The 144179-nt window shown below is 36.1% G+C and overlaps 1 protein-coding gene and 1 non-coding gene across 6 annotated transcripts; both read left to right on the top strand.

Annotated features, from left to right (window-relative positions):
- Nucleotides 1-6724: 6724 nt before the first annotated feature.
- Nucleotides 6725-117181, top strand: GABRA2 (gamma-aminobutyric acid type A receptor subunit alpha2). Of its 5 annotated transcripts, none has more exons than XM_031687571.2 (10): nt 6725-6934; nt 7914-7991; nt 10609-10724; nt 52564-52631; nt 72237-72457; nt 74354-74436; nt 79482-79625; nt 80700-80852; nt 103390-103592; nt 114939-115300. In XM_031687571.2, the coding sequence occupies exons 2-10, from the start codon at nt 7921-7923 to the stop codon at nt 115233-115235; spliced, it is 1356 nt and encodes a 451-aa protein (XP_031543431.2). In that variant the 5' UTR covers nt 6725-6934; nt 7914-7920; the 3' UTR covers nt 115236-115300. The 5 variants fall into 5 exon arrangements, with proteins under 5 accessions (XP_031543431.2, XP_031543437.2, XP_072829810.1 ...); XM_031687577.2 differs by lacking the exon at nt 6725-6934 and adding an exon at nt 109326-109505 and having other exon boundaries at nt 7906-7991; XM_072973709.1 differs by lacking the exons at nt 6725-6934; nt 7914-7991; nt 10609-10724 and adding exons at nt 36683-36915; nt 85570-85656; nt 117029-117181 and having other exon boundaries at nt 114939-115118.
- On the top strand, nt 28590-28693 carry LOC116276839 (U6 spliceosomal RNA). Its single transcript, XR_004186323.1, has one exon. It is a non-coding gene; the product is annotated as a U6 spliceosomal RNA (small nuclear RNA).
- Nucleotides 117182-144179: the final 26998 nt, after the last annotated feature.

Here is a 144179-nt window from a genome sequence, read left to right on the forward strand (position 1 = left end):
GAAATGGACCAATCAGGAGTGAGGGAAATGAACCAATCAGGAGTGAGGGAAATGGACCAATCAGGAGTGAGCACCATGCAAATGAAGCACTACAAATAGACCAATCAGGAGTTAGCTCAGGGAACCAATAGACTCTTAGGGGTAAGTTCCTAGAAGTAAGCTGTTTCAGAGTTTAAAAAGCAAGATAACGTCACTGGGCCCGGGAACTGGATGGTGCCAGCAGAAGAGTAGTGGCCCTGCCTAGGGATCCTGCTGATCTTTTTCATGGGGCTCCCCACCTCAATAGGGCTGAAGTTTAAAGCACTCACCAGGTAGACGATGTGAAAATGGCATTCCAGTTGAAGGGGGCAATGGAAAGCAAAAGCATAGAGACAATGAAGCTATTGGCCATTGAGAGAAACAAACATTTTCATTTATAGGGAGCATAGAAAACAGGATGATGTTGAGAAATGAATGGTGATTATGGTGATTGATGTGTATGTGTGAGTGTGCACGTGTGTGTGTGTGAGACAACGTGTTTGTGGAAAGATCATAGTTGAGGCTAGAGATATAAATGGGTCAGATACGATGTGCAAAAGAGTTTACACCTTATATATTTATCAACAAAGAATTTTAAATGATTGAGAGACTCTATCAAATTGGTTTTGGACAATTCTTCGCTGGACCTGTAGGTAATAAACTGAAGAAAACTGAGATTGGAGGTAGAGGAACCAGTTAGTAAGCAATTGCTTATTGGTACTGCAGTGGACCAAACGAGGGCAGGGCCAAGACAATGGAATTGGTAAGGGGCAGAATGGATCAGAATAATGGATAGATAGGAGGTATTTTATCAGCAACAGTAAGAGAGAGTGTGTGTGTGTGTGTGTGTGTGTGTGTGTGTGTGTAAGAGGGTGTTGAGGAAATACAGTTGAGAATGACTCTCAGTTTGGGGGATTTTGGTGGGAGGATGGTGGTACGATACAATACAGAACATCAGAGGAGATGCCTTTCGAGGAAAGATGTTGTCTACCAGTGATGTACAGTGAGTTGTGAGAGGTGGAGAAAGCTTTGAGAGTTACCAGTATATTATAGCTGTGATTGTCCAAGGTCATGGCATTTTAAACACTGGCACTAAGGCTCCCAATTTGTATTCCAAAGTGCTTAACTCTACAAAGAAATCAGCAATTATTTATCGGGCATCTATGAGCAAGATACTCTGGCAAATACAAAGAGTTCCCTAGAAAGGGAAATAGTCTACATATCATTATTTAAAATAATTTGATATCCATAATGAATTTGCCATGGTATTTTTCACTTTTTCTTAGAAATAATTGGTTTCTATTTTCTCTTTCATGTCTCTCTGACTGACCATGAAATACTCATGGCCTGATTACGTTTTCACTTATTTCTACACACTAAGTATATCCTCTCTTCCTCTCATGATGAAAGAGTTTTGGATGCTAAAAAAAAATGATATGGGAATAATCCTTCAGGTGAGACAAATCTTCTCCCACCTGAGATGTATACAAATAGGCCCAAACTAGGTCTTGGACGTCCTCCCTCCTCTGATTTTGTTGTTATTATTACTGGCTTCCTCTGCAACATTTTGCTTGATGAGTTGTTATTATTCAGAAAATATGCATATAAAATAGATCTTTTTTCTCACTACGGATGTGATCATTTCCTGGTCCTAGGGGCTTCTTCTTAAGTGGTTTTTTGCATCATGGAAAGTACTTAATAGTCTTCTTAATAATAAGAATCAACTTAGTAATTGTTACATGGTAACAACTAGATTTGTGAATTATTCAAAGAAACACGCCCTGTGTTGCATTCTTTTTCTCAAACTGCACGTTATTACTTAGTAAAGGTAGTATTGATTTAGAAACATACAGTTTTTAGAGAACATGTATAGGCCTTGGTCGTTAATTTGTTTGCAATTAACAACATATATTATTTCATGCCTTTTCAATTTGATATAATCTCCCATGAGAGTAGGGACCATGCCTTATTATCATTGCATCCAGAGTGGTGTCTTGTACATAACGGACACTCAATTAGACTCGTTAAATGAATATATGGCTGTCACTAACAGACTTACACTACTCAGATAACACCAACATGTCATCAGTTAAACATTTCGTCCAAAGTTTAAAGGGTGAGACTACACATGTGAAGCTGAATTTAGGCTGTTAAGGAACAAGAGACAATGCAGTATAGTCATTAAGCATGGACCCAAACTGCTTGGGCTCTACACCTGGCTCCTTCACTGGAAGGTCATAAGTTAATTTGAACTTTTTGTGCCTTAAGTTTTGTATCAGTGAAATGGGAGTAACAGTAATGTAACTTTTGCTTTGAAGAGTAATTAAATAAATAAATCTGAAGTACTTAGAATGGGATCCAAGTTTTTATACTAATGAAGATATTATACGTTTATGTTTCTTATTTTCATTACAATTATTATTATTTAGGGAACATGCCTCATAGGCAAAAGCTGTCCATCATGTAGTAGCTTATTCTTCAATGAAATGAATGGTGTATTTTCCAATAAGGGAGCTTTTGGTCTGTATTACTGGAATGTTCTCTTTGTTTTAGAAAGCAGCTGAAGAACCTGGAAACAAATTCTATCTGTAATTTCACAAAAGGAAAGCAAAAGGATTTCCTCACAAATTACTCTGTATATGTATTTGATGTAAGTAGTTGGTTTTTTTAAATCTTAGAAACCACTAGGGTATCCTGAATGCATGATATATTTGATTTGCAAGTTGGGTAAGGTTTGTAAAATTATTTTATGAACAGAGAGTTAATCTGTTTTAAGAAGGTAATGTGCATAGTTTATCCAAGCTAGTATATGTGATATATTTAGCTCTAATGAAATGTGCCCTAGATACATTTATTTAGCGGAGGAATTTTGGAATTATTTGTTTATAAGGCTAGTTCCTCCCACTTTCCAGCTGTTACTTCTTGCAAAATCTTAGAGCCTAGTGGACATATTAGAACCATTGATCTAAATGCAACTTACAGGAAAAAATGGAGCTTGATGGTCATAGTTTTGACTTGAGAATTACCAAATGGGTATTTGCCCCAGTTTTTTTTTTTTTCTCAATTACAATGTGGTGAATATGTGAGAACAGACTTGCACTCCAAACCTGCTGAAATTAATAAAGCATCCTGGGGAAGAGTACCGACTAGTATTTAATTCTGTGAAAACAGGATAATCTCTGCTTTAGTTCCTATTTTTGCACAAATATATATTCTCATTTGAATGAATGACTCACGTAGGAAAGTCTGTAAAGTGTATATATATTTATTATATGAAATACATGCTGGTATTTTAAAATTTGTAAATATGGTGAGATGCTATTCTTGTTGAACCAATTCTGGTACTTCTCTTCAAAGTATGTAAAAATCTCTAAGCCCAAATTACGTGGCAGTCAGGCTAAAAGCATTTCGTAGAAATGTGTTATATAAATGCTAGTCTCATTAAATCCTTCTGCCTATCTGTATTAGTCCAGACACCTTTCTACCGAGAACTATCTGTACATCTGTGTGCACGTATGTATATATAATATATACATACATATATTCTATATCCTTATATAGACATATTATCTTATAAAAACCTAAAGATTCGTGAGGTTCCCTATATATAGATTACAGAGTAGTAGTTCCCTGGAGCAGTAGTGCCAAGTCTTTATATAGCTGAGCCCTAAAAATGGAAGCTCTACAAAATAGCTGCTAAAAAACATGAACAGTTTTGTGAATTTTAAATTTTAAATGAATTTTAAAATGGTACAATATTGTGAGCTATCAGGAAACAAAATCAGACAAAACCACGATCCCTAAATTCTTCATCTTCTTTTATTTTTGGTCCTCATGTGGAAATCTCCTTAGGGACTTGGGTGTCAGGGATGGGGATATGTAAGAAGTGACCCCCGCCCCCGTCCCATCCAAATCACGGGAAGGTAACTGAAACATGGTCAAGCAGAAGGTTTTGCGCTGCCTGAGCTGGGGTGGGAATGGGTTTACTGGCCACCAATTAGTTGTCAGATCTTCTATGGCATTGGCTGCCTTAGGACCTGCTCTAAAAGGAGTGGGTAGGAAGAGCTTAGTCATGACCTACACAGGCCAGCTCTCAAATCACAGGCAGTTCAATGCACTCCATTACAGAGAGGAAAGAAGGAAATCAGACTGGATTTATCAGGTATTTATGGGAGCTGGGCAATCCTAGAAAAAATTTGGCTGGATTAGTAACACAGTGAAATATCAGTATAGATATTTCTATAAAGGTAGAGGTCCACTGCTTGCAATCAGTTTTCTGATTTCCATTTCCTTTAATGTGTGCTTTGAAGTTTAAATCACAGCTATCCAGCTTCAATAACATTGTAAACATTTTGTGGGGAAGAACTAAAAATCACAGTTTTTGTAGTGAATTTTTTGAATCTAGCTTTTACTGAGTCTCTCTCAAGTAAGTGCACATCCAAATCCACAGACTGTTCTAACATACAGCTTTTTAAAAAGTAAGTGGTGAAATCATCAAAAATAGTTTGAACTTTGTGAAGTTCCATACAAATGGGTCATATAGCAACGAGATTAGAAATTTATTAAGGATGCTAGTGGGAAAAGCTAATTTTTTAGAACAAATTTCAATAAATACAAATTTTGAGATAAAGCAATTAAAACTAAATTCCATCATTCATCATTAGAAACCAAGGGACTATAGTGATAAGTATGAAAATAATCTACGAAGATTTTTAGAAAAAATGTGTTACATTCATGAAAGGGAGATTTTGTAGCATAGCAATTAAGGTTGGAAAGAAACCATGAGCTGTTCGACCACCATTATAATAATATAAACAATTTAATAATAATATAAATGGTGAAGCGATAGAGAGCTAAATGAAGACTGAGTCATGGAAATGGAAAATAGGAAAATACAGTAGGAAGTGAAGTGTTCCCACCAAGTAGATGTTTAGATTCCCTAGTTGCAAGGTTTTAAATGGCATGCTTTTTATCTTCGTGAATTTCAATTAGACTCTGCAGTGGGCAAGTCAGGAAGAGAATATTAATGATGGAGGAGAAGGCTGGTTGGTGTTCTTCACAGAGGCAGCTAAATAGAGCAAATGTTTGTTTAGGTTGTAGCTTATTAAATGCTCATTCAGAAAGTGGTGATTAATAGGTTAAAAAGAACAGCTTGAAATATTTACAATGTAAAGGTTTTACTCTCCTCACATAATCTTCAAAGCAAAGCTAAAATTTACTGTAGATTAGCAGTGCCTGTTATGAAAACTGCACCATCCAGGAAAAACATCTGAATTTGGGGTTCATAACTTAGGAAACTGAAGTATTTGGCATATATTGACTGAATGTTAAACAACGGAAATATATCAGCAGACCTTTCTCTTTTTTTCTTTTAAAATGTCTCACATTTATAACAACTTCTTGATGAGAAACACCCACTCTGCTTTGTCTTAGTAGGGTGTACATAGCATTCTGTCTTATGTGCAGTACAAAAAAGGAAAATGTTCTTTTTGTTGTTGCTCAAGTTGCACGTTTGGATTTTATCATCTCAGATAAAGAGAAATGACACAGATCAAACACGGTGCTGCAAGTGTACGGCTGGGGCTGAAATTACAACAGGTCTCCAAGCCAGCTAAAAAAAGCCCTGAAAAGAGAAGACCTCAACACCTACCACATTGTCCTCTGTGGGGAAAGAACTTGTGGAGGTAATAGAAAAAGCAGGTCCCCTCCTGCTGGGGGTGGGGGGGGGGGGTGGGGGTGAGGGTGGGGGTGGAGGGGTTGGGGGAGGATGTAAACTTTTTTAGAGCGGTCGACTGAGTTTGATGACCAGCTCGGGAGGTTGCCTGTGAAAAGAGATTGAGGGGAAGAACTGCTGAGAGGGAGCGGGTTTCCCAAGGTGTATAATGGACTTTACTGACCGGCTCCCGGGAAGTCTCCAGCCCACAGAGCTTTGAGGGAAAATTGGTGCTGATTGCAGGAGTGTGAAGGAATGAGTGTGGTACACCAAGAGGGCTCAGAAAAATCGAAGAAACTTCCTGCTGTTTGATTCCACGCAACATGCCTGGAATTGGCGCTCCGTGGATGCGCCGATGACCAAGTACAGGCGTGATTAGTCCCCTGGCGCTCCAGCGGGAGCGGTACCTCTTCACCTCTTCTCGGCAGCCACGTCGCTCCAGAGCTAGGGCATGTTAGGGGGCAGGCGGCAGGGCGACGCCCCGGAGATCTAGGGCTGCACAGACACACTGCATTCCCGACTCCACACCAGCACCCACCCGCAGCCCCCCAGGAACCTCGGGGCCTCCGGGGAGCCCCGGCGGGCGGCGGCGGGGAGCAGTCCCAGGCGGCGCGTGGGCTCCGCTCCTCCGGCGCGGCGTGGGCGCGGGGAGCGGTGCTCCGGGCGCACCCGGGCGCTCGCCGCCGCCCGGGGCTGTGCCGCTGCAGGTGCACGGCGGGCGGCGGGCGGTTACGCGGGATCCGGGCGGGGGTACGGGGTCCCTGCGTTCGGGGGAACCTCGTTAGCCCTCCTCCCAGGCCTGGCTCCTCCTACTCCAGGCGTGGGGCTCGTGCCCGCTGCTGCCTGCGCGCACCGCGCCGCTGCTCGCATCCCCCCCACCCCGCCCGCTCCTGCCAACGCTTTCCCCTCCTCCTCTTCCTCCTCCTCCGCCCATCACCGCCACTACGGACGCCTTCGCCTCCTTCTACTCCTCGCGCCGCCGCTGCCACCGCTCCTCGCGCTCTCCTTCGGCTTCCATCAGCTCATCGCTCCCCGCTCGCCCGGCTGCTGCAGTCAATCTCTCTCTCTCTCCCTCTCTCCCTCTCTCCCTCTCTCTCCCTGTCTCTCTCTCTCTCTCCCTCTTTTTCTCTCTCTCTCAAGTTTCCTATCTCTTCGAGATCAGGGCAAAGGGAGGAAAACACCCAGTTCTGCTTGCTGTTTCTGGTAAGGTCGCACGCGTTGGTCCCAGCTGGGACCATGACTTCCCCATTTACCTTTGCCTCCCGTGCATGCCTCATCTCCCCCCGCCCGACTCTCAGATGCTCGCTGGCAACCGAGGAGGCTCGGGTCGCCCCCTCCTCCCCAGAACATTTAAAAAACAATTTCGATACTCTTCACCAGAAGCGTATTTGCAACTACAATAAAACCCGAGACGCCCGCCCGGCCGGGCAGCACGTTAGCCTGGCTTTTTTATAGTCTCCAACTTTGCACTCGGTGATCGCCGCTGCCTGCCTGCCTCTCCTGGATCCCGGAGCCTCACGCTCCTGCTCGGATTGTGATCCTCGGCTCCGGAACAGCTGTCAAACGCGTCGTTTCGCAGCAGTTAATCCGAACCCGTCTGCCTCCAAGACGTGGTCTTGGGCAACTGTGGATGGGCAGTGAGGGAGGTTATTTTATTTATTTTATTTTAATTTATTTTAAAGAGAGTGAAGTAGTGAAGACGTGAGGACTGCAGTTCATTGTAATGAAAGAATAATAATCGAAAAAAGTGGGCTGGCTTCCCTTTGCTTTTCTCGCTGTGGATGCGGGGGTGGTCTTGGTGGAGGGGACTGTGGCACGAAGTACCCATCTCTCCTCCCCTTTTTCGGTCTCCCCTCCAAACCATTCTATTCTCTAGCTCAGGGTCCCGTGTGTTATTATTACGTGTGTGTGCACAAAACAGTGTTTGCTTACGATGGGGCTGGGGGAAGTTCCTGGCAGAACAAAGTCTGATTATTTGGTCGTCTTTCTTCCCAGAGAAGAAAAGAAAGAAAAGAAAAAAAAAATCCTTGGGTCATCACAGCCTACACTCACTCCGCTGGAATAATCTCCATATGCTTTAACTCCAATTCCCAGTGGAAATGTTATTCTTTGGGGCCATTTGGTTGGTGAGACTGAATGTAATTTTAAGTCTGTTTTGTTTTTCTTCCAAGACTTTACAAAGAGTGGCGATGAAGACGAAACTGAACGTCCACAGCATGCAGTTGCTGCTTCTTGTTTTCTTGGTGTGGGACCCAGCCAGGTGAGACATTATTTACTGTTTTTGACATTTTAAATTCAGGGTAAAGGTGTATTTCTCGAATGCCATCAAAACAGAGGTGGCTTTTTGCGAATCTGAAGTATTCTGAAGGATCATTTCTCTTGAAAAAAGGTTGTGCCAGAAAACTGAACTATAAAGTGCAGACAAGTAAAAGTTCACTGCTTCTTGTTTTTAGTTATAAAAGACAAAAATGAATAGAAACATTTAAGAAAGAGAGAAAAGAAAAAAGAAAGAAAGAAAGAAAGAAAGAAAGAAAGAAAGAAAGAAAGAAAGAAAGAAAGACCACCAAAGAAAAGAATATCCTTTGAATGACATATTCTTGCAAGGAACTGAAGTGGTTAAGTTATGAGCCACTGTACTAACATTAAAATTCAGTAAAGAAGCCAACTGTTTTCCTTTCAGCCAAAGAGAAAAGCACAAACTAAAATGATTTGAGTGTTAACTTCTTTTCTTTTTTCTTTCTTTTTGGTTTTCTTGCTTCCTTCCTTTTTTTGCTTAAGTGGTCTTGGCTCTTTCAGTCAATATAGAAAAACCAAATGATGTGTGAGTCTCAAACCTCTAGGTGGAGGTAGTATACAACTTCACAATCACAAACAATAAAACAAAAGCTTGATTTATTAATCAACTTTTCATATTATTGATTTAGAGATTTTTTTATTCCTAAAATTGTCCTGTCATAAAAAGTACTTATTTTGCAAATGTAACCAATTTTATTTTGCTTATATTCTACAAACATGAAATTGAAGTTCTATTGCTTTCAATAACTTCATCTTAATTGTAGTCTTTTCTGATTTTTATCATCAGATAATAAAAGTCAGAAAAGTGGCCATCTTTTATTTACTGCCTAAATGTAGGCTATGGTTTTCAAAATACCAGAAGACTTAAAATGTAAAATTCTTAAGAATGTCCATGTAACCATTCCTTTAAAAAAAAGAACAGTTAGTCTCTATGATTTTGTAATGCCTTTATTTCCATTTGAAATTTTTATTTTCCTGTCTGAGTAATTGTCAAAGTATGAAAATACTTTCTAGAATTGAGGGATCTGTTTATAAAGCCTTGTTTTTAATTGGAAAGTATCTCTTCATTTAAAATCTTAGTATTGACTTTAGAAAGCAAATGTGGTATGTGATTAAAAAACACTTTCCCATGAAAAATCCCTAAGTGGAAGTTTATGACTATCTTAGGGACTGTTTTTAAAATTAGCTTAAGGCAATATAAAAACTTTTGAGGCTTGAAGGTATGAAATAATTTGCTTACATAATTTAAAAATGTTTATATCAGTATTTTAATATTTTCTTTTCTATCAAGAGAGTATTTGAAGTTGGTTACCAATTTTTTTATGTATTACTGCTATTTTTAACTACTAGCTGTGTAATCATTTAAATGCAAATGAATTCTGTCACTGATATTTCACACAATACACCTTGATCAGAATGCAATTACATGTAATCTTTGATTTTAAAGGAGTAAGTAAACTGTGGCTAGTTAATAATCACTGGAAGTCCTCAGTCCTTATCCATATTTCCGTCTACTAGTTTTCTGTTCTATATTTGACCTGTAATGTTCATGCCAGTATTTTATTCTATTATATAAACGATTCTTTTTTGGGGCCAGTAATTTAAATCTCTGAATCATTCTGGGTATGAAAAAAAAAAAAGGCAGTGAAAAGGGACATTCTGTTTTATACATCCAGTTGCTTCTGCACCAAATGTCACAAAATCAGGTCTCTGGCTTTCTGATGGAGAAATAATGGAGAAAATCACTGTTGCTAACCCTTTTCCGGTGATATTTTAAGACCATTTATTCTTTCCGCAAATTTATCTCACGTGCACACACACACACATGCACATACAAAGTAGCTAAGCATTTTAATCTTTGGATGACCTCTGTCACTTTCCTCAGAGACCAGTCAGGAGGGGTCCTCCTCCAAGGCTCTCTGGAGCTGTGTGTGTGCTGCTGATCCTCCCAGAGCCCACCTCCACCTCCTGGCTACATTGGAGCCTGGCACACAGCCAGCGGAGTTTCCCTGATGTCTATATTGCACTTGGCCATTGGGTGGAGGTATACCCAAAGTAAGGAAATCATCTTGCTTTAAAAGAGAAAAAGACATAAAAAGAAAAGACATTTATGAGGAAGGAAGAGAAATTTTGTGCCTCCAAGGAGGCAGTTCATTTTCCAATTAATATTCAAATCACTGAAGAATTATGTCAGGGGTCCCTTTGGTTTTTGTACCTTTCTAAATGCAGAGTAACATCACTAATACTGTCTGCATGTGATACTCTACAATCATAATATATTCTAGGGAGTGGATTTTAGAAAAAATGACTAGTTCACACAGAATGCTATGTGTTAGAAATCTGAAATAATTTTGACATCAAACTTTCTGATAATCTAGTATTTACTATCCATTTCCAACAGCATGTTTACCTTTCCCACAAGCAGACTGGTATTTATAGAAGTGGAAAAAAAAAAAAAGGAGGAAAACGGATGGCACTGATAGCTTAGGGAGCCTTAAAATTCAAATCAAGGAAGAAGAGCATGTTAGCGCTTGCAAAACACACATATGTATATATATCAGCTTGTAAAATTATCTGTTTAGGTTGGTGCTGGCTAACATCCAAGAAGATGAGGCTAAAAATAACATTACCATCTTTACAAGAATTCTAGACAGACTTCTGGATGGTTACGATAATCGGCTTAGACCAGGACTGGGAGGTAAAAATAGTTTTCTTTTTTTTGAACTCTGACAAAATAATGCCTTTAAAAGTTAAGGGTAATATTTATATTTTAATAGGTTTTTAATATATGAATGTATTGCCCCATACTAAACAAACATAGATAATAAAAAATAAGGTATATGAAATAAACATTATTTCTGATTTCTTTTATACATACACAATGTATTTAACATATGTTTTATAGAAGTCATATAGAGCCCAGACTTTGTGCATGAAGAGTTTTTAAATTAGTTTTATTCATAATGGCTAAGTTTTTCAAACTTAGAGTATGTGAAAGTGTAATGTTATTGGGCAGATGCGTTTGTGCAGTATCTCCAGTTTCCCTCACTGAATTTTACAGATGCCTACTTTCATATTGGTACAGATATGGAGATATGAAGAACATAAAAAAATGATGAAAGACTATCTGGGTTGTATTTCAGGAAATACACTTATTATTCTGTGATGATATTTCTTGACGCATGCATGTGACGTTTCTAAAATACAGCACAGGTCTGACATTCTTGAAACTTCCAAAGGCGTTTTAGATATCCTTTAGCTGTAGGCCTAACTTTGTTGGGCTGTGGCACAGTTTGATTTCGAACTTAAACATCTATTTTCAGCTCAGAGAAACAAATCTGTTTTTATCCATAGAGGTGAAAGAAATTAAGCTTGGCTAACATGTTAAATTTTAATTGTCCTTCAGCATAGTTGGCTGATGCTAAGGGAATTAGGTAAAAGTAGGGTAGGTGTGTAATTCCTAAAATGATTCTAGTCAAATTATTGTTATTCAACAATTCTGACATGTGTATATGCAGACATATATATATTATCATTTATATAACATTTTTCATATATATTATATTTATTAGGATGTTCAGATTAATTAATAATTCAAAATTAAGACAAATTATTTGAACACTTGATACTGATAAAAGATTTGTATAATTATTCTGATTATCACCAGGTTGGCAACTTTGCAATATTAAGTTGCTTGAAAAGATGTGTATTGACTAAATGCCTGGATGTTTATGTAAATACTGTCTTTGAAAAATATAGGTTGTTGTTAATTCTATACATATATTTGGCAGTTGTGTGGTTTGCATTGCTCAGGAGCTGGAAAAGGTCAGGAAAGACCCAACTTGTTTTTAAATAATATGCCATTTAATTGCTGTTAGTTTTTGTCTTGAATCCTGAGTGGTACGTCGTATTGGAAAAGAGAAGTGCTAGGGAGGAATGATGTTCAGCAATATGACACATGGTATCTCTCAGGGAGAGCTCAGTTGTTTCACGTACAGTTAGTTTAGTAAAAGGAAAAGAAAAGAATGTTTCCTTAGTCATGGAAACATGTTGAATGACCATGAATATAAGGAATTACTGTCCACGTCAGCCTGTACAGCAAGGAGCTCATGTCAAACTCATGCAGTAGACAAATGCCCAGCATAAGGCTGTTATAGTTCATGATGGTGGTTTGAGAGGTAGACTGCACTAAAGCAGATTTTTTCCCAAGGCATAGATTTTATCACTTTTAAATAAATCATATGCTGTCAAAACCTTAAAATATTTGAGCTAGGTCTTGGATTTTTGTCTCTGAGTTTCCAGGAGCAATATTTACACCATGGGCGTCTAGTCGGGAAGTAAAAACTACTTGTTGCAGGTCATGGGTATCACCATTTACTGCTTCATATTTCTTTTGTAAAATCTCTTCTATTCTCTTCACCTCCCTTGTCGGCATTCGCATATAGATTCTTGTCACTGTGTTATTTAGGTTAATGCATTTGACTCAGTGGCTTTTCTTGCTTGGTGTGTTCCTTCCTCAATCCTTCCCTGACATTGGACATATGCTAGTATCTCACAGTCAGATTAGCCTTCTTTTGGTTGATGCTTTTCATGTGTCATTCTCTTCTCTTGATCAAATACCCTCAGAGGTTCCCCACTGCTGTTGGTAGACAGCAATGAGGGGGCAGTGGAAAGAATATAGGCCTTGCGTGCAGATAGATCTAGATGAGAAATTCTGCTCCATCTACATACCCAAAATTGTGCCTTGGCCAGGGGATCTGTTTACTTTCATTTAAAATGGCCATGATGTATTTAACGTCCTACCTTACAGGGTTGTTGAAAGGATCATAGAAACAAAAGTGTACACAAAGCAGGTCCCACATACTGTCAGTTAAACAAAATCAATTCCTTTCCTCCTCCTGTAAATTCCTAATTTGACAATCAAAAGTTTTTACAGTTTACTTCTCTGCTTCATTTTCCCTTTGCCATCCGTCCATCCTGCACTTCAAAGTCATCTCTTCATTTTCTCATGAGAATCCATCTGCTCCATTGGCCTTTGATCATGTTATCCACACTCACTAGAATTATTTTTCCTTATCCTCTCTGCTGATCTAAACCCCAGTTTTCCTGTGAAGACCACCTCAGCATGGGTCCTTTTAGTAACAATCTTTCTTAACTGAATTGAAACGCCCAGATTCAATTTTCTCTCTGTTGAATTTCTTTAGCGGTTGTTGGCTCTGGATTGCATGTGGTACTTATTATTTGCTACCTTGGATTATTTATTACCTTTTTATGTGTCTCTTGTTACCTGAACAAGATTGTGAGCTTATTGAGGCAAGATATTGTATCATGAATCTTCTGCGCTCTCAGTAACTAAATATTGATTTGCATATGGCGGCCATAAAATAAAGGTTGATTGCTTGATTAACTTTTCTACGACCAGTTAATCATCTGGAAAATGGGGCTACTCAGATCTGGCTGATCTTTTAGATGGGAATGTTGAGGTGATATGTTGAGCATCGTGCAGCAGAAAGACACCGTGGCTTAGTGGAGAGAACCTAACTTTAGACTGCAGAGATTTAGCTTAAATCCCAGCTTTAGTCCTGTGACCTTAACAATACTTAGCCTCTCTGGGGCCACATTTGTCATCTATAAAGTGGGATTACTATTAGTATTCTTAGGGTTTTTGATGAGTATTAAAAACTGATATATGCAAAGGATTTAGCAAAGTGACATATAGTAGAGAATTAATATAGAACAATAACTAGAAGCCCTTGAAAATTTTCATAAATATACTCTGGTACATTTCTGTAATTATTATGATTATTTCCATGTCCAAAATTCTTAGCCTGGATGTTCATATGTCATTTCAAATAGAAAGTTCAAGGAAATTATTTGTATCATTATGTCCCAGAAATTAATAATAAGGGAAAAATTGAGTTTGATTCAATTTTAATATATCAAACTGAACATCTCTATTGATGGGTAATCTGGATAATTAATCTCAATTATTACTTTTTTCCTTTGTAACTTTAATATAAATGAGTGTATAAGGAAGAGCAATCAGTTTTAGATTGAGTGAGAAAAATTGTTCTTTTCACCTAGCTCTACAACTTACTAGATCTCATCCTAGACAAACTACTTAGACATGCTGAGCCTTGGAGTTTTCTTGGGGAAAATAGGCTCGCTAGTATTTTATTCTGAGAGGAGGAGGGAAAATTGGGATTCATATACACAGCAAAGATTATACACTACATTGAGTGATAGGATTTAGGTGTTTAATGATTGTGGGTTCTCTTTTTTTCTTCCAGTTTTATTGAGATATAATTGACATTTAGCAGTCTATATATTTGTGGTATACAGAACAATGGGTCCTCTTTTAACTATGGGTCTGATCACATCACTCAACAGAGCAAAATCCTGCGATGGTTTCTACTTCAATCAAAAGACAAAATAGATTTCTTTCTGTGGCTTCCAAGGGCCTGCATGATCTATCTTCCTGTCCTTTCTTTGGCTTCACATCATACAACTCTCCTTGCTAAGCCTGCTGCGGTCACGCCGACTTCCTTCCTAACACACCAGGATATTCCTTGGAGCTTTTTCCCTGACTGTTCCCCCTTCCCTGGATATTCGTTGATTGCACCTTCTCAGTGAGGCCTACCCTGACCAGTCAAATAAACACTGCAGGTGTCTGCTCGTTAGCAAGTCTCATCGCTCCCTCACCCCCACTTCTGATTCTTCCCTTACACCCATGACCAGTTTTTCTTCTGTTTCTTAGCACTCAATATTTTAGTATACAAGATAATAGTGTTTTATTATCAGTACGTCAGTTGCTTATTTTTGTCTCTTTGGTAGAACATAGGCTCACTGAGGTTAGGGATTTTTGCCTGTTTTGTTGTTTGATTCCCAAGCATCTAGAACTGTGCCTGGCACATAGTAAGCATGCAATTAAATGTTTGTTGAATGAATTTTAATTTTATTCATTTATTTCATTTTTTTTGCAAAATAAAATATATTTTATTTTTGGAAACAAATATGTGTTTGTCTCAGTAAGAAAGCACAACTGTGTGAACATCCCCTAACCATGTCTGCCATCTAGCTCCTGTTTTCCTTTCTCGAAGCATATTCTGCTTATGTGTTCTGGGTTTTTATTTTATGTTTAATTTTTTTTAAATATTGCTTTTTATTTTTTTGTTTCTTAATTTTTTTGTGTATATATTTTTATTGAAATATAGTCAGTTTACAATGCTGTGCCATTCTGGTGTACAGCATAATGCTTCAGTAATACATGAACGTACAGATATTCATTTTCATATTCTTTTTCATTATAAGTTACTACAAGATATTGAATATAGTTCCCTGTGCTATACAACACATATAAAAGATTATACATCATTTTTTTTTCTTAATATGCTACCATGATGAAAAGACTCAACTAGAGAACTTACCTTATCCTTAAAATCATCGAAGCAATTATCATTTAATTATCATACTGGCCTTTCACTCTTAGCATCAGAATATTTTAAGCTGACTTTTCACTGAATGGAAAACAACTATTACACCAGTTATTCAAACTCTTGACTTACGTCAGCTGTGATTCTGCCCTGAACTAACTGTGATTTTGGGTGATTCATTAGTCCTGTCTGCGACTTAATTTACTCATCTGTGAAATCGGAGGAGAGATTCTACTTACTCTGTTTATCTCTCAAGGATATCGTGTGGCTCAAGTAAATTAAAATTTTTAAGAAAGCATAACGTGACATACAATGGATAGATGTTAGTATTGTTAGAAACAGCAGAGGAGAGTTGTTTAAGGAGAACATCCTCTTAGAAGGTAGTATCCTTGAAAACATGCCAAGAAAACATTGGTAGGTCTTGTGCATTTGGTTGGTTTATTTCTTTGTAAGTCTGGAAACCTGAGATGAATTTACTTTGATATCTTATCTACCAAGACCATACATACAGATTAGTTAGAACTAATAACTGAATCAGTTTTTCCCTTTTGTTTTCATTTTAGTCATTGGAGCTAATAGCTTGGGTCCCACCTATGGATTTTCACATTCCATAAGAGGCTTTTAAATTGTTAACTGAATAAAAGAAGCAACCTTTGTTTTTTGGACCAGTTTTATGGGGTCATTGAAAAAAATGAGTGTGAAGACAGGCCTCATATATTTATGACAGCTAACATCCACGATGCTCAACAGTGACAACTATTAGAAATGACAAGGCTTGGTATCTAAATTATAGATTCAGTCTGGAAAATCTAGATTGAGTACCATGCTTAACTGCATTTTGAAAAGCTGTTTCAAGGAGCTTGTCTAGATAGAATTTTCCCCCCAGTGCTCTTGTTTTGTACTCTGAAAACTCGAAGAAGCTTTCTTCTTAAAGCCCATGAAAAACATGATGTCAGATTATAGACTTAGGGTCTGAGGGTCAGTTTCCAAATTCACTCTTGGATATTTCCCCTCAGGCTATAGAGAGATAGATGATAACATGCTTGTATGAGTTTTCCTAGTCTCAAATTTATAAACACAAATATAGGCTATTCAGTGGTTAAAATCAATACAAAAAAATCTGACCTCTCCCAGAACCTGAGTACATCTGACCTCAGGATAGCATTGCATTATTTTAGAAAGTAATGAATGGTTAAGATCAGTGCCTTGGAACACCAGCATCTTTGGATTTGAATTCTGTTGCCACAATACATTGACTCCAAAACTTTTAGCATGTTACTCAACCTCTTCTTGCTTTGGTTTCTTAATTTGTAAAATGAGGGAAGTAAAAGTGTGTGACCTATTGATTTGTTAAGGATTTAATTTAATTTATTTTTTTTTAGCATCTAAATCCTTTGGAGTGACTGGCAGACAGAGTAGGAACGCAATACTTGTAGATATTATCCTACTATGAAAGCAATAGAGGCCATCTCTGTGTTTCCCTTCATTTATAAAAGCTGTGACTTCTAAAAAAAGGATAAATTGTGGCACAAATCATCTATTTTTAAAGAAAGGGTATATTTGTGTGTTTCTTATGCTATTGATTTTATTTTGTAACACACCTTTGTGTATGTGCTGAATGTGTGAAAACAAAGCCAATCACAAAAGAAATATGTTGTATTTATTGTTCTTTATAATTATCATTGAGACATATAACAATTTGGCATCATCAATTCATGATCATGAATTTGCCTATAAGAGCAAAGTTATATTTACAGAATGAAAACCTCACCATATGGTGTAGAGTATGATTTCAGGGACATAAAACTGAACGTTTGTCCACTGTCCTAACCTGGGATGTGCCAGGAACTTGAAAGGCAAAAGCTATGGGTCTTGTAGTTACAGAGTGCACGCCTGGTGCTCGACTGCTTCCTATGAGGTGAGGGGGCGGCAGAGGCATCAGCAAGGAGCTCACACTGAGAGGGATCTGAAATCTCTATACAGAACTGAAGGGTGGGGAAAGGACAGGTGATTTGCAAGCTGAGCAGAGAGGAAGCGACTGAGCCCTTAAGAAGTTCTAGTCTCAGATGCAGGCAGGGTAAACTTCAGGCATGTTGAGCCTCCGCTTAAACATGGTGATGTTCAGCCTTCTCCTTGTTCAGCAGCTGTGACTGGGGCTGCTGCTCCTGGAAGAGGCATGAGCCGCAGACAATGCAGTCTCCATTCCCTTGTGACTCAGCCTTCTGAGGTCCCCTCAAGTGCCTTCAGTTATCCCTAACCTTCAGGATAAACTTTAGGCATGAGAAGATTTCAGAGCCTTTTTCACTCTGCACCACATCTTCTCCACCCACTTGAGTTTGCCAAAAGGTCACAGGAAACACCGTGTTTGATTCTTTCATGAGTGAGAAAATGAAGATAAGCTGGGGTGATCTCACATGAGTGTGTAAATAGCTTTTGGTAAAGGTGTAAATGATCAATATCAAGTTATTTTTCATTTCCTCTTTATTTAAAATGATTTTGTGAGAGGCACAGAACAGAGAAAGCAGAAAGGTACTAGGTGCCTGAAGCAGAATGCTCTTTGGGAGGCTGGGAACTCTGGGCATGACTTTCAAAATCAGTTCCTTCAAAAGTGTCAGGGGCCTGACGTGGTATCCTCCCCGTGACATGGAACTAGTTTGCACTTTCACGGTGCATTCTGGCTTAAACTAGAAACGGGCTAATGTTAGGTGCAGACTTTTGGATTCTTTTTGATATTTTGAAGCAGATGAAGAAACACTTTCTGTACATCCTCACTACAGATCTGTGTTGCTTGCATCCTCGTTGTCAGGGAATGTGCTAAGATGGGCTTCTTCAGAAATGGTTAGAGTGAAGTTTTGTAGAATTCTTTCTCAGTATGTTGTTTTAATTATACATGTATATATATATATATACATACACACACACATATATATCTTGTGGTAATTTTATAGGAAATACAGACTCAATGCGTACATGGCAGTAATGGTATACACTAGATTGGGTGGTGGCGCTTTCTTCCCAAACAGCATCTCCCTCAGAATTCACGGGGGCATCACCAAAGTGCGTGATCCAGAGAATACTACCCACGTTTTAATCAACTGACGCTAAGGCTTTGTTTTCACCTTAAAACATTTTGGGTTAATAGCTGCTTCTTCTCTCAACCATTGCTGCTAGAAAGGCATTGTTCACAGTCCTAATTTTGAGGAATTATTATTTTTGCTCTTTTAAGCACAAGCATTCCTCACTCACCATGTTGTTTCCTCTCTAGCTTTTAAGCTCAGGTGCAAGCAAGGGTTTTTCGTTTTCTCTTTCTCTTTCTCTTTCTCTTTTTCTTTTTCTTTCTTTCATCCCTTAATAAGCAGTGGATAAATGGGACCATAGGCATCCATTTGTGTTAGTATTATTTTTTTGATTGCTGCAGCCCAGTCATATTGCAGAAATCTATACTGGTAGTGGCCATGGCCCCTCATTGCCTCTGCAAGTCATTACTTTTCAATATGTTAACATGAAAAGAGTCAAATGAAATTATTCTAGTATCTGTTCCCTAACACACATATGTTGAAGGCTTATGATGTGCCAGACACTTTGCAGGATATAAAGATGTACACGGGGTAGTGTTGGTCTCCAGGGGCTGAAGTTCCTTGGAAGGCAGATAAGAGAGGTACAGTGTGATTCTCACAATAACTTGAAACAGCACAACGCATGTTCCATTCCAAGAACATGCTATTGAAGTTTAGAGGAATAAGAAACCAACTTTACTTGTACCATACAACTGAAGCTAGCCAAGTTCCGTGTCTATAAGCGTAGCTCATTCATTCAGGTGTTTCTTACCAAGGGCCAAGGATTTGCTGGGTCCTGGAAATGCTGGAATAATGAACAGGACCAGGTCTTTAGAAATTCATATTGCACCATATTTTGGCTCTTTCTGCTTTTTGAGTATCCTAACATCGGTTTCTTTACTCTTTCCTTAATTACAAATATTGTGTAATTACACTGTGCTTTTCTTTTTTGAACTGTGAGTCTTTTCCCATAAGGAGAAGGGTTGGTTCTGATATATTTACTGTCAGGCTGAGAGTTGTAATACCTACAGAAGAGTGTAGCATCCAGCAAGCATGCCACTCTGTGTCTGTCGCAGGATTGTGAGGGGGTTTATGGTAAGGGTGGAAGTCCTAGAGGTAGTAGGGTATGTATTAATTCTAGTGGAAACTTCTGGATGCTCCTCAGTTCTCTTTCTAAGGAAGACTTATTTTCTGCCTTATCTTAATTTGTTTTGAGCTACAGATGAGTTAAAAAGTAACTAGACAGGCCCTGTGAAATTAAAAAAAAAAAGACATATGAGTTGTACTATTATGAGTATTTAGTTTATTTCTTGTGAATTTTGGATGTTCCTGACCCAACACAGAATTCTGAAAACTTGTTTTTCTCTTGAAATACCATCATTCCTCAAGGTACAGATCTTGTCACTTATGAGTGAGGTATCATAACAATGAAATTAATGTTGAAATTTAAAGAGCTTTTATATAGTAGTTTACCAAATTAGGGATATCAACTTGTAAGATGCATAGAGATCCCTTCAAAGTCTCCATGGGTTTTTGCATTTTAAGTAACTTACATTAGGTGGTAGTTTTGATACCTTTATACATCAAATTACAAGCTGAAAAACTAGCATGTAGGGAAGTATGATTCCATCTCCATCTTAATTTAATATGAATTAAGTACTACCAATTTTTGTTTAATCTTCTTACATTTCTTGTTTATTTAAATATTTAAAATACGCATGATTAGAAACAGAAATAGTTTCACGTAAAGTTCAAAAACATAGTACTCTGTTATAAGAACATTCCTTTTATGAATATCTTTGTTGACATTCAGGTTGTTAGTTCCTTATTAGGGGATTAAATGCAAAACGTAGCACAAAGATTGTTCCAGTAGCATGTGTGGCATTATTCTTTCTGTATAAAAGTATTTCAGTATTCTTAGAGGGTAGGTTCGGTTAGGATATTACTAAGTTGACTTAAAATGTAATAAAAGGAAAAGGAAGATTTCCCTTCTTCTTGAATAGTATCCACAGAAAATGTGTGTCCAGAAGCAGATACTGCCATTTTCAACTATTTTGCAGAGATGGTCAGTAAAGTCTAATAAATTTTATGACTATTTTAGGCATGTGATATTGTAAGTGGTACAATTGGATTTTTGTCTCTTGAGTAGAGGAGTAGAGTTAGGTCACAAAGTGAAGGAAGGTTGAAGAAAGGATAAAAAATTATTAATGCCTCCCAAGAGCATTCCCAAAACTATTGTCTAGATTATGTTTTGTAGTGATACCTAAGTGTCTTAGTAAGTATTGGAAAGGCATTTGACTTCCATTAAGAATGTAAAAGTATTGGGTGCTTTTAGAATGGTGTGTGTGTGTGTGTGTGTGTGTGAGAAAAATTTTTCAGGACAGAAGAGAGCTCCAGACTTAAGTCAGAGGGGTAGTTTGGAGGAGGAAGACAAACATCATGGGATGTTTTAGAAAGAAATGAGAGGCTTCCAGTTTACTCCTGAGATGATGTTAGATTTTGAAGCAAAAATACTGAGTTCCTGCTCAGATATTTGGGTTGGAGGGTCCACATTTTTTCCATTATATGAAGTTTTTAGAAGCCTTTACCAGAGAATTAAGCAAATCAACCATAGTCAGAGAATTAGGGTAAATGGAACAAATTCATTTTTGTTATCATGATTACATAGAGAAACTCTCCAATTCTCAAGAAAAGAAATAGTGGGCTAAAATGCCAGCCAGGTTTACAAGAAGGATTAGAATTTTGAATACCAAGAGAGGAAGTCTTAATTAAAAGAAAATGGGATTCCAAGGCTGGTGTTCAGGTCTAGTAGAGGCGACTGGGGGTGGGGGTAGATTTAATCAGTTATTTAGGGCATGTGAAAGGATAATCGTTGAAGCAAAAAATGTGAAGCTGATGACTGTGCTTTGAAGAATAGCAGAGGACTCATCCAACAGCTACTAGAGGAAGAGAAACTCTAGAATCTTAAGAGTAAATGGAGTGGGTTTAGGTGGTGAAAATGTTATAATGGAACGGGGGTAAATGTAGAGCTATTTTAATGGAAGCTGTCAATAGAGCATTAGTAAGAGAGCAAAGTCCCTTTAGTCCCTCCAAACTAAAACTGAGAGCATCCTTTTATCATTTTGAGTAGCTTTTGCCTTAGTAATGATCACAGAATTATAGGATCAATGAAGACTGTCAAGAACTATGGTTACCAGAGGGGAATGAGGGGAGGAAGGATAAGATTAGGAGTTTGGGATTAACAGATACACACTACTATATATAAAATAGATAAACAACAAGACCTATTGTACAGCACAAGGAACTATATCAATTTCTTGTAATGAGCCATAAAGGAAAAGAAACTAAAAAAAATATATGTATATATGTGTATGCATAACTGAATTGCTCTGCTGTACACCTGAAACTAACATTGTAAATCAACTACACTTCAATAAAAATAGGAATATTAGAAAAGAAAAACATTAAACAATAAAGCACTTTTCTCTTTAAAAAGAAAAAAAACTACACGTAGAGAAACATGATCAGTGGTGCTTATATTATAGTATGTTGGCATTTAAAGTAGGTTAAATATCAAAAATCGATTTGCTATTCTTAAAACATATAAATCAGAATCATAGGTCCTGAATTCTTACAGGAGAACACCAGATGGATGAAGCAGTGAGGAGAATATTGCTGTAGCGGAAGAATTCCTTTCAACTTTCATTCTTTCAAGCTTCCCAGATAATCTGCACACTCCTGGGGGTGTTTCTGGCTGCCACCAAACTGATGGTCTGACTCATAGTATTAGCTCAGGGAGGGTAACTGAGGGTTTACATTATCATCTGTGAAGTTCGGGGCTGATGAGAAGTCCCATGGGGCCGAGCTGCTGACTCAGGATGGAGATGTTTAGGTTGAGACGCAGTTCTACTTGTTACACTGATGTCGCCTGCCTTTGTCAGCCAATTTAGTCTTTGTCATTTTTGGTGACGGATTCTCATACAGGCATGCCACCCTCACACAGCGGACTGCTGCCAGTTGTGGGCGCAGCTGCAGTTTCTGCTGCCATTGCTGCTGCTTTGGACCAGCCGAGAGGTTAAGCAAAACCTCTCACAGATACGGCAAGTGTTCAGGAGCATGTTGAAGTGAGTGGATGTGAAAGTTAGTGGGAAGTGACTCTTCATCAGATCCTTTCTCTTTGGGGAAGTTTTGTGGCCTGTCATTGCTCTAATTTTCCCCCACCCACTCAGAGAGGGTGGTGTGACACTTCACATACTTCTTTCTGAAGACATTAGCAGAAGATATAATACCCCAAGGGGCTTTTTATAGTGTAAATTTAATGCCACTCGGAACAAAGGAAACCTAGCTCTATAATGTTGGAATAAAAGAATAAGACATAAGTGAAAGAAGAATAGCATGGGAGCCTTTATCAGTTAAGGATGTGTTTGAAAGTAACTGAAATGTCTATCGGCAGTGGCTCCAATGGATATCAGTTTTTCTCACAAACTAGAAGTCTAAAGGGAGGTGGCTCCTAGTACTGACTAAAGTATTAAATGATGACATCAAGAACATCATCAAGAACCCAGACTCTGTTTTATTCTTCTACTTCTTCCTAAACGTTGACTTCAGTCCTTACGCTGTTAGCTTGTGATCCCAAGATGGCTGCTGCAGCTCCAGCTATCATATCCATCGTTAAGGCTGGACTAAATTGGCAGGGACTGTGCCAGCTCCCGTAGTTCCCTTCATCAGAAAATTAAACCTTCCCACCACTTGCAGCCAGTGTCCATATTTATATCATAGCTATTTCAAGCCAGGATAGCATCTGGAAAAATGAGTACTCTACCTGGGGGTGGGCACAATTCCGCTCTGAATAAAATTGGAGATTTATTACAGAGAAGGAAGATGTATTGGATATTCAGTAAGCCACTGGCAATGCCTATCACATTTACTAATGCTAATAAAAGTTGCTTAATCATTGAGGGATAGGGTATAGCTTAAGTGGTAGAGCTCATGCTTAGCATACACAAGGCCCTGTGTTCAATCCCCAGTACCTCCTCTAAAAATAAATAAGTAAACCTAGCTACCTCTCCCCCTAAAAGTTAAATAAATAAAATTAAAAATTAAAAAAATATTTTTAAAAAGTTGCTTAATCATTTTGTGCCTCAATTTCCTACTCTGTAAAATGGAAAATATTAATTCCAATAATGAGTTGATATAGTTAAGGCACTTAAAACTTTAATTTGTATATGAATAACCTGGATGGTGATTGTCAAAATGTAGATTTTAATTCAGTGTATCTCCATGAAGCTCAAGATGCTGAATTTCTAATAGGACCTGGGTGATGCCAATGCTGCTGGTCCTTGGGCCTCAGTCTGAGTAGCAAGGAAGTTCTCAGCTAAGACTGCCGCATTGTACAACCTCAGGGGGCATTCATGAAGCATACAGTGCAATGAAGAGAAGAGGCCCTTTAAGTACTCATTATTATTATTACTATTACTATTATTACTGTCATGTTTTACTCTGACAATTAGGAATTCATAATTTATGTTTCTAAAGGTTGCAGTGATAAACCTTACATTTTTCAGAGTACAATCACAGATAAAGTCATTCCTTATGATAATGCTTTTATAAAATTGCAAGTAAATATTAGGTTGACCATTAAAGTCTGTGGATATGATTTGTAATGTTAAATTCAATTTCTCTACTCAGTTATCAGTACACTCTAATTCTGTCACATTCTATATAAATAAGGTCATATCCCTATCTATAGCTATAGTTAACAAATTAAAACTAATTTGTGGTAAATGCATGGTGGCATTTGAACTCTGCTTCAAAAAATGCATTGGACATTGCAGTTAGCTAGTCTTGGGGAAAATACTGACATGAAGCTTGTATCTATGGCCATACTACCCTGAACACTCCCGATCTTGTCTGATCTCAGAAGCTAAGCAGGGTCGGGCCTGGTTAGTACTTGGGTGGGTGACGTCAAGCTTGTGAACTAATAATAATTCATTATAAAAAACTAATTTAATTCTGAGTATATTACTGTGGTAAATAAAATTTTACCAAATGTGTAATCTTGAAGGTAAAAAAATAATAGAGCTCTCTCTTTAAATTATTTTATATTCTGTTTAAGTTGCTCCAAAATTTTATTTTTGGACAGATGAAACGTGTGATTTCCTTTAAAAAATATTATACGTGGTTTGTATTAGAATGCTAGATAGAGACCAGATTATAAACCCGGAGGATCCAAGTTCTTAAAGAATTGACTGTGTTTTAATTTTAAACACACTAGGAGACAAAAGGGACTTTGCTTCGATCAAAAGAGGCTGTTTTGGCAAAGCAGTGTACAAGGGCGTAAATACACTAGTTTCTATATGAAAATCCCCTTTCTTTCTATAAAAGGCCAATGATTATCTTCATGCCTCAGTTTCCAAAACATGAAGTTGAGGCAACTGTAGCTAATGATCTGCAATACCTCTTCCATCTAAAATTTCTGCCATCTTTTTGTGTCTTGTTTCAAGGCAAATAGAGTAGAAAACAAGTTTCTTGGAACAGAAATCTAAAACCAATTTTTCCTTCGTTGTAGAGAAACAGATGAGTATGGGCTGAATACAAGTTAGCAGAATAAGGCTGCTCACCCTCCGAAGTGTGGCCATCTGAGAAGGGTACAAAGGCTGTTTGGTCTTCCAACTCCGAGCAGTTAGGAATTTGTACAAAACTAGGTACTTCTATTGCATGAAAATGCCAGTAAAGAACTTCTCTTAAAGCTGAGCATGGTTCATTAGGAAGTCATAGGTACAAGTGAGGTAGCGATAAATGTGCCAAGTTATATTTGCCAGCATTCTACACATCGCTGGACATTGTCTCTCTCTATAGGATGTAGTTGGCCACATCTCTTCAGAGCTCTCCCTGTTTGACTTCTCTGCTCTTTCTGATATTGTAGATCTACCTCCTTTTGAAACTCACTCCTCTTTCCTGATCCTTGGTCTCTCCACTCTCCATCTTCATTCTTTGGTTTTTTCTTTATTTTCTCCCTCCCCGAATGTGGGCGCTCTCCAAGATTCCGTCCTTTGAACTCTTATTGCTTTTCACTTTCATGATTTTCCCAGAAGAATTTCATTCAGTTCCATAGCCTCAAATAGTAACCTATCTGTAGATTGTCTCTCCTCCTGCTGCTGTTTTCTGGTGTAAATTTGCTTGCTACTGCCCGGACGAACTCTTTTTATGACCACACACTACTTCCAGGATCAAGCCCAGAGCACTTAAGGTGGTAGTTTCTACAGCCCCTGGCCTCTGTTCACTCTTCCGGCCTCATCTCTGACAATTTATCACTATCTTGCATGAAGTGGTGTAGATTACCTGACCTTGTTTCAGTTTTTATTCTTTAATGCATTTGACTTTCTCTAGCCTGTGCGCCTTTTTACGAGCTGTTGAGTCTACTGGGAACACATTTTCCTTTCTTCAGGTTCCGGCTTGAAAATCATACTTTCTAGTAATCTTACATGACTATCATCCCTGCACACACACACATCTCTGTTGAAAAAATTACCCATTACTGTATTTGCCATAATATTAACATGCTCTTTTGGTAACTCTATCTTTCACCTAGTGGAATCTAAGAGCTTTAAAGTCAAAGATTTATGCCTCCTTGTCTGTTGTTCTAGCCCCAAGTGTATGTGTACTGCTTCTAGAAGGTAGATAATCATAATATTTGTTGAATAAGTGAATAGACTCCTGATGAGCCGTGTCCTTTCATGCACGCATTTCTCAAACTTCTAGAAACTAAATTCATGAATTTGCCACCTGAAATTGCTTTTCTTCCTGTGGTTCTCTTTGTAGTGGTTAATGGTATCCACATTTGTCAAACTACAAGAGCTAAAAATCCATCTGAGAATGGTTTTTCAAGTTTTCTTTACTCGTTCCTAGTCTCCTGACTTTAATTCTGTATCCTCAATACACAGATATCAACATGATTGGTGTGTTTCTGTTTTTAAATAAATACTCAGCCTAAAGCATTTAGAAATCAGGACCCTTGCAATAAAATTGTGGATTTCTGTCTCCTCTTTTAAAAATGGCAGATTTGGTCATCCTAGGCTGAAATTCCTGATGACAGAAATTGAAATTGAAATTGAACTGATGACAGCAATTGAAACTAAGTAACAGCTTTCCCTACTAGAGAAGGTAGATCTTCCACATTTAATAAGCGTTCTCATTCAGTTCATGCCCCTCAGTCATGCTGCCTGCCTGGCCAGTAAATAGTGTCCCAAAACACCTGAGTGTATAAACCCAGCCCTACCCTACTTTCTACATTGCCAGGTTATTTTTAAATTAGATTTAATTATGTAATTCTTTTGCCCAACACTCTTCAGTGGCTTTCTTTTTTCCCACTTTCCATAATATCCAGTCCATATAACAAAACACTCAGAAAAAAGAATATGGGGACCCAAACTAGCGCTTCTCTTGGGCAGGTCAAGTAGAAGAATGAGTTGACATCATGAAGACTGAAGAACTGGAGCACATATATTTCTTGTTTAAAGAGAGTTCCACTTCTTCTGATTCTTGCCATATGTGTCTGAGATCAGAGTTGCTAGATACTCCAATTATTTTTTGAAAGTTGTTGGAAATATCAGTTTTTATGGAAAGTTTTTTTTTTAATTTAAATGCCAATCACTTCTAATTCTAATCAAAACAAAATCTTGTGCAACTCAAACAAAACATAACAAAGAACTATTAGTTTGCAGCCCCCGGCCCTAAACCAAGATTTCTCATGAAGGGTATGAAGGAATCAGTTGGAGAATTTGTCAAATGCACATTTAACAAATATTCAGTAATTCACAAATTATGCCCAAAAATCTGCATTTCATCAAATGGTCTTCATTCTGATACAGGTGGCCCAAACACTGGACTGAATCATCCTAAGTTTCTGGTTAAAAACAATGGTATCTTCCTTTATTCTCCAATAGTACTTTATTAGTGATCTTTTAGTTAAAAATGAAAAAAAAATGTGTATAGAAAGATCACTCTGTCACCAGGTGAGTCTGGCTAGGATTTTCCTCAATATCTTTGAAGAGGGACTTTTGTGCACCACTGTTCTAAGCTGGCTCTCAATTTTATAGGGTCAGAGACTTACCTTTGTTTACTAAGTGTATTAGTCTGAATTAACTGAATTATGCTGCAGTAACAAGTCTCAGCTTAAAACATGTTTTATTCTCTCTTATTGCTTATGACCCGACACTGTTCACTGAGGTTGGATGGGTGTGCAGGGTTTGGGCTCTCTGACACATCATCCTCCCTGAGGGTCTCAAGGTGATGGACTTTCGCCATCTAAAATATTGCTGGTCACGGTGTCAGGGAAAAGACATGGGATCAGGAACATACTGTCGCTTAGAGCTTCTGCCAAGACAATGTCACTTCTCAGATTCTTCGCTCAAAGGCAGGCACATCGACATGTTTAACTTCCAGGGGGCAGAGCAGTACGACTCTACAATGTACTCAGAAGTAGAACTGAAGACATTTGGCAGCTTTAAGATTACCATTCATAGCAAGAAGTACCCATTTCTCAGGGTGTAACTCATCTTCGATAGTGACAGATAATGGGCACTGCTTGATGATACAAGTCATATCTTGTTTCAAGATATGATTCAGAAACTATGTTTTGTGGCCAACACGCTTAGTGTGTTTATGATTTGATTATTATGCTTTTTTGACAACTTGATTTGCTATGCCTTCAAAGCCTTCTTCCCCGACTCCTAAGCATAAAGAGCTTTGCTGTTTGGGCTGTGAAACCAGAGCCTGAATTTCAGGTATTTAAGAGGAGATGGTCTTTGAAATGTTAGCCTGAAATCTCAAACCTCCATGACAATAATTGCCAGGGAAAGTGGAATTAAATGGATGAGGAGCAGAGGCCACATCTTTCTAGTTTGCTACTATGTCCTCAGTGCCTGGAAGAATACCTAGAATTCACTATTTGTCAGTTGACTCTGTACGTGAATCCAATGCTCCAACATAAAAATACACAGACGCATTTATACTTTGGATAGCTCCTTATTTGGGGTTCTCATATACAGTTTAGGCATTTAACAATAAGTTTTAGTGCTCACTACAGCACATATACTAAAATTTGAATGATACAGAGAAGATTAGCATGGCCCTTGTGCAAGGATGACACGTGAATTCATGAAGTGTTCTATATTTTTTAAAATAGCTAAACAGCAAGGTCTTACTGTATAGCACAGGGAACTATATTCAATATCTTGTAATAGCCTGTAATGAAAAAGAATATGAAAAGGAATATATATGTATGTATAACTGAATCACTATGCTGTACACCAGAAATGAACACAACATTGTAAACCAACTATACTTCAATACAAAAAAAAGTTAAAAATCTATTACTTTAAAAACTCTTTCATGATTTTTAAGATGACTTTTCTCCGATGTACATTTTTCACATATATTGTTTATATTTTCTTCTAGGCATTATAAAGTTCAATTTGTACATATAACCTTGTTATCCATCTGAAATTTATTAATGAGATACAGATATAAATTTATCACAGAATTGTTTATTGTGTATTATTTCTTTTCTGCAGTGATTAGTGATCTTATTATATATTAAACATCTTTAATAAGCCCTGTTTAAAAAAAAAGTGAATTTTATCTTTAAATGCTGGTGATTTGGACCTCCAGCATTTCTTACAGTGAGGCACTCTTCTCAGAAACAATGTTGATTGATAAGTGGATTCAGTTGCTGTGCTGAACCTTAAATTCAACAGCACATATTATTAGAACCATTAGGATGAGCTTGGATTTACTATAGTGAAATGGACTCATTCAGCGGCCTTTGCTGTTGCTGAATTGGGATGAACACATGAGTGACACTTGTGAACCAGAGGCCCCATGGGTCCTGTTGTCTGTAGGGCATTCGGGACTGCATTCTAACACCGAAATGAAAGCACTGTAAGAGCCACTAGTTGCACGTGATAGAAACAAAAACAAGACGACAAAAATGTATTTCAAAAGCCCGAGAAGCATTAAGTCTAAATGTTTTTCTATGTTGAGATTATGCAAAACCATTATTAGTTTCATACAGACTATTGGAATTTTTTAGTTGTCTTGCAGAGGTTATCTAATAACATTATAAAATGATGTGAGTCATAATAAATCCGTAATAATAGTACCTGCCATGTTTTGAGTGCCAGGTAATATGCTAAGCACTTCACCTAGGATTTAATATTCACTATTAGTCCCACAAGGGAGACAGGTAGTTTGATGAGCCCCACTTTTTCTTCTCATTAAGAAAATGAGAGCTGGAGACCAAGTATTTTCCCTTTGTCACATAATTATTTTGTGATAGAATGAGCATTCCAACCCATGCATGTTTCTTTAGAGCCTTTATCTGATAAATCAGGAATTAAGAACCCCCAAATCCAACAGGGGTGGTCAATAGCAATGAGAAAACCTCTGCTCTGGGAGCCTCTGGATAAGTCCCTCTGAAAAATGAAGACTGGTTTGCAATCCCACTTATTTATTTGTTTGGGGGGGGTCTCTTTATCACATTTCTTGGTCAGCCTTGACTTGGACATATGTCCTGGATTTGGATCTGGGTTCAGATATGAAGCAACAGAAAGGACATTGATTAGTAGAAAATCTGTTAGGGCATTGGTGAAGTAAGGCCAGAATCTTTGACTGTCATTCTGCTGATTTTACCCCTTACTTGATCTGAATCAAAGCTTTTGCTGTTATTATGTCTAAGAATAGCTAATAAGGACACAAGAAGATCATGTGTTTTATGTAAATAATTCCAACATTGCTTGATATGCAATCAATGAGTACTTAGATTATTTGCAGAATTAATAATGCAGTGATGCGATTAGTCATACACATTTCAGCCCTGACTGACTTGTTGTGAGTCGCATTTAAAGAACATGGTGCATGAAAGAGGGATATGTCTATGAAAACCAAAGAAATGAAGGAATATTAAATGCAAACATTCTTTCTCCTAGATGCATTTCCTTTGTCCCCATGTGACCCATGCTAACCTTACGAGGTAGTATGGTATACCCAGGAACCATATCAGGTTTGGAGCCTGATAAACCTAGGTTTGCATTCTGGTGTTCGCACATTCTAATTGTATGTTTGTTTTTTTTTTACACATTAGTTATCTTCTTTGAGCCTCAGTTTTTTATAGGTAAAATAGATATAAAACAATGAAAATTCCTTAGAATGTTAAAAAAGATTACATGAAATGTTGTGTGTAATAGTCCCATAAAAGTACCTGGCATGTGGTAGGTGTTTGGTAGTCAACTTCCCAATGGCCCTTTGATTCTTGCTAATATGTCATAACATGGAAATTTGTTCACAGTTTAAGAAACAATGAGTTCAAATGAGAGGTTCTTTAAAAACAGCAGATGGGTGGTTGTTTTTGTAAGGGAATTGATAAAATCGGATGATTTTTAACTCCTTACCCTGGGGCTAGCATGATTCAACTCCTTTTGGGGCTGCCTTTCCAGTGGAAGCTTGTAGCAGAATCAAACTTTTAGTTTGTCAGAATCTGTGAACTGCATGATTTTTCTTATCACCATTAGAATTAAATGAAAGGAAATTCCTGGCTTTCAAGATTATGTCTCTGGAAGTGTACAGAACGAAACAGGGGAATAAGGTGCTTCTGAGAAAGGATGAGTAGGCAAGTAAACGGTAGTCTATTTTCTTTTGGCTTTTCTTTAGAAATTCAAATTCCCATAAATATGTTGTATCTCCTGTGTATAAATATAATTAAACATTAATGATATAACAACTTAAGGGATTTTATTAGGCTTCTGATCATAATTACTTATGATTTCTTCAAACCTTAAAAAAGATAAATTGGGAGTTTGAGATGTGCAAATACTAACTACTATATATAAAATAGATAAAAAACAAATTTATTCTGTATAGCACAGGGAACTATATTCAATATCTTGTAGTAACCTATGATGAAAAAGAATGTGAAAACAATTATATTTATATTTAACAATTATATGTATGTTTAATAATAATGAAACATTATGCTGTACACCAGAAGTTGACTCATGGTAACTGACTGTACTTCAGTTTAAAAAAAAAAAAGTAAAAAAAAAAGATAAATGTTTTAAATGATTGAAAGTGTTAGGCAGTAGACAATTATTAGGGCTGTTACTGTGGCAGGTAGAATTCTAAGATATCCCTCAAGATTCCTGCTGTGTGTTTTTTTAAGTCCTGTCTAATCCCTGGGACTGCGAATGCATCAGTCCCGCGATTAGGTTTTGCTTTGCGGCACTCTGCCTTTAAGAAAGGGAGGTTACTCAGGAGGGCCTGACATAATCAGATGGACCCTTTAAATCTGGTTCTAAGGATCTGAGATGGAGTAGTCAGCGAGATTTGAAACATGAAAGGCACTTGACGTGAAGGAGATTCTCCGTTGCTGGAGAGGACCATGTAGCCGGGAGTGTTGACAGCCTCTAGGAGATGAGCCGTGGCAGCCAGCAAGGAAATTGGGACCTTATACAGTGTTATATTATACAGTGTGAGGAGCTGAATTTGGTCAACGATTTGAATGAGCTTGGAAGCTCAGCCTTCCCCAGCGTCTCCAGAAGGGAACCCAGCCCAGTAGACACCTTGATTTCAGCCTCATACCCTGAGCAGAGGACCCAGTTGTGCCAAGCTCTGCTTCCTAAAGGGATGTTGTTTCAAGTGCTTAAGTTTGTAATAATTTGTTGCACATTATAAAACTAATACAACTGCTGCTACTAACTAAACACATATCTTTTTTTTAGTGTTTTGTCTATGCCAAGCACAGTGTACCCTACAGACATCATTTCATTTAATCCTTTTTTTTTTTTTTTACTTTTTTATATAGTCTGTTTACAATGTTCTGTGAGGTTCTGGTATGTAGCATAAAGTTTCAGTCACACATATACATATATATATTCATTTTCATATTCTTTTCCATTGTAGGTTACTACAAGATATTGAATATAGTTCCCTGTGGTATACAGTATAAATTTGCTGTTTATCTATTTTATATATAGCAGTTAGTATCTGGAAATCTCGAACTCCCCATTTCGCCCTTCCCACCCCTTTCCCCACTGGTAACCATAAGTTTGTTTTCTATGGCTGTCAGTCTGTTTCAGTTTTGTAAATAAGTTCATTTATGTCTTTGTTTAGATTAACATATAAGTGATAGCATATGGTATTTTTCTTTCTCTTTCTGGCTTACTTCACTTAGAATGGCGATCTCCAGTTCCATCCAGGTTGCAGCAAATAGCGTTATTTAATTTTTTCTTATGGCTGAGTAGTATTCCATTATTTCTTTTTCCAGTCATCTGTTGATGGACATTTTCATTGTTTCCATGTTTTGGCTATTGTAAATAGTGCTGCTGTGAACATTGGGGTGCATGTATCCTTTTGAATTAAAGTTCCCTCCAGATATATGCCCAGGGGTGGGATCGCTGGATCACATGGCAAGTCTATTTTTAATTTTTAATGAATCTCCATGCTGTTTTCCACAGTGGTGGCACCAAACTTCATTCCCACCAACAGTGTAGGAGGGCTCCCTCTTCTCCACACCCTCTCCAGCATTTATCGTTTGTGGACTTTTTGATGGTAGCCATTCTCTCTGGTGTCATTTAATTCTTACAAGCACACTGTCAGATTGGCATTATGAGCCCCATCTGTGAGAATATTGCAGCACATACAATTTAAGTGATGTGCACAGGATCACAAAATTATTACTGTGCAACTCAGATTTGAACTTAGATTTCTCTGATTCCAAGTTTTGGTATCTAACTTGCTCCTTAATTGTGTAGCAATAAACATTTTATAGAGGTGATAACAGGCCATCTACAGGAAGAGATATAACATGAATGTGACACTTGGTCAAAAAAATGTCTTATTTATGAACCTTTAGCAAGAGGTAAAGAAATTTGGTTTCAGTTTTTATGTGACATGATTACCAGCTGTGGGTGTTATACTTTTAAACCATTATATGAGAATGTACTTTCCCCTTAAAATTGTTACGAAAAAGTTGAATTATATCCAACAATGCACTTTAGATGTCAGTTATGGCTCAAAGTTGCCATTAATATAAATAAAATTATATATTCTAAAATGACCTACTTTTAAAGTGCATTATTGATACATTCATAACATTTTATTTTTTTTATCACCCTTGCCTATATTGAATAAATGTCTTTAAAAGCCATTTTCAGCGTTGTTAATGTTCTTGCATCTTTATTAAATGTCTTATGAAATTGTCTCAGAATATTAACTTTATTGCTGAAAGTCTTGACTATTACACATTAGACTAAATTCTGTAAAATAAAGTTAATTTTTTTCTTTAAGCCTTCCTTTGCTAAATTGTTCCTTAAATTAGTTATAAGTCCTTATATAGTCTCAAATAGCCATTATCTTGTCATATTTCTTAGTTGGTATTAGTGTTTTTGCCTGTTTTCTCTCTGATGACCTCTCTCTCCTTTAATGCATGGAGGTATTTTTTGCCTCCGTTTTCATTCTTGACGGTGTTCTCATTTGTCCTCAGGGATTCAGCTGCCATTGTGTGTGTGTGTATTTCGAAAGTCTTCTGAGCTTGGAGACCTCATACCAACTCTGCCTCCGCAGGTGGAAACGTCTTTTAGCTCTGTCCATTAATGCTTCCTGGTTAGCCGTCACCACTAATGTTTAGAACTCCCCCTTCACTTCCTCCTCTGTCTTGTTGAAATACTTTATTCTTTCACTCCCTGCATTCATTATCCATCCCCTTTCATCTGTCTTACCTATTGCAGCTTTACTCATTTTTCAAAAACATCTGTTTTTGGTATGTCTTTCAAGTAGTGGAAAAATAGCATGTTAGACAGGTGAGAGAAGAAGTAAGATCAAAGCTGTCTCAAAGGTTTTTGACTTAGGCAGATGGGCACAAACTGCTCAGTTTTACTTCCATAGGGAAGATCTGAATTATTGTTACTTTTGTACATGCCTCTTCCTGAGGAGATTATGAATTTCTTGAATATAGGAACTAAATCATTTTGATTGCTTAATCCACACAGCACTTAGCACAACATCTTGCATAGATTATCACTCAATAAATGTTTAATAGTTTGAAAAAATCAGTTTAACTTTATCATCTGTTGTCCTTTTGCAAAGCACTGCTTTACTGCCTGTAAGTCTACTAAGACTTGAATTTCTCTTGGCTTAAAAATGACCAGCAACCACGTGGCAGATGCTTACAATCAATCATTAAAAGTTTAGAGACCATCCTGAATCTTTTACTTAGTAGCTTTTAGTGGTTTTGTTATAATGATTTCATCTACATATTTTTGAATCCAGTTCTGTTTCCAAATAGTGCTTTTCTCGTTGGGTAGAGTATAAGTTTACCTGTATCATGCAGAGCAGTTTTTTTTTTTTTAATTAAGTTACTTGAAGCTTGAAAGCTTTAAGGAATGTTGTCTTTATCATTTTCGGATTTCCTGAACAAATCAGATTCCCAAGGAACCTGAAGGCATTTTATCCAGTTTCGTTGCTCCCAGAACCAGCAGGGTGGGGGAGGGGAATCTTCTAGTCACCTGTCAATTTTCTTCTTTCTGCCCCTCCCTTTCAGGGATGTGAGTGGAGCTCCCATTGCTCCCCAAGATCTTTCATGCTGTCATTTATCATTGTATTGTAAACAAAAATAAAAATCACTGAGGAGTCTGTCCATGTTGAAAGCAATTATTTTTGGAAAAAAAAAGTTCTGAACAATTAGAGCTCACCAAAAGTTTTTAAAATATTTCCTGATGTGTTTATATATGTACACCTCAATAAAAATAATTTAAAAAGTATATTAAAAACACAACATCTGCATGAATAAAAGTTTTAAGAAATTATATATATATTAGAAACAGGCAATTATAGATGTGTTGTTTCAGTAACGCATTACTGTGTAAAGAAAGCTATGACACTTGTTAATCATCTGATCTTCAATTGGGCTGCCAGGGCCTTTTCTAAGGTCCCACAGAGTGAATGTCATGGATATCATGATACCACAGTTGAAGATGGGCCCTAAATTGTCAGAGAATGTTAAGGCCCAGAAAGATTTAGTTGAACAATATCTCCTTAAATTTGGAGTGAGTGATTTGCATTCAATTTTACAATGTAAGTGGAAAGAATGTGTTGGAGAATGTCAGGTCCCATAAGGATTTGTTGCAGAATATCTCTTTAAATTTGCAGTGAGTGACTTTTGGTGGACTTTACAACACAAATAGATCATTTTTGGTAAATTTCTCCAGACCAGTGTCTGTAGATTGGCAGACTTTGGGTCAGGAGGAAAGTATTTTAGTTCATGTTTCTACTGCATGTTAGCTTTATGACCCCATGTACACTATAATATTTAAGTTCTCCAGGTTTTCATTTCATTTCAAAATGAAGATGCTATTGCAGATGATAACATTTGTAAATAACAGACATGTGTTTTGATAGTTGAATGAATGGATGAAAAGGAGGAATGGGAGGAATGGAAGAAAAGGAGGTGTGTTGACAGTTACCCATTAGCTGTGAAAACAATTCATCAGTCCTTACTTGGAGAACATTAATGTGGCTGAGATGAATGGACCTGTTACTGATGGATAGATAGGGATTCAGGAGGACAAAGTCTAACAAGTAACCAAGCTAGTACATAAGGTCCTCATAACTGGTGTGACATGGAGATTAAAGGATTCTGTGAGAAGTGTGCGAGGGGAGTTCTATCTGAGAATGGATCTGTATCAGTTGCCCTGGAGACAGTGGCTGTGCGTGGACCTGAGGGCAGGAGGGTGCTGTGGGAACCATTGCTATATTAGAAATAACCCAGCAAACATGTGAGCTTGGAACCCCTAACTAGCCAATGTGTGTAGCTGAAAAATGATTAGCATATTCTTAAAGAAATGCCAATTCTGTTTTCTCAATATCCTCATTAACGTCTTAGATGTATTTGTTTAGCAGTGTCCTACTGCCACAAAGAAGACCATGAGAAAATAATTTTTTTTAGTATTGCCTACCACAATCCCGTTAAAGCATGACATGCCAGGCACATTTTGCTTGAATGCTGCAAAACCCAACGCACGCAGAAAATGAAAGCCCTGTACGTTCAATGTCAGAAAAAGATCCCTCCTGACACAGCACAGCATATTAATTAGCAGTATCCTGTAAGGAGCTGAGTGTAGAGATTGAGGGCGGAGCTTAGCAATCAGAATTTATGAAATCTTTTCATGTAAGAATCATCATTGCATCCATGGCACATCTTGAATGAAGCTCAGCAACAATCACAGAGAAGGAAGAACTGCATCAATAGCACGATTTACTCAGAGATGGCATTGTTTCCCTAAATGACGCAAAGAGCATCATCGTCATCATCATCATCATCCCGTACTGAGTGCTTACTCTGCTCCAGGTACCACTGTCAGTGCATCTTATATATTAACCCATATAACCCTTATACTGACCTTATGTTGTAGAACTCTTTCAGTTTTACAGAATAAAAGCTCCATACATGTAGACATTTTATGCTGTTTGTGTGTGAGCACACTGCGTGTCCTCAGATCCTAGATTGGAACCTGGCACAGAGTATGTGCTCATTAAATATTAGTTGAATGCATAGTTGAGGAAACCTAGGCACTGAGAGATTAAATAACTTGCCCAATATTTACAAATAGGAAATTACAGTATTCAGATTCAAACTGAGGTCTTTAAACTTCACACAGACTTAATCAACTGAAACTCAACATTTTGGGTGACAAGCATGTGCAATTGCTTTTCTTTAGTCATTGAGGGTCTATGAGGCCAGTCATAAGACTTCTTTATTCCTCTCCTAAAATCCCAACTCAAATAAAATCTAGACCTGGGAAGCAGACATATGGACGTCAGAATATCAGTTTTATTTCTGACCAGACTAGTATTGGGGACTGTGGTCATGGCCAGGCATTCTAATATTTCACCCCGGGGAGTATTTGGGCTGGCAGATAGACATCCGTGTTCCTGGTCACTGTTTCATGTGTATGGGACCCCAACAGACACTTTAGCTCTGTCTCTAGATGACAAGCTTATGCCGGACGCTGTGTGCTCATCACAGGAAACAAGAACACAGGACACAGACCTCCTGGGGCAGGTGGGTCTTAAACCAAAGAGTGTAGCAGAGCTGAACAAATTCAGTTCCTTCTCTCAACCTCAGTTGTCACAAAAGTTATTTCTCGTTTGAGGGGGCAGTGGTGCATGAGCAGCAAATGGGGATGGAAGTGTTATTTCAATATTGTTCCCTCAGGAAAGAGAAAGGGCTGTGAAAATGTGAGGGTTGGGAAATAGGGGTTCCCCTAAACACTAGATCAAACCACCACGGGGTCACAGCTCCTTTTGCCTCCCTAGGAAAAAGGAACGTACTTGTTCTGAAACTGTTAAATTTGTTCCTGATTGTCCTGTGACAATTTCTGCAGACCCAGGGCTTATGTGAGTCTCAGAAGTGATTTTGGTATGCAGACTCAAGATTTCTCAAAGGCACACTTACTCAGATAGAACGCTGTGATTGCTTGAGAAGCACCAAGGAGAAAAGCTTTTAGATACCCTGCATCTGGGAAGCTGAAAAGCAGTGGCCACTTCCTGCTCAGCAACTTTGTCTTACCCGCCCAGATAATTGCCAGGCTGTTTCATGCCCGGGCAAGGGTGTGGGGAGGCAGAGGCAGGCAGGTTATTTATTGAAAGGGAGATTTCAAGAAAATCTGAAAACTGACAAGTAGATTGACTTTAGCAAATCCACAGACAGGAACTGAATGGGAGGATACAATTAGAAGTCTTAGGAGATGAGATTCCAAGTAGAGCCAAAGAAGGCTGATTTTGATGGTCAGAGAACTCCAGAATTATTAAGGTTTCCTAAAGAGCACAGCAGAGCACTGGTTGAAGAAATCAGTTTTAGGAGTTGAAAGGATAAACAGCTAAAGAAGTGGTGTTCTTTTCTGAGGAGTGATGTGGGCGGGTACACGGTGCCTGTGATTCAACTAACAATTAACAAGGATGTGACCTTGGCACCTGATGTGAAGCAAGAGATGTCACATTTCAGCAGGTTCAATGAAGATGGAGATGAACGCTCTTGACTCTTGGAATAGGTAACACATACATCGCCCTTATGAGAACAATGGATGAGGAATGTAAATAGAAATGTTGTAACCACAGTTAATTTCAGTGACCTAATGAGCTGATGAAATGTGTCTTTAGAAAGAGCCTAAAGGTGTCTTAGATCTGAAGTGCCATTCTCACTGACCCAGTCATTTTAAAGGAATGCAGAAAAAATATAAATAATTAAAAAACAAGGCAGGAAAACATACAGCATATTAGATCATACTGTATTTTCTTCCAGTGATGCTCTGGGAGTGCAGTGCCTAGTGTAGTCTTGATTATTTGAAAGCTCTTGTGCCCAGGAGGCATCTTTGGCAATGGGGGTGTCAGGAATCCTACATATTTAAATGAGCTATCCTGCAGGAAATGCTAAAGTGAATGCTTTGTACCTGTAAACATTCTTCTCTTGTTTTAATTTAATAATAACTCTGATTTAAAAAAGAAATTTGAGAATCCATTTAAGAAGTTATTTGCAGTTAAAAGATCTACTGGGGGGAAAAACGGAGCATAGCCTGACCCCAAAGGATATATTATCTCTTCACTGAGCTTGCAAAGGGAGGGACCACCACTGTTTAAGGGCCCATTTAGGAAGACAGTCTGGTGGTGTATTTTTAAAGCATGATGGATGTTTAGGTCTAAAAAAATACTGTTTAGCGCACTGAAATGCCAGAACTCTGTTGACGGCTGTACGTTCCTCCATGTTTATACCGTGAGAAGTGAGCAGTTGCAGTTAGAAGGACTATTCAGGTTAAGAGAATACTGGCAAAAAAGAAAGCAAGACACTGAGATTGAAGCCTTTAATATAAATTGCCAGCACTGATATGACTCACCAGGCAAATGAGAAAGAAAGCGAAGGGTTGGTGTGGGCGGAGGGTGCCTGGGAAGGGAGTAGCCTAGGATATTTTTATCAGAATGTGCATATTGAGAGTCTGCTCAGTTCATGGCTGCCTGTAAGGTGTGTATAACATGAATTTGGTGTATCATTATAACCAGGCTTCCCCCCAAGGAATTTTGGAAACTAAGATACAAGTGGCCGCAGGTCTGACATAGATGGGGCCAGACCAGATGACAGATCAAATTCGAAACAAGATAGTGTTTCAAAAAGGACCCACTAGATGGGACCTGGCATTGTCCTTCTTGAGACCACATGGAGCTGAGTTCGAGAGGAAGCACTGAGACCCACCGAGGAGCAGCCGATTGTTTGCTTTGCATTATTCCAAACAAGCAGTTTGAATGATTTTTAAAAAGTCACCTACTTTATTTTAAAATGCTGAATTTACCATATGGTTTGGGTATTGTACTAACTGAAGGTCAAGTGTTAAAAAAAATTTAGGAGTAATTCTCAGGGAAGAATTGAGAATGAGGATATGACGAAATAACGTGAAAGGAAAAAAAATTAAAATTCACACGTTTCCTCTGTTTTCCTTGCCTTTTTCTAGAGAAATTATGAGCCAGTATCTTATTTTGAAAAGAAGATCCCATTGGTCCCATCTTGAAGAAGCACCAGGACCTTTTCACGTCCCTCACTCTTGGTGCCAGTGGGTGCTCTTTGGCAGGTTATCTCAGATTTGATCTGTCATCTGGTCTGGCCCCATCTATGTCAGACCTGGGACCACTTGTACCTTAGATTCCAAACTTCCTTGTAGGGAGGCCTGGGTATAATTATCTTTCTAAATTAGGGTTAAACTCTGAAATAGCATAGCTCTTGACAATTACTTTCTGCTCCCCAGTCCTAAATCCTTTCCTACATAATAGAACTTATGATTTTGCAGAACCTTGCCATGAAACAATAGTCTACTTTCAACATGTCACAGTGGTCAGCATACCACGTTTTAGAGTTGGAAATGAGCTTCAGTTCTGACTCTGCCACTTATGATTGTGTAACCTTGGACAAGTAATAACATTTTCTAAATGTCAGCTTCTGCATTTGGAGTAATACCTAGCTCAGAGTTTTATGAGAGGAGATAAGATAATATATGCAAAGTACTTAGCAAAGCACTGGCATGTGGTACATGCTACATAAAAGTTATTTTTATTCATTCTTTCATGAATGTGTTCATTTATTTTACAGGTGTCTGTTGAGTGTCAAGTATGTGTGAGCAATTGTTCTAATTCATTGGATTATATGAGTGAATGAAACAGATTCCTCCCCCTAAGTTTACATCTTTGTGAATGGAGTAGAAATAAATACACACAGTAAAATCCATTATGTAGTATGAGTGATGAATGCTGTGGAGAAAATAAAAATAAATATAAATAAAGCAGGGAGATGAGTAGCAGGAAAACTGAAGGCAAGATGAGCATTTCCAATTATATAAGGTTGTCAATATTGGCTTCATTGAGATGTTGACATTTCCATGCAGATTTAAAAAAAGGTTGAAGCTGTCACCTAAATGGATGGCTGGGAAAAGAGTATTCTAGCATGTGGAGGGCTGCAGTCAATTCCAAGGCTAAGGTAGGAGTCTGCCTACGGCAAAGAGGCCAAACTGATGGAGGGAGATAAAGCTAGGTATGTAATGGAGAGGTTGGCTTACATCACTTAGAGCTTTGTTGGCCGTTATATGAGCTTTGGCTTTTACTCTGTGTGAGAGGGGGAGTTCAGTTTGAGTTCCAAGAGGAGGCATGGCATCATTCCATTTTCTCATGTTTTATAAGACCCCCACTGTGTGATGTAATGAAAGTAGACTGTCTGAGGGCAGAGATGGAAGCTGGGAGACCAGTTAACGAGGGCATTGTGGTTATCCAGAGGAAAGATGGGGGCAGCCGGGACCAAGGTGGTAGCAGTAGCAATCTTGACAGGTGGCTGGATTTTGGATAGAACCAACAGGTTTCCTGAGTGATTGGATATGGGTGTGAGAAAGAAAAGTCAAAGATAATTACAAGGTTTGGGCTTAAGCATCAGCAAGAAATGCAGTAAATGTAACCATTATTGTTATTTTACAATTTGCAGTTTCTTGTTTTACACAGTTAAAAAAGAACAATGAACTCGTTTGTGCTTCTGTATATCCTCTACGGCACTGTGAAAACAATACGTACCCAGTTGATGCTGAATGAGTGATTGTTGAACCTTTGAGGGGTATGGGGACAGCTCTGCTGGCCAGGGAAGACAGTAAAGCATGAAAAGATAATATGACCTTTCAGAGAAAAACTCTTTTCACTTTACAGCTTGATCTAGGTCTGGCCCTGCCCATTCATCCCCCATTAAATGTCTAATCCAGGCACTTTTCCCTCGGCCATTCTCTAAAATCAATATGGAGGCCCACAGCCTTCTTGATTGCAGAAAGTGGTCTCCCTTGTTATGAGTCTTAATAGTGATCTGGCTTCATTGTCCTCTGGCCACATAGAGACAAGTACTGTGCAGTCAGTGGAAAGGGACAATGGATGAAATTACAGGACTCAATAAGTCTTAAGAAGTCTGTTTAATTTTTTTCCCATGGGCTAAAGGGGATCCCAGTTATCCTCTTTACGTTTATGTGGTGATAAGATTCTTAGGAACTAAAAGAACTGCCACAGTTCTTTCTGGAAATGATGTATTTCATTTCTGCATTAGGTTTACATTCTTGTGAACATTTACAGATGGGATTCATAAAAACTTCACACTGAGAAAAGAAGCAAACATTATTTCTGGGAGGACTAATGGAAAAATAAATTATATAGCTTACTTACTATTTCTGTTTTACCATCATAATCGGTGAGTCACAATATAAACAAAATACCGAGACCCAACAGTTGGAATTATATTTCAGAAATGTGGAGTCAGTTCCTTTCAAACAGGAGAGCTGTGGGTGAGGAGGATCAGGGCACAAATGGGATACCATGATTTAGCTCTAACTGTCCCTGTGACTATAAACTGGATATGTTTTTCTTGCATGAGGTATAAAGGCTCATTTGTCAATGATTCTCTGCCCTTAGAGCAAGAGGCTTAGAGTCCCATATTCTGAGCTCAGTGATGGCAAACATGGTGTGAATCTCTTTGATCTGTTAGCTAGAGTTGTACCACAGCTGCCTTTTAAAACTGCCTGCGAGCTGAAACAGCAGTTTAACAGCCTCCCAGGAACGGCAGGAACAAGTAAGGATGGACAAAGTGGGAATCATTTTCTGGTAAAACCCCAAACGTATCGACAGACAAGTTGATATAACAAATACCTTTATAGGAAGTGGTGCTAGAAACTGAATTTAGGACAGGGGAAAGATCAACTGTTTATAACAGTGTATTAGAGCCTAGAAGGAAAAAGGATAAAATTTAAATGCAAATCATAAAATGAATAAAGCAACATGAATATTTACATGGAAATATATAAGACATATGATCAGAGCTGAGAAATTAAAGGTATGCTACAGACTAGTAAAGAGTAAATTTAACTTTTTACTTCAAATATGGTCTGTAATCACTCTCCTTGAAAGGTCAGTTTTTCATGCATAAGTCTTGTGTTATTACCCATATATATATCTTTTCAAATATTCTGACTCTAAAAATTGTGTTTGTAAAAAACATTTCTCATATTTCTATTTTTCCTTTAGTAGCAAATGTCTAAAATAAAATATTTTATTATTTTGAAAAATATATAGGCATATTTAGGGTTTAGGGATACATCTAGAACAAAGTAAAATAATGTAATGAATCATAAAGAATGCTGAGTTTGGGAACTTGAATTAAGTTAAAATGAATATTCTTCTGACCAGACTGAGCTGTAGCATCCCAAACTATTTTGAAAGGCCGCCAGCAAATTCTATCATCCCTTTAGTTTCATAGTTGTCTTTGTTTTTCTCCAACCTTTCATTTGTCTCTTGTGTCTAGTGACTTTTTCTGTTAAGTTCTTCTGTTACGTTTCTGCAGTCACTTTGAGGTCCAAACCCTATGTTGTAATCTACTTTCTTGAGGTTTTCCTCCCTAATTAAAAGTCTAGGTCTCCTAAAATTGCATCAAAAGGGCCTATCATAAGAATTCATATTCATTACAGTTAATAGCTCTCTTTTTTTTTTTTAGCTCTCACCTATGGGACCATGTAATAAAATTGTTGCTGGTGATTAAGTTCTTGTCTCATCACAGAAAGAATTCAGAGATGAGACATGGAGGTTAAGAAAGTAAAGTGAAGATTTATTAAGGGATGGATAGTACACTCTCAAGGGGAGAGCGGGCAGGCTCAGGGGAGCGGCAGCAAGTTGGCAAGTTGATTACATAGGGTGTAAAAATGAATGGGCGGAATATTCATTGGGGAGGGAGGGGTTTGAGGTCATATTCCCTGATTTTCATCCCAGCTCCACCTTCCCGAAGGGAGGAAAGATTTTTGTCCTTATTTAGTCTTATTGGAAGTGTCATGGCATCAATGCATGATGGGTATTTCTAATCTGCAAGGCTAATTTTATTGAAATGAGGACATAATGAGCAAAAGGTTGCATTTGGACAGTGGAAGTTCCTGCCCTTTCCCACATTTCTTTGTCAGCTTCCAGGCCACTTGTCACACCAAAATGTGTGATTGCTTATCAATCCAGAGGTTCCTGCTTTGTCTGCCCAAGGACCCCTGTTGTTTACATGATGTACGGTTTCCTGCATTTGGCCCCATGCCCCCGCTTTTTGCCCAGTTCCTGCCATTTGGCCTGTGTCCCCTTTCTCTGTTCATATCTAGCTATCTGCCTGCTCTCACAAAATGAGTTGAAATGGTAGAAGGGAAAGGTTCTGAGAGCAAAAGGAAACAATTTTAAAAAGAAGCCCATTTTATAAATAAAAGGATGGCTTGAGAAGCCTTCTCTTACTCCTCGGTTTTGAGTTCAGGGTCACCTCTCTTCTGACCATCAGCCACCTCCTAGCTCCTCACACCACAACTTAGCATGTTTGATTATTTTTATCATTTACACATGCTTCATGGACAACAATTACTTGTTTCTCTTTCCTCAAAGACCATGATGGCTACATACTATGCTCTCTTTTTACCTGAGTGTATTACATAGTGTAACAGTCAGTCACTCAATTATGTTTTTTTTGAAGGAAGAAAAACAGGAAGAAAAAAGAAGGAAAGGAAGAAAATTTATTTATCCATTTTGCAGTATCTTTTTTAATGTAGCCTTCTTGAGAAGTTCCATATTTAAGACAGAGTGATACAGGCTTTTGACTTACATATGGGGCAGTACAACACCAAAATTTATTTATTGGTATGTGTATACACACACAAATATATACATATATATATCTCATATTATAATATAGACACATCAGTATATAACACATATACACACACATACCATGTATATATATGTAGATGTGTATACATATTAATATGTATCATATACATAATACATCATATATATGATATAATGGAAAGTTTATATGTATATGTATGATATGTATGTGTGTCACATACATGTGCATATAAACTTTTCATCTTAAAATTTAAATAACATGTTTTGCAAAACTAGCACTAATATTTAAATGCACTGTCATTTTCTTTATCATTATTTCTATATTATTATATCTCAAATATATAACTTGAGATTGGTTAAGTTATTAAATGACAAGTGTGTAATAAATAAATATATATATGTGTATGTATATGTGTATATATATCTCTACATCTGGTTTGATTGTACTGGCACTACTCAAGATACCAAACAGTCTTAAACTAAGTGAAAAATCCATTTCATTGGTTGTTTTTGAATGACATTTTATTATTGGGATAGTAATAAGCATGGGATTTTTACATCACAAAAATGTTTCAGTACAGCTCTCTTATTAGTAACTGCTGAATTTGGATGAGATAAAATGAATATAATCATGCACAGTTCACAGGGTCATCTTGAAAATATATAGAAAGTTAACCTAGTCCATGCAAGTAGTAAATGCTTAGTAGGGGATAAGTTTCTTTTATTATCACACAATGGGAATTCAACAGCTAGGACACGCATTTAAGGGTTGATGCATACGTTTCTAAAAGTCCCTAATTACATGTTAGGTGTAGAGTAATCATAACATTCTCCAATGCACAGACTGTCGGGAAACAGCAACCAGTGATGGGTGATAAAGTTAATTACTTTAAGTGATTTCTTTTTTCCTTTTATAATACTTTAGGCCAAATTTATTTTTAAGAAGAAATGGATACTGTCATCAAATTAGAATATCAATAAGCTCCATTTTATAAGTACAGAGTTTCTTTTTGAAGCTGATCCAGGAGATTCAGGGAAAGATAGCAAGGGTTTGTACTGGTGCCAACAAGGCTCTTCACACATTTAACTTCAGAATGTTGTAGACAAGAAATGTTGAATTGTTGAATGGGAGAACAGAACTCTGTTTGAAACAAAAGGGAAATGATCTTAGGCTTTTAGCATCTAAATCTAAAACTTTACCTTAAAATGTTTTCCATATGTGATGAATGTCATTCGGCAGTTTGCTGTCATAATACTTTTCCTACATGTAATTTATTTCAGATTATCTATAGGTATAAAGATAATAGTTTATTTTGTATTTATCTTTGATCATCATCCACTATGATTATCATTCTGTGGTAAACTGTGATTCTCCGTTACTCCTGTAGGAAAACGTGCTGGGGGGCTGTTGAGTGGTGAGGAGAGTGAGGCAACACACAGCCATTTAACAACTCCTCATGCATTAGAAGTTACAGCATAATTTATTTCATTTGGAGAAGTAAAAACTTCTGGAACCAGCAGGAAGTCTAATCAAACACCCCAGGTGGCAAGGACAACTTCAAAGAGGAATTGTCATCCGAGCTTATTTTTTTGAGAACAAGGATTACAGGAGAGGACATTTTATATGGAGTATGTTATGGCTATAACAGTGTCGAACAGCATTGGATCGGGACGGAAACGAGACAAAGATCATGAAGGGTCTGATGTGCCATGCTGTGATCTTCGAACTCGATCTTTAGGCAAAGGATAGTCATTGAAGAAAAAAAAATGATCAGAGAAAAGACATAACCTGATTTACAGTTAGCAGTGTCATAGAGGGTATCACATGAGTTGGGAGACTAGAGGCAGGAAAACTAAAAGAGGCCACTTCAGGGGGCATTACCAGTGAGGATGGAGAAGAAAGGAAAAGTTGAGAAATGAAGGAAATACAATCAACAGAACCCCCTGATCAATTAAAATGCAGGGTATGAGTAAGACGTTCAGACTGAGACTATTAAAAGCTTGACAACTGACAAAATGATGGTGTCTTTTACTAAGACTAGAAATAGAGGAGGCAGAATTTTGAATGTTTGAAGCCATGGCCTATACAAGCTTTTGAAATTATATTTTTTACAATTTGAAATTGAAATTTTTACAATTAAAAATTGTATTTTTAAAGTCTTTACTTCTCTTACATTTAAATGCTTTCCTTCTATAAAATAGTAAAGAAAGAATTGAAAACTTACTTTGCAAATTAAACAGAAATATCACTGTTGACAGCAGTGTTCTGTGGGGATGGCAAAAAGGTCATAAAAGAAAAGTTAATTAGCATACTTTTTAACTTATGCACTTTTTCTTATGATTAAATGAACATAGTGGGATTTTTTCAATCCCTCAGTATTAGTGATACATATGAATTGTATTTCTCAGTGTTCTAAAATCCTCAAATTATGTTGATTTATAGAATAATTCGTTATCTTAAAAAGGGAAAAGCTTGTCCTTATTATATATTGAACATGAGAATCCTTTTTTAAATTAACATATATTTGGGGAGCAAAATGTAAATTTTTATCAGCAGCATAGATTTAGTTTTAAATTCTCATAACTTAGTTGTTAGGCTGGTTACTAACAGAACTCAGAGAACAACATAGGATTTCAGGCTGGTGATGTAATAAGTTCCAAGTTTTTAAGGGACCCAGGAATACTAAATTTGTAATAGCCTGTGCCCAGACTGAACTTTGAACTCTCAGTGTTCTAGCTTGTCCCATGTGCTCTGGGTGCTATCTTTAACAACTTGAAACAGGATGGGGTCACTGGAATCTCCTCACAAGAGAATCTTACTTGTAGTAGTAGAAGTGAGATCTTTGAGAACATCTTCACTCCTTCCCTTGCCAGAGTCCTAAACTGAGCATGGCGCAGTCGCTTGATGAAACATTACCTTGAGGAACATGAATCACTCCTGGTACCACACACAGCTTCCCTTTGGAAACATTCTCTCCCTTGTCTGTCAGGCAGGGGGTGTCTCTGGACTGTACTTAGTAAACCCTTAGTAGCTATTTGTTAATTGAACCAAATGATTTCACTAAATCCAGGGGAATCAATGTGCATTCAGTCTCCTCTTCTTTTTCCTATTTGATTGCCTTTACCAGTGCTTTGGGGAGAGAGGTGTGTCTTCAGCTTCCTCACCAGAGAAGGCTGATCATTAGATATTTAAGAAAGACATTTCAAAGAGAGAGAAGGCATGACAAATCTTCTACCTGATGATGGTTCTAAGGCCAGAACAATCTGAAACCCTTTTGGGAACAGACTCTGCAGTGATGTCAAAGTCCGATTCATTTGTAGCCCATAATCAGTGACTGACATGATGAGATATGTTTAGTTTATCCTTTGAGGACTTTGTATCTTATCCATAAAAGTACAAGTTTTCATGACCCTTGTTTGGGATTCCCAAAATGGGCTATACTTTTTAAGTCAATGCATTTTAATTAGCAGGAAAAATCAAAGTAAATAAATACAACTACAAGAACAAACAATATATAAAGGTTCAAAATAAAAAAAAATACATCAAGGAATCTTACCTTGAGAGGAAATTTCATATATTCAGTATATGTTTCATGTCATCAAAGACCAAAAAATTAGAACTATAATGAAAAATGATGGTAGGAAAACACAGTTCACACTGGTTTTATTATTTTTCTTAATTCTTCCTGATTTTTGGGGAACTATATTTATCAAACATGTGTTTGAGTGTCTAGTGGGTGAAAGATACAGACTGAGGAGCAGCAACTTCTTTGTGGTAGAATGGTGACAAATTATCAAATTCAAAATTTTCAACTCTTAGTAGGAAACACTGTCATATCCACACAAGTCACTTAAGTATTTGTTGACTTTAATGAAACTTGACTGATGACAAATGGTACATGTAGGTTTTATGGGAATCATCCCAGGAAACAAAATGTCTTTGTTATTGCTGAGAGAGTAAAGCAAAACACAGCAATGACTAACTTGTTTTAAAATATGTGCATGACACTCTATTTATGATACACGGTGAGCAAAATTATTAGCATCCTTATCTTCTTGCAGGGATATCATCGACGGTTTGATTTTACTCTCCGTATTGCGAGTTCATGCTCTTATTAGTATTACTACTAATGTGCAAATTACAGGGGTGAAGACAGTCTAGCTTCTTGCTTGGATGGTTAGCTCCAATTAATTTAATATCTTTGAATACAATTGATATCTTTCCTGAGCCCTCATTTATTATCATTTCCTTTTCTTAGGGTAAGTAAGGATGTTTGTAGTTGATTTGCTTTCTCTCAGAAGCAGATTCTAAGATATGCAGTCACTTGGGATGTGATATCAGGAGGCCCTGGCGGAGGTGAGGGGCAAAGTGATACAGGGAGGGGAGGACAGCCAAAGCATGGTACTACAATGAGCAGTGTACTGCTGAGGACAGCTGGGGTTCAGTCCCACTGAAGTCATCTGGGAAAGGGTGTAGAACATGCCTTAGAGTTGTCTCCAGTGAGAGGGAGAGAAAGCTGAGTTATATTTTCCCCAACTCCCGTAGTCTGTGCACAGGCTTCTCTGCACTTCAGGTCTTGCCTGCACAGCCAGGAAAAGCCCCCGTGCAGAGAATCATAGGTGCATGCCGCAGAATGCCACAATGTGTAGAGGAATTATGATTGCCCAGGGAATACGGACAGAGAACTAGCAGCAGATGCCACGGTGGCCTATGGATATGCACTATTTTATATGTCATTGATATAATGATTTAAACGATCAAAGTTTCCATTTGGAATCGTCATCGATTATAATAAGAAAGATGCATAGATAATTCTACACGTAACTCAGCATTTCTCTCCTCTCTGAGAACCTTCTTAACTTTCTTGCCAATAAACCTAAACACCTCCTTCCATTGTTTCAACACTCTGTCTTGTCACCCTGACGTATTTAAAGCTATCCCCTCCTTCTGCTCTCCTCCGTGTAAGTATCTTCAGTCTCCTTTACTGACTGCACTACCTGCTGACTCAGGAATATTCCTCTGTCATCGATCTCCTCTCACCTGAATATTCAGCTTCTGCCTCTCTCCCTTCACCCCTCCCATTGGCGTTGCCAGATCCTTAACTATCTTCCCCCTTAAACAAGCAACCAAAAAATTGTCTCTTTTTCCCTACCTTCCCCTGTGGCTGGAGCCCTCTTCCCCTTTTGAATTAAACTCCTCAAGTCTTATTTAAAATCACTTTGGCCTTTTCCTCTTTTCTCCTTCTCTTCCTCCACGCTGGCTTCTGAACACATTTTTTGTTTCACTGATGGCTCCCAGATCTCTGAATTCAGTAACTATTCCAGACCTCTCAGATGACTCGCTCTCTCAGCCTCAGTGACAGTCCGTGACTCACTTCTTCAGAGGGATGTAAACTGCCTTTGTAACACTCAGATGTCTAGTTCTGGGGACACTCCATTTTCCTCTCTAGTTTTGGGGATACTCCATTTTCCTCTCTAGTTTTGGGGACACTCCATTTTCCTCTCTGGATTCTCCTTCCTGCCAAATTTCCTAATTTCCTTTTTATGAGTTCGTTCAGTGTTGAGGCTGGGGTCATTTTTCCTTTTCCTGAATATGCACAGCAGGAGAATATCCCTCTCAATGCATACATTCTTCAAGTATGTTTATGCAGCCAATAAACCATGAAACCAGTTCTTTAATTGTGCATGTCTGTGTTCTGCATCTTCAGGTGTTGCTCTTACCACTTAGAGCTTCTAGGGTAATCTTATTTTTCTCTCTTTAGATTCTTCCTTGGCACGTCCCTGCAACCACTAGGTAATGATGATATTCCCCATTGCTCTTTGCTTGCCATTTGGCGTGTAAGAGGATAGTCTTCAGATCCTTACCAGGAATATGTTCACGTGTTTTCATCATCTCTCTTCTCTGATGTTATAACTCCCAGACTAAGGAGAATAATTTCATTTGCCTCCCTTTGGGTGAAGACTACTTTACCATTTTAATTTCTCTTCTCTGGAAAATTTTAAATCCATATCTATCATGACTAAGTTTTATCCAGGTGTTAACTGAATTAATGTGGTAGCATGATTAATTTGGTGTGAGAGAAAAACACAGGTAATTCCAATCCAGGACCAGCTACATAATTTGTGAGGTCCAGCCCAAGATGAAGATGCAGTATCCTTTATTCAAACACAATTAATAATTTTGAGAAGTAAAAACAGAGCAGTAGACCAGGCACGGGGTTTTTCTGAGCACAGGGACCTATGTGATGGGACCAGTTGTACAGCCATCAAGCAGACCTGGTGCAGGTGTTCAAGGGCAGGTGGCAGCTGAGAATTAACTTTATAAATGAGTTTCAAATAAGTTTTTTAACTAAATTTCATGAATACCAATTTTGGAATAAAATAGTGTATAAAATAATAAAGTTGAGTGAGTATATTTATTTAGGACACTGTAACTATGCTTTTGACACAGAGTATTGTGGTGAATAGAAATATGTAGTTAATAAGAAAACACTTTCATTTCACATTTATTCTGGACTGAGATATAATGCTTTGTTTATCCTGAGGGCTCCGGAGTCAGGTTGCTTGGGTCCTAAAACCTGGCTCTATCTACTCTGTAGAGTGTGGGTCACGAAGCACATTTTTTCACCTTTCCCTATATCAGTGCACACAGGTATGGTGATGATGACAGAGAGCCTATCTCATAGGTTTGTGACACAGATTATTATATTTCAAGTCCTTTGAAGAGTAAGCTCTGTGACTCTGTTATTTCAAACAAGTCTACTCTGTTATTTCAAAATTCTGTTACTTTTTATTTTTGCCTTAGTGGATACGATGTCCCAGGTTTAGTTTATGTTCTCTTTCATGGTTGCAAATTCATGTCCAGCATAATATTAAAAATAGTTCATGATGTTGTTTGTGTAGAATTACACATTTGACACTTAGTCGTTGAAGCATTCAGTTAGTTCATGATGATAGAAATTAATACTGTATTTTTTTCCTTGTAAGAGTATGGAAAGGGCTGTATTTAAATTTTTTTTTCTTTGAACTTTTCTCCTATTGCCATTTGGCTTATTGAAAATCAAAGATCTAAATCACCTCGTTAATAGAGCAATCCAGTTAATTGTGTTACAGTTTATAAATTACATAACTTTCTAGTCTAATTCAGTTTAATCTCAGCATTTCGAGCTTTCTTGATTACATTTAAAGGCAAGCTTGTATGGAAATAATCCTTGTGATTATTGAATGCTACTTGCTTTTATTTTCATGTCACTGAATGATAAAGCTTTTTATATTTAATGTGAATTATGTTTATTTATGATAATTAATAATGTTTTGGGCTTTATTGAGACCATACACTTATTTACAATCTACAAACTAAATCCCTACCATTATGAAATACCATCTGAAATATTTGGTTTAAAAGTCAAATTTAGGACTGTGTCAAACAGTAATCATACTAATCATACTTTATGTTATGTACCGATGGCCAATTTATTGTAATCCAGCTCACTTAAGATAGCTTCTGGGGAACTATTTCTCCTGAGCAGTGTGTGCAAAACAAAATGCTCTGGTCAGGTGTAGTTTCCAAATAAGAATGTCATAATCCTTCTAGGCATTTAACATTTAGGATTGTGAGAACCTAGGAAGTAATTAAGCAATAAAGCTATTTTTGTTGATTGTGAACATTGAAAAGACAGTGAAAGCAATATTTCCAAATATCACAGAACTTCCCAAACATGCCATGTACTTGACCCCTTCTCCCCCCTGTGGTTCTCACTATATAATATCTATGTTCAATCTCTCTTTCTCACATCAGACAGTATTACTGAAGTCTTCACTAACATCTACGTGACCAGTTTTGGCCCTGTCTCAGATACAGATATGGTGAGTTTTTCATTAATATAATGGGAAGTGTGTGTGGGCGGGGGGGGGGAGCTAATTTAGAATAAACAAGTATTTTTAGTGTTATAGATTATGTGTCTGTCTCCTGCCTGTTTAGTCTACCCCCATACATGGAGATGTAAGGATCTTAATCTGCTTATATCTGTGGTGCGCCATTCCAACCTGAGTGTTCAGATTAACCTTTTATATTTTATATTATTTTCAAAACATTCTATCACAGTGTGATAAACAATTGTTTAAGTAAAAATAATGATATTGTTGAGAGCCGTTTTCAAAGATTAAGGCACCTTCTTGACTTCCATATGTCTGTACAGTTTTATAGATAACTGCTTTCTACAGATTGTGGTCACGGTCAGTGTTACAAATGGAAACCTTCTATTGGCACTGAGTAAGGTGTTTTTTTGTTCATACTAGGTACATAAATACAGTAGATACAATCCTTACACATAGTAGGGATGTATAAATGAATCTAAAGAAAACTAGAATCTTAATGTTCTTGAATTCTATGGAACTGGTCTTTATTTTTCTTTAAAATGAGATCAGTGGAAGAGGGAAATTGGTCTGTTGGGTTCGAAATTGGTGGACTAGATACAACATAGATAAATTCTTGATTAAGCATAAGAATTGCAATAATCAGTCTTCTACTTCTCCTGTTCCTATAGTGATCTGTTAGACACTTTTTTGTAGAAATTATTTTTCATCCACCTTCCTTATGGTCAGGGAGTGAGAATTAGAGGAGATGCCCTGTCCCTTTCTTGCCTGGTTGTCCTCCATCTGTGTCATCTCTCTCCAGTGTCTTCCCTTTCTCTGATACCTCAAGGGAAAGGGTGACAGGTGTGGAGGTTTTCCACCTGGAGAAACACACAAAAACTAAAGGTTTTCCTTTTTTTCGGATGCTCATAAACAACGTTAGCCTATTTCTTTTTTTTTTTTTTACTGAAGTATAGTTGATTTACAATATTGTGTTTGTTTCAAGTGTACAGCATAGTGATTCGGTTATTTTGTCTTCAGATTATTTTCCATTATAGGTTATTAAAATATATTGAATACAGTTCTCTGTGCTATATCGTAAATCCTTGTTGTTTATCAATTTTATGTATAGTAGTCTGTATCTATTAATCCCATACTCCTAATTTATCCTTCCATCCCCCTGCTTCCCCCTGGTAACCAAAAGTTTGTTTTCTATGTCTGTGAGCCTGTTTTTATTTTGTATATTTCCATTATTTCTTAAATTCCACATATAAGTGATATCATATGGTATTTGCCTTTCTATGTCTGACTTCGCTAAGTATAAAATTCTTCAGGTTCATCTATGTTGATGCAAATGGCATTATTTCATTCTTTTTATGGCTAAGTACTATTCCATTGTGTGTGTGTGTGTGTGTGTGTGTGTGTACACCTCACATCTTCTTAAACCAATTTTCTATTTATGGGCACTTGTATCCTTTCCACGTCTTGGCTATTTTAAATAGTGCTGCTATGAACACTGAGGTGCGTGTATCTTTTCAAACTAAGGTTTTCACTTTTTTCCACATATATACCCAAGAGTGGGATTGTTGGATCATATGGTAGTTCTATTTTTAATTTTTAAAGGAATCTCTATACTATTTTCCATAGTGGCTGCACCAATTTACTTTCCCATAATTATCCAATTTATTAGGCATTCTTTACATTGGAGAAGATATGCTGGTTTTATCATTAAAAAAGTCTGTTTTTCTTCCACCAGAGCCACTTCTCTGACCTCACAGTTCTTTTGTATATTAACTTGGATGGTTGAAGATGTAAAGTGGAAGAGAGGTGATGACCCTCAACTTTAGGGAAGTGGTTGATATCAAAGTCTACAGGTCTTTAAAGTTCTTTCTAATTAGAATGTGAAAACTTAAGTGCCTTTTTTCCCACTCAACGTCAGGCCTTAGTCACAATTCTGCAATGACAAGAAAATCCCACTTTTCAACATAACCCCCCCTTGCATTATGTTACATTGTGGCCTGAAATATTAATCATCCTCTTTCCAGAGGTTAATTGCAGTGTATAGGAACTTGAAAATATGACAGAGACATATTTGTAGTGTGTGTACCCCAAACATTATTGGTTGATGGTAAAGGTAATATTTCTGTGCAGCTTGTCTTAGTAAATGCTCCATATATTGGAGAGACACAGTGAGACACCTCACCTCTATGTGGAATCAAGTGTAGAGAGTCAGAATTTTGTCCAGCACTACATTTAAAGATTAGCAGAATATCACACAAAATTTGGTTCTTATATGGTTAACTTTGGTGTTTTATTACCAGCCAAAACATAAAAGTAAATGATATAGGACCTCAAATTATCAAAGTTTGCAATGTTGTAGATTTTACGTTGTAACTATTAGTGTTAACAGGTACTATGTTAAACTTTGTTTTGCAAAGTGAATTATTTTACCTCAAAATGTCAAAAGTAAACACATATACATAGATGATTTTTCTAGACATACAAATATTTGATATTTAGGGGGTTCTAGACAGTCATATATTTTTGGTAAAATGTTTGAAGTGACTTTTTTTTCCAGTGGTGATGACGGATTGAACTAATCCTCCACCTCTTTGTTCTGACCGTACTTTGGGATTACTGACACATTTAGAAAGCTGGTAGCTTCAACTCAAAATGGATTAAAGACTTGAGTGTAACACCTAAAACCATAAAACTCATAGATGAAAACATAGTGGATAAACTCTTTGACATTGGTCTTGGTGATGATTTTTTAAAATTTGACACCAAAAGCAAAAATAAATAAGTAGGACTGACTATATCAAACTGAAAACTTCAGCACAGCAGAAGAAGCTATCAACAAAATGAAAAAGCAAACTACAGAATGAGAGAAAATATTTGCAAATTATATATCTGATAAAGAGGTAATATCCAATATATATAAAGAACTGGCATAATGCAAAAGTAAAAAACAGAACAAAACTAAACCAAAAGCCACAATCCAATTTCAAAAAGGAAGAAAAACTAAATAGACATTTCTTCAGAGAAATCATACAAATGGCCAACAGGTACATGAAAATGTACTCGGCATCAATAATCATCAAGGAAATGGAAATGAAAACCATAATGAGATATCACCTCCCACCTGCTGGAATAGCCACCATCAGAAAGATGAGATACACTGTTTGATATCACTTATCCACTAATATGTGAAATCCAAAAAAAAAAACCAAATTAGTGAATATAACAAAAAAGAAGCAAACTCACAGATATAGAGAACAAATTCGTGATTACCAATGGGGAGAGGGAAAGGGGGGGACAATATAGGGGTACAGGATTAAGAAATACCAACTACTATGTGTAAAATAAGTAAGCTATAAGAATATATTGTACAACACATCACAGGGACTATAAACAACATTTTGTAATAACTATGAAATGGTGACTAACTATGTTGTACAACTGAAACTTATATAATATTGTACATCAACTCTACTTCAATAAAATAATTTTTAAAAGATTAGAGATAAATGTTGTCAATGATGTGGAGAAAAGGAGACCTTTGTGCACTGTTAGTGGGCATGTAAATTGGTATAATCACTACCAAGAACAGTATGGAAGTTTCTCAAAAAATGAAAAATTAAAAAAAATGAAAAACTACCATATTATTCAATAATCCACTTCTGTAATGAAAAGAAGATCTCCAAGAGATATCTGCACTCATACGTTTATTGCATTATTTACAATAGCCAAGGTATGGAAATATGGTGTGATATATATATATCACATGAGAAAGAGCAAAATCCTGGCAATTTTTGACAACATGGATGGACCTTGAGGTCATTATGTTAAGCGACTAAACCGGACAGAGAAAGACAACTATTGCATTGTATCATTTACATATGGAAGGAAAAAAAGTGAAGCTCACATAAACAGAGAGTAGCTAAATGGTTGCCAGCGGCTGGAGGGTGGGAAAATCAGGGAGAAGTTGGTGAAAGGGTCTAAACTCTCAGCTACAAGAAGAATGAAGTCTGAGGATCTAATGTCAAGCATGGTGACTGTAGCTGGCAGCACTACTGTAGAACTGAAACTCACTAAGCAAGTAGAACTGAAATGTTCTTGCCAAAAACAAACAAAATAAATATATAAATATGAGGAGATGGATATGTTAATTAACTAGACAGGGGAATCCCAAGTGTGATCATTTAGTTAGTATTTCCATGTAGGAAGTTTTTTCCAGGCATTTATTGGGTTTATATATTTTAAAAAACCCTAAATTCTGGGAGAAATCAAGTAAGGAAAAAACGGGGAAAAGCATTATAATTCTCCTGCAAGAATTAAAGCTTAGTAGTCAATATAAAGAATCCACTGATGTCAAGAAGAAACTCAGAGCAGGGGATGCTGACGGGTGAAGTTGAACACTCAAGGTTAAGGACAATGTGTTCCAGAACTGGGGCAGTACCATGTCTGAGTGAAGTCACAATTAGCCATTTAGGCGCCTAGCAGTTGTGTGCTTGTGTCCTGTCTGCTGCTGTCATTCTTAAAAATAAACTGAATATTTATAAGATATGTGCAAAAATACATAAATAAAAATAAAAAGCTGGTAGCTGATGTTAGGTGTGCAGTCATTAGCAACAGAATGAATTTAAATTCTCTTGTCTCTGAATTAAATTCAGATCTTTGGTCTCTTTAGTGAATTTAGCCCAACTACTTAAAATTTTTAACAGGCTCAAGATAGGCTTTCTTATTTTAGGGGACACTACCACACATTATAGTAAACCTTAAAATGCACTTACATTCAAAACTATATAGGTTGAATTGAATTGAATGAGATTGAATTTGGTAATGTTTAAATTTTTAAAAATCAATTATTTTGAATTTTTAGCTTTCTTTATGTATTTTGGATTATGTGTATGTATGTGTGTGGGCACATGCATTTGCATATTGAGATAGTCCCTAAAATGAAATGTACATTTAATATCTCCATGGGCTCTTGAAATGTTTGAAGGTCCTAGATATTTCTCCTAATACACATTTTCCTTGAATCACCCAATGCAACACAGTCTTATAGAGTTCTCTTTGGTCATGTCATGTCAGATTTGCTACTTTATTTCCATCTTTATGCACCTTATTTACCCAGTCTTACCAATACTTGGTTTGGGAGAGTCTAGTTAATTGCAATACCACCAATCAGACACATACTTACTTTGTCATCAAAGTCTGGTCAGAGGAAAGGATCCGTAACAGTTAAGTAAAAGAGGGAAAATCTAATATGAATTATTAGCTGGTACAAGATGGTTAAATAAAAAAGTAAAAGAAAACTCTAAGCAGTATAGATTTAGTAAATGCGAAAGGCAGCATCTCCTTCTGGGGTGAAGCATCATGAACAAGGAAGGAACTTAGAACTTGGAAGGAAGTCCTTCCCCTCAAGACCGCGACTTAGAGCTCACTAGAGTGGATGCTGTTGCTATAGGAACATGCTGCTGTGAGGGTATGTGCTAAAACTGGTCCAGAGGCATATCCTTCCTGGTGGCTGAAAACTCACAGCACAGCAGTCCTTGAAGCTGCGCTGAAGAATGACAGTGCACCGGACGTGGCAGTGAACCAGAGAAAAGCCCCCTTTGCTGGCTGTGACATGAGAGTATACCTCCAGCACCCTCTAAAGACAAACCCTAACCTTGTGTGAGCTGGTGAAGGAGCCATGTTTACAGAGCCCTTCTCCTGTATCACAAAGAAGGGGAAAGGGGATGGACTCGGAGCTGAAAGTCAATGCACTAGAAATAGGTATACATAATAATGTGTGATGTGGGGACGATTCTGAGGGAGAGTCAAGAGACAGTTTGATCACTCAACAGGTAGTGTTTGATATTTGTCCGAATCTAGAGAAAAAGTGTAAGCTGACTAACCTAAATACACTGTAACACAGACACACACACTTTCTCATTGTAAATCTATTAGGGGAGACGGAACTCAATTTCAAAACGAGTACATTTTGTGAAGAGAAATGAGTTGGTCTTCACGATGCTCAGATGGAGTGATTTTCAACCTTGATATTACTTTTATTGTAAAGCAAGAAAAATAATGAGGAAAGTTTGAATGATGTTAGTATCAATGGCCAGGTCAAGAAATGAAACTTACATGTGTTACTTTAAAGAGAAAGAAATTTATTATGATGCAAAGGGAAAATATACCCATATTATTTCTACCTGTACATAAAGTGGATGTGAAGATATCTGATTCATGTCTTACGGAAGTTATTTGTTAATGGGAAAACAGTAAACAATACATTTAATTTTACTGTTGGTAGCTTAGCTGATACAGTCCTTTTTCTATGCAATGTGCATACTCAGTAGCAAGATCTAAACTCCGAAGCCCTCCTGTTCGGGTCAGTGATGTAGATTTGTTGTGACATTAGCCTGAGAGGAAAAAGCAGCATAGCAAAAAGAATTAAGAACCAAAAGAGCAAACACACAAACACACACACAAACTACTGTATCAGAATCATTAACCAGTGTAATTGTCCAAAGAAAGTTGCAGATCTAAATTATAGAGATTCTAATTACAGTGTTTGCAATTAAGTTGTATTTTTTTATTTCAACTTTGAAAAAGTTCGTAAGTAAGAAGGTAAATTTGGAAATGTACTGGTAGCAGAAAATTGACAAGGCTGGTAGTAGCATTTAAGCAATTTCTAACTCTTCTGTAATTTTTTCCTCTTCTCTTTGGTTTATAGAGGGTCTTTTCTAATAGTAGTAAATATTTTCACTGTGTGTGCATATTCTTCAGGCATACGTGGTATAGCCACCAATTATTGCACTGAAACCTAGACTACGAACCTCAGCCCAAATGGTTATCTCTTGCACTGCTAAGTATTAGGGTTAGAACTTGAACAATGGAAATGTTGAAGTCATCTCAAGATTTGTGACCTAGAGTTTACAGTTAAGCTATTAAAAAGCAGTCAGTCAGGAAAGTGGTGACCTTGGTTTATTGTTCGTACCAATCTCCTTGGTTAATACTTGTCTATCTTATGAAAGCAGAGTACATTATCTCTTAGACACCCCAGAAGCTATTGGGACATTATGTAGTTCAATAGTGAACATCATAGGGAAGTTCAGAAAATTATTAGATCTTGATATTTGGTTGAAAATTGACACTATGTTTAAGTTGTTTACCTTTATCACAAGTTGCCATTTGTAAATAGTCATACAAACATGGCGAATACTGTATATCAAAGGTAGAGTGATAATGTTTCCTCACTTCAAGGCCAGAATGCAGAAGCTGATTACTGGAAGGTTATTGATATTTTGGAAGGATAGGAACTAGGCTTAGAGAACATTCAGCCAATATTTTTCAGCACCCTCCTAGAGTTTTTAAAAATGTTCCTCAAAATGAGATTCACAGACACTTGTGTTGGAATCAGTATTGAGTATTTATTTAAAAAGTTATTTCCTAGGTTTCTTCTAAGATCTGTGGAATCCTAATTGCTAGTTGAGGGGTGTGACAGTCTGTCTTTTAACTAATTAAAGCATTTGACTTTTTCTGAGGCAGCCAAAAGCCATCATGTGATTGGTGGGGGCTTAGGGAAATATAAAAGATATGTGAAGAGTCAGATTTTCTGCAATCCAATCATTTGCATTAGAGACTGAGGGAAGGAAAAGCTGGTTTGAAAGCTGTTGTATGCCAGACAAGAAATGATGGCCAGGGTAATGGGACTGAAGTTGGAAAGAACTGAAAAGATTTAAAAGATCTCTATACGGTGGAATTGACAAGATGTGGTGATCTGTTGGCGGAAGGGGCTGAAAGAGAAGTATAGGATGAATGCTTGGGGGCATTGGGTGGATGGTGGTGCTAGTCACTGGGATTTGGAACACAGAAAGAAAAGTTTTGTTTGCTTTTGATTTGGTGTCTAGGGGATGAGAATTCATGCTTTGGATGTATTGAGCTGGGGGCTTTGAGAGAGATTTAGTTGGAGATGCGAGGTATCTGGCATAGATCTGGAGCTCAAGAGAAGGGCTTAGAGAGCATCCTTTGGTAGCTGAAACCATGGGCGTACATGAATTCGTTCAAGGGAGGAAACTAAAGTGAAATGGTACTTATGCTTTTCTAGAAACTCTAGAATAGAAGAAGATGAAAAAAAGATTGCAGAGGAGACTGAGAAGGAGCAACCATGGGTGTCTGTCAAAATGAAGGGGCATTCCCTTCCCCGAACCACACTGTGCTTTGATACTTAACAACAAACGTCAGAGACCACTGCCTTTCTTTCCTTATCAGATGCAGTGACGTCCAACAGTCAGGTATCTGTATCAGTAATGGCCCTCTGTCCAGGTAGGATTCTGTATACTGAAGGAGTATGGTTCATTTGGTAATGGGATGAACCCATAGGTTTTGCTCACAGTAAAACCTCACTTAGGGGGTTGGGTAATCATTCCAGAAGAGTGCAGGTAAGTGTAGTTTGACCAGTTTGACTCCATCTCTTACCTTTATGCAGGAGCGAGGGTTGTAGGAACTAAGGTACATCCACATAGCTCACTTGGCTGCCTCGGGAGAGAAGCATTCCTTACCATTCCTCCATTCTTTTGTATAAACTAAATAACAAACCACCATGCTGAACATGAAGTGATTTTTAAAATAAAAAATTGCAGAAGTTGCATGTTCTTTCCCTAGGTTACAAGGGTGAGACATGTCTTCTTGGGAGAATGACACAGAACTTGTGTGCCTTGATGAGGAATAATAGACACTGTCCACTGGTGTTACTCCCACACATGCTCCAGGAGATACCATTACATGTGGGTTATTGTCAGACACAGAAGCTCTCAGGTCCCATGATGAGCATTTTCCCAAGATTAACAACACCAGGAGAATGTGGTTTTCATGCCAATGCAGGAGAGCATTACAAAAGTAGGGAGAGAACAATAGCGTCATATACTGTGGTAAAGCCAAGAAAAGAATTTGAATGTGTCATTAGATTAAGAACAAGGAGATATTTGTTGATTGTGGTAAAAGCAACCAGATTGCAGTGGGCTGAGGCATGTGGGAGGTGAGGAAATGGAGAAAGGGTGGAGGCAACCTGTTTAGGCAGCGGGGTTGTGGAGTGGAGACACGACAGAGGGCAGTAGCTATAGGCATCATAGCTATCAGAGAGGCTTTTATTTTTAAAGGTTGCATTGAACATCTCACTGTTCTCCGAACATGCCATTATCTTTTACAAGTCTCTGGCCTTGCAAATGCTTTTCCCTGTTCTTGTTATGTTTCCTTCCTACTTTGCCAACTGGAGATCTTTCATTTATTCAAAGCCAAACTCAAATTTCATCTCCCCTGATGTTTTTCTTGGCTGCTCCAAGTAGAGTCAGTGTTCCTTGTTCCCGTGCCCCACCACATGGCGTTCACACGTTTCTATGACTTTGCGCACTAGGGAAATCTTCACGTCTTTCTTCTTTACTGCAGTCTGAGCTACTAGGAGGCATGAGTCGTGTTTGTTCTTTTTCCACAAGATTTGCTAAGTGCATACTCTGTATCTGTCACAGTGTCAGGAGCCAAAATACTTAAGTATAACCAGGGCTGCTTGCGTGGTGCTCACAGTGTAATGGGGGACAGCTAAGGGAAGAAAGCATCCATTTTAAAACAGTGTGATCACGTTTTTATTGAAGTATTTATGGATTAATATGGTAGCGGGGGGATGTGGGTAGAATGTATCTATCTGAGAAGGTTTCTAGGAAAAGAAGATGGTGGAGGAGGACAAACAAGGATTGGCCAGCGACGTAACGGAAAGAGTAAAACACTAAGAGTAAGGGGGTGGGGAGTGGGAAGAGATAGACTGGGATTTCAAAATTGTAGAATAGATAAACAAGATTATACTGTATAGCACAGGGAAATATATACAAGATCTTATGGTAGCTCACAGAGAAAGGAAGGTGACAATGAACATATATATATGTTCATGTATAATTGAAAAATTGTGCTCTACATTGGAATTTGACACAACATTGTAAAATGATTATAAATCAATAAAAAAATGTTAAAAAAAACCCAAAGAGCACAAACTGAAAGAATTTGTTGAATTTAGAAAAAATGTAAAAGTTCAACATGACTGGAGCCTAGAATACTTTTAGATACTGGGGGGGAGAAGAGGCTAGAGAAAACTTAGAACCAGATCATGAAAGCCTTATAGCCAACTGCCCAACAGCGCCATGAAAGCATCCCTAGTGAAACTCAAAACGTGGTCGATCTCGGTTGTCACAGATCATAGTGTAGAAAACCACTTTTTTTTGGTATGTATCTATATATTTTAAAACATAACTATTATAGGCCAGAAAAGCCTACTGTGATTAGTTTAATGTAGTTATACAGAAGCACACACACAAATGTACGCCCTCCACACTTGGGAATTTAAGGATTAGGGTATTGCACGCAGGGGACTGACATAAGGTATCTGAGAGCTTTTCTACCACCTGCCTCTGCTGGTGCCTTTTGCCTCATGTACCATTTGAGCTGTTATTGTCCAGAACCTTTGCCACTACATTTAACTTCCAGTGACTCCTCACACTCACTTATTCATGGACTAATTATTGTTTATTTCCTATGTTCCAGCCAGTTAGATACTGGTGATGCATTGAGGAAGGAGGTCGTTGTCCCTGTTCTCAATGTGGAATAAGAGTTGGCCAAATGCAGGGAAGTGAGACTGCAGCAGAGATCAATGAGTTGGGCTAGTAAGACGGAGCGTGACACAGCAGAAGCCCCACAGTATCGGTATTGCTGTAGACAGAGTATACGAAGAATTGCTGAACTTGAGACTAGAGAGGTAAGGGAGGGAGAGGTCACTGCAGGGCTTTGGAGGCTGTGAGAAAGCATCTGAACTTCATCCCAAGGGCTTTAGAAATTCAACTGATCAAACTCATTCTTTGGATCTTCTATCCCCATATCCTGACGATATCTGGGGTGCATCTTCTGGCTTTCTGTTCAATTTTAAATATCCAAGAACCCAGTCCAGTGCAATTTAAACATCAATCTCTTATGCCATTTAGATCTTCTGTCCTCTTCTCAGCTATGGTCACAGGTAAGGGGTGCACAGTGGGTGATGGGCAGTGATCTACTCTTCCTCTTTTCTCTCTGGGTCTTCTGGAGTAGAGACAAGGGAAGGGGAGATTAGGAAAGGGGGGGATATATTCTTACTTAGTTTTATCTGTTAGTGGTTCTCCCTGCACAGTCAATGACATTTGTATGGCTGGGGGATAAACACAGGACCAGTCATGGGCACTCTTGTGATTTCTTCTCAATGACCTCCTTATTGTCTGAAACACCAACAGCACAGGTGGCGTACTCTTTCATGGACCTCTTGCGGCATCCTACTAACCCCTGTCCCTGGCACTTGGTGAATTTTTGCTGCTGGGTGTCACTGCTTTGCCAGGCCACCCTTTTCCTGAGTATAGGGAATGGGCGAGAAGGATAGTTGGAAGATGATTTATACAGGCCGTCTTCTTTGATGTTCAAACTGTTTCTAAGAACTTGACAAGTGTTATCCCTTCTGCTTCATTCTTTTAAGAAATAAGTTGTATTATTATCACCATTTTACAGATAAGTCAACTGAAATAAAGAGAGACTAAAGACCTGTTCAAGTACCCCGGTCTACCTAACTTGAAAGCTCATGCTCTTAACATCTGTTTCATATTACTCACCTTACTAATATTGTTGTTATCCTTCAGTCTTGTTGTTGAGTCTGTTTAAATGTGGAAAGAAGACTTGAACAGAGATTCCAAAACTCCAGTCTCAGCCTGCGACTAAATTCTCCCTGTGACTTTCCATAATATATGACTAGTACCTATTTTTAATCTATAAAAGAAGGAAATTTCACTCTGATGTCCTGCCTCCAAGAATTGTTTTTATGTATGGTACAATGAAAAGAACATGGTGTTAGGAAGCATAAGGTTACAGTTCACATTTTGGCTTTCTCTCTCTTTTTTTAAGTGAATATGGCTTTTAAAGTATTCACCTGTGAAATGGGAATACTTCTGCATATTTAATAAGGTTATTATGCATTTCAAGTAGTAAGTTATATCAAAGTGAATTGCGATTAACATATAACTATTAATCATTTTGGTACTTTGATTAGATATATTTTAATAATCTACTGTTAGAATCTGAATCTTTAGTAACAGTTTTTAATTTCTTTTTAAACTTGTTAGGAATCTAGCTCCAAAGAGAAAGCCCAGACATCTTGCCTGCACAATGGTCTGAACATGCAGTAGCCATGGTGTTCTGCAGTCTGTGTGAGCTTCTTTGCATAATGAAGTTTTATGATCTGTACAAATTGGGTTTATTGACACTGCCGATCTGTTCTTAAGTGTCTCACTTTTTTGCAATTTTTGCAATGCTAATACTGGGCTAAATTCATGGTTACACCCCTTTGAAAACCAACTGAAGGTATTGGAGCTTAACCAGTCTTATATAGTCTAAGGGTGTTATTTCTTTCATTGCTATACACCTGCTTCATAAACCACATTTTTCTTCATTATAGAAGAAGCACACTGATTGGAACTTACTCAGAGGAGACTAGCCTTTAATAGTAAAAGGGTATAATGAAATAAATTTTGGTACTTTAAAATATACCCAGTAAATCAACTCAAATGAGGAGTCACTTCAAGAGCAGTCCTGCAGTTTGGTTATGTTTTAGTGAGCAGATAGAATTCTTCAGAAATTGGCTACAAGCATTGACTTATAATTAATGTAGCCAGGCACTAAAAAATATGCTGCCTTCACTAAGTTACTGTGTCCTTGAAAGTATGTTTTACTATAAACGGGGCAATAGAGAACGACTTCCTTCTTCACAATACATTTTTTGGACATAGTACTCAGTAGTAAAGACACTGGGCTGGGAACTGCATCCTTGTCTGGGTTCTGCCCCTCACAAGCTTGGAAACTGGGCAGTCACTAAAATTATTTATAATCCCATCTACAAAAAGGAGAAGTTAGATCAAATTTCCTGTAAATAACTTTTTAACCTTGAAGTTTCTGGATTCTTCAACTCTTGGGTCACCCAGCATCCTCAGGTGTCCCGTACACAGGCCTGAGGACATAGCTATGTGCTGGTATGTCCTTATGAATTTTTTTGTTTCTTTCTAAATTTGCTCTTTAGTTGTGTGTCCTCTGAGCAATTTTGTAGTTGATGTTGGTATCATTTATTTCTTCTAAAACCTCAGTTAATGGGTCTAAATCTTGTTTGTGTGAAGATGTTGCATTGTTCTGTGCTTCTCTGGCAAGTTTCTTGCAACACGCAAATCAAGTGATTACTATATCAGTATATACTCACGTCAAACTTGAGGTTTAAGAAACCTTTCAAGGATATTTTTTTTCAAAGACTGAGAATGTGCATTATATATGCATTTAAAGGAATCAAATGCAAATAATCTATTTGGAAATTCTATTGTAACTTAGTGGATATACAATAAATATTTGATTGAAATGTCTCCTTTTCCTCTGTTTTAATCTCAAAAGCAAAACCACAAAACTTGTGAATTAACTAAATTAACTGTATTTATTTATGTATTTCTATGTCTATATCTACATGCTTTTGTACTAATATACTGAAGGATTCTAGGAGAAGCACAAAAGCAGAAATCTGAATAAGTTAAAAAACATTATTTTCAGGTGTAATTTTTACATCATTAATAAAATAGATTTATTTTTTACTCCCACTTAAGATTTCTATTCATGAGATTATTTTAGCAATTAATATGTTTAAATGCACTTTATTATTTTTAAATATCTTTCTTAAATACTTTATAATATAGCAATCAACAGTCTGACTCTAAATTCATATTATTCTAACACTTGTCTTAATGACTGCTATAGATGTAAAAGACATGTAAGTTCAAATTTGAGAAGTGCATCATTGGCTATGAGTTATTGAACCATTATGCCAATTTTTAAAAAAGCCCATCCACCAATTTTAGATGTTCGCCTTTATGTTCTGGATGTTTGGTTGTTAAAACAACTTACTTTTTGCAATGTCCTTATGCCATCAATAGCCAGTATTTAAGGTTAAGCTCACCATGAAATGCAGTGGGTGTAAACCCAAATTTTAATATCCTTATTGAAAATTATGAATTTGCTTTTGTACATTTAATTTTAGAGTTAAGTTCGTCATTCTTTATGTGGGCTAATGAAGAACTCATATGAGGCATAGAAGTGACATCCTCTTTTCTTATTGTTCACTTGCGTTTGTGGAATTATTGATGGTTTCTTCAATCCATGGTGTTATTTAGCAACAATTTTTAAGTCAGTTGTCTATTTTCACTTGAGTTAGTTTAATCAAAACTAGATATTATGACTTAAAAAGTCACCTGAGTACAAATCGCAGTGTGCTGCAAGCGCGTGAGCTCAGTGTCCCTTGACTGTCTCTGGGTGGCTTCTTCTCTTCCCATAGGACACAGTGAGAGTGCCATATATACATACAGCAGTCCATGTGTTATTTACTCAGAAAGCCTCATTTACTTCTTATATTTAGATAATAATTTTATATAAAATAGATTCTAGTATCTTGTTCCTACATCCAAATGGATGTACGTATTTCACTTTGTAAGTCACTGCTCTAAGCTGAGTATCCTGCTTCTGTGCACAAGCTCTCATTTAATTTAGGTACAATACAGTTGATTACACCTTGATATCAGACCCATATCACTTTCACTGGAGTCACATGATGAAGAGAAGTTTCAGATGTTCTCAAACTCTTTGTTCATTCACAAGAATCTTTTTTTCCTCTCACAGAGGGCTAGTATGGTAAGCTGCAATGATGGCACCCAATCTTCACCCCTTTCTATATCCACATCTTCTTTTCTCACTTAACTTTGTAATGCCCTCCCACTGAAAGTGAGGTGACCTACAGTAGTATTTGTCACTCAACTCAACGGTGTGACTTGCTTTGGCCAATGGGATGTTAACAGACATTACACAAGCAATGACTTAAATGGCTTGTGCATTAGGGCTTGTTATTGTGTATACTTCTGCCAGCATGAGAAAGATAAGCCCATGGTAGACCAGTGGTTCCTGGAGTAGGAGGCTTAGAGACACTTGGAACAGAGCTGAGTTGCCCCAGTGGCCCGTACACTATATTAGCCCAGATTAGCTAATGGCCAGCTAACCCACAGATACAAAAGCAAGAACAGCTGAGATCAACTGAGCCCAGGTGAGATCAGCTCATCTCCAGTCTCATGAGCTAATAATAAATGTCTGCTATTTTAAGCTAATGCATTTTAGGTGATTTTTTTTTACATGGCAATAGCTAAATGATATAAGCTAGTATCTAGATTTTACTGGTTTAACTCTGATTTCCCTTTAAGACACTTACAAATTTAGGAGTGGGAAAGAGCACTTTATTTTCCTTCTATTTGCATACTCTGTGTACTCCTCAACCCATCGCATTTTGGCTTCCTTTCTACTAAGCTTTCAAGATCTTTCAGTGCTATTTGACACTGTTAATCTCTATATGCTTCTCATTTTTCTTTTCTCTTAGTTTGATATTTTTCTCTGCCTCTACTCATTGTGTGTGTGTGTGTGTGTGTGTGTGTGTGCTCTTTTATGATTCTTATTCCTTAATTTTCTAGAGTTATTTTCTTATTCATTTTACTCAGTTAATTATGAAACATCTATACAAGTTATCCTGCTAGCCTCATCCTTTTAATTATCACTGCTAAAAACACTATAACCTGGGACATGTCCAGTATATTTGTAATCACATTAAATGTACATGGACTGAATTACCTTCCCATTAAAATAAGGAAATGATTAAATTCAACAAAAAATTTTCTTAAGATATTTTCAATAAATTGGAAATTATTAGCATCTTCAGAGCACAGTCTCTTATTACAAATGGAGTAAAATTAAACACCAATGATGAAAATATAAATTAAAGAAACCAATGTATTTGGAAAATAAAAACAATGTCTCCTACATAAAGAAAAAGAAAAGTCATAGTAGAAAGTATGAAACATCTTCAAGTGAACAATAATAAAAACACTATTAATTATAATTATTATATAACTGTAGAAATCATGGCTTTGGAATTGATGCAGGTGTAGACAATAGAAAAGAGACCTCAGAAACAGATCTATGCTGATATGGACACTAAATACATGAGAGAAATGTCATTGCTGAACTGTGGGGAAAGATGGACCAGTCAATAAATGGTACCAGAAAGTTGTTTTTCCATTTGAAAAAAAATGGTTCAATTGATCTGTATTTCATATGATACACAATAATTCCAGGACCTAAATGTTAAAAGCAGAACTTTGACATCTTTAAAAGAAACATAGAGGGATATATTTATGATATTTTGTATACCTTTGTGCTATTTATTATAACTCTTTTTGAGTTCTGTATTTTCTAAACTATTCATAAATAGAAAATATAAAAAATTTCTATAACTCAATAAGAAAAAGACAATCTAAAAGGAAATTGAGCAAATCACATGAATAGACAATCCATACAAGAGAAAACTAGAGTATTTAATAAACCAACATATGAAAATATGTTAAATTTCACTGGTTTAATAGAAAAATCCAAGTGGCAGCACTATAAACCATTTCAAACCAATCACAATGGCTAAAATGAAACAGTCTGTCTACACCAAGTTGTAGAGAAAGAGAAAGTTCATACTCTACTAGTGGGGATATAAATGTGCACACCTCTTAGGATTTCAATTTGACAGTATCTCCTTATTCACTGTAATGTACACTCCTCTTACAATTTCAGTTTGGCAATATGTTGTTATTGATTGCACATATAATAAATTTTAGTAACCCCACTTGTCAGTACTCTGAAGCAGTGGTGGGTATACCACGATCCATGGGCCAAATCCTGTTGGCTGCTTTTTCTTGTAAACAAAGATTTATTGGAATATAACCACTCTGACTCATTTAAATGATGCCTGTGGGGGCTTTCACACTACAACAGCAGAGCTGAGTAGTTGTGATACCGACCACATGGCCCTCAAAGTCTAAAACACTAAGTGGCCCCTGATGGAAAATGTTTGCCGACCTCTGGTCTAGGGTAACTCTCATACTTTTGTCCTAAAAGCACTGTGTAATAGTGTTCATAGCAGTATTGCTAGCAATAGTGACAAGGAAAAAAAATATTTAAAAGCATGGAAAAAGGAGGCATACTGTAAAATATTCTTAGGAGGTAATGCTAGGTATCAATGAAAATGAAGCAAAGGACTAGATGTATTGCTATGAATAAATCTCAACAACGTAACTGAAAAAAGTGGTTTCAGAAAAGTATACACAGTATGACCTCATTTATATAAATGTTAAAAATGTGACACAGAAGACATATATTTATATAGTAAATATGTAAGCCTATCTGTGGGAATGAGAAATACTGAATTCAAGATGGCTGTTTCCTCACAGAGCAGGAGAATGTGCTTGAGGAGGGACACACAGGAGAGCAAACGCGTGAATTATGTTTATGCTTCTTGTTGGTGATGGCTACCATGTATCTGCAGCGTTCTTTTTACTCTCTTACGTGTCTGAAGACAGAAATAAGACAATGCACAAATGAAAGCCATGGTGCCTTTTCTGAAGACCTGTTGGCTAGTTGGGAGGCAGAAGAAGAAAAGTGTAATTTAAGCATATGACTTTGTAGTAATGAAAAGCTTTACGAGTAACAAAGATACACAGACAGCTGACTGCATATCTCCCAACTGTTGAGGGGACCGGAAGCATGCTTATCAGTAAAGTTCTTGACTCAGGCAGGTGGGAACTTGCTTTATTTGAGGAATGGAACGGATGGGGACTGTTTAAATTGTTCAGAGCGTAACATGAATGTACCTGGTTGCAGGGATGGGGGGAAAGGCACAGGTTGCCTTGGATAGGTTGGCCAAGCCCTCTCTAGGGACATTGTGGATGCTTAAAAACAGTGTTCCTGAAAACACTTTTTAAAAAGAGCTCACCTAAAACTTACGGTTTATAAACGTTGAGTATCTCCTACATGGTGGGTGTGTAGGAAATGCTTGTTAGAGCAATAGCTTCGGAAACAGATAAAAGATCCCATAATTTTGCAGAAATGAAAAAATAGAATTTGAAGTTCTATAAAAAGTTGTAAAATGTATTTAGTTTGCCTGGACAGGTAAATGTCCTATGTGTTCACATCAGACCTGGATTTGGGGGAACCACCGGTTGGAAAGAAACACTAGCATACAAATTTATCAAGATAGCAAACATGCATCTCTTAATCTAGTTTTTTAAAAAATTGAGTTGCATTTATATAGAATTAAACTTAAAAAATGACTAAACCACAGAGAATGAGAGTGGGTTAGATTATGAAATTTTCTCCTGCTATTCACTTCCTGACTTAAGCCATCACCTGTGACTGATGCTTATTGTCGTCATCCATTCAATTTTTGAGGGATTACTGGGATCCATTTACTTGAGTAAGGTTTGTACACGTGACCTGATATTTTCATAAGTACGTGGGCTTTATAATGTCCTTTTATACACACACAATTTTAGTTGAGTGAAATTGTCAATTGCTGAGGTGTTTATTTTCAAACGTAATGACTGGGACTTTGTGCTCAAAGGACAGTTTCTGAATTTTCAATCTCAGGTGTGTCACTGATTTTAGTTATTTATCATGGAAGTGTTTGCACACACATACATTGACCAAAAATTCAACATTCAGTAGGCTGTCAGTATTCATCAAAATTGTGAATCATGTATCTCATCTAAAACGTATACATTCTCTTATCTTAAGACAGAGGGGGAAAAAAAAAGAGAGGAAGGGGGATGAGTAAGAGAGGATGAGAAAGAGAGATTGATGAAACTAACTTCAAGTATTGGAGGCTAATAATAGGGAAATTGATCACTAGCTGGTCTATATGACTATTTAAAAGTGCCCTTAACCTGAGAGAGTTTATTTGCAAAATACTCATATTTTAAGTATTCTAATACCTTGTCAAACTATTTTATTACAGCACATTTTATAAAAAAGCTTTATTGAAATTATCATTCCCTAATACATACTTTTTAACAATATGATACCTCACCATTGTTTTCAGATTTAAAAAGAAATAAGATATTTTATAGCTTCTTTGGCAACGGATGATGACTCATGTAGATCTGATAGTGTGTTTAATTAATAGTTGTTGTTGGTGAGAATCAGGTTCCTTGCTTATTCTTTCTTGAGATGAATGCCTTAGGACAATCCACCCAGACACTGCCCAAGCATGCCCCCTCTCCAAGTAGTTCTAAACTATAGGATCTATAGGATGCAGCCGTCTGTAAAGCACTTTGACTAAGACCTTATGCCACTGAATGAGTCCAGATTAAGTAACTTTATTATTTTCTTTTCATATTAATATGTGACTAATTCTATAAGTACGTATGCTTTACCCCATTGTAAGTGGCAATGTTTATTTGTAAGATGAAGGAATAATCTTTCAAAATTCACTCATCTTGAAATGGCTTTCTCAAACTATTTATATTAAATATTTTAAACTATTTTAAACTACTTACATTATAATTGAAAATTATATTACAATTTTAAACTATATTATACTATTTAAATTATAATTTTAAACTATATCATAATTTTAAGCATTTATTATTTTCAAAAGAATTCTATTTTATATTTCAGGAATATACAATAGATGTTTTCTTTCGACAAAAATGGAAAGATGAACGGTTAAAATTTAAAGGTCCTATGAACATCCTTCGACTTAACAATTTAATGGCCAGCAAAATCTGGACTCCAGATACCTTCTTCCACAATGGGAAAAAATCGGTAGCTCATAATATGACAATGCCAAATAAGCTTCTTCGAATCCAGGATGATGGGACTCTGCTGTACACAATGAGGTATGTTTTTAGGTTTGATATGTTAAATACTGAGGAATCTATGTTGTAACCAACCAGCCCTCCTGCTTGTCAACATTTTCATAACGAATTATTGAGGTACATATAGTATGCTTTGTACATGCTTGTGTATCAAAAAAATAAAAATAGAAAATAGTACTTATGAGGAGTTTGAGTCTCATCTTAGTGTGTTAAAACCTAAAAATTGCCTTAACTATTAAGAATTGATTTTTTTGGCAATTTACTTTTCATACTACATTTTAATTAAGTATAATTTTAATATGACAAAATTTTCTTTATACCAGTATATAACTTTATTTTTAATATCTCATCAAATATTCCACCACATTTAATAACTTTAAGCAAGTTTTACTTAATTTAATATTTTGATCGGCCTTATAAAGTCACTCTAGAGGAAAAAAAACTTGTGAAATGCAGGGATGTAGTTTTTGTTTAATATTGGTTGCAAGTAAATTGGTACCATAAGCATATGTATTAGATTGAACCATATGAAATTGCCATTTTGTAAGTCAAAAAGTGCCGTGTAACATCAAGTTCATATGATTCAACCCTAAAACACTCATCCAAAGAAATACACAGTTGCTGACTCTAACAGCTAGTCCATTTTAACTTTTCTCATGAATTAATCTTTTAAAATAAATTACTTATAGTATGTTACAAAGAAAACAATCACAAATCTAATAAAATAATATATAATCTAAAATGTAAGTGTTTGATAAAGGCTCTAAAGCATAGGTAACGTTTGTCAGCATTATACGTAGACAGATTTGTATTCCAGGCATTTAATGTGTTATTATTTCATATGAAATATTAAATTGTGGGTTCCAGCTATGAAAGTTATTTAAGAAGGGGTAATAATATAGTCCTGATCTTTAAAGAAAACAGTCTTGAAGACTCATTGCTAAGTGACCATTGCCCAAAATGGGAGTGTTAGCTATTCTTTCTGCCTCACTCTCTCTGAATATTGCAATCCAGATGCAGCACCCTCATTAACTTTACATGTTGATCATTCCTGTGGATTGACAATGATTGGAAATTTGGGGTTGAAACAAAATGTAGGCTGAGAACACACAGAGTTTGGAAAAATATTGCATTGGATTCTTCTTAAAATACTCTCTTAGAAGTACATAAGCTATAATTAAATGGTTTGTCACATTTGTTTTCCTCACCATAAAAGATTCTTCTGTAAATTCAACTTAATACCTACTTTATCTACGTTACCTCTGTGTAAAAATGGAATAATTAATAACTTTATAAAAAATTTGCTATGGTTACTCTTAATATTCATAACTTGTGTCTATAATTTGACCGATAGTCTAGTCTCAACAAGATATTTATAGGAGATAAATTTATACACATATCTATGTCTGCATTTATATTTATATATATGTATCTCTATACAGTATATGATACTCATTCAAAATTTATGTATTTTTGAAGGGGCCTCCTCTGAGCCAGTATTGAATTCTTGTATCAGTTTTGCTATATGGTTGTTGATGGGATGTTGGGGGGAAATAAAATTCTTTTTATGATGTAGATTGTTTTCATTGAGATTTCTATCAAATGTTAATATTGAAGTTAATAGGAAAATAACCTTCAAAAGCACGTATATAACTTCTTGACTAACCACAGAGTACAAAATGCTTAAGTATATTTTTAAACAAGCATTGTTACTTGAGCTCAGATTTTGTAGATGCTAATGCCTCCCGAAGGATCACCTAAATGTGAAAGAACAAAAGCATATTTAAATGTGAATTAGCCTAATATGATGCTATAATGAAGGTCCTATCTCATCATTAATTCTGTTGACAACAATAAGGAGTGATTTATCTTGACTTGCCAATTTCCCTAAACAAAGAGTGGAATTTTGACTTCTAGGCTTACGGTTCAAGCTGAATGCCCAATGCACTTGGAGGATTTTCCAATGGATGCTCACTCATGTCCTCTGAAATTTGGCAGCTGTAAGTATGGGGATGAAGGTACATGTTTTGGGTCAATAAAATCAGGGCTAGTCAGCAGCACTACTCAATTATATAGTTTCTTCTCATATGATGGGATGCTTAATACTTGTCCAATAAGATGCAGAAATAAAAGAAATACTGTTCATAGCCCTGTTGTACTCTCAAATACCATTATATTTTAATTATTGTTTTTAGTTACTGATAATAAAGAACAACCTGTTTTTATACATGTGAAAAGTAGACTGGGAGCTCCTTGAAGGTCAGGACTATGTCATTTACCTTTTTTCTTTTCAAGTACTAGCACATTAAAAATGCAAAATAAATAAATTTTTTTCCAACTAAGAATGAAATGTAGGGGGTGGGGAGGGATCAATTAGGAGTTTGGGATTAGCAGATACAAACAACTATAAATAAAATAGATAAACAACAAGGACCTACTGTATAGCACAGGGAACTATATTCAATACCTTATAATGGCCTATAGTGAAAGAGAATATGAAAAGGAATATATTATATATATTTATAAATGAATCACTATGCTGTACACTGGAAATTAACACATTATAAATCGATTATCCTTCAATAAAAAATCTAAAAAAATTAAGCATGGTGAGAAATATGCAAAGAATAATTATTTGATGTGCTGGAGGTATTGGCTAACACTATGGTCGTAATCATTTTGCAATATATGAGTGCATCAAATCCACACATGGTACACCTTAAACTTACACAATGTTATATGTCAATTATATCTTAATAAAGCTAGATTTAAAAAGAACGATTGAAGAGCCTATGGACAGCTATCAAACTAAATTAGACTATCTCTGCCGCTGCTCATCTGAAATAAAATCTGTTTTAAACAAGCAAACAAAAGAAGAATGAAATGTAAAGGATAGATTCCATTGTTTACTAAAGTAGCGATCATCCTGTTGCAAATGCCAGGCACAGAAACTGGGTCTCTGTTTTCTTTCTACTTTCTAACTAAATGGAAGGAATTTTTTTTCTAAAATAAATTTGAAGGAGATGACGTAGGTGGATTGCTACACCTGGGCACTTTCTGTGTACAATAAAGTATTTCAGAAAAAGCTCTGTGCATTTGGCAACCTCTGTAGGTCACTGAGGTTGGACCTTATATGTCAAGCAGAAGCATTCGCTCTCCCACAATAATTGAGAAGAGGGAAGGTCAAAGCATCTCCCTAGGCCCACATGGCATTCAGGGCAGGTTCAGGATAAATTCACAGGCACAGCTAAGCAGCCTCTCTCTTTTGTGAGGGTGTCCAATAGCCTGACATTTCAGAAACCCAGCTCTTTTTAGCACCCCTATCTTTGTCCATTCTGGGCAGCTTTTCACTTTTCATTCTCTTGAATAGAAATGCAGTTCTCTCACCTGATTAAAAATATGTATAACTGGATGTGTGCCTTCTGCATCATGTGAAAGAAGAGGGAGGAATGATGGCTAATTTGAATGCAGAGCCTTCTATTTATTTTGATGACCATAGTTTTGTGGAATGAGAAGTTCAGTCTTGTTTGTTCTGTTCATTCTTACAAAAGGTATCAGCTCTCAGTTTTCTTTGAGACTCTTCCCTTTGTTTAACTACAAAGCCGTCTTTTATTGTCATGGAAACTATCACTTCAATACTGACATTTCTTCGAAAATTATTTAAGATAGTCAATCATGTTATAAAAAGTAAACATGAGGCTGGAAAAACTCCAGCAGATGCAGCAGAGAAAAAACTCATTTGCATTGCATAAATGGTATTAAATAGGAAACTGAAAAGCCTTGGTAACAAAGGAAGGACTTATTCAAGATGCAGTAATGGTCTAAGAAGGAAAGGCATTTTTCGGTGCACAAGTTAGCGCCATTAAGAAACCAGATATAAACGATGTGATGTCTCAATTCTAAATATGAAATAAATACACCTAAAATATTTAAATACAATTTAAAATCCCTTACTAAAGTGCCTCTTCAGAGCAGTGTAATATTGTACCTCTGAAAATACTGTCTTCTGTATCTAGAAGTGATACAGGCAACAAAGTTTCTTAGCCATTTTTTGTTGAAGTAATTGGTTTTATTTAGTTTTCTCCATGTTTACTTTCTGACACATTGGGTAAATCATTTGTTTATGCTTTTATTTTTCCTTGCCAATAATAGGTACTTGATATATAAATGTTGAAAGTATAGACAAGAAGCCAACCCAAAACTTTAAATGTTGGCCAAACAAATTTTGGCAAAAGCAGCCGTGACTTTTTCTTCTAGTCATTTATTCCTCTCTTGCTCAAAAAACTCCCTTGTCTCCCCACAAATAATGGGATTTCTGGAACATTATCATTTTTCTCAAATAAAAAAAGCATCTTTTCTACTAATTTACAAGTTTGAATTCAGTTTTGTATTGCTTTATTCCTGTTGCCTCATATCTTTATATAATTCTTCACTGTTTAATTTGATTTTAAACTTCCTGAATGGAAATCTAAAAGTATTCTGGGCATTATCCCAAAAGAAATTGTAAATTTTCTTTTTGGATAAAAATTAATAATTAAAAATGATTTGGGGATTTTTTTTTGGTTATCAAATATGAAGAAACAATATGCATTTGTTTAATGCAGATTAGGACTCAAAATGGGTTATTTGGCAAAATTAAATTATTTAATGAAAATCTAATATAGATGTGGAATTTATAATGAAATTAATTTTTCTCCCCTTTTATTCTTTACTGAAAACATTGCAGTGGTCTCCTAATTTATATATGTGTTGATGGACCAGGAAGTGCCTTTGATCTGCATTGTATAACTTTCTACTATCTCTTCTCTCATCAGACTCCAAATCTAAAAAAAAATTCCTGTCCAGCAAATGAAATAATTGCTTTTTTATGAAAAACATGGGAAGGAGCAATTACTTTCTTTAACATATTCTTGGGGTCCTATCCTAGTTTCCATCCTCCATAGCAGTACATGGCAGAATTAAAATATATTAAAATGTAAGTTTATTGATTTAGCAAGAGTGATCTAAGAAAGTTTTCTTTGTGACCGGCATTGTGCCGGGTGTGAAAAGTATCGACATGAGTCCCTGCCCATCAATCTCTTACGAGTTTCTTAAAAAAGACACCACATTTGTAGAGTGTCATTTTCCCTTTTTAGGTTTAAAGGTAAACATCAAAATTCAAAAGTGGAATCATTATGTTTACTTTAAACAAAACCTAATAATTTATTAGGATTTATCACTTATTACTGACTATCATGGGGCCTTCTGATACAAAGTGGTGCATGTGACGTCTTTGTGATGTATTCAATTCTGTGTCATTTGAAATTTTACTGAAGAGAAGGCCATGATACGTACTTATGGAGAAAACAAGTCACTTGATGATCTGCAAATGGATTGCTTGTCATACACATGACTAATGTTATTTATTCACAACAGCAGAACCATCAGCGGTTAACTCATTTAAATTAATTCATAAAAACTTAGACCTTAGGGCAACTGGAATTCATTCATATGCAAGTTATATGAATATATCTACTATTAAAATATATAATATATACACATATTCATACATATAATGACATACGTACATATATATGTATCTAGCATCCTATTTCAAAAATTATTTCATGTAATACAGTTTACTTGTGGATGTAGGTGAATACATGTATTTCACTGATATTAACATCTAGTAGTGATATCCAGAAAACCAGGCAACATTGTAGTATGCCATTAAAAGACCACACAGTGAATAAGACACAAGCACATAGAAGTTCACTTTATTGTTATTAATGCTTAAGTGCAAATAGATTTGTGATCACAGACTTTGGATAAAGGAAAGTACCAGAACCATCCTAGAACAATCATATTAATCTAGAAAATTTACAGAAAGCAGGTGAATGAGCTTCCCAACATCCTATAGAGCAAGAGGTAGAGATATTGCCAGAGACAGCTGGTTCTTTCTTTCCCTCAATTGAAAATGTGGCTGTGATGCTGAGTTTTGCTCCAGGACCAGGAATAACTAGTATTTCTAAGCATTCCCATGAGCAAAAGTGCACAGAAAGTCTTCAAAATGTCATTAGCATAGCAGCAATTGTCTGTTTATTCAACTGTGGAGAGACTCTGCCTGTGTGGAGAGGTCAGCTGTTCCCCCTCAGGACACACAGGCGCAAGGGAAATGCCAGGGCCAGAGAAGTGCTGAGACGGACATGCTGCCCGCTCTCCAGCTCCAGAGTCATCTCGATGCTGCTAAGTTCTGCATCCTTGGCCAAATAAATCAGAACGTTATACCTGTTCTGTACGTGTTTCGTCTCCTCCTGCCAATCCATAGCTTAATTAGGGTGCTATGAAAGTATAGTCCAGTGAGATCTGTGTGCATTAATTAATTTTAGAATGAACAGGTTTTAAAAAGTGTTTATGGAACTATAGCATTCTCAGTTATTTTACAGATTCTGCAAAATTAGTTTTCATTCTTCTAATGAAATGCATTGTGTCACGACAGCTAAGTCATTTAATTCTTAACTGGGTGAAGGTGTTGAAGAGAAATCTACAAAATTAACTACAGAAATAATAAATACAATATAGGCCATTATTATTTTCCCACGTAGACAAAAGTTACTTTTATGTCCAGAGAGTAGTGACATTTTGGATTATGACTGTTATTTCCAGCAATTGCTGTTCTAAATGAAATAGCTAAATGGGCTTTGGGCGTTCACAACCTGTATATTACAATGCCTTCGTCTACTACTTTGGCACCATGCATCCCAGGACCCAGTGATTTTTGCGGACTCCAAAGAGAAATTCATTCTTCATCTCTCAGGATTGCAATGAAAATACTCTTATGGTTATGATTGTCTCTCTTGGTCTGTTTCACAGCCTTCATACTGAAGTTGTAAATTTCAAAGACACTTTTTTACCTCCCAAAATATGATCTGTAAATACCAATTTTTTACAGTAAACAGTAATTCTATGAAATACAGTCCTATGAAAACATCTTTGATGTTTTATATTATTGGTGATTCTTATTAAAATTACTGTAATAGTTTTTTTCCCCCCTCATTTCCTACAGATGCATATACAACCTCAGAGGTCACTTATATTTGGACATACAATGCATCTGATTCAGTACAAGTTGCTCCTGATGGCTCCAGGTTAAATCAATATGATCTGCTGGGCCAATCAATTGGGAAGGAGACAATTAAATCTAGTACAGGTAAGTAAAATGAGTCTAAAGAAAAGCTAGTTCCTAAGAATATTAAATGGGTTAAAGTCATTGGAAGTGTGTCAGTTAGCTTAAAACCTTTTCCTCTTGATGTCTAAGAGCTAGCAGTACAGATTGTGCTTGGGAACTTTTTACAAATTCAGAATCTCAGGCCGACCCCTTACTAAGTCAAGATCTGCATTTTAACAAGATTTCAAGGAGATTCCAAGGTGTGCATTCAAGTTTCAAAAAACACCGGTCTAAAGTATGCAACCAACTCAAAAAAATGTGTGTTTCCAGAGAAGCCAATTTTACTTTGAAACAGTGTTGCAATTTCCCTCACCTTCTAATTCTTTCTCCCCTATTTTGGATAAGTCACGACTATTCAACTCTTAATTTATGGATAATTACTCCTGGCCTGTTTGGGAAAGCTAGTCCTTTCCCATGGGCACACTCATGTAAGGAGAAGCAGCCATATGAATGAACTAATGACCTCACATCTGCCAGATGTAAACCCAGAGAGCAGAAAGGAAAGTAGCTAGGAGGCTCAGATAGAACTGACTGCAGTGAATTAGAACAGACATACAGCACTGAGACGTTCAGAATTGGTGACAGGATCAAAAGTGTAAAATCTCGGCCAGAAGATCAGTCTTGGAGATGTGGGCAGAAATCAGCACTTTAAAGTGTGGGAGAGGAGTGGACTGAAAACAATCAAAATCGAGGCTTGAGGTTGGTACCAGAAGGTCTGAGGGACCCGAGCAAGTAAAATAATCTACCATCAGAGAGCAGAGAGCATTCATGAATCCTCTACGCCCTTGGCCAGTAAGCATGACCTAGAGAGAAAAACGAATGCCATACTGTGCACACACACAGTTCAAGCTTCTTGGTCATATTAAATTTTTCTTTTAAATATTCTTGCTACACTAAGGGGGGCATTTAAATGTTATATACTTTCCGTGTCACATATAGGATAAACTCTTTCCTTTTTAAAATCAGGGACTGTTCTTTGTCTAATCCCTTCCACTTCCAAAACGTTCCAACTATTGACTGCTGCAGTTTCCTAAGCTTCTTAAATTTTTCTTCTAGGTGAATATACTGTAATGACAGCTCATTTCCACTTGAAAAGAAAAATTGGGTATTTTGTGATTCAGACATATCTGCCTTGCATCATGACTGTCATTCTCTCCCAAGTGTCATTCTGGCTTAACAGAGAATCTGTGCCTGCAAGAACTGTGTTTGGTGAGTGAGTAACTACGCCCTTTGCTGTACAGGACGTTTTGTTTCATTGCGCACTTTCAAACGCGTTATCTTTCTTGATCCTCACCCCAGTAGTTTGTGGTGTGTGGGGCCGGGAGTATTGGGTTCACCTTGTAGGTGAGGAAACTGAGGCTCAGGGAGGTAAAATACAGAGTCAGTGTCACACTCTGAATAAGGGATAAAAACAATACTTAGATACTCTGAAATGCATTGTCTTCTTTCTGTTAAATCATTTTGCTTGCCAATATTTGTTTCCATGTTAGTGAAAGAAGAATATTTTTAGTATTCTCATATTTTTTTTACTGTAGAGTATAATAGTACCACATTTCTAGCCTTTCTATGTTTTTTATTTTATTTTTTGTTTGGTTTTTAGATGAACAAAGATCTTAGTACTTTAAGTTAAAGAAAGAAAGAGAGGAAGGGAAAGAGAGATAAAAAGAGACTCCTCATTTGCTAACAGTAGTGTGTTTAATAACAAAGTTAATTTTCTTGATTTAGACCATGCAGGGAAATTTGGTTACTGCTTTTTGGATAATGAACTAGGCTGAGCACATTTTTGACAAAGTAGATTACCTTCATGTATTTCATCCACTCATTGATTTAGGAAAGTTTTATTGAAAATCTACTCTGTTGGTTACTATATCAGGCCCTAAATCTGCAAAAACATATAAAATATAGTTCCTGCATTCAACTAGCTCTGTATGGTGGAAGGTACCAGAAGAAGCAGGAAAGATAGTGTCGCCACAAAATGAAGGCATTATAAAAGAGGCATGTACAAGTCGTTAAAAAAGACAACAGCATGGATCCTCATGCAGAGAACTGATTGAAAAACTGAGCTAACATTTGACTTAAGTCTTGAAGGATGAGTAGTAGTGTCCCAGGCAGATGAGATGAAACAAGAATCCAAGCCAAATGGGATTAATTTTGCAATGATATGAAGGGATGAAAAAACATAATGTATTCAGTGACAGTGAGCTGTTTCAGTGTCAGTGGGTGTACATACAATCGAAGTTTAGTTTGAGGCCTAAATGAGATGGGCCTTGTAGGCCATGTTAACACAACATATAGACCATAGTGTTTTGAGGCCATAGACATGTGTGAAGCTCTGAGAACAGTGCCTGGCATTTAATATGCACTATATAACTGTTAGCTATTCTTATTAACAGTGGAGAAAAAAATCAGTTTGATTCTCAATGAATAATTCAGAAAGAAATTTAGAAAATTATTCCATTATAATAACATCCAAAAGAATAAAATACCTAGGCACAAATTTAACCTAGTATGTGAAAGACTTGTCCACTGAGAATCACAAAGCATTGCAGAAAGAAACTATGACCTAATTAAAATGAAAAGACATCTCATATTTATGAATTGGAAGACAGTGCTGTTAAGATGAGAATAATCCCCTGAGCAATCTATAGATTCAATTCAATACCTGTCAAAAGTCCAGTGACTTTTTTTTTTCAGAAATGACAAAGTTGATCCTCAAATTCACATAAAATTGCAAGGGGCTCCAAATGGCTGAAACCATATTTTTTTTAAAAAGTTGCTGGACTCACGTTTCCTAGCTTCAAAATCTAGTACAAAGCTACGTTAATCAAAATAGTGTGACAGTGCCACAGGGATAGACATATAGACCAATGGAATAGAACTGAGAGACCATAAGCAAACACAAACAACTATGGCCAGTGGATTTTCACAAGAGTGCTAAGACTATTCTGCTGGGAGATATTAGTCTCTTCACCAGATGGTGCTGGGACAGCTGGATGACCACCACCACATGCAAAGGAATGACGTTGGACCCCTACCTCACTCCAGATTAAACAATTAACTAAACAGATACACAAATTTAGTCTAAAATCTAAAACTATAAAACTATTAGAAGAAAACATAGGATAAATATTTATGGTTTCATATCTAGCAGTGGATTCTTAGATTTAACATCAAGAGCATGAGTAACAAAGAAAAAAATAGATAAATTGAATTTCATTAAAGTTAAAAACTTTTGTGTCTCAAAGTACATCATCAAGAATGTGAAAAGACGACTTACACGTGGGAGAAAATATTTGATAATCACTTATCTGATAACAGTTTAATATCCTGAATAATGAATGAACTCTTACAACTAAAAAACAAAAAGACCAAAAAAAAACTGATTTAAAAATGGGTAAAGAACTTGAATGGACTTTTTGTTTTTTCTAAAGAAATATACAAATGTCAAACAAGCACAAGAAATGATGTGCATCATTGGACATTAAGGAAATGCGAATCAAAACCACATTAAAATCCATTTCACACACATTAGGATGGCTATGATAATAAAACAAACAAAGCAAAACAAAAGGACATGAGTGTTGGTGAGGTTGTGGAGAAGTAGAAACCCTCCTATACTGCTGGTAGGAGTGCAGTTCAGCTATTCCACAAAAAGTTATATACAGAATTACAATGTGGTCTACCAATTCGTCCAGGCATTACCTAAGATTAATAAAAATGTAAGTTCACAGGGAAGGTTGTACACAGGGGTTTATAGTAGCATCATTCCTAATAGTCAAAAGAATGGAAACAACCCAAACTCCCTTCTGTAGATGAATGGATAACCAAAATATGGTATATACTTACAGTACAGCATCATTCATCCACAGGAAGGATTAAGTACTGGTAACATGGTACAACAGGGATGAATCTTGAAAACATCATGCTAAGTGAAAGAAGGCAGATGCAAAGGTCACATATTTTATGATTTCTTTCATATGTGTTATCCAGAATAGACAAATCCATAAAGGCAATAAGCAGTTTAGTGATTGCCAAGGGGTGGAGGCAGAGGAAACTGGGGAGTGACTATGTAAGAACAGGGTGTTCTTCTAAAGTGATGAAAACGTCTTGAAACTAGGGAGAGGTGATTGCAGAACTTTGTGAATGAGTAAATGCCACTGAATTGCACATTTTAAAATGATTAAATGTATATTATGTGAATTTCATCTCCTTTATAGTAACTTTTAAAAGTCAAGAGTTGAAAAAATAATAGCATTGAATGAGCACATCGAGGATTTCCCAGGATTCAGGAATCTTCTCAGATGTCTCTTTCAAAATTTGCAAAGAATTAAATCAAAGACAAAAAAATTTGATGTGACCAAAAATAAGAGAAAATTTCCATTCAAATGGCTTGAAAAATAGTTACACATTTTTCAGAGCACAAATAATGCAGAAAACAAAGGTTTTAGGGAAAATTACATCATAATTAAAAACAGAAAGGAAATGATTAGGCCAGAATGGATCTTCCAGAAAGGTCTAAATTTATATATAAATATAGAGCAAATCAGATAAATTAAATAATGCAGTATTTGTTCAACAAATGTAAGGAAAATAAAATACTGCATTGTGGCAAATAAAAATAGAGATTCGTAGCATAAATCGCATGGATGCATATGTTAAAAGAAGCCAATAGAAAACTACCTCAGTATAGAGGAGAGAGAAATAGATGAATATTTAACTTTAAATCTACAGAATGTCTTAGTATCAAGGTTACTAGTTTGAACTATAACAAATGTACACGTTTTTAAAGATTGATTACAAAAATAACATCTATAAGTTAAAAATTCAGACTATATTCGAACCTGTACATTTTATGCACATGATTTGTAATACAGGTTTAAGGATCCAGAAGTCATAATTTCGTGCATATGAGCTGTTAGGTGGTAAAAGCATTTTACTATTATCTCTACAAGTTATTCTGTGTCAGACTTGTAGTGAACGTAATTCCTTGTGAGTGTGTATGTATATCCTTGTGCAAGTAAAAGATAAAAATCCTATGTCCTGTCTGGAGTAAGACTTGAAACCTGCCCAGCCTCCTTCTTCTCACTCCATCCTTCACTGTTTTCTGCCTCCTTCTGAGTTTGGACTTCATCTAACTGATATATAGCAGTTACCAAAATAGTGTCTACCCTCTCCAAGATTTTCTCCCTGAATCCACCACAAGGAGATGGTCTATAAACTGATTAGAGATTATTAAATCATCTGCCCTCCTTCTGCTTCTGAGGCTTTCTGTGGTGGGCAACCTCCCCCACAAGTAAAACAAAACAAAAAAACTATTACAGTTATGAAATTAATACGCCCTGGAAGACAGATGTCAAATTTCCCAACCTTTGAGATCTGGCTTCATGCCACGAATAGAATAAGAAAACAGAGCAAACAAGACATTGGCAGAGGAGTTGAAATTAGAATGTGCACCCCTTTGATATTAGAGACTTTGCTGCATTTATGAAACACATACTATTGGTGATTGGAAAACTGGCGATTGGAAAAATAAGAACATTCCACATTAACTTTTGACAAAACAGTCATCTACTGGGCAGAAGGTTCCTTCATAAGGAGGTTATTGTAGTTAGTAAAGAGATAATCATGATCTGATATAATGAATATATATATATTTTTTCCTTTAAAGCAGCTAACACTTTTGAGTGCTTAGCTACATATTTGAAAGAATAATGCACCAGGACAAAGACAGCGTGTATCAAGTCCTGATTTTACTTCTGCATTAAGTGCGAGTGTAATCTCTCTAAATTCTAGATTTTTTTATCTGCTGTAATTTGATATAAAACTTATGCTATCTACTTCATAGGGATTCCTAAAACAATATGTGTGCAGGTTTTCTTAAATCCTAAAGTAAATGTATGCTTTTATTGTTTTATATATTCAACAGATAGCAAGTTTAGGTATTTTCTGATAACCAAGGATACTGTAGAATGTTCCACGAATTCAAGTGGTCTATGGATCAAGGCATGCCAAGGTAGGAAAGGGCATTCCATAAGAACGGGGCGAAAAATCAAAGCTAAGAGAAAGTGGAGCTCATAGAAAACAGAGGACAGAATGGTGGTTGCCAGGGGCTGGGGTAGGGGAAATAGGGAGCGGCTGGTAAAAGCTATAAACTCTCAGTTAATAGACAGATAAGGTCTGATGATCTAATAACATGGTGACGATAGTTGATAACATTGTATTGTGTAATTGAAATTGACTAAGAGAACAGAACTTGTGTTTTCACCCCTCTCAGAAAAAAAAAACACATAAATATGTGAGATGATGCATGCGTTAAGTAACTCTATGATGGGGATCCTTTCATAATGTGTATCAATTCATCGCACTGTACACTTTAAATATATTACAATTTTCTTTGCCAATTATACCCCAATAAAGCTAAAAGAAATTTTAAAAAAGAGAAAGAAAATCAGAAAGTCAGCTGGATATAGCTTCAGTTTGTCTAGGCTGAAGAATTGGTACAGCCTCAGAAAGGGATATGGATGGCTTTAATTGGAAAGTAGGGAGAAAGCGGCCGCAGGAGTCGAATGCCTGGGCAGTAGTGGGATATGAAACGAACGAACAGAAAGCCCGTGCAGGGCAAAAACAGCCTCTGCCAAACTCGTTCCAAATCCCTGTCTTCCACAAGGCATGGGCTGCGGAGTGCTGATGGGCGGCACACCTGGCATCCCAGAACTGACTCTGGCACAAGGCAGCACCTGCTAATCAGCACGCTGCCAGCCCACCAGCCACCCTCCCGCCCGCTCTCAGAGCCTCAGCCCCGCCAGCCACTGCCAATTAGGAGAGTGACTGAGGCAAAATACATTAATAAGCCACGGCAAGGAAGATTAGGAAGCCTCACTGGTTCTAGTCTAGGGGCAGGTTTAGAAGTTGCTTCAGGAATACAGGTGGCCTGCTTAAGCTTGATTGATGAGACTGGATTACTAGCAAAGACATATGAAGAGAATTACAAATTATGCTGTTATTTTGTCAGTGAATTTTTTTTTAGACTTTTTTCAGAACATGCAAATATCCTTTCAATATAGTTATGACCATTTAAGTTATGAGAGCAGATTATCCAATGCCATTTCCTAAACTGAAAACTATGTGATTTCAGTGATGAGAAAATATTTGAAAATAGCTTTTTTTTAAATTGAAGTAGAGTTGGTTTATAATGTGTTAATTTCCAGTGTACAGCATAGTGATTCAGCTATATTATATATTCCTTTTCATATTCTTTTTCCTTATAGGCTTAAAATGGCATTTTTGAGCACCTCAGTGGGTCATATACTGTGTTAGACCCATTTATCATTTTTAATCAAATAATCATTATTTAATCATTTAATTCTGGGAAAAAAAAATCCCCGGTTAGGAAAGTAATTATCCCCCCTTTTCAAATAAGAACTTTGAAACCCGGCAGTGGTAAGAGACTACTCCGTTGCCAGACAGCAGGTCAGTAACAAAGAAAGAATTTGACCTTACAGCTCTCTGACTCTAATGCTTTCGCTTTTTCTACTGCACCATTAATGCCATCAAACTGCTTTGACCTTTTTGTTTTCCTTTTCGAGCCTGCAGTCAGAAATATACTGGGTGACTTCTTCAAACATGGGTAATTTCCGTGTGAGAGTCAGGCTTACTAAACATAGATCAGAACCTGAGGTGAATGTTCAGGTTTGAACAATAGTTACCTGTCGGTACCAGCAGCTACTTACTGAAGTCTTTTAGATTTCTTGCCCTGTTTGCTGCCCAGAAGTTGACACTATCAGATTGTGGTATAGTGACTAATGCATCAAATGACTTTTCAAAGGTCACTCCTGTCCAGTATTATGTTCTGCACTTATAAATAAAATTAACCTAGTTAATCCAAGGTTTTAAAAGTATAGTTACTTATAGTAGGTTCACCTTAGTCATTAGAAACTTCTTTTTAATCTGAGGTAGAGAATTTGTTACTGCTTTTGACTGCATTCTGTAAAACCATCTCTCTATTATACATTTTGTCTTGGAACTCACCTGTGAAGTCTTCATAATCTTATAGAATATATAAAGAAGGTTTTAGGTGTTTCAAAAGGATTTTTTCTAGTTACTGTTGTTTTGTTTTGATTTTTTTTTTTTTTAGTTTTCGCTTTCTTCACTTAAGCTTTGAAATAAAATGAAAAATAATGGCCTTTGCTACTCTATTTTACTATTTAGACAGGTCTAGGTCATTAAATATTTAGCTCACTATAGCAAAAGTGTGAGTGCATATTTATCTTTAGTTTTTAAACTCACAAAAATTAAAGGTATTATTTTTTTTCAAATATGTCATAGTCTTTCAAGGAAATGATTTCTACTCGGATGACTTATCTGATAAAAATAATTTAATAAGGCATTATTTATCACAAATAACATAATATCTCCTCAGTTAAATCACCTCAGGGAGCTATACGAAATCACCAAAACTATTAACATTTGCACAGTCACCCTGCATTTTATAACAATACAATTATAAGACTGAAATAGCAAAAGGATTTGGTAACAGTGGGGAGTTTACACAAGACAGTGTTTTCTGTGGTCTCCTGTTCTTTATTGCCTTATTGTCATCTGAATATATTCCTTGTCATATTGATTATATTATTTTCTTCTATACTTACAAAATAAGAATATTACTATTTTAGTTTAAACTATTTTAACAAAGTACTATAGACTGGGGGTCTAACAGACAACAGGGATTTATTTCTCACAGTTTTAGAGGCTGAAGGTTTGGAGTTAGGATGCCAGCGTGGTAGGTTCTGGTGAGAGCCCTCGTCATTGCAGGCTGCTGACTTCCTTGTATCCTCATGTGGCAGGAGAGTGAGCTAACTCTCTGGTCTCTTCTATCCCGTTACTGAGGGCTTCGGCTTCGTGACCAGATTATCTCTGAAAGGCCTCACCCCCATCACATCAGGAAGCAGATTTCAACAAATGAATCTGAGGGGAACACACCTGTGCAGTCCGTAACGGTGACTGTGACGTCTGGCAGTTACAGTAGGTTGAACTCTCTTGGGTAATGGAGCAGAGATGCAGGGATCCCAGGGTGATATCCTTGGAAGGCTGTCTTTGCTCGTTTTTAGATCGAACCTTTCCTTAACCAGAACTTCCACCTCATTCTTGATATCATTTGAGATTAGTTGTGAACCATGCTGGGTTTCTTGGACGTCACCTCTCAACTGTGGTAGATTACGATGGATGGGCAGTTCTTGGGAGACTGGTCTTAAGTCGTAATGACACTGCTGAATCCATTTGATAGCATTGGGCTACCAAATTATGCCTAATTAAGGAGCTGAATCATATCCTTTTAGAAATCTAGGAACAGAGTAGTTCAGCGATGAAGATAATGAATTTAACAAGATCAGAAATCTGTGGATCCATTCTGGGAAGATTTTGGACATTCTTGGAAAAGTGGGAAAAACAGAGAATCCAGTTCAACACTTTCCTTTCACGTTCCTTGTGAGCTACATTAAATTATCTCTCAAGGAAGGAAATGAATAACTAAAATAAAACAGCCCAAGGCTTTCTAGGCAACCATTTAAGCAGTATAATCCCTAGGTATCTTTTGATTTTTTTCTTAAATCGCCACTAGATGGGGCTCTTGCATCCTTGGATTCTTAGCTTCTTTATCTACACAGTGGGGGCCTAATGAACTCCGAAACAGCAGGGAACCTTAGCACTCTTTATTTGACAGGTTCCAAATGCGACATTTGCGTATATCATTTAATGTTCAAGTATATAAAATGTGTATTATAATTCCCATTTTAGAGGTAAGGTCAGTGAGGCTGAGAAAGAGAGGAGGAGAGAGGGAGAGGGCGGGGGAGGGAAAGAGAGACACAGGAGGATGATTTAACATTTGTTGGGCAATTCTGTGTACCAGGCAAATAGACCTGTACTCCCCATGACCTCCCCTACAAATATCATTTTCATTTTGCAGACGTGGGGAAGTGCTGAAGCTTAGCGAGTTCACACAGCTACTGTGACAAAAGCAGAATCCAAATCTGTGCCTGAGTTTAGTGCACCTTGTCTCTATGGATGGCCACTGCTGAGCAATCTAAACACTTCATGCACTTTTAATGCACGATATAACTTTAAAGTTTATAAAGATCTCAGGGGTTGACATAGCAAAATGCAAGGATTAGATTCATGATACTGACAAATACACAATGTAGACATACCACTGGCTTTGAAAGGGGAACCCATTTATAGATCAGGCAGTGCAATTTTAATGAAGAGTGTGGACTTCTGAGGCAGACTGCCTGGGTTTGTATCCCACCTCTACGACTTGCTAACAGAATGATCTTCACTAAAGTTCTCAGCCTCACTTAACCTCCGTTTCCTCAACTGTAAATGAGGATGATAATAATGCCTAACTCATAGGGCCATTATGAGAATCAAACAAATTTAATTCATGAAAAGTTCTTATAAGAAGATGTGGCATATAGTAGGTACTCCAAAGTAATACTTTTTAATCCTCTCTGGAGTAATGTAAGAATATGCGATTTATGTGTGAAAGGCTGCAGTGTGTACTCTTTTATGGCCCATTTATATTACGATGTTGTGATTAAATCTCGGTTTCGTTCTGAAGCTTACATGCTTCTTAACCTGTATGTTCCTCCTTACAGAATTTGTAAATATAGTCCCCCGGTGTTACCGTTCACAGTTTTTAAAATTAATTATTTCATTCGGTGGAACCAACAGAAAATAAGCATTTACTCTTGCTAGAATTGGAGTTAGGGGGCAGCATTTTTAAAAAAAAAAACATGATGAGCCACGTACCTACAAGCTGCTCAGTGTTGAGAAGTGAGAGAGACATGTAAATAAATATGAAATAAAGGATCATAGGTTCTGGGAGAAAAATATTCCAAATTGAGGTAAGGGCAAAAAGAAGGAAGGGAACAGTGAAATCTGCGGAAGTCAGAGAAGCCCCAAGGGAAGAAGAATCAAGTCAAGCCTTGCAAATTAGCATAATAAAAAAGGCCACATTCTTAGCAGAGAGGAAACAATTATCAAAAGCAACATGGAGCATCTGAAGAACAATAGATTACGGATTGGGTATCTCAAGTAGGGGACTCATGTTTGTAAAGATGGTTAGACAGAGACCAGTTCATGAACAGCCTTACATCCCATGCTGAAGCCATGGAAACTGCTTAAAGGGTATTTTAGTGAGGGAGTAAAATGGATGCATTTGAGTTCGGGGAAGACTGTTATGGGGAATATTGTATAGACTGAAATGGTACGAGCGATGGAGGGTGACTAGTTAAGAGACAACTGACATCATCCAGGTGAGAAATAACGGAAGCCTGAATAGGACAATGACTGCTGGTGGAGAAGGGGCTCATAGACGTGAGAGCTGCAGAGGAGGGAGAATATGCAGGATGTGGTGAACGGAAGGGGAGAGACATGGAGCCACTGCCACGTATGCCTAGATTTCTAACTGAGGGACTAGATGAATCTAATGCCATTCCCTACAATAGAGAATTATGCGAGGCAGGTTTTGGTTTAAACCAGAAATTCAATTGTGAATTAAATTCTGTTCTATTGTGAATAGAGATCTGAGATTTCCGTGGGACTCATCTTCTGTGGGATTACTATGAAAACTTCCTCCCGTCTCTCCGTCCTTCGTCTTGCTTTCTTCGTTCCATTCTACACCGTGCGGCAAAGCAACCTTTCTAAAACTCAGACCCGGTTGTAGAACCCCCTCCTGCATGAAGCTTTCCCTGACTTCACATTGTAGCCATTGACTGAAACCCCTTCCATGGCCACGAGGCCTTCAGGAGGCCTCCCCAGCCCAACCCATTGTGACTCGATCTTTTGCTACACTGGGAATGTGTTTTTTAGTTTATTGAATATATTCCTCAGATTCTTCAGATTTCCTCTTAGGAAGCCTTCTCTGACCCCTGAATCTTGGATAGGTACTTTTAGGTAGTGTCAGAGCACCCACTACATTCTCCAGCACTTATTCTGCCGTCTGTTTGATTTGCCTGTCCATTATCTGCATCTTCCAGCAGGTTATATTCTCCCTGAGCACATAATTGCTGTATTTTTTTGTACTCATGTCTCACAAAGTGTCAGGCACTCAGTACACTGGGTAGATTTTTTTTAATTAAAAATTAATGTCATATAGGAGGCTCAATAAATTTGTACTGAGTCCATGAGAGATATCCAGAAGATGGTCAGGGTGAGTTATTTGGCACTGGAGCTCATAAGACACATCCTTAAAGAGTTTTATCATTTGGCAGCAGGTTAGGAAACCATAGTAAATTATATTGTCCGGAGAGAACAATAAAGTAAGAAGAGGACAAGAGTGACGTGTTACCTTGTGGATCCCAAATAATTAAGGGATGAGTGATAAAGAGCGATAAAGAACGGCCTACAAAGAGAGCTAAACAGTGGTCAGAAGACAGAATGTATATGAATAGCAGTAGCTCCAGAATCTCTATTTAGGTGGGACCATACTCTTGGGAAGTGCGGCTTGGGACTGTCTGGAAGCTGCATTTGCATGGTAAGCACATTGGAATGACCTGCAGGAGGCCAATGCATGTATGTGTGTTGTTTTGTTATATTAGGTAGTTTGGCATATTAGAGGGTGAATGTGAAACATTCCTTTCTTCCTTTCCCAAGTTTTCAAACAACACCCGTAGCCTGTGCCTGGACCATCCCAGGCCTCCGTCAGAGATGACTAGTTATTTTCTGATAACTTACAGAGCATTACAAGTCTTGATTGTAGCTGTGCACATGTCCAGACTACACTCCCCTGCCTCCTTTACTGCCAGATGTGGTCATGTGACTAAGTTCTCAAAGACGTAGGAGTAAAGGTTAGGCGTATAGTTCTCAGGTTGTGCCCTCAAGGCGAGTGGACGTGCCTCTCCTCCTCTCTCCCCTCTTGTCTGTTGGAATGCAGGCCAAACAGTGGCAAGTCCTCCTCAACCTCAAAGATGTGGACATTACCTCTGAAACAGCAGAGAAGTAAGAAAGAGGAAGGCTAGGTGTCTAATACCACAAGGGTCATACCCTTGGACGTCTTACACTACAACTGTTAAACGAGAAAGAGGATGGGGTGTGACTTTCACTGTACCTTGTCTGCTTTCCTACCCGCTCACTCCAGAGAATAATCTTTAGTTGGTGCTTAGCTAAATATCTTTCCTAAGACTTAACTATAGCATTGTTATACATATATGTAATTTTATGTACTTATATAGTACACATGCAGCAATATATGTTATACAGAGACATATATACTATATATACATTATATACTAAACATATACACAATACACTAAATATATATACACTATATATACACATTATATACACACTGTATACTGCATATACATTATATATGCACTATACATACCATATCCTAGCCTACATACTATAATATACATATACAAATGAAATGTTACACATATAATATTTTGAATAGACTTATTGTGGACATGGGCTATTTACTTAAAACTGTTTCAATGATCATGCATCTCTCTAATTCCAAATCTTCCAACTCACCCATCTCCCTAGTCATTGAATTCTGGAAAAAAAAAATAGCTAGCATCAGACTATTTTTGTATATTTATGTATTTAACTCCAAACACACACAAACATACTCACTCATTTCTGTGTCTTTATCTACACAAATAGGTGTATTTGCCTCAAAACTATATTTATTCACTCATTCAGTTAGAAAACATGTGCCAGGCACTCTGCTAGACCTTAGAGATACAAAGTGATACAAAGTGAACAAGAAAGATATGATCTCCACTCTCAGGAGGTTACACGCTGTTTGAGGAGATGGGAAGGTAAACAATTGCATATATTATGATATGCTGTGTTCTAGGAATACTCAGGTGCTCTCTGAGAACATAGAAGGGGCACTCAACACTGATTTAGAGCATTAACTGATCTTCATAGCTGGAGGCTCCAGCACTGATTCCCCAGAGTTCATGAATATTCATACATATATATGTATATGTACTTTCATATTTACACTGATTGCAAATAAATTTCAGTCGATATCCATGAAGGTTTTTAATATCTTACCAATTTAACAACTAGTGTGTATATTAAGTTAGGGTCAGTATCATTACTGTATGAATTTTCTTCTTATTTTCAGTCTTACAATATGATTTTGTTTATGCTTGCAATGAAAGTATTAAATAATTGGCCAGATTTTACAAGTAATATTTTTTGCCAAAAGTATAATGAAACCAGTTACTGGGGGAAAATATTAAGCAAGCACTGAATAAATCAGGTACATATGATTTGGTTGATTTCTTGAATTTTCCTATTTTTTGTAAGTTTTTTTAAATGATGTAGATACAGTGATATAACAATACTCTGATGCTATAATGCATTTTGAATTTTAAAATATGTTTTCAAAATTCTTCTTTTAAGATTTAGCTAGCAGAACAGAGTGAACTGTTAGAGCATCTGTGTTTCAAATTTAATTGTGCTGGCCAAATTCAGAGATTTATGAATTTGCCTTGTTGACTATCAGTCATCTGCTGCTAGTTCATTCTCTACTTCCAGAAGGTTGCCTGTATTATATTGATTCATTCCCTTGCTAAATATTACCTAGCTTGTTTGATTATCTGCCAAACTCAACTACCCAGAACACAACCAGAAACCCAGAATAATTAAAAAAAAATAGACATATGACTAATAACATGGGAAGTTACAAAAAATCATGGTTAAAATCAAGGTACTGAGCTTCAGGTTTCAGCAATGACATGTGAAGAGCTTGCAAGCTGTCACTCCCATGCTTACAATGAGAAAAAGCTGAACAAATGAAAATTAAGGGCTTTTATGGCATTTGTATGAGAATTGAGGTGACAGGCAAACTGTCATTCCAAATTGTGAAGAGGCAGGCACATGCAGAGAGACACAGCTAAGGGTTTTTGTTTAGTTTTGATCTGGGAGAGTTGCCACTGAAGCATCACACACTGGCAGAGGCACTTACGTGGTCATTTTGATGAACTTCTGGAGATTGAGCGTGTACCTGGGTGCGAGCAAGAAACAGTCTGCTGGGGGAGACCCACATACTCAGGGGCTTCTCCTCTGGGAATCCTGCCAGGTTCTCAAGTTAAAGCTCTGAGAAATATCCCTTCCTGCCAATGGCAGAGGAAGGAGCAAGGAAGAAGAACTTTTTGAAAGATACTCAGAGCCTTCTCCATAACCAAGGCCCATGTCCAGGGGAAGGGACTCAGCCAGAGCCTCACCCCAGCTGATGGAAGGGCCTTTCTCCTGCTGCAACCCCTCTAAGTCTTACTCTCTCACCTAACAGGGGCTCAGGAGATGAAACATTATCAACTGAGATCTGAGCATCAAGGAAGTAGACTGGATATGCTACAGCCACTGAAAGGAGTAGGGAGAGTGGGAAATAAAGCCGTACCAGTGGAGAAATACTTACAAAGTTACAGTTAAGACACAGGCTGCCTAAAAGATTGATTTAATCAGAAGATTATAGAGCAGTCTCCTTACTACACACCTTACTATCACACCAGTAGGACTCTGGTAGAATAGCAGCAGCTTACAGCACAAAGAGCTGAAGACACAGACTCCCTGGGAGGAGTAGCTAGGAAAGTCGGGGAAGCCAGAGCAAGAACATGCAAAAAAATGCCTTGAACCCTGTGGCACCTACAATGACAGCAAACATTAAACACAGCCAACCTCTAACCAGATTAACATAAATCCTACCGTAACAGTCTATTTATCTCAGTTCCTATTATCCAAATCAATATGGTCAGCTTTCAACAAAAAATTATCAGTGAAGCATGTCAATTATATCCTAATAAAACTTACAGAAAAAAATCAGAAGGCATGCCAAAAGGAAAAACAGAAAACAAAGAAAACACAGTCAGAAGAGAAAAAGCCAACAGAATCAGACTCAGACATGACAGGAATGTCAGAATTACTAGACAAGGAATTTAAAATAACAGATGCCTGGAGAAAGAACTTGTGGTATAGGTATACAATGAAATACTACTGAGTGATAAAAAAAGAATAAAATAATGCCATTTGCAGCAACATGGATGGACCTGGAGATCATCATTCTAAGAAAAGTAAGCCAGAAAGAGACAAAAATGCAATATGATATCACTCATATGTGGAATCTAAAAAAAAGAAAAAAAGAGGACACTAATGAACTCATCTACAAAACAGAAATAGACTCGCAGAATAGTAAACAGTCTTAGGGTTACCAGGGGAAAGGGGGTGGGAAGGGTTAAATTTGGAGTCTGAGATTTGCAAATATTAACCATTATGTATAAAAATAGATTAAAAAAACAAGTTTCTTCTGTATAGCACAGGGAACTATATTTAATCTCTTTTAATAACCTTTAATGAAAAAGAGTATGAAAATGAATATATATAAATAGGTATGCATGACTGGGACATTATGCGATACACCAGAAAGTGACACACTGTAACTGACTATCCTTCAATAAAATAAAGAAGAAAATTCCCAACAATTATCCCTTCAAAAAATAAAATAAAATAGAATAAAATAAAATGATTAATGTGTTAATGGATCTAAACGAAAAAATAAACCACATGCAAGAAGAGATTATTTATATAATCAGAGAGATGGAAACTCTAAGAATCAAAAGGAATGACAGAAATTAAAAGCCACAATAATAGAAATTGAGACTGCCTTTAAGTGGGCTCATGATTCAGTTAGCTTGTACGTAGATCATTAGAAACTTCCCAAACTGAAATTCATGTAGGGGGAGAAAAACTGAATAAACAACAACAAAGCAGAATAAAACATCCAGGAACTGGGCTACAATTTCAATAGGTATAACAACTCGTAATTGGAATATTAGCATAAGAAAGTAGGAACAGCGCAGAAAAATATATTTGACATAATCACGACTGAAACTTTCCAAATATTAATGACCAAACTGCAGGTCCAGAAAGCTCAGAGAATGCCAAGGCTAAATACAAACAAACAAGACGAACAAACAAACAAAAAATGCACCGTCTTATATTCAAACTGCAGTAAACCAAAGTCAGAGAGAAAACGTTGGAAAAAACTAGAGAAGTTAAAAACAACCACTTTAACTACAGAGGAACAACAGCCAGGGTCATCTTTCAAACAAGAGATACTGACCATGCCACTAACCTGCTGGAGATGAACCTGCAAAGCTTTCCCATTGCACTTGAAAATACGTTTATCATCTTAACACCATCAAATAGGCCCTGGATAGTCTGGCTCTCACCTCCCCTCTGGCCTCATCTTTATGAAACCCTCCTCTTCTGCCCTCCCCCACTTTGCGGGCTTCTTTCCGCTGCCCCCCCAACCCCCTCGCAGTGCCGTGTTTCCCCAAGACCCTGGGCTTCTGTGGGTGTTCTTTCCTCAGTCTAGTGTTAGCTTCCCTTGTCTGGCGACCCTTTTAAATTTCCCCGTATTTCCTTGGGGAAGCCTAACCCAACTTCGCTGTCCATGTAGGTCACCCGATTACAGTTCATCATGGACCTTGCCCAGTTGTGACCTTAGGGGACTTTGTGCTCTTTTGAAAACCGTATCTCCTAGAGAATGATTTGGTTTGGCTCACCTTCCCACAGTGCCCAGCACAAAAAGGGAACAAAATGCCTGCTTGCTTTATAAAAGAAGGGATAGATTTCTTGCAATTATCCTAATAAATTAATGCTTATCAGTGACAGATCATTGGAAGAGTAGTTTCAATTAATATTTATTGATTCATTTAAAAATAACCTATTTAATGACCTCCTCTTCTCTGTTATGTAACCTTTTACATTTTGGGGAGAAGAAGACAGAATCTAATCCATGTAGTTTGTTGAGGGCATGCAGGCGTGTAAACCCACAGACAGTTCAAATCACAAGAATGTGATTTAATAAAGGCATGCAGAGGACCATGTCACAGGTGCCTTTAGAGACGATATCCTGCAGAAAGAAGAAGCTGAGCTGTGGGTACTGCAGCATTAGTCCAATGTGCACTCTTTGGGGGCGGGAATCTTTGCTGTTTTGTTATCAGTGTGTTCTTCATGCCTACAAAAAGTACCTGACACTTAGTGGGTACTCAGTGATTTATTAACAGGAGGAATAGGAATTCGCTAGATTAAAATGAGGGATAAGTGACGAGGAAAAAATTCTAGGCAGAGGAAACAATATGTCACCCAGACCGAAAATACTCATGCTACTGCAACTTCCACCTGAAATTTGAAATGGCTTCATTTAGATTGCAAAGGCTTTTCACTGAGAGAGGGGCATCAGGATGAAAAGGGTTTGGGAAAAGGGATATACATTTTGAATTAGTTAAATCCATGATGTATTCAGGTAAGCAAGAAGAAACTTTTGTAATCCTTCACAGTGTTGTCTACACTATGAAGAAGCTTTCAAACTTTTGTTTTTTGGTCTAGATCCTAATCAATACTTTCTAAATTTACAAAGTTTAAATTAGTGAGGTTGGGGATAATTAGGTTTTATGGCAAAGATAATGTTATCCAAGTCCTAATTTCTGCTTCTAACACATATAAGTTTCAATGTTTTTATCATTCAAATGTAGTACTGTTATGAGTTAAAATTTCAATCTTTCAATCTTTAAAATACTGTAAAATAAAATAAAATTGCAACCTTTCATAGGGCACTTATACTGTCTTGTAAATGTTATTATTGTCTTTTGTTTTGTTTTGTTTTTTGGAAAGGGGGATCATTGCTTTGTCCATTGGGCTGAAGAGGGGAGGTGGGAAGCCAACATTTTGTTACCAGAATGTCTGCTGTTTCTGCCATTTCTAACAGTAACCAGCAGGTGGTGTCAAACAATTTTACATTTCTGTTTATTGCAGTGCCAGTTTAGCTTTGGAGAACTCTCCTTCCTAACTTCCACTTCACACTTCAACCACAAACACTCACACTCGAGCATTTGATGGGGATAAAGGTCTAAAGAAGGATTTTATTTTATTTTTCTGATTTAAATATGTCCTAACTTTGCTTTCAGGTGACACTATTTTTGCACATGCACTGAGGTATCTTTTTACAATAGAGGTACTGCTTTATATGCTGTAACTCACTTGGTTGCTATAACAACACTATGGAAAAACACTATTCCTAGTCCCCACTTTACAAATGAGGAAACTGTGGAACAAAGAGGCTAGGGAATTTCCCCAAGGTCACAAAATTAGAATCCAGGCATCTGGCTGTGTAGCCCGCAGTCTGAGTCTCTGTGCTGAAATCACTTCCCCTGATTTGATTTTCTCCTTCAGTGCACATTTTCACTCAACACATAGCATTTCTTTACTTTGACAGCGTTTTCTCAGCTACTCTGAGTTGAGGTTTTTGGCACCTACACCCAGAAATGAGAAATATTACATAGAATAAAATCAGAAAATAAAATAGCTACATGTTAGCTATTGTCTGTGTATGGGGAATGCTCACATATTTTTCACATCTATGAGCAGAATTTTAGTGCTGAAAGCACTTTAAAATATTTGCATTTTATTTTACTGAAAAAGGAACTTAAGCCTCCCAAAGAAGCATTGAGTTTTGGTGGTAACAGAGGTGATGAGGAAAGATACAGTCTGTTACAGAAATGCTGTGGGAACATTCATTATGGAGGCCCTACTAGGTATAGGAAAATGCCTGGCGCTGGAAGACGGGCACGTGGAAGGTTTCTATGGAAGTGCAGTTCTTTACTTAATGCCTCACTCTTCTGTCTACTGTGTTGTGGGACCACACTAGGCTGTACTAGCAGGTGGAAAAGCTGGCGTATAAGCATCTTATCCTTCCAGTAAAAACAAGAAAGGAAGGAAAGGAGGGATGGAGGAAGGAACTTACAGTTAGTGTCAACAATGTTATTGTCAAGTTTCCACAATCAGATGAAAGAAAATAAAATTTAGTTATACAGAAAATTTGAATATGGTGAAAGACAGCTTCATAGTAGATTCCTATTGAAATTACTATCACATTTTATTGACGTGAATGATTAGACCCAAGTCTAATTTTCAGTTAGTAGAATAGACTTAGAATCATAGTTAAATTTATAGTTTGCTAGAATTTGAATATGCATTTTTTTGTTGATTTTCTTTAAGTTGGCATTAAGGTGTCTGTCAGTCATTCCCAAGAATTCACACTTGAATTGGAAATGATTAAATGTCATTAACAATCTTTTGTTTAAATTAAATTTTTTTATTTTTTCTTATTGCAAATGCAAAGCAGGTTCACTGCAAAGGGAAAAAAGAAAAGAAATTCCTTCAATGTTAATTTCCATAAGTAACTATTATCTTATATTGTATCCTTATAGGATACCTTATACAGATCCCAGATTAGCAACCTCACCTTCCACTTTAAAAACAAACAAACAAACAAATAAATAAATAACAACCTAGAGCAAGAAGAAGGGGATTAATAAAAATTAGAACAGAGATACATGGAATAAAGAATAGAAATAATAGAGAAAACCAACCATAAGTTGGTTTTTGAAAATGTCAACAAAATTGTCAAGATTTTAGCTAGACTGATCAAGAAAAAAAGAGAGAAGACTCAAAATTTTAAAATCATGAAATAAGAGAGGACGTAATTACTGACCTTTAGACATAAGAAAGATTATAAGGGAATCTATGAACAATTGTATGCCAAAAAATTAGATAACTGGGACTAATTCCTCGAAAAGTTACCAAAACTGATTTGAGTCTGAATAAATCTATAATAAGCCCTGAGTGAGCAAACAAAAAAAAAATCAATAAAAGCCTAATGCTAGATGGCTTTTTCTGGCAAATTCTACCAAATGCTGAAAGAAGAATTAACAAAATTCTTTCTCAAACTCTTTGAAAAAATAGATGAGGGAACTTCTTGATTCACCCTGTGGAGCTTTGCCAAGATAACAAAACCAAAGAAATCACAAGGGAAAAAAAAAAAAACAAACCTGCAGATCAATATCCCTTAAGAGTACAGATGCAAATATTCTCAACAAGATACTAATGAACTGAAGCTAGCCACAAACATATGAAAAGGATTACAAAACATGACCAAGTGACATTTACCTGAGGAATGCAAGATTGGTTCAACATACAAAAAGCAGTCAATGTAATACCAACATATTTATGGAACATGAAAAAACACAATTATCTCAATAGACTCTGAAAAACAAAATACAACATCTTTCATGATAAAAATAATCAGCAAACTAACACCAGGAAAGGGCTTTTTCAGCTCAATAAAGTAGATTTAAGAAAAGCCCACAGCTAACATCGTACTTAGAGATGAAAGATTAAAAGCTTTTGCCTTACCATCAGGAACAAGATAAGGATCTCTGATTTCTCCAGTTCTATTCAACATAATACTGCAAACTTTAGACAGAGCAGTTAGGCAAGAAAAATAAATAAAAGGCATTCAGTTTGTAAAGAAAGAAGTAAAACACTATTTGCAGGTCACTTTCTTATATATAGGAAATTCTTAGTAAACTACACACAAACTATTTGAGCTAATGTGTTCAACAAAGTCTCAGGGTACAAGATCAACACAAAAAATCAGTTTTGTTTCTATACACTAGCAATGAACAATCTGAAAAGGAAATTAAGAAGATATTTCGTTTATATAACAATCCAAATGAATAAAATGCCTATAAATAATAAAAGTTTAAAGATGAAAGATTTGTACGTTGGAAACTACAAAATATTGTTGAAAGAAATTAAAGAAACTCTAAATAAATGGTGATTATATATGTACACATAATTGAAATAGATAGGTAGCCCATGTTTGGGGATTGGAAGACTTAATATAATTAAGATGGCAAAACTACCCCAAACAAGACAGTATCTATGAAAATTCCAATAACTTTTTTTGAAAAAATGAGCAGACTAGCCATAAAATCACAGGGAAGTGTAAGGGACCTTGAATGGCCAAAATAGCCTTGAAAAAGAATAACATAGTTGAAGGGGTCACACTTTCCGATTTCAACACTTACTCTAAATCTGTAAGTCATCTAAACAGTGTGAAATTTGCATGAGGACAGGCATGTAGATTCATGGAATGGAATGGAAAGTCCAGAAATAAACTCATATTTGTGTGGTCAAATGATTTCATCAATAATGCTAAGATCATTTAATGGGGAAAGAAAAGTCTTTTCAACAAATGGTGCTGGGACTACTGGCTACCCACATGCAAAAGAATGAATTTGGACATCTACCTTGCACAAAAATCACCTCAAAATGGACCAAAGGCCTAAATGTAAGAACTAAAATTATAAAATTCAAGAAAATATAAGCCTAAATCTTTATGACCTTGGATTAGGCAATAGTTTCTTAGATATTCACCAATTCGTAATTCCTATTGAAGAGGATGTCCATCGCTCCACATTCACCTCAACACCAGAATAGTATCAATCTTTTGAAGTTTTACTAACATTTTGCTGGTAATATTGTTTTAAAAATGCATCTTACTATTGCTTTTTTTCCTTGAATGCTTATGAAGTTAAATATATTTTCATATATTGATATGTCACTTGCATTGATACAAATATGTGTGTGTGTGTGTTTAGAGTAGGATATGGTTGTGGTTTGTGGGTATGTATGTGGGTATATCTGTCTTGTATTCTATTTAATTATTCTCCTGTACCAAATTCTCAAAAGAAGACATCTTCACAATCTAAAACCTTTCACAGCTTGATGCATGCAAACACAGTATTTCTGTAAATGTGTTTTTTAAATTTGACTCAGCAGCAGGTGAGTTAAATTTATTTTTCTACCTTTCATTCTTATTACTACCATCATATTCCCAGATGCATTCACTCATGATTAAACAGAATTATTGGTATTTTGAATTGTTAACTCTACTGTGGATGAGAAAAAAGCTGTTTTATTTATCCTAAGGGAAAGTAAAAAATAAAACATAAAAATTTCAATATATGAATGAACATTTCTTCAACATTTAATTCTCTTTCAATTTAATGTATCCCCTATGTACATAATTAATCCTCTATTGGATCTCTGCTAAAACAGGTAATTGTAGACGTTTTGACTGCTGATGTTGTAAATACCTCCTGAATTGTTGGTTCTTGTCACTTAACTGTTGTGATTCCCTGACTATAGGCAGAAAAGCTTTATAATGAAAGGAACGAGATTGTTTTTTAAACCAACAGAGGTATAAAATATTCCTTAAAAACAGTGATTCATATTTTTTTACGGTTTGAGGTTTAGTTGTTTGCTTTATTTTCTATAGATTCTAAGCTACATTGTGAAAGACACTGTCTTAATACTAATACTAGGCAATTCAGAATTAATTTCATACTTAGGTAACTATACTTAGAATGAAGACTTTCTTAATTGTAGTTCCATTGTGATCATTACTGTGGATAATTGGTCCACTGCTTATCATGATTCAATAAATGGTGAACAGATTAATGCGAAGCTTTATGTAGGATTTTTAAAAAATTAATGTTAATAGACAATGGGTCAATTTCAAGGACCAGCTTTCCTCACTGTAAATTCAACTTGAGTTTCACCAGTCTTTCTAACCTCAACAATACTTGAGAAAAAAAGGAATTTATACCAAAAAAAAGAAAGCATTTCAGAGTCATCCCTTCAAGAATTATAATAACCATTTATAATAGTTAATTTGCACTATTTTCTTCCAGAAGATTTTTGTTTGTTCGTTTGTTTTTATTTTAGTGGCTAGAGGTGGCAGTGAAAGTAGCTTTGGGGAAAAAGAGTATTTCCAATGTTGTCCTGCTGGCATTTGTTGATGTTTGTGGTTCCCATCTTTCTGCAGGAGTAACAACTGTTCTAACGATGACAACACTAAGCATCAGTGCTCGGAATTCTCTCCCCAAAGTGGCTTATGCAACTGCCATGGACTGGTTTATTGCTGTGTGTTATGCATTTGTGTTCTCTGCCCTAATTGAATTTGCGACTGTTAACTACTTCACCAAAAGAGGATGGGCTTGGGATGGGAAGAGTGTAGTAAATGACAAGGTAAGTGAGAACTTCCTTCTCCCCGTGATTAAGAGAGTCCCCCAACAGATTTGGCCTGTTACAGATAAAGTTCCAAAAAATTCAACCATAAGTTATATATGTAAAATGAATCATACAGACTTCTCTTAAAGTGTGCTCTTGCCTGAAATCCTTTAGGAGTGCTTGTAGCAGTATTACTTCCGTTAAAACCACTTGCTAGCACCTTCTGAGCTCTGACTGTGTGTCAGCACTGTACTAAGATTTTTACATATGCTCTCTCATGTAATCGTTACAACTTTCTAACTAGGGTCTCTTTTTAATTCTCATTTGTTTCTGATGAAGAAGCTGTGGCTAAGTGAATTTATTTACTTGCTCAAGCTCACACAACTAGTCAGTCAGTATACTTGAACCCAGATCTGCCTGACCATGAAGTTCATGCTCTGAAGCATCACATTGCTTTATAGTAAAAAGGATTTTTCAAAAGAAAGAAGGTATTAACTTTACTTGTTACAGAATTTCAGGCCCTATCAGTGGACTAAGTTACTTTCCTCCTACTCTCTTCTTTGTTGCCTGGATACAAAACAGGCAGCATTGCAATCTCTCCCATGTTGTATGGAATAAGAACATAGATACTGGAATGCTAGATGTTTTAAGTTGCTTGTGTAGTCTATAGGGGAAAACCTTTTGTTTGTAAGATTAACATTTTAGGAATTATTGGTGTCCTTTTTTAGGTTTCAAGTACTGAAGGAATTAGGAGTTTTGTGCTTTGATACAACAGCTGTTTCCTTTCTTATTCTATAGATTATTATTCATCTGCCTAAAGTGGAGGCTTTGGATGTATCACAATGAGATAGAAAGTATTCTTAATAGTAGTAAAACGTTCTACTTGGAGGGCTTCTTTTTAACAGCGTATCTACCTAAATATTTCTTCCGTTATATTTGGAATAACATACTTGCTGATTTTCTTTCTTTTTCAATTATTTGAATATAAATATTTTTCCTCATTTCTATGACCATACTGCAGTTTAAGTATACAAACAATTGATGCTATAATTTAAAAGTCTTGCTCTTTTTCCTTAATTTTGTAAACTATAAAAGTTTTAATAAGAGTGCTGGTTTATTTCATTTTATAGGCTATGTTTTGCATACTAATAACCAATGAGTAAATATTAAAGGAAATCTGATTAATTTTCTATAGTTAGTTTTTCTAGGTTATTTCACCATCTCCATTACATTTTATTGTTGACTTATGTTTTCATTCCCAATATAGTATACTGCTTTTTCATTTCTATATAAGCAATTACTTCCTTTACTTATGTCAGTTACACATGTACTTTCATACTAACATTTTTTGAAGATAAAATGCTTTTTAAATATGTCATAAAAGATAAATAGTGGTTTGTGGTGTAAATGTCCCATATAGAAATATATTGATATGTTATTTTTAATTCTATGAGGCTGCCATTTAAGTTGACATTGTGATTTGGCATATCAAATATTATACCTGAACTTGGAAAACAGAAGTACCTATCAATGCAAAAAACACATGCTTGATAATTCATTTGAAAAATCAGCAATAGCCTACTCCCAACTAATGCTGGATTTAAGTCTATCCACATATCCGATCACACACAGTGAAAATAAATCCAGGTCGAAATTCTTTATGTTCCAACCTAATTTGAAGTAAAACAACTAACAAAGTTTCTATTATTTCAGTTCTCAGTGGTTCAAGTTCAGTGGTTAAATCAAAGGAGACATTACATCAGGCACATTGCTTGTTGTTAATCACTTGTCCATAGCTAGAGTACCAAGCACAGTGCCAGGTCCTTAGTAGACACTGCAGACAGTTTTATTGAATAAAATAATAAAAGAGTTTCTGATATTAAATCTGGCAATGCAATACCAATGAGAAGACTTTTTGTCTTCGTGGAAAGTTGTTTTAAAACTTTGCAATGGTAAATTGCAACTTGGTAAACTTTGCAATGGTAAATTTATCAGTGGGTATTCAATACATTTTCATAATTCAAATGAATTTTGGGAGGTGTTTCCTAAAATTTCCTTGGAAAGAATCAGGTCCTTAGACTAAAAAAAATCTAGTAGGGTACCCCAAGCTAGTGCATCTGCCTGAAAGTATTTCAATGCTATTTACCTCTGCTTTAGTTTTCCTTACATTTAATTTTTAAGCGGAAAACAATAATTTTCCTGAAATACAAAGTTTTTATTGATAGGCCAAACTGGCATCCTTTCAGTTTAACCAGACTGACAGAAGTCCTCTTTTTTGAAGTTACTAAATTTGATTAAATGCACTTAAATTATCTGGCAATCCAAAGAGCATATAAAAAGTTCCTAAAGGTTTATTAACTGGCAAGTATTAGTCTGTCTCATAAAAATAATCACTCAGAGATTTATATTATTATTGTATGTTTGAAAAAAAGATGTGTATTTAACATACAGTTTACGTGTAGATCGTGCTGTGATGACCTTTAGAGTTAAGTTTCGCAGATAAATAAATCCACTCACATCATACTCAAGCCACGTTTGAGCCCTTTATTAGAAAACAAAGCCTACCTTGCTCTGAGATCTTGTACAAGTTTGCACACTACTTTTAGCCTCAGGTGTGAAATTAGACAACAAAATTTTATCATTTTTTTTAAATTAAAACAATTTTTAAATTCCCAATTTATCCCTTCCCTCCCTCTTTACCCACTGGCAACCGAAAGTCTGTTCTGATGTCTGCGTGTCTGCGTGTCTGCCTCTGTTTTGTAGATAAGTTCACTGTGTCCTTTTTTTAGACTCCACATTTAAGCAGCATCATATTCTCTCTCTGGCTTACTCCACTTACAGCTTTATCATTCTAAAAATGTAGTGCTGAGTCAAATAATCCAAGTTCAAATTTTTATTCCCTTCCATATATGAGAGAATCTGTTTATACAACTTCCCAAGTTCTTCTGGAACCTTCTCTCTTACCCAGTGTTCTTCCACTTGCTCAAGACTAATTCTTCCAATCCAGCTCTTGATCCCTTTGTTCCTTTTTCAACCTTGAGCCATCAGTTATTGTTTTCTTCTTATGTCTTTTAAGCCATCTTCTCCTTTTCAACCACCTCCTTCAAGTTTCTGAAGATGCTTAATATACTTATTTTACCATAAAAGCAAAACCAGACCCTCTCCAGATACTGTATCACCTACTGTGCCATCATCAGATTCAGCCCTCTTTTTCTGCACTTAAGCTTTTTGAAAGCATTGATTACAACGTCTTTGTTCTCACTTTCAATTTAATTCTCAATCCACTGTAATCAGATTCCCTTTCCATTTATTGTCCTGAGTCTGAAGGACACCAGTAACCTCCACATTTTGAGATCAGATAATAATTTTCCATTTTTTGTAAAGGATCCCCACATAACCGTTGACTGTGGTTATGTTCCAGAACTCCATTTCAGGCCCAAGTCTGCAATTTTTTTTTCCTCTTTCAGACCTTAAAACAGGCCTTAGAGTATCAACTTCTTTCCTCAAATCGTGACAGCTGCTACTATTCATTCTATTCTTTGAAATTCTTTACCTGAGTTCAGAGTAGATCTGGTCTCCCTAGCATCCACTCTTGTTTATCCCCAAAGAGACAGGCATTCAAATTTATCATATTTTATCTTATTTTATTTTACTCCTCACTATGTGAATCTCACTTTTACGATGTTACTGATGATATTTCTAGTAATGTCAGCAACACTAGCACGCTGTCCATCACTTATTGTCTCCAACTAGACAAGCCCTACTCATCCTCAACACACATAGCAACCTTCAGGAAATTTCTGAACACTTGCTCCCCTCAACCTGGAATGATTTGGTCACTCTGTAGCTGTGTATAATACCCTCTGCATTTGATCCTTTATCACAGTTTGTAATTGCCTTTTTATGTCTCAACTCCTTCATTGATATGATAATAATGACCATGTTTATTTTAATAAATCATTTATCCTTTGTCCTTTGCACAGGGCCTTGCATATAGTAATTGATCAATAAATATGGTATGAATTAATGAAGTATAACCAAATCTACAGCCCATGCCTTTATCTTACCTTCCACAGTTATTATCTACAACTATACCCCATACCTGTCTTTTAACTTCTAGATTAATAGATCCAACCTATTCCCTGGGCATTTCTACATGAATACAACATTACAATCTTTACATAGCTTTTACAAAAGGTGAAACAAAAAATAAACAAACATAAAATACCCTAAACTGATTTAATATTTCCTCCCTATCCATGCTTATTTTTTAAAATCTATATCTCAGTTCATGGAAAAACCTAATCTCACATACCAACTTGGAAGTGTCCCTTAAGATCTCACCAGTCATCCAGTGGTGTCCATTCTCCTACTTATGTCATAGACCATGCCCTTGCCATTTCTCATTGAGTCTTTTTATTCCTCATTATCTCTAATTATGTCTCCCTTTAATCCATCTTCTACAGTAATGCAGTCATCTTTCTAAAACAGAAATCTGATCATTTAATTTTTTTAGCTCTTTAATGAATTGTTGAAAGCAATTCTTCAAGCAGCTCAGCTAATATGGTCTAAATATATATCTTTATCATATGTTTGTTTACATGATGAATAATAAGAAAAATATTATTTGTTATACATTTACTACTATGTGCCTAGGAAATCTCTATGTTAGAATGAGGAAATAGAAGATTGGTCAAGGAAAGTTACTTGCTCAGGATCACACGTTTAACAAATGGTGAATCCAAGATTGAACACAGATCTAAAGTCCATGCTCATATTCTTCCTTGAGCCATTACAAACATCCCAAAATATCTATGCCTCTACACATCTCCATGACATTAGATGTGCTGATTTCTCCTGCTAAATTGCCCTCTCCTTCCTTCCCTAACTACTTATTCCTTAAGATCTATCCAATTGAATCTAATTGCCACCCCCACCCCAATATGTTTCTACAGTACCTGGCATAAATTCCTTTAATGCAGCCTCATGAAATTATACTTTTATTGTAAACAAATCTGTTTGAAAAATGAGCTAAGAAGATAATAGTTTTGTCTTATTCATTATTTCTCTGCCAATCCCTATCATAACATTTAGCACATAATTTATTTGAATTAAAAAAAAATTTTCATCTTGAGATTGTTTTTATTTCTAAATCTTATTCAGTGGTTCTACACTGGCCAAGACAAGCATATTCTCTGGAAATACGCTAGATATTAAATTACTTAAAACACAGACATAGCAACATAATATCTAAACTAACATGAAATGTACCATTGTTTTGTGATTCACTCCATGCAATTCATAGAAAACATCACATTTGAACATCTTGCCTTGTTCCCAAAGCATTTCAGGCAGTTTACCAAAAGAATGCTTGCATGTACTTAAATTATTATAAAATAAAATTGAAATAGAAGTAGAGAATCAGGATGAAGGAAAATAGACTACAAATATGTTCACCATTTGGGCCAGAACATTAACTGAAGTACACAGCTAGTGGATCTGAGACTCAAATTCTGAGCTTCTTGGCTATGAGTGTAATTCATGGCAGGGGCGGGGGGCACATTTTTCTTTAACCAAAAAATGGAAGTATACATTTCTTCAGGAAAAAATAAATTTTTTCCTACACTAAATTCTTATTTTTAAACTATATCGTACGGGTTTTATATTAGAGAAAGCTGGGTACTGTTGCAAGTAATGTCAACATTTTCCCAATGAATGCAGTAATGAATTTTATATTGATGTTTCTTGTAGTCCCCTTCAATAAATGCTGAAGGCATTACATTAATATACAACTCAGTGAAGGCAATTCTTCAAGGAGCTAAGCTAATATGGTCCAAGTATATAGCTTTCTCATGGCCCAATTTAATCCAAGGAAAGACTTTAGAGTACTTAGAGAAGTGGATGGACTGTATAACCTTCAAACAATCTTCTGTAAGTATCACTTTTCTCAGTCAGGATGGTTAGCAGACAGTTAACAGTAACATCATCTGACCAGGGAGCATGTTGCTGTTTTACAAGTAATGGTTTTTCTAATAACCACAATGACTGTAAAAAAGCAACATGATACGTAGAAAAAGCATAGATTTGCCACTTTGGAAACCTGGGGTTTTCCGAAAGTCTGTTATATTTATGAGAGCTCCATTTCCTTCTTCAAAGAGACAATCTCTTGAGATTCTTTCCAACTCTGAAAACACGTGATTATTATTTTTTTTTGAGCTCAATCTTTCAGTCCTTTGTTTTTTAAACATTTTTTATTGATTTATAATCATTTTACAATGTTGTGTCAAATTCCAGTGTTCAGCACAACTTTTCAGTCATTCATGGACATATACACACTCATTGTCACATTTTTTTCTCTGTGAGTTATCATAACATTTTGTGTATATTTCCCTGTGCTATACAGTGTAATCTTGTTTATCTATTCCACAATTTTGAAATCCCAGTCTATCCCTTCCCACCCTCTACCGTGATTATTATTTTTATTTATATACAAGTCACTTCACTACTAGGTGTCTGTCTCTATTTTAGCTAGAGCATTTGCTCAGTTTGTTAACATATTATTTTATCTAATGTTCTAAGGAAGCCAGGATTGCCTTGCCACGATGGTGTAAGACATTTTGATTTCTTAATCAAGAATTTTCCAGACTTGAAATTTTAAATATATATTTGGACACTCTAATAAAATAACAAACTCAGACTATTCTGGATCTTATAAAAGTCATTTAAAAATAGAAAGTTTTAATTCGTATGAGTTCTATTTCCTTTTCATTCCACATAAGTAACAGCATTAATAGATCCTATAGCAGCACAATTTAGTTTTTCTCCCCAGATCATTTATAAAAATAAATCACTTACTATTTTAGTGTATAGTCATGTTTTCCTGCTTCCCACTTATATGAGTCCCAATCACAAGTAAAACAGCTCTCACGAACGTGTGGAAGTTCCACAGCACTATTTTTCAGTTGAGCTTATTTCATGATTTCCCAGTTTCCTCCATCTATAGATGGTAAAATTGAGGATTTTCAGGATAAGTACATAATAGAATTTTGGAACACACTGTTGGGATCCGTTTCTATTAATCAAATGAATACTTATTGTTATTCTATAAAATACTCTGTATGCTTATATGTGCTATATACATTAATACATATTATCTTAGCAATCATTCTAGTAGATGTCAATCATCTGTCCTGAAGTAAACATTTTTTGAGCCTGTGCTATGCCAGGAACTATGCTAGGAGCTTACAGTAAAGTGGAAGGAAGAAAGAAGCCTACATGCCACTGTAGAAACAAGCACAAGGGGGTAATGGAAGCATATGGAAGGGGTGCTTACTGCAGTGGGAACTGATGTCTCAGTAGATGTGATTTTGTATAAAATGGATCCAACTAGGTGACCGATGTGGGTTGGTTATCAGTTAGTTCCTGGATCAACTGTGGTATCATTCACAGGTTAGGGAAGACAGGAGGGTAGACAGATTTAGGCTGGCATTGCTAGTTTCTGTTCACTTTAAGTGACTCTTACGACTTTTGCTACCAATACATGGGTGACTGAAATATCTAGCAATATAAATGAGTAATGGTTTGAACAGTTAACACAGCAATAAACTTCCTTACACTATTCCTCTTCCAGGTTCTGAGGAACTGAGTGTAAGCCAGGGGTTACATTAAATAAAGTAAAATTGGTCAGGTGGGATAGAAATCATGTGGTCCAAGTATCCAGCCTGCTGGCTTGATCAGAGGTTTTCATGGTATTCAAAGAAAACTTTATTCTTTTTGATTGGAGTAAGTAACTATCAATTTCATTCTTTTTGATAGAAGCAAGTAATGAATAGGGCAAAGTAATATCTTCTAGTAATGGCCTAGAGTATGGAAATTTTTGGTAGTATTACTATCAGATCTATGTCTTACAAAGAACAGTAATAGAATATGCTGCCTGTATACTCTGATTTAGAAGATCTTAGAATTAAGCTACAAATTCTTAGAAGTCAACTATGAATTTAACAGTATTTTTTCTCTGTACACATGATTTTAATTTTAAATAGATAGGAACAATTTGCTTTACTGTAGATTTGTGGTAATTATTTTCAGGTGGATGAAGGGGAAGTTATATTATCTTTTAAAATGAGATTTTGTAAGATTCTGAGCCAGAAAGGCTTTGCTGGGCTATGCCTAGGAATTGAGAAGGTTTAGTCCCATGGAGGTGCCCTCCCTTCATTCAATACATTGGGAAGAAATTATAGGTGCCAACCACTGGGTTTTGACTAAAGATAGTAGTCATGGCTGTTACACTTTCCTTACTACTGATTTTGAAAATACTCAAGTTTCCAAGCTCCAAGGGAACATCTTGAAGCCAAAACCATCATCTTATCAAGTACTAAGCCTGCTTCTGATATTCAGAAATTGAAGCCATAATTTGAACAGCAAAGAAAAAGTAAGGTGAAATTTTGTTCGCTGTAGCTAAGTCAATAAAGTTAAAAACATTTAGTAGAATACTTTCATCACTACTTATTATGGTGTCCAATACTGATTGGGTAAAACAAAACAAAACAAGCGAATAAAAAAAAGTACAATTACACAGGACTGATGTTTGGCTGCTACACTGGCACAGCCCTTTTGGGTATTTATAGCTGATATCCATTCAGACTGGTCAGAGTATCTGTTCTCATTTGTTAGTGCTTCTGCTCTAGAGTTTGTTAAATATTTTTAGTATCACCTGAGTATTTATGTACAATTGAAGGGTATTCAGGGGGGAGGTGGGAAGGATGTTGGTAAGAGTTAATACAGAGTTTTTATCTGTAGACTCCTCCTCCTAAAGGATATTTTACATTTTATGTTTCTTTGCATAAATGTCTGCCCCAACTTATATGTTCTTCTTCCACCAAATCGTCCTTAAGCTGCTTCATGCAATGTCTATGTCTTCTTCCAAAGATATAAAGTATATTATCTATGCATTTTATAAGCCAGTAGTCATTGTCTAGCTTCTAAAAGAGTTAAAACCTTACTAGTTTCCACTACGGGGCTATGTTTTTCAAGGTAGTTCAAATATACTTTAGTTCATTTGATTCTCACAGAAGTTTAAGTATTATGTTTATGGCTTACGTATAATTATCTCCCTTTTTAAAGCTAGAAGCTGAAGCAGGGAGAGGTTAAGGAATATCCCGGGGTCCAAATTCTCTATAAGGGCAATTTGTTATCATTTTAAATGATGTTTAGGTATAATTGAAATAAGAATAATATAAATACTATATTTTAGGACTTTATGGGTTAGAGTCCTTCTAGAAGGTTGACCTAGTGATTAAAACTTCAATTGGAATATTTTAAGAAAAAGCACTCGCAGGTTTCTTACCGCTTCCTCAGAGATAAAGTCCCATATCGTGCTGTTAAAAACAGAGGTTTGGAAGTCACATACATTTTGAGTTTGATGTTTTTTCAGCCACTTAGTAGACAAGAGACCCGGTCATGTCACAAAAGCTCTTTAGCTTCCACTTCTGATTCTGTAACATGGGGTTAATAACAGAACTTACTTCTTATCCAGCAGTGAAGCTTGTCACCAGTGACACCGTTAGGCCTAACACTCCACCTGACACATCCTAGCGCTCAAAAAGTGTTAGCTGTCATCTGCTACCAGTTGGACCCTTGAGGATTACCCTTGTTTATAACTGGAGACTCCATGCGTCATTCCTGAATGAAAGCTGTTTCATCGATTTCATAAAGTTAAACTGGTAATCCCTCACCCCTTTTTCTTTTATGCTCCAGCCAGGTCTGGAAGTTTGCCTCCTCGGTGAGGGAAAGAGGTGAGGGAGAAACCCGATGCCCGTGAAGGACAGGAAACCCTGGCCTGTCCTCAGGGCCTCCTGGGCTTTCGTATCTCATTTTACTTCTATATTCTGGGAATTCTTAATCAAAATACTGATCCTCAAAATTCTGTTGTAGGCCAATTGGTTCTCTAAATCTACTGATTTACACAGTTCACTATTTTGGATAATTCGTTGCAGGCTCAATTTTGTTTGCATTTAGATAGCTAGCAGTGTATTTATATTAGTACAGAACTGCAGGTAAATGCCTTTTCAGTTTTTATTAAATACTATTATTGAATAAATATTTTCAGGTTTCATTAATTGGCCACATATTACGTGCCTCCCTCACAAAAGGAATCATGCGAGTTTCGATGGTGAACAAGACAGAAATAGTACCAGCCTTCACTGAACTTCCATTCCAATAAGAAAGGATGATTATCTGACTGATAATCACACAATTAAAGAATTTCCTCATTTTGAAAAATGCTGTGATGAGATTAAACTGGGTGCTACGAACGAGTGTAGATGGGGAGCCAGTACAACACTGGATAGAGTGGTTAAGAAGGCCTTTCAGAGGAAATGACATTTTAACCAAGACTAAAATTTGAGAGGAGATTGCTCACGTGGAAAACGGACTGGACAGAAGGCATTCCAGATGAGGGAGTAGCATGACCACAGGCGCCAAACAAAGAAGTACTCTGAATACAAGTTATTTCAGTGGGACTCGTACATAATGGACAAAAAAAAGACACCATGGCAAGAAGTGTTGATTTTATTCTAGGTTTCATGAGATAGTATTTAAGAGACTTAAGCAGAGGAGTGATGTGATCCAATTTATGTCTTAAAATAATCCCTGTGGCTATAGTTTATCTAATGATTGGTGAGGTCAAGCCGAGTTGGAGGGCACAAAGGAAGCCTGCTTGGTCCAGGCAGGAGAAAACTGACCCAGACGAGAGTGGGTGAGAACTCAGCTGGGTATTATAAGGAGAAACAGGTTGTGCATGAGCTAGACAAAAAGCTAAAAGTTTGTGTTTCATCTTTCTTCTATGTTTTTACTATTTATTACACTGTTCTCTATATATGGTTACAATTTCCCACCGTCTGAGTAAAGCATGACTGTATGGTTTTGCCATGAAGGGGAGAAATCCTGTTATCAAGTTAAAGACATTATTTTTTATTTGAAATTTGAGGTCATTCATTATAGATGATCATTCTTCTTGCTAAACTATTTCTACATTTCATTTATTCATTCAACAAATACTTGAGTGCCTATTGTAAGAGTCAAAAATGTCGTATCATTTATTCAGGTATTTTGCTTATCAGGTTTCCATGTAGACAACAAATAGTTCTCCAGGAAAATGGTGTCATTGATTTTACTCTGGGCATTTCCTCACCCTCGTGGTTTTAGGACTCAATAAACTCCTTTTATTTATTTCCGTAAATTCCTGCCTTCTAATGGATAATGATGTTTATCAAGACACTTTTCTTCAGAATTTGAACTGGAGTTTGGAACATGTTAAGAAGCAGTCTGAACCCACATTCTCTTAATTCTTGTATTTTTCAATAGAAAAAAGAAAAAGCCTCTGTCATGATACAGAACAATGCTTATGCTGTGGCTGTTGCCAATTACGCCCCAAACCTTTCAAAAGACCCAGTTCTCTCCACCATCTCCAAGAGTGCAACCACGCCTGAACCCAACAAGAAGCCGGAAAACAAGCCAGCTGAAGCCAAGAAAACCTTCAACAGTGTTAGCAAAATTGACAGAATGTCTAGAATAGTTTTCCCAGTTTTGTTTGGTACATTTAATTTAGTTTACTGGGCTACGTATTTAAACAGAGAACCTGTATTAGGGGTCAGTCCTTGAATTTAGACACAGGTTGACTTTGGGATGTACAGCAACATTAAACCTGGTTTGTTTTGCCATGTACAGTCTGACTAATAACTGCTAATTTGTGAACCAACGTGTACAGTATGTATATAGCTATCTAGCTCATAGACCTCTAATGGAGACATGCATTTGCTAAACTCATGGAACTGCAGGCAGAAAGCACCCCATGCCCAAAGAGCCATTGCCTTTTTTTAAAGATTTAACCCTAGGAATTGGTTTAAAGTGGATTTCAGATGACCTGATTTATTTCCTCTTCTTCTAATAGCGATGAAAATGGAGATCGTATGCCACAATTTCTGGACCCTTTTGATTTAGGTCTTAAATAGGAGTATTTTCTACTGTTGCTTAACTATAATGTAAGATAACATTGTCTTTCCAAGATGAAGCCCTCTAAATAACAGAACTTCATATCTGCAACATCAGTTCCCTTCCTGAGTGCTCAGAAGCCCTGCTAGTATAATTGGAAGCTTAGCACACATCAGAAGAAAAACTAGAGATTTGAAATCAGCTTCTAATTACTCTGTATAGTATCTATAGCCATGTACATATTACAGCATGACAAATTCAAATAATTATGAGTCACCCTGACAGGATGTTCATTATGTCTAGAATTTAATAACTATCAGAATGTCATGGTCATCACATTTTTAGCATCAGAATTTATTTGCAAGTAATAATTGAAATCCTACAGATTATTTTAATCATTGGAAACTACCTTAAATTAAAAAAAAAAGGACAATAAATATATCTTACTCTTTCCAGGTATGTGTTGCATTGAAATTGATCAGCTAAATTTTCTTGGTGCTGGAGACTGGAACAAGTATCCAGTTTGGCTGCTGTGGAGCAAAATTCATATTGGATTAGAAAAGTGTGCCAAGAACTCCCACTGATGAGAATTCATAGGTGTCACAGAACATAGACGAGCACTTATACGATTCTCTCCTTTCCTGTTTACTGCAAATTCTGCCTTAAGGCTTCTTTTCATCAGGACTCAGAAGCCACTCATTATAAAGGAAAGGGCAGTTAATTGGCACATTTTTCTGTCTTGAAAGCAGCTCTTTCAGATAAGAATTAATGTAAATCTGCTTTTGTAAATTGCAACTTTAAATTCCGCTGACTCAAATTTACAGCTTTGTATACCAGAAGAGGTTTTGGTAAGAGTTGAACATTTTTAACCTGAAACTTTAAGCATCACTAACAGATTGAGGATTAGTTCACATGCACAAACACTTCTCTCTCTCTCTCACACAAACACACACACACTCACAAGAACACACACACACACACACACACACACACACACACAATTAGCTAAATTAGGACACATACACAAACGTAGCTAAATTAGAAACCAAAATTTTCAATTTTATATAATTACTAATTATTAATGGATAAAACTCATTTTTCTTTTAATATTTAAAAAATACTCTCTATCTCCCTGAAATATGTTAATAGAAGTTAACAATTGTGTCTTATGCCTAGATGCAACAGTTTTGGCAAACTTAAAATCCTTTCGACTCACATATACATTAGCAGTTATTAGTTGACTTTTACTAATAGATACACCTTTCTGATGGTGTTTTTGTAGAAACATAAGTAGTCAAATAGTGGCATTTCTTGCAGTTTTGTACAGTATTTCAGTATAGTGCATAAATAGGTATGTTCATAAAATCAGTAAAAGGATTATCCTATGGAAATAAGCAAAATCACAACAAAAACTGCTATTCCTTTGCCTCATTTAAATTTTTTTTTCATTTTTCTTGTTTCAGTGTGATTCTATTATGTGCTTTGCATGACTGTATTAATACCAAGGTCACAAATGCATCTTACGAGCAGAATTTGCCATGAAGACAGCTTTGATATTAAAAATTCCCTCACAAAAGGAAATCCATAACCCTTAATAAAATAAACTTGCAACATGAGCCAATAAATGTATTTATTTACTTCCCTTTCAATAACACCTTCTCTGACATCTAAATAGTTTTAAAAGTGCATTTGATTCATATACTAGAATGGGAGATATCTTATTTTCTTACACATTTAAATATAACATAGCTCTTCTGGGTGGTTTACAGAAGGGTACAGTAGTCCAAACAGTACACAATGCTTGAAGTCAAGCAATAAAAATGTATGGTTAGTATTATTAAACGGTTTAAAAATATTGTTCTTATAAGTTCTGCATTGCCCTCTTAATATGTGACTATACACTATAAATTTATAAATATGTACATATGTAAAAATAGTTGTAAATAGAAGTATCTGTAGGACCACAGAAAAGACTCATCCATCCCTTTGGCAGAAAGCTGCACCTACACTGGTGGTACCAGTTTTATTCAAATTTACGGTAGATTGACCAGAAAACTTACTGTTATGTTTATTTTTAGTTTCAGTTGTTTAAATCTTATTGAGCCTAAGGACATGCTGACAGCTGAGATTTGCCTATCATGTGGATCAGGATTTGCTATTGTTTCTCTAACTTTGGTGTATTTTTTTTACACCCTTCTTAATCTTTTAACGTTTGGATAAATCAAAAGGAGCCTTTGATCTTGCTGGAGGGAGGGAAGATGCTTCATGGGAAAGGATTAATACTACAGAACCAGAGTCTTTACATTTTTCTCCCTTTCATAAATCATTTTAAAAACACAAAATAAAAGTGACATGGACTTATTAAAATAAGGTTAATTTTTCAGGAAACATTTTTAATCAACTAACAATGGTCTCTTTGGCCCATAATATGTATGCCTATTGAATGCAGCTGTACATTGACATAAAGAGTTATGGTATGTACAAAATGTAGATAAATACATGTACATATATGGAGATATAATCTCATCATTGTATAGCTACTGCTCCGGCTAAGCTAATGCTTACTCCACAAATATTTTTTACTTCCTAGTATTCACCAGGCCATAGGGATGGTGTTAATACCACTCACATCACACCGGCAGAATTTAGTTGAAAATCCGAGTGCATCTCATTCTTACAAAGACTGAAAATCAAAGACCAAATGTAATACATGAATTAATTTAGCGCTGAGAGCTGTTTAATGAGTTATGAGACTACAAGTGTGCTAAGATGCTGGCTGTTTTGCTCTTTTCACCTATTTATGTCCTCATTGGTTTGAATATAAAAACTGTAGTAATGTAATCATTTGATAATTTTTTAAACTTCAGTGAGTTTTTAAGTGCCAAACTTAATGTTTAGCAATCTTTTCAGGGATCTCTCTATTTCGAATTTATCTCAGGTTTGGATAAGTGATCCCCTTGAGCCACGTTTCCAATTTTTGTTCTTGAATAGTTCATAGTTAATTTTAAAAGAACACAAAAGCTATTATTTCACTCATAACTTTGGTATGTATATATGTAATGTTTTATGATGTGGCTCTTTTCATATTGTTGGTTGAAGCTGCTGAGCTCTGCCATGATATCATAGATTCTGGAAGGGCACCAAAGCTCCAAGGATTCTAAGGATGCTGAACTTTGGTGTGGCCTGTCATCATTCCAATGGGAGGACAAGGGAAGTAGCTCAGGTCATCTCCTGCAAAGTCATGGTTCTTCAACGTCTGTTAAGAATTTTTTTTTTTTTCAAATGCTCCATACTGGGTACCTTCAGACCTTATGAATCGTCAGAATGTTTATTACGTATTTTGAAACCTGGGGCCGTATTCATAGGTTATTAATCAGGCTGTTCCTGTTATTAGTCTTCTGGCATTCCTACGCCCATCTGCATATTTTTGAAGCAATTCCCAGATTTTTTTTTTCATATAAAAAGATTCAGAGTTCCAGGGAATCTTGAGTTGACCCATGGCTACCGTGTAGTGTACTTATTTTCCTTTTAATTTAGGGCTTAAGGGTACCTTGGGCTTATCTTTTTTCAGTCCAAAGTATCCAGAAGGATAAAATTAAAACTGAGGAAGGGTGTGGTTATTTTAACACTTGCATGCTTGGGAACCAGAGACAGTGTATCAAAATTTCTCATGACAGTGTGGTCAAGACAAATTATGATATTTTTCTCTATTGAATTCATGCATTAAAAAAATGAAATTCAGTGTTTAATAAAATTCTTAATATCCACATCTTGTATTATCAACATTTATGTGCAAGATGCATATTTTTTCCACTAGTTTATATGCTCATATTTTCATCAAATTCAAAGACAAATTTAAGACCTCAAAAACAGGGGAAAAGTCAGAGTAAAACCCACTTGAAAAATGAGTTTGTTGCTAATTAAACCTAATGAAGCATTTTTCCTTTTTAACTCCTAAGAAAGGTGAGCAATTGCATATACATAGGTATATTCAGAGATATTTAACAGTCATGATTCTATCAAGGTAAGCATCATGATTAAAATATTAAGATAGATTAAGTTCATATAACAGGCATTTGGGAAAGGTAATAATCAAAGTCTATTCTGATAAGAATTTTGAATCATTTTCTTGAAAATTCTTAATGATCCAACATATTTAGACCACTGTTTTCAACCTTATTTAGGTGAAATGACCTACTTTGGCCTGTTGTATAAATAATATTTTTAACATATATAATTATATACCCCACTTCAAATCACTGTATATTGAAGTTAATGCGTAGCATCAGTCAACATTGCCAGTAGGGAAGAATGACCAGATTTATGTTTATGGTAATATTCTCGAAGAACCTTTAATGAGGTCTTAGCTTTGATTAGAAGGAGGGGTATGTGTATGTCTGTGTGTTTATTTCCCAGGTATGAGAAATTTTGACAAATTTATGAAATCCAAACAGTTAATTTTATTAATGATTTCAATTCCAAACGTAGCTCTTATTAAAGTAGTTATTAACTTAGTAGAATAGCTTTTTTTTTCCAATAGGTCCATAACGAAGTTATCTGTTGGAGTTTAGTCTTGAGCCCTATATGGTTAGAGACATCCTTCTTAAAAAGGTGTACCCATTTTTCTGCTGCACCTCTAGTTGGCTCTTTTGAGCCATTAAATTCAAAATGATCACAGTTCTGCTTATAAGGTAAGATAGATAAGTCTTTGAACTCCAACTTTCTCAATGGAGATTTGTTAAAGCCTCCACTAAATTTAATATCCCATTGATCCTTTGCAAATACCAAGTCATTTTATATTCACCACCGGTTAGTTTTGTATTTTTCTGAATTGTACAGCAAACAACAATCATTTTTGTGAAACTAGCTATTCATTAACATTGGTTACTGGGAATTAATTTAGTTTCTGGGAATACATTATATTTTTCTTTTTTGGTCCATAGGTATAATAATATATTTAAAAGGCTTAAAGTTGATTAAGGACAGAATAATGAGCACTTCCTTCTTTATTTTTCTTCTTTTCTTTTTCTTAAATTTTGACAGCTATGTTAGGGATTAGAGAGGTTTTGTTTTTCTTTGCCATACTGTTGTTTTTGTAACATTTAAGACTATTGGACTTCAAGGATCATGTACTGATTTCATCAGTTTTTTGCAAATTATTGTCTATAGAAAGAAATGTAAACTGATACCATATAAATGCCAGTGGTGGGACTGTAAGTGTTAAATTAGCTTAGTTGGTGTAGAAAGTTTTCAGTTTTTCATGTTTTGTTTTAGAAGACTTAGTTTACCACAACATGTTGCCAAATGAAAGCCTGTATTATTGGATAAATTAGAGTGCTTCCAACAAAATTGATCTGATTAAGAAAGCAAAACAAAGGCCTTAGACCCAGAATTACTTTAGAGATAATGGCTTAGAGATTTGTTCCCAATTATATATTTTTAAATATTCAAAACACTGTTTGAAGCAGTTGGCTGTATTTTAAATCCAGCATGCTATGTGAAGAAATTTAATATATGATTAGAAAGGTCTAAATGAAATTGAACTTGAGCTACAGTTTTCATGAACGAAACTTTACCATCCATAGATAAATCCTCAATTATTGATTTGGGGTGCCTGCACTGCAATTGATTTCAAGTTTATTGGTATCTAATTTTTTAAAGTTCTTCTGTGCAGATACAAATTCAGGTTTTGTGGTGGGCCAAACTGAAGAATGTGACCTTTCACGAAATATTTAGGGGTGATGTGCATGGAAACTTAAGAAAGCTTCATATTTGTTGCTAAATTAGAAAACTAAAAAACAAAAAGCAATGAAATCATTTTCCCTTGCTACACATTAATAATAAAAGTACATGCAGAGAGAATGTATGATAAAGTTCCAACACTCAATTTTGAATAGTCATTAATTTGAAATTTTCTGGGTGACGGTGTGCTTGTATGGTAGGTTTTCTGGTTTGAGAAAATCATTCAAGTGCTAATAATATTTGTAATTTGTGACCTTGTTGTAACTGAGAAAAGTCATTATTTTTTATGTAAGATAATTTGACCTTTATTGAATGTGTCAGTGTGCTTGCTGTTTAAAAATTCCTTAAATAATCACATGCAAATTAATGCTAAACATTATCTTTTTGTACTTATTAAAATTAATTTAAATATATTTGATCTGAAAATTGTGTTTTTTGTACTCTAATCATTCACTACGTGTTTGCTTACAAGAATTTAATTCACTGCATATGTGACTCTTTTATATTGGGATATAACACTAATATTTTGTAATAGTGATTTTAAATGTTATTAGTTTTTTGAATTTTTTTTAAATAAAAAAGTTACAGCATGATAGGAAAAGTACGAACCCCCCTTGAAATTTTAGTGAGGGTACCATGAATTGTAATGCTGATCTCTTTAACACTTTAAGAAAGTGGTGCTAGGGAAAGTATAGCAGCTTACCCAGAAAATTAGCTACCCTCTATCGTACAAAGTGTCACATTTACATGAAACTGTCAAATACAATAAATAAGATTTTCTTTTCTTTAGCTAGACTCAAGTTCATCATTCTATTTGTAAACCAGAAATCTTGCAGTTTTCTTGTTGGATCTATTCTTTTAATTTAATGCAATATTGTTTAAATGAGTTCCTCTTGATTATTGCTATTATTGCTAATATCACTGAAATTAAATGCTTTTAAATGTCAAAAAGGTATAATAGCAAAGCAATTTTTAACAACATGGCAAGTTCTCATACAGTATTTCTCAACGCTTGCCACACTATAAAATTACCTGAGGACTTTTAAAAATCATTGGTCCTACCCTCGTTGGAATCTTATGTGAATGAGGGGTTATGAGAAAGTTTTTAAACTGCCTAAGCCATGTGTCTACCCTCCAGCCATGTGTCATGTTTTCATTTTATAAACCTATCATGTTCATGGACTCCTTCTAACCTGTTTCTTTTTTAGAGACTTCTGCTTGCTTGTCTATAGCTTTTAGTTTAGTCTATATTAGTAAAGAAAAAAAGAAACAAAAAAATTAAATAAAAATTTAAATGAACAAGTTAGTTTTGTACATAATATAGTGAATTTAAGTTGCATCAAAACTTATATAGCCAAGTATTCATTCTTGAAATTTCACTATCTAATCAATTAATTAAAATTACTCTTACTCTCAATTTGTATCCACAGGCCTGTAGTTAATTATGAACAATGTGACTATATATATATATATATATATATATATATACACACACACACACACACATATATATATATACAAAGTTATATTCTCATTGTCATTTTCAGCCTATGCTTTTTAATAAAATATTTTTAAAAATATTTATTTATAACTTTTTTTGCTATTTCCCTGAAGTAAAGTATAGTCAACTTAAATAATGAGGTGAGTTGTTTACAGTTTCAAATTCACATATCAGTTCAATTACAGCCAGCACAGAACTACATTCAACTCTACTCAGCTAGTTTCTCCAGTGTCAATTTATAGTCCAGGCTTTGTCGAATTCATGTAAATGAGAGCAGGGTATAAATGGAAGCATTTATGTCATTTTGCTCCGAAGAATTCAGAATGGGAGGAACTGAGGCTTCAAGGGGTTTTCTATGGAGTTAAAAGTTTTGCCTCACCTTTAAATTGCAAAGCCAAGGCAACTGCTGAGAAAGCAGTAAGACTCAAATAATGGTAGCCCTTGAAGACTGTTGCGCTGCCAAATGGAGAAGGCTTTATATTTTCAAGTCTGTGGTCAATATTAATTAACTCTCTAATTATCAATATTATCTGTATCAGAGGTTCTCAGATACAGAGAGAGAACTAGAAAAATGAAAAACCAGATTCAAGTAGTAAAAATAGCTCTAAGTCCCTGAGCTGCTCTGTGACAAAATGTTGAATTATGTCCAAAGTTCTTGGTTTAAGAAATCAGGGAAACTTAAAAATTATGAACTTTCTCCATCAATAATTGCAGCGAACATTTTGGAGCTTAATTATTTAGGATTCATTTACCTAGAAAATTCGCACCACTAATGGCTTGAAATAGTATAACATTTCTTCTATTAATGGAGAATTTCTAAATCATGTCTTAAGATGTAGAATAATGAAAAACAACTGTAAACCAATGATTGAAGCATATTAGTTTTAATTGTTCTTGCACTCACTGGAAGTTGTTTTACTTTCTAACTAAAATACATGTGGAATGCCAGATAAATGGAAATATCAAAGAGTGTATCACTACTTAAAAGTCATTGCACCTGTCCTCTTAATGAGCTTGAAGGAGACTTCACAAGCATGTAGAAGGGGTCACCCTAAGGCTTATCTCAAAGTCCAATCCATTCCAGACAACTGTATCTGTACCAGAGGAGAAAAATGTTTATAATTCTCTAATTTTTTTAAAAACTTTACCTCATACTGATCATTGCATTCCTCTTTCCTATAAGCTGGTATCCTATCCAGTAATTATATTGAACTTTTTCACTCCTTTAGGGAGCTTTAGGTAGTGCTGTTAAGGAACTATTTTACTGAAAGTCATATCTTGTTTACTGAAGGTCACAATTTCTTTGACTAAGCACAAAGGCAACTTCCAACTAGTCTGAGCACAAAAGGAACTCAGGGAAGGGATATAAGATGTCTCATAGTGAGCCACAAAGCCCCTGAAGTCAGGGGAGGTAGAGCTGGGCTGCGGACTTTACCAATGCTCTGGAATAACTAGATTCACTGCCTGTGTAGCTCAGTTTAAACTCTTGAGTAAAATCAGGAGCAGTTTGGCCTAATCAGCTATAAAACCTAGTGTGAAAAAGAAAAGCACAACTTCTGGGTGTAGCTCTGCAGAGAGAAAGGCAATGCCCATTGAAGGGGGAAAGGCCCAGCATACACCTCAAAACATTGGCTATTATGCTTAAATAAGATTTTGTTTACTTTGAAAAACTCCAAAAATGAAAATAAAATTTAAAAATAATGGAAGAAAGTGGAAAAGGACTATCATTCTCCATACTCACATAAATCATTGGGTTTTCTAATTGATGGAAGTCAACTACTTAAGGATGATATAATTCGTAACTAAACTGTTAATGTTTATAGGTCTGCATAGTGTACATAACATAAAAATATAGACTAATATGCAGGAGAGAGAAAACATATGTATTTCATATATTTTGTTATATACAGCTCTATTACCAAAGGTACTCAAGCCTGGATTACATTGGGGTGATAGGCCATCTACTTTAATAATTTGCAATTGCCCCATTAACACAATGTTTCAATAAGTATGGAGGTGATTTGACCGGTGGCTCAGGTAAATGGGTCATGATTGATAAGTGGGGTCCTCCTAGGGGACAATTCCTTTTTACCACCTAGGAATTGATTATAATTTATATTCTGATAGAAAAAGTGCTTTTTATATAGAAAAGTGAAAACAAATTATGTTTCCATCACAAAAGGTAAGAGAGAAATATTCCAGAAGTGTCCCTCTTCCCCATTTTTTATTGCAATAAAATATACATGACAAAATTTATTATCTTAACCATTTTTAAGTATACAGTTGAGTGGTATTAAGTATATTCATATTGTTGTGCAATTATCACCACCGTCCGTCTCCAAAACTCCTTTCATCTTGCAAAACTGAAATTCTGCCTCCATTAAACAATAACTCCCCATGACCCCCTCCTCCCAGCCTCTGGCAACCATCACTCTATCTGTTTTATCTCCCCTTTTCCACCATGCCCCAATCTTTGGTAACACCAACTCTATTCTCTATTACTATGAGTTCAGCCTTATAAACTGCATTTTATTTTTTTAAGATTCCATATGTAAGACAAAATTTTCATGTCACCTTTGTTGTAACAGATTCAGTAAAGGAGAAACTGAGGTTTCAAAGAACTTCCTATGGAGTTAGAGGTTTTACTTTCTCTGTTTCCTAACCAAAGTGATCCATGACTGGGAGGAGACTGAAGATTAATGTCAAACAGAAATTATTCCAGCAAATAATATTCCAGGACAATTACAATCAACAGATTCAAACTGCAAGAACAAGACCAAAACAAGAGGGTGAAGAGATGGGCAGAACTGGGGTGGAACTGGAACATTTGTTGTAAATGATGGGAATGAAGATCCTATTGATGACCAGAATGGAAGTAGAGTATCTTCCTGTCTTCATTACCATTTTTCTCATAATGAGTATGGGTAACAGTAATATTGGGTAAAATAGATAACATGAAATAAAGTTATGAAAGGAGAACATATTTTTTATTCTACAGATTAGCAGAAGACAGTGATTAAATAATTAGTTTTGGAATTTGAGTAAAGAGAAGTAGCAATCAAGATTTGAAAACCTCTGTTTTCAAAAATTAGGACTTGTCATTTACACTCAAAATAAATTTTATAGCTAAATATGGGTTTGATATATTACTGCTTCTTTCTTCAAATGTTATAATTAGGGTACTTTTTATACCATATAAGAAATTTTAATGCAGGAATAGTGATCATATTCTACTTATTTAATATAAGTTTAACTTGATTTGATTAGCCCATTTCAAGATAGTACAACACTAATTTCTGAAAGAATGATTTCATAATTTCACTTTCTGCTCAAAAGAATGTTCTATTTATATAGGATGTCACTATTAATGATGTGTTATTAGAGCTTCATTATTGTAATTTCTATAATATTGAACCTCACTACTTTAAATTTGGAATTATAGACAATATTATAGTAACAATAGAACCGAAACATTAAACAATAACTTATAATTTATTATTTGATTTGAGCAAAGCATAGACAAACTTTGATAACACTTGATAACCTATATTGGGCAAAGTTAGTCTCCACATCATTTCTTGCTTGCCTCTCTCAGCTGTCCCACAAAAGGCATTAATTACGTTGGAGGAGAGAAGTCCTATTGCATGTCTGGTTCTTTCTGTAGGGAAGCTAGTACTCTCTGCACACCCTTTCCACTGACCTGGACACTGCATGAAGCTCCACATAACCTTTGTGAAAAACCTGTGTCTGACTGCATGCCCCTGTGCTCATCGCTGGGCTCCAATGTTGCCCACAGTTACTCAATATTTGTTTTCTCCATTAGTCTATAATATTTTTACTGGCAGAGATTATACTCATCTTTTTCAAAGCTTTTGATTAGATTTCAGTGAGAAATGTTGAACCTGTGTGTTGTTTCTTTTATTAGTTTTTCAGGTATTATTGCTTTAAATGACATTCTTTCTCCTCTATTTAGTTTCCCCTCTCTCTCTGGAGTGCCCATTATAGATATGCTAGATATTTCCACTCTATCCTCCGTGTTCCTTACCCTCTCTTTTATGTTTTCCACATCTTAATCCTCTATGTTGCTTTCTAGATAATTTTTTGGGGGGCTAAGGCTAAATAATTTGCCTAAAATCACATTTGTAATTTTTCAAATGTCATGGTCTTTCCATTAAATTACACAGTGGTACTATTCTCCAAAGAAGTGACAGATAGTCAACAGACACATGAAAAAATCCTCAACGTGGCTAATTATTAGGGAAATGCAAATCAAAACTACAATGAGTTATCACCTCACACTGATCAGAGTGGCCACCATCAAAAAGTCTATAAATAATAAATGCTGGAGAGGGTGTGGAGAAAAGCAAATACCTTGCACTGTTAATGGGAATGTAAATTGATGCATCCACTATGGAAAACAATATGGAAAAAAACCAAAAATAGGGTTACTATATGATCCAGTAATCCCACCCCTGGGCATCTATCCAGAAAAGATGAAAACTCTAATTTGAAAAGATACATGTACCCCAATGTTAATAGCAGCAATATTTACAATAGCCAAGATGATAGAAGCAACCTAAGTGTCCATTGACAGATGAATGGACAAAGAGGATGTGGTATATGTATACAATCAAATATTACTCAGCCATTAAAAGAATGGAATAATGACATTTGCAGAAACATGGCTGGACCTGGAGATTATCATACTAAGTGAAATCAGACAGAGAAAGGCAAATGTGGTATCACTTAAATGTGGAATTTAAAAAATCGTACAAGTGAACTTATTTACAAAACAGAAACAAAGTTACAGACATAGAAAACAAGCCTATGGTTCCCAAAGCTGGGGGAAGGTTAAACTGGGCGTATGAGATTAACAGATACTCACTATTATATATAAAACAGATAAACAACAAGGACCTACTGTATAGCACAGGGAAGTATATTCAATATCTAGTAACAACCTATAATGGAAAAGAATAAGAAAAAATACATATGTATTCTTATATATATACATGTATCTGAATTACTTTGCCACACACCTGAAACCTAAGACAATATTGTAAATCAACTATACGTCAATAAAGAAAAATACACAATGATTCTATAATTCTCTTGCCTTCTAAAGAATGAATGTAAATTACTTACATGTCTACTAAGATTTTACAAAAATCATGTGTTAGCCCACCAGGAACCTCCAGGATGAAACTCCAGCATCTAAAGCAGAGAACTAGGGAAGGAACCCATAGCAACAGTCAAGTGGATGCCATCAGATCTTTTCCCTGAGGATTTTGTTTGATTAATTTTTTGCATGTAGCCTCAGTTATATAAAACAGCATGGGCAAGTGAATGTCACTGTTTAAAAACGATGTTTTGGCATTGCTTTTCCTATGCTCTCTATTGCAGACTTCAGTTCTCTGAATATAATAAATGTTCAATAAATGTTAACAGATTTCTTGACTGAATAAGTCTTTCAAAAGAAATTCCGGAAGTTGACTTCAGCCAGATTCTACTTAAAGCTTAAAGGGCAAGGACTTCATCTTGATGATGCAGCAACATTCAATCTTCTATCATTGTCTGTGATAGTTGTGCCTTCTATTACTCAATTAAATAACAAAAAAGAATTAACTAATTAAAGAGATAAGTGCCTAGAAAGCATCTTAAGATTGCATACATCAGGATGCAGTTGTGGTCATTGTGATGGTATTTGTTATTAAAAAAAATTGTAATTAACTACTCATGGAAAAACTGCAAGTATCTCTATAAACATTGTGCCCATTTCTGAAGCATGAAACTATTTAAAAAATCCAGTGCCTGAATTGGATGATTACTCAAAGTAATAAAATTTAAATGGATTGATTCTGATTTTAAAAGGAATTAGAATTACTGCAGATAATTTTAGAAGAAAATATACAGGAACATGAAGGGTATTCATCTTGTATGAGCTGTGCTAATAGTTTACAGGGCATTAAAAGTGTCTTATTCATAAATAAAAATATACATAATTATTTTATGGAGTAAATATACTATATTAATCAGATTTCAGTTGAAGAAAACAGCCCACTATTTTAAGCAGGAAACTGTTTGTTACAGAGTTTTAAAAAACAGCTTACAGAATTGTGGTAAGGTTAATAAAATAGAATATGGGATGAATTTACAGGAAAATTCTCAATATCTTCACTGTAGTACCAGGCCAGCAAGGCTATTACCTCTCCTATGATGAAAAATCACTGCCCCAAAATCTGTTAAGACCATAACTACAATCAAGAAGACCCCCAGGCAGGAAACTAGTATGATGTTGCTTGGTCCAGAAACACATTGTGCTACATATGGTCTTTACCAGAAAATTCATGCTGTGTCCTGCCTCTTAGCATCTATGAGGTTAGTGACTGGGATGCCTGCTACTGCTGCCACAGTAAAATCAATCACGTTAGCACTCTGCTTACCAGCAGAAACAGCTGAAACAATAGAAGCACAGTCTTCACATTGCATCTGTCTTTCAGATCTCACAGAATTGCACCTGATTGGTCAAACATAAATCGCCATAACTTGAGTTATATAATATTTATCTTTCAACCTTCCAAAATATAAGAAGTCATCCTACTGTCAGTTTACCATTTGACTGCTCTGTTTCCATAAATGGCCTTCTTTCCACACTTAAATTTATTTAAAAAAAAACACAATAGAGAAAACAATAAGCTAATATCAAACATAATGAAACCATCACTGAACAGCAGAAATATTTTCAACAGCTCTCCTAAAGGAAAAAAGAGAAAAAGCATTCAGTCTCTGGGAAGCATTCAGTCTCAGTATTCATTAGTACAGTCACTTCTGTGTTGACATTCTATAATGATATAGAGCCTATCTCTACAACCGTAGGCTATGTGAGATATGGGCAAAAGGAAGAGAGAAAAGAAGAAAAAAATCTATATACAACAGGGTAAGAAAGAAATCATGAGTAAATACTTCTGTCTATTGTTTTCCAACTAATGACGAAACTATGCTTCAAGATGATTATAACCTTCTTCCTCTTCTAACCGTTTCACTTTTTTGTTGTTGTTGTTGTTCTCAGCCATATTGGAAGCACTATCAAGTCATGCCTCTCAACTTATATAGGTCCCAGTTGGAGGGCCCTGACAATTACAAATAACACTTTCTTTCCAAGAGAACCAAGTGTGCTCCAGGACGATAATTCTTCTATGGATACCAGGCACTAACTTGCTTTCCTCCTAAAAACATGGTGAATTGTACTTTAGAGGCCTTCAAGTATTTAAGGAAACATTGTCAGTAGATCATTTAGCCCTCAGATTATAAAGCTTTTTCCAAAATGAGGTTATCCTTGATTGTTCAGAGGGGCTTCTTGGAGAGATAACTGACTCAGTATTTATATCTGTCCTGAGGGCAGTTTATCCTTATAATGGGAGTCATTTAATTAGAAATGGTGATAGGAAGTGTGTTTCCTGACTTTACCTGAAATGATCAATGACATTACCTTGACCAATAAAGACATTCAGGTAATCCGCAACTCACTGGACTGGGCTGTTAAGGATGATAGAACAGTCCTATATTTTCCTCCTTGAGGGCCAGGCCAGACTCTGTGCAATTGTTAATACATTCCATTCTACATAGATTAATGGCTCAGGACAAAGGGAAAGGTTAACACAAAAACTTAGAGAAAATTTCCTAGGCTTCTTAAAGGTAGGCCTCAGTGGTTTATGGGATTTGTTCAGCTGGTTGGGTTTGAGGACCTGGGAGACCACGGTTGTTTTCGGGACTGCAGGTTTGCTTTGTCCTGCTTCTTGGAGTAGGGTTGATGATAGCCCTAGTTAAAAGCTGTGTGAGACAAACTGATCAGATATAATCCAATCCTTTATCAGCCAGATTTATTAGGAGAATAAATAAAGTGGCACAGACTCACAGGAAAAATCAACAGAAGCCAAGAATTTGTAGCTCAAGAGGCGTATCTTTGTGCAACAATTCTCCATGAGTCCCTTACATTTCAATTCTGCACCTTTTGTCAGCAAAGGCAATGGCTGCCTTTGTCCCAGACTATCTTTACAAATATGTTTGCATAACAAACCACTTTGGCAGATAAAGACAGTTGCAAAGTCAAGTTGTTTACAGTCTGATATGATAAATAATGTCTTTCTTTGGGGCAAAATCATGCAGGTTTATTGCCCATTACAAAAGATTGACATTCCCTAAGCTTGAAGTTCCTCTCTTAAAATGAAACCTATTGTGTGTACAGGTGTCTCTTGAATCTCTTTTTGTTGCTCTGTAGGAATTGGGGCTCAGGAAATGCATCCAAACATGATGATATGCTGGCTATTGCTACAATTTTGAGTAAAAAACTGTCTTTTGTCTCTGACCTAGGAATTTCATGTCTCCTGCCAGTATTCAGAAAACTGTGGCTGGCTAACTTATAAACTTGTAGGGTAAAATCCTAGACTTCATAGTTTTTGACTAATAACAACTATTACAATAATAATAGTAATGATGAAACTTACAAATAATAAAAATGCACTCCCTGCCAGACATCTTTCTAGGCACTTTAAATATATATATTTATCTTCATAACAAAGCTATAAGTTAGGACTATAATACAGATGAGGAAAGTGAGACAGATAAATAATAACCTGCCAAAGACCACACAGATATTATATGGTAGAACCTGAATTCAAACATAAGTCATAAATCTCTAAAGTCTATGATTTCAACCAATCTCATTCACTATCTCTCATAATTCAAGTAACCCATTTAACATTGCATGTCATAGACTACCCATAGCCCAGCTCATGTTAGTAGGAAAATTGGCAACTTAAAACTGAGCCAAGGCACCTAATCAACTCCAAATTCTCATTTCCTTAAGAATCTATTACTTTCAAGCACTCTTGTCACCAGTTATTTCATCAATCATTGTTAAGATGTATACCAAAAAAAGCCAAGAATGTATTTCTTATAGCATATGAATTGCACAGAGACTCATTGGAAGACTGCAGAAGGAAGCTCTAGGTTAGGAAAGTCTCTCAAAGATGTGCTGCAAAACGGCTACCAAGGGAGTTGTTACCTCCCCTAGAATCAGGGAGCCACAGATGCCAAAACTAACACCACTGCCACAATCAGCTATGTAACTGTCATTATTAGTAACTATCATTATCTTTATCATTATCAGGAAAATATCTGATGCCTCCTTTCAGGGTCTATGGAGACAGAAGAGTGGGACTACTGCTAGTATTACTATTAAAAAACCCCCAAATCTCCTAGACTGTGCTTCACTAGAATAAACAGCAGAAGCAAGAGGTGCCCTTGATGTTTTGGTTTTCACTTTTCAGTTCTTCTGTAAGTTTATCTGTTTGGTTGAATCTAAGTCAAATCTAGATCTCTAGCTGCATAAGAGTCTGAAAAATGAAGATGCTAACTTGGCTCCCTCAGAGTACGGTGGAGTGAACGTTGAGAACTATTCCACCAAACCCTCAACAAAGCATTGATTTCTCATAGAGTATACATACAATCATCTCAAAATAAACCGCAGTGTTAAAAAATCACAATTACATGCAAACAGGTCTTTTTTTTTAATTAAATAGCTAGTAAGCAGCAGAAAAAGATCTGCTACTTAGATCTCTACTTAGTTCCTGATGCCTTCCTGCTACTCCCAGTGCAAGTAGGTGGGTTTGGCACTACCTTCTGAGCTCTTCCACGTAAACTGGTATGAAAAAGAAAGTGATTTGAGATGATGTATGTCAATTCTTTAAGGCAGGGACAAGAAATTTTATCTGTCACATTTTGGAAAGACTAGGAAAGGAAGGATAAACATGGGCAATGCAATCTATTTGGTGAGAAGAAACTAATGGACAGGATATTAAAATATGATAATGTCAGAAATCAACAGTATTTCACATTGGTTTTGCTCATTAGCAATTAAGTAGATCTAAAATAAAGAGGGGATTGAGAACTCTCAGCTAGAGTTCTTTAAAAAATGCAAACAGCCTGCATACAGACCACAACTGACGCTCTATAAAACTATTGAAAATGTAGAAATGTTTGGAGAATTGAGTTATGAAATGCTTTAGAAATGTACATTGGGCAAAAGTGGCCAAAAAAGGGTCCCAGAATGATAGCATTCTTCAAGGTAAAGAGACATCAGAAATGAAATGCTGTACATACTAGATAAATTTCCATTGTTGTTATGCGATGATTTTGTGGGTAGTGAAGAGAGAAATTAAGGGCATGGTGCAATCTGTCCCTGAGAAGATTCACTGTGAAGTACTCTCAAGAGAATAAAAGGGAATAATGAATGCATGAGAAGGGAGCAGTTTGAGAAGCAAAATATTGATGAATTAAGAAGGGACAACTCTTGGGAAAGAAACCAAGCCATGGGAGGCAGGTGATTTTTAAACTTCAGTTTCTTATTGAAATATAGGAGAGAATGAACGTGAGGCAATTCTGAAATTCTAATTATAGGGAAATCTATAACATTCACCTTTGCAAACACCTTTAAATGTGACAGTGGGAAAGATTTTTAAACAAATAATTTTCAGGTCTATTGAAAAGATAATGAAGTGTGTAGTTCTTTCTTGGCAGAGACAACAGCTCACTTTGTCCAGAAAATTATAGGGCAAGGAATACAGAACTCTTGGGCTTCATTAAGAAGCCCACAGCATTCTGTCTACCAGGAGACACGTAGCTGCTGGAACAGAAAGCCCAGAAGGGCACCCGCATCTTGCTTATTTGCCATTTCATTCAAATCTGATTGTAAGCGTTTTAAATTATTCTCTCATCTCATTCTCAGTAGAGAAAAAAGAAAGTTCTGTGTATGTAATGAATCCAGCTGTTCACGTAGGTTAAGAATAATGGGATGAATGGGTATGCATATTTAAAGCTATCGTACAGAGACAGAGAAGTTACTTGTGGTGTAACAATGACAGACTGAAAGTCAAGAAAAATGAGATTTGTCTTGTTGAGCTTCTGAGCAAGCCGATCACAGCTGCGTGTGTTTTCACTTTTTATGCGATTGCAATTACTACTCTTTGGCTATTCTGAGAACTCCGTGGTAAACTCACATCTGGCATCCTGAAAGGCATTTTACTAATCAGATGACTTTCTGACTTAATATTATATTTTAGGTCCAGATTTTTTTGCATCAAATAAAAACTTTAGAGGCTCAATAGATATGCACCCCCACCTCTTTGATACTGGAAATCAAAGAATTACATTTTCTGAGAATTAAACCCTAAAGTCAAACAAGAAGTTTCAATGTCATATTTAAAGGGCAAAATATCTTCCAGGTCATATGGATATAACTTGATTACAAGTTTTAACATTTCTAAATAGTAAATTTAAATAGAAGTGTTGTTCGTTATTCATGGAAGTCTAACCAAAGTAGATCCTTAGAAAGAAACATCTGCAGTACCCATCCTAACTCGACCCCAAAAGAGACAGACTTAGCAAACACTGAAGAACATTCTTGTCCCTGAGTATGGGCAAAATCATGTCTATTGTCAGATGGCTGCATCAGGCATAGTAAGCTTAATTTAGTTTAATATTCAATTTAGCATATTCTGTTGTTCTGATTACTTACTAAATTGGGTGTTTTGGCACCAGTTCCAAAGTGTGTGTTGGGCAGTGGGGGGTTTCCCCACACACATCCTAAACAATGCTCGGTACACTAGCCAGCTGTCCTGCAATTTAACTCAATTCTGACACTACCCAGAGACAGTTTTAGATTCCACAGGTTAAGGGTTCAGTCTTATAAGACCTCCCCTCCTTACAGTGCCCACCCCCCACTTCAAGTACCAATCACAAGCTCTGGTTGTCGCCTATACTTTTGACAGACCAGCTCTAGACTGGCATTTCCAATGACCCCCACCTGGGACGTCAGAAGTCATTCACGAGTCTAGGCTTTACATATGCTCCGACCAACTGGCCATAAATCAGAGATTCCCATAACTCCATCCTCAGGTTTGATTAATCTGCGAGGACAGCTCATAGGACTCAGAGAAACATTTTACTTACTAGATAATTAGTTTATTATGAAAGAATATAACTCAGGAACAGCCAGATGGAAGAGATTTGTAGGGCAAGGTATGAGGAAAGGGCATGGACCTTCCAAGCTTTCTCAGTTTCCAATCAACTTTCAGGAGAGTTGCTAAACAGACTGATAATATAAGTATGGGTTTTCTATTTTGAATGCAGAGGAGACATCAGTGGTAGAAGACAGGTCTTGCTTCTACTCTCGAGTGACAGAACTGCATAAATGGTCAATGTTTTATATTAAAATAAAGTATCATCATCCTTGTAATTAGTGAAAATGCTTTGTAAAGACTAGTAATAGGTTTTAGACCCTTTCTACTGTGATAAAATTTATTTATTTACTTATTTATTTATTATTGTGTATAAATGTGTTGATATTCAATGAAAAAGTGGAGATCTGTGTCAGACTCTGCAAATCAGAACCATGTGTAACAGGTGATGTGTCTAATGCTGACCTAGCATATGCTCATAGAGAAATCTCTATCTGCTCACTTCCAGTTCGACCTTGATCACAGGGTGAAGCTGACCCAGTATGCCTTGATCCTCTACCAGGTTACCACACACATGGCCAGAAGTGTTTCGGGGTGTCTTCATCATCACATGTTTGGCAATCCACAAATGTCCAGGCTCTGGTTTGGTAATAAATTCCTCAAGCAACTGGCCCTGAGTCTCCTTCTCATTCTGCTCTCAGGTAGCCTTGATGGAGAGAGGCTTCCCTTTCATTATCCTCCTCATGTGGTCTGCGAGGATCCAGATGTACCCATTTCTGTATTTGCTTTTTAAGCTATCCCGTTTTCTCTTCCTTTCTCCATCGTACAGTTCTTATCAATGACAGTTAACATGTATTGCTCCAGATTTACTTTGGCAGCCACTATGCAAAGACGTTTCTATAAATCCACTCATTTAATTATCATAAAATATATAAGGCAGGTACTAATATTGTGCCCATTAACCAGCAGGATACCTGAAGCACACTGGAGTTAAGTAACTTTCCAGTGTCACACAACCAGGAAGGGGTAAAGAAAGGGACCTCAGCACCAGCTCTGTTATTATGCAACACTGATTATTTCCTGAAGGTGGACAGTTTTGCCTGGACACATGTATTTCTGTCCAGTTATAGTCTGTGTGATTGCTTATGAAGTGAATATCTAAAACCTATAGAAAGGGGATGAGGGAAAATACCTTTGAGAAGAGATACACAGAAAACACCAGGAAAAATACTTCAAGTTAAAACTCAGTCACATCATAGTATATTAGATTCTTACAACCACACATTGTACTAGATTCTTTATTGAATAGTTTCAATATGTAAAATATCCAAGTTTTTACTGGTTTGCTCAAGATCCTGATTAGGATACAATCTTTGCTGCAACTTCCTCTTTAATAAAAGTTTAACAAAGTGCTCACGTATAATGGGACTCACTCATTTAGCTGCACCTTGGAAGCTGTTTTAAAATATAATGATGTCATCAAAACATTTTTATTCTTAGAGAATTTTTTTTAGTGGACTCTCAAGATTTATTTGCATAGATATAGGGAGGTTAAGGAAACCTGGGAGCAAATGCAAATATGATGATCTAATTTTGTGTTTTACATTCATTAATATCATCTTGCAGGATAAAGAGAGAAAAATTTCCGATACACAATAAAAATTATTTTTTTTAAGTTACAGAGACACAGTTGCTCATAAAGAAATGACTAATAAGCTAAGAGCATTTGTGGTTCCCTTGAGGTACATGATTCACCCATTTAACATCTTTCTCAAAGAATATTTGCATAACTCTGTAACACTATCACTTTGGTAACTTCCAGAGTTCTTGTGATGGATGAAGATCATAAAATAATGAACTCACCTGGGATTCTGTGAAGAAGGTGGCAATAATTGCTCGGGCAACCTTATATTAGATCAATAAACTTTGATATGGAATGCATGAGGCTCCACACTTACAAATCAACCCCAAAGCGTCCATATCCAGTATGGTCTCTAATAAATGCCGGGTAATGATGCTGACCTCACTGGGAAGGAACATTTGAGAAGGTCATTGTTCTTTCATAAAGTTTTGTACCTTGGTAGTCTCTGGAAGATGTGGTCTGTATAATTTATGCCACCACTCCCCAACATTTTATATCTAGGTAAGTGTTTTAGAAAAAAAAATTGTTAGTAATAGTGGTAGAATTTAGGGGAAAGTCATATATATTTTTTCATATATATTGAAGAGCTCCATATTTGTAGTCAGTGTCTCCATTCAACAGAAGACACTTGTCCAAGCAATATATGATTGACTGCCAAGATTTGCCAGTGAACGTAAAGAGAAACTCACCCTCTCTGCCAATTAGTTTTATTCTGTTTCATTTTGTTTCCTGATAAGAAGTCATTTCTAAGAAAATGGCATCTGGAAGCCTCTGCAGAAACATATGCATTAACACCTTCACATGCATGAAAGTTCCAATACTCACCACTACACAAATGCCTGAGTGCAGAGCCGCCTGCTCAGAAAGCTATCTAAGGTTCTGCCCATCTGGGAGGCCACGCCCACACTATTGGTCAAAAGAGAATGCTTATACTCACTGTTGTTTCTATTCCCCCTACCCCACTCTCATGTTCAGTCCTTCATCAGTTCTTGTCTCTTCTTTCTCTGAAGTGTCCCTTGGACCCTTTCCCTTTCCTTCACCCCTAATGCCACTCCCCTCACTTGGGCCTCTGTCTTCTTCCCTTTGCCTCTTGAACAAATCCCCCGCCTTGTCTCTCTCTATTCCGACTCAGCCTCCATCTCACCAGCAGAGGTTTCTTTCTAAAATCCAAATCTGATCACTTCAAGGTACTGCTTAATAACTAACCATTCCACAATGAGAAAAATCCAAACTAAGCATAGAAGGTCCTTCATAATAATATGAACACATCCTGAATTACAGACCCTATTTTTTTTTTTTTTTGCTGTTTTATTTTCTCTTTCCTTAAAGCACTTTATCCTCTACCTGCAGTGGAGGATTTCTTGACCCCCCAAATGGGTTGTATGCTCCTTCTTTGTGACTTTTTATGTGATTCCCCATCTCCTTGCCATGTGTTCCATCTTCCACTCATCTCTGCCAGTTGAAAACACTTTCAGAACTCAAGACACAGCTTGGGGAGGGATAGGGGAGACATAGCTCAAGCGCTAGAGCACATGCTTAGTATGCATGGGGACTGAACCCAGGACTTCATCTAAAAATAAATAAATAAATAAATAAATAAATAAATAAATTTAAAAAAGACACAGCTTTGCCTGTAGCCTCTTCTGTGAATTATTTTTATCCTTCCCAGAGTTAGTTTTGTCTTTGTGTTATATTAGAACTTTAAATTAAATGTCATTATGTTTAAAAAGCATAGAACAATGCCTATTGATATGAAGTATATTCATTTTGTGTCTGGCTACAGTTTATCTTTTAGGTTCTGTCCAATGTGTCTGAGACTAATAGCCTATGGATGCCTGTGATTTCTGTAGCTCATTTTAAATCATGCCTTTAATAAATTCTCAAAGTCCATAATTCTTCATGCTCTATACATTATACTGATGTGGCTTTTTTTTTTTTTTGCTTCTCTTTTTAATGCAAATAACAAGGAGGTTAAAGCTTATGTCTGTTTCAAGAATCCTAATTCCACTTGGAATGAAATTAACTCCTATAATCATGTATTACAATTTATGATCTTCCTTTGTCTGTAGACTTTCAACCATCTGAAATTATGTTCATAATAATTTAAATCACTTGGCAATGCTAATGAACCCCACGTGGGAAATACAAAAGAGCCATAGATATCCATTAATAGTAGCAATATCGGCCAAGCCTGACCACCTCTGCACATTAAAGATCACTCTTTGAAAATGACTTCTGACATATGCAACTGTTTGAAATCTTATAAGCCATTTTGTATGAAAACACTTCAGAAAAATAGATTTTCTATGTATTTTTAATTTTTTTTAAGACTACCTTTTAAAAAAATAGCCAAACAAAGAACCAAAGTGAAATGGCTTAAAAACGTTTGAGGAGGCAGAAAGCTTAAGACTGAAGCCAGCAGGATATCACTGAATATATCAGATACAGTAAATGGAGAGGTAAAGAAAAGCTCTGGAGGACAATATTAAAATATTTTACAAAGTTTATTAATAACATAGTACAAAACATTTGGAATGAAAGATTAGATTGAAGATCAAAAGAAAAATGTAACATATATACCTAAATGGATTCCCCTACCATGAAGACATATGTGACTCCCCATTTCAAATATCAAGGAGAGTTCAGGTAGTAAGTGTTTAGATAGTAAAGGATATAGTTTCCTTCACAAGAATCTATGAAAAAAATATACTCAGTTCTGTTAGGTTTGTGAGTTCACTTAATGAAAGTTTGGATAATGGGAATGCTTATATTTTTATTAGCATCATGCATGTCTGTATTAATTTCTCGGATGATTCTTTAGGCAAAAGTGGTTCTATACTTCAAGAAGACTAGATAGATAGATAGATAGAGCCATTGGGAGTGGGTTTCTCTGCAGATCATTTTATTTCTTTTTTTTTTGGAAAGTTTTAAATTTTTCTCATTAAACAATACTGCTTTTATTTTTAACTGCATAAGACAGTTTGTCCTATCTTTTGTTTTTAGCAACTCCAAAGAGGGGAAAAAAAGATCTTTGAACTGAGAAGTTGGAGAGAAGTTAGAATATCTTGAATGAAATCATTTCACTCTCAGACAATGAACTTCAAAATGTCCATATCCCTGCCTGTGTATCTACAAAATTCTTGACCTTCATTAAGATCCACAGTCTACTGACCTCACTATTTCCTTACTTAGTTTTCCTTTTGTGCTGATCTAGGTCCTATGCTCCTTTTATTATAATAAATACTTGGCAAAGACCCTCAATGTTTTGCCACATTTTCTCTCCTTAATACTTTCCTAGTAAAATTCATATTTGGTTGTTTTGAAATATCAGCCTTCTCTGTACTTCAACCCAAACATTTGAAACATGCTGGAGAAAAGCTACACTACTTGGCAAATTGGTACAATTTAAATCAGTGTCACCACCAAAGGTCACTGATAATTCTCTGTCAATACCAGCTTGTTCTCTGACATGCTTGCTTTATGAAATGATTATTTTATTTCTCCTCTCTGATCAGATCTTCAACTTCATCCCCTCAACCGAATTCATTCCCATTTGATGATTTACCTCATTTTTAATTGAAAAATAGACGGTATCTATTGGAGAGTCTTTTCCTCCCGCAAAATTCTTTGTCAGCAAGTAAGCGGTGACTAAAAACAGTGACAAGACAAAAATACATTAATTTACTTCTGTTTAGGTCTGAAGGCAGGCAGATCAGGACTGAATTAAGGGCTTTGCTCCTAAAGTCTCCAGGGATTTGTCCCCTAGCCTTTTCACCGTTTCTCTGCCTCCACTCCCAAAAGCACTTCATGGACTAAGATGGCTCCTTTAACCCCACCCATCATGTTTCCATCCAGCCAAAAGGAAGGCAATACGGAGAAAGGAAAAGGAAATGTGGCATGTGCCAACTGTCTTATAAAGAGGATGCTGCTTTCATCCAATTGCTCAGAACTTAATCACATGGGCAAAACTAGCTACCAGAGATGCTGAAAAGTGTAATAATTACTCTAGGCCACCAAGTGCCTAGCCAATAGTAAGGATTCTAATACGATAGAAATCTAACTGGAAGTTTTCTAATTTTATAAATATTTTATAAGAACAAACAAAGCTTTTGGCTTTGGAGATGATCTCTCTTCATATGCATACGTCTATATCCATGGGTTCCACATCTACTGGCAGGGAGGGACCACTAAATTTCTTTTTTTGTTTATTTCTGTTGTTATTTTTATTTTTTTTCCCCCAGCAATTCTTATGTTTTATTCTTTTGCTACCTTCTTCGTTTAAACATTGGACTTTTTAATTTTGAAGTTTTCTGTTCTTCTAATATAAATACTGGTGATCATATATTACCTTCAAAATATTATTTTTACTTCATTTTACAAATTTCCTGTGTAATAGTTTCATTATTCCACTATAACTAATTTTAAATTTCCTTTAGGGTGATTTCTTTCTTTACTCATAGTTACTAAGAAGTGTACTTTTAAAAAATTTACAAAATAATTGGGAATTTTTATTTATCTTTTACTGTTCATTTCTAACAAGTTGAGTTAAAATGTATTAAGTTGATTACAGATTTCTTTCTGACTATTGATACTTGCTTTATGAGTGTGCGAAGGATGTTTATTGTTTAAATACTGGGAGGGGAGTTCAAACTTTTCAAACAAAATTGTGTTCAAAATGTATAAATATTTATAAAAAATTTTCTCTACTTATCTGAGAAAATTATGACTGTGTGTTTATAATTTTTTCCTTTAGTTTTATAAATGTTTGCTCTCTATAATTGAGGCTGTTTTATTAGAGGCATATGGATTTACAATTATCTTATCTTCTTGATGAAATAAGCATCTTAAGCTTGGTAGTGATCTTATTTACTCCTAATAAAGATTATCTTAAAATATGTTGCCTGAATTTAATATAATTATTATTTGGTAAATATTTTTCCTGAATTAATATTTTTTCTTTGTTTTTTTACTGTATGTCTTTAAATTATCCTTATGTTTTAAATAAGCTGTTTTTTACAAACATGTAGCTGGATATTTTTAATCAGTTTTGAAAATTGTTCTTAAATATTAAACATATTCCATTTTTGCTTATTGACAGTTTTAAAAAATATATTTGGATTTATTTCTATTTTTGTATTCTTTTGACTCCTACTTATCCCTCTCTTTCTGTAACATTTTTCTTTTCTACCCTTTTTTTTTAATACCTGAAGTTTTCTTCTTTTAAATTCTATTTTTTTCCTTTTTATACATTTAGAGGTTATACTTTCTATTTTCTTATGCATTCTTTTTCTATTCTTACTTTTTCATTCATATTTTTATTCTTTTAGTGGATCCCTATCCTTTCTGTGCTCTCACATCTTCTCCAAATTCATTTCCTCTTTTTCTACATTTTGTAGAAAGTCTTTTCATATATTTCTGTCAGCAGGAACTCTCTCCAAAATATATCACCTTTACTCTTAATGGTATATTTTTCCTTAAAATTTTTTTTCTCAAATATTTTATAACCTTTGCTATGTTCTCTGGCTTACACTGTTTCTGGTAAGAAGTTTGATTTCAATACTTTTTACTTCTTTTAGGATCATATCTTTGTATTTAATGTTCTCTGGTTTATACATTTTTTTTTCACCCTGTTTAGAATATCTTGTGCTTTCTATGTCTGTGGGTTTGTCACTAGGGTATACTCAGTTATCATCTCTTCAAGTATTAGATTTCTCCTATTTTCTCTAATCTCCTTTCTAATAGTTTGATTAGATATACTTAAAATACCACACTCTATTCTTTATATTGATTCATTTTTTTCCCTCATAATTTCCTCTTTTGCCTTTCTGTGCTGCATTCTGGATTATTTCCTTAGATCTTTCTGTTCACTATATTTTTTTTCCAACTATATCTAATATGTTTAACTCCTCTATTAACATTTTTGTATCAATATTTATGGGTTATATTTTTTTAATTTCCTTCTCTTAATTTTATGTTCCTCTGGGAATTTTTTATACTTAACAGTTCCCTACTTTTTCTATTTTTTTATCTTTTACTTTAAAAATGTTTTCTATATAATTATTTTTATTATTTTTTATGTTCTATTATATGAAGTGTTATAGGAGATCTAAATTAAGAATGTTTCTTCAATTCGTTTCTCTGACTCGAATAGTTCCATGTTCTCTTATATGTTTGATGATCTTCATTTATGAGTTAAATAATTTGCACTTCAATCTGTGGGAATCCAAAGAACCCACATTGGGTTTCTGTTTTTCCAGAAAAAAATCTGCATTTGCTCCTGCAGGCCTCCAAGTGTACTACTTTCCTGAGATAACTTTGGCCCTTTTAAAGAGGCTAAGTATAGGATACATAGCACTTTAACTAAGATTCAAAGTTCAGTCTCTGAGTTGATATTAGTATTTCTTCCCAGCCTCTTCATTCACCTTTTAGCTTACTGGTTTTTGTTTATCTGCATTTGCTTTTCAAGTAGGAGAGCTATTCCACAGGAATTTTTTTGTTTGTTTTTTTCTTTTGTAGGAGTCCAGACATTCATTAAAATAATGTTTTGAGTAGGATCTAGTTATATTAAGATTCCCTTCACATTTCCTAGCCTATCATTCCCCAGGGAACTTCGTCTCATATTGTTTTGGTTGTCTTTTGTTTGTAAATGATTTCTTTTGTTTGTAAATGATTTCTTTTTTAAGGTCTTATTTCTATTTGAGCAAAGTTTATAGTTTTAACATCTAGAAATATTCAATAACTTAAATATATTACAGTTTATAGAGTATATATTATATATATAACATAAATAACCTCCATGTACAATGCTGAATGGTGAAAATTGGTTGGTTATTTATTAAATTGTAAATGACAGTTTAAAACTGGAACAACATGTGTTGTTTAATACTCATTGACAATGAGAATGAAATGACATTTGAATTTCCATATTATAAAGAATTGTTTTTAACTGGGGAAACAATGTAAAGTGAATCTTTCACTAAGAAGTTAGACTTCCAGGTTGCTCTGACTCATGGTTTATTTAATTAATCTTATATATTACAATGTAGATATTAAATGATTTAATAGTACAAAATGATTATACCAGTGTGCATGTATAAAGCTCTGCAAAATATATTGCCTCATTTAATCTTCACAGCAAATTTGTAGAAACAATGTTGTGGATTTTGTAGATGAGGATATTTCTGCTCAGTGTTTAGGTGATTCTCCAAAGCTCAAACACATGCTGAGCCCAAACAGATTTTCTGCTTACAAGTTGAGTGGACCTCCCATTGAATCTTCAGAAAGCACTTTATTTTTCATTCATAAAATACTGATTTGTCTTTACAACACCAATCAAAATGTATCTATTAACTTTCATTTTCTTGTAGTGTCTGTATTTCATGTATGGTTTAATTCTTTTATAATTTTTCAGACAGTCTTACATAAGAATAAGAAAATTATCTTAAGTTATTTTTAATTTTTTCTGAGTTAGTAGTCTGACAAAAGAAGCAAGACACTGGAGTATTGTTGCTGATTGAAAATTAATCATCCTTGTTCATATTTGTCCATATCTCTGTCAACTGGGGTTTTACAAACTAATTTAAATTGGGCATGATTTTGATAAATTGCCCAAGTGTCATTCAATATTAGATATAAGGATTTGGTGACAAGAATCATTTCTTGATGAAAAGTTAATTTTAATTATCTCAAAAACTATTTCTACATAAATATCT

The sequence above is a fragment of the Vicugna pacos genome, chromosome 2 (genome assembly GCF_048564905.1).
Source record: "Vicugna pacos chromosome 2, VicPac4, whole genome shotgun sequence".
Classification (NCBI taxonomy): Eukaryota; Metazoa; Chordata; class Mammalia; order Artiodactyla; family Camelidae; genus Vicugna; species Vicugna pacos.

Excerpts from the sequence above, each read along its gene's own strand:
- GABRA2 (XM_031687577.2), top strand. The coding sequence starts at position 7,921 with ATGAAGACGAAACTGAACGTCCACAGCATGCAGTTGCTGCTTCTTGTT. Across the intron at positions 52,632-72,236 it reads CTGTCTCAGATACAGATATG|GAATATACAATAGATGTTTT; the intron begins GTGAGTTTTTCA and ends TTTATATTTCAG. Across the intron at positions 79,626-80,699 it reads GACAATTAAATCTAGTACAG|GTGAATATACTGTAATGACA; the intron begins GTAAGTAAAATG and ends TTTTTCTTCTAG.